This window comes from Micropterus salmoides, unplaced genomic scaffold (genome assembly GCF_014851395.1).
Source record: "Micropterus salmoides isolate LMB-PRFRI ecotype aquatic unplaced genomic scaffold, ASM1485139v1 Ms_hic_scaffold_4, whole genome shotgun sequence".
Classification (NCBI taxonomy): domain Eukaryota; kingdom Metazoa; phylum Chordata; class Actinopteri; order Centrarchiformes; family Centrarchidae; genus Micropterus; species Micropterus salmoides.
In genome coordinates this window covers 29806853-29929003 of record NW_024043372.1, presented here as the reverse complement: position 1 = coordinate 29929003, position 122151 = coordinate 29806853, and the positions used below count along the sequence as shown (strand labels likewise).

The 122151-nt window shown below is 42.6% G+C and overlaps 2 protein-coding genes across 4 annotated transcripts; one reads left to right on the top strand and one right to left on the bottom strand.

Moving 5' to 3' along the window:
• Positions 1-15206: 15206 nt before the first annotated feature.
• lrig1 (leucine-rich repeats and immunoglobulin-like domains 1) lies at positions 15207-51763 on the top strand. The gene is given in 19 exon segments (XM_038696068.1): positions 15207-15409; positions 27625-27696; positions 28501-28575; positions 34777-34914; positions 35246-35389; positions 36513-36656; positions 37228-37371; positions 39025-39168; positions 41284-41364; positions 43219-43290; positions 43782-43853; positions 44068-44231; positions 44647-45000; positions 45922-45969; positions 45972-46202; positions 47510-47944; positions 48718-48852; positions 49088-49360; positions 49897-51763. Coding segments are annotated over 19 exon segments (3132 nt in total). The 3' UTR covers positions 50100-51763.
• A 2369-nt stretch (positions 51764-54132) lies between these two features.
• slc25a26 (solute carrier family 25 member 26) lies at positions 54133-116198 on the bottom strand. 3 transcript variants are annotated; one of them, XM_038697160.1, is made up of 10 exons: positions 116035-116195; positions 112897-113053; positions 110837-110955; positions 104673-104777; positions 103792-103839; positions 78477-78521; positions 74097-74166; positions 69445-69509; positions 64128-64201; positions 54133-55051 (listed from the first exon to the last, which is right to left on the bottom strand). In XM_038697160.1, the coding sequence occupies exons 1-10, from the start codon at positions 116065-116067 to the stop codon at positions 54955-54957; spliced, it is 813 nt and encodes a 270-aa protein (XP_038553088.1). In that variant the 5' UTR covers positions 116068-116195; the 3' UTR covers positions 54133-54954. The 3 variants fall into 3 exon arrangements, with proteins under 3 accessions (XP_038553088.1, XP_038553089.1, XP_038553090.1); XM_038697161.1 differs by lacking the exon at positions 64128-64201 and having other exon boundaries at positions 116035-116197; XM_038697162.1 differs by lacking the exons at positions 103792-103839; positions 104673-104777 and having other exon boundaries at positions 116035-116198.
• Positions 116199-122151: the final 5953 nt, after the last annotated feature.

Genomic DNA, 122151 nt, shown 5'->3' with positions numbered 1-122151 from the left:
TCATGCACACACACACACACACACACACACACACCAAACAAGTCTAGAGCATGCAGGTGTGAAGGTTGTGTAAGCAACTTATCCCAGGTGCAGATGAAATGTTTCTGCTATGACAAACGTTGCAGTGCATCTCCACATTCCAACACATTATTAACCTTCAGTTTCGTTCTAATTGTTTGAAAAGTCAGGCACTGAAAGGCAGATTTGAACATTTGATACATCTGTTGTTTATGTCATATGATACAGAGACTTCAAAGATTTCTAGACAAGGTTAAGCTGGCTGCAAAATTAGTTTTGGAAAAAGAATCAAATACAGTTACTTACTTTTTTCAGGTCAGTAAAGTTTCGAGCGAAGCCTGTTCTCGCCCACTGTTTTTGGCGGAGGCTTCAATCAAATTGAAACCTTGCATTGCACCGGGCATGCAATCGGGAAGCAGACAAAATTAGCATTAGGTGAAACTGGGTGAAATATGTGCTTCAGCTGTTGCTGAAGAGCGTGAGGGTCAGCTTCATTTGTCTGCTGAGCCTGACCTGCATTTAGAGGAGCAGACCACAGTGTGATTAATAATCTTCCAAAGACGAATTAGATCGAAGAGGTAAGCTTGGCATAGACACACAGACTCCCATCTGACAGTGTCTTCCACATGAGCCCATTTAACTGTCACCAGATGCAAAGCTTTCATTAGGCCCTGTGAAATTACGATGACAAGCTGGTACTATGAGGAATAACTCTGAAAAAGGCGATCTTTGCCATAAATTCACGGGTGAAGCAAACTTCTTTTGTGGTTTAATAGACTCGCTTCCTGTCAAATGCAGTTTAAATTCAGAATTAATGCATATCTCAAACTATAGCCGCTTTTCCATTACCAGTACCAGCTCAACTCGCCTCAACTCGACTCGGTTTGGCCGTCCGCCGTTAGATAGTACCCAGGGATAGTAGCCCTCAATGTAGCTGGTCGTCATAGCGACGCCACACACAACTGCAGCAACATAATTGTCAATACGACACACAGGGACCAGTTAAAACGTTTCAACATTACTGAGAATGTGAAGACAGATAAGCGGCATGAAAGCTGTGTTTTCCTCTGCCGTTGTTGCTGCAGCGGGCTGTGAGCGGGCGGCTGGCCGGCCTCGCGAGCTCCTCCCGCGGGTTGCCGCAGGCTTCACCCGCCGCCACTTGCGGAGCTCCTCAACTCCGAAAACTTTCAAGCACATTTTTGTTCCGCCATCACTTTTTGTAAAACAAAACTCACCTCAAAACGTCTCAGAAGTGAATTTAATGATGAAATAATTGCGAAATATAGAAATTTCTGTTGCTGGCCTCTGTCAGGCGTGCGCAGTGATGACGCAGTGAATAGTGACAATTCTCTCTGACCAATCAGTAGTCCACACACAGTAGCATTTTAATATTCCCTCGCTTGGAAACTCGACGAAGATGATATGAAAAAATTACCTGGCAGCAGGTACAAGTACAACTTTTCCACAAGGGAAAACCAAACAAATGCGAGTAGAGTCAAGCCAAGTCAAGCTGGTACTGTGCAGTGGAAAAGGGGCTTATCTGCGTGGTAGGTAAGAACAGTTGTTTTTAAGCCACGCTAGCAGTGTTGCTCTATGGATCTCGGTCTGTAGGTCGGTCAGTCTACCACTTTGGTCTAAACTGAAATATCTCAAGGATTGCCTTGAAATTTTGTTTGACATTCATAGTCCCAATAGGATGGATCCTAATGATTTTTGTGATCTCCTGACCTTTCTTTCTGTGCTACCAGCAGCTCAAGCATCTACATTAACATTTCATTTACATTTAGTCGTCTGGCTGATGCTTTTATGCAGAGCGATTTACATTTGAGGAACAATACACAAGTATCACTACAAGCAACCATTGATACTAGTAAGAGCCATGCATGCATACGACATCAATGGGAATAGGGGGAAGCAGTAAGAGTTAACAAATAGTGCATTCAAGACAAGTGAATTCCAAGGCGATAGAAAAAGAGGCGCACAGGAAGTGCATGTTAGAGATCAGGGGTTAGAAGAAGTGTTTTTGGAAGAGATGAGTTTTCAGGAGCTTCTCAAATCTAAGGAAATTCCCATCAGCCTCAGTTGTACTCAGATGGTGAATATGGTTTAAAAAAAGATACCTGCTAAACACCAACATGTTAGTCATTGTGAGCATTTTAGCAAGTGCAAATTAATGCATTTGTTTGCACAGAAATCTAAAAGAATACACGCAGCAGGAGAGGCTCCTCACCATCTTGCAACTTCACACGTTTCTTGCAGCGACTTCACTAATCTCTCCAACCTGGCAGGCATTTCCTGTCCAATCTACTTTCAAAAACAGAGGAGAGAGAGAGAGAGAAGAGGAAGATGGAGAGAGGGTGGATAAAACCTACAGGAAACATTGGTGTCATTACTGCATTGGACTATCCGTGTCTGCAGGCACGCACACACATATTAACACCTGGAAATGGGCCAGTAACCCGCAGACCAAATATTCTTTCACATGCCTGCATGTACGCATTCATGTATGTTGACATACACACACATAACAGGCAGGGCATGTGCAGAAACAAAATATGGCAGGCATGCATGTCCATAGAAACCTGCAAGGCAGCAAAAGTAAAAAAAATAAATAAATAAAAACTGTAGAGAGACTTTGGAATCATAAAACAATATTATATAAGCCACAAATAAATGTCCATTTTAATTAATGTTAACACCATCTAATTCATACATGCTAAATAATGACATTGCAAGTAGAGGAGGGCCAGTTCCAAACAGGTCCAAGTTGAAATCTGAGATGTGTTTAATTCAAGACAATCAATCTTCTCCCCTCAGTGATTGCCAGACTTCAGCGCTCCGCATCTCACCTCAGCCCTGAGTTCGATTTCCACTGCAAATTTCCTGTTATGGTCATGTTTTAATCAGCCTTGGTGTGTTTGACTTGGAGGTTTCTCACAGGTGTCAAAAAACAGATTATTCTGAGGACACAGTCTGACTTCTCCCTGTACAAGCTGAAGTATCCAGCGGCGGAGGCTGACACGCTCAAAATGTTGGATTGTTTCACAGGACTGGTTTTCAAAAAGGATAAAATGCAGGTGTGCTGAACATTGTTCTGCTGTGTTTTTAAATTGTTAGTATTAATTATGTATCTCTCTTTTTCATTGTTTACTTTATATTTTAGCATTTTAGACCTTTGCAATCAGTCTGAACATACAAAGAGACTGATTTAAATAAAGAGGGAAGGATATAAAGCATGTAACTGACAGAAAGACAGAGAGAAAATGTGAGTGTCTGGTTAGAGTTAGACATGCGGAACTGTGGTGCATCTGCCTCGTCACGCTCCTGGCCTCAAACTGCCAGAGGTGCCCACGCTAAATAAGCACAGCAAATTCAGTACAGGAAGGGGGATGGGGTGGGGTGGGGGGGCATCAGGCAAATTTGACACGTAGCAGCACCTTTCCAGCAAAACTAATCACCTCGTCATGTCTGGAGTGCAAAAGGTTAAACTGATCTGCAGGAGTTAAGTCAAGATGGAAAAGATCCAGACTTGCATGAATGTCAATCCATTGCTGTCAGCGGCTACAATGAGCTAATGAGGATAAAAATGCAACCTGTTGAATGACTTCAGCCGTGAAATAAAGCGATGTTTATAACATGGGTCTCAGATGTCCATATCTCATTATTAATTTGATTTTAATGCCTCTCCTCCTCCACAGAACCCGGACATCTGCTCTGTGTTTCATAGTTACAGTGCATATTGAGCAACCACCAAAAAAAAAAACACAGAGAAACTTCTAATTCATGGAATGTTTTGTGGCGTTTTGCATCATGCCTAAAGCTACCAGCTAGTAGAGGATTAGGTTTTTGGAATGTATGGAGCGCATGGAAGACACTGTGAAGATGTGTAATATTAGATGTTAATCTGTGCTTATCTGTGTGTGTGTGTGTGTGTGTGTGTGTGTGAGTGAAAGAGTATGCTCACCCATGCACACGCTCATACATTGCGTGTGTCTATGCGAGTGTGTGCGCTCCTTTTGTATTTTGTATTTAAGTGTGAAGCTCTTGATGAGAGTTCAGTTCACTGTGTTTGATTTCTTGAACTCCAGCATTCTTCCAGCACCAGCTCCAAAGAATAAAGTGGAGGTGCATGCAAAAATTGTTATGAGTGTCCATCGAGAACTTTTCCAGCTGGATGCAAAGCCCTGACAGTTTCTGGCTCTGCTCTGGCTCCACTTTATCTCCAGTGCTCGCTCTGTTTTTGGGGGAGAAAACTTTAGCAGAGGGAGATCTCACTTTACCTTTCTCTTTCACTTGTTCCCTGAGTTCCTCATACCTGTGCCTAACTTTGACAGTGTTTTGGGAAGGCTTGCGGGCCTCAAAGCTCAGTTGTGTGGCGAGAGCTCCCCTACGTTGTAAAGGAACTGGACGTACATCAGAAGCAGTGAACATCTGCTAAGTAGTTTGAACAGCACTTTAAAAAACATGGCCCTCACTCAGGAAAGCTCAAAAGGCCTTCTGTTATCATCCACCCGTTTTCCAATAAATAGATGCAGATAAATAGAATACAGTATATTTTCAATACACTATAAATCATTCTCTAGCTCACCTGCTTCATCATTCAATGCTGTCTGTAAAAATGTGTCAGCAATTTGTCATCCAGCTTCTTATCTACCTTTAAAGATTCTTTGAAGTTGTTATATTTTAAATTGGGGATAAATAACAAAGAACAAATATTCTAGATATACTTTAACTTATTCCTGATTTTTACATTCTGTATTTGGAAATGTTTAAAGAAACTATTCAGTCAATTCATACAGGAACTTCGCAATGACACAGTAAGCTGAGGGCTGAGTGGCCATGGTGACTGGTGGGTACTTCAATGTCTGAAGATGAGGAGTTAAGCGCCCTTAACTGGGCTTCTAATAAAGCCTTGGTAGAAAATGGCGAAAGCTTTGTCTCTGCAGACGTTAAACTATTTAATGCCCTGAGGAATCCTGAATGTAAAAGGTAAGTGTGTGTAATTTTCTTAATTTTTACTTTGGAGGTGATGTAGAAATTCACTCCGTGTGCGATCCCTGCAAAGAATTTTACATACTTTTAAACACATCCTGCACTCCGCACAGCCCGATTGAGAAGGTAGGCGCACACACACATGCACACAGCCCTCAGTGCTGCTCTGTGGGTCTTAAGTGTGCATAACATGGCAGCCATTATCCTATTAGCAGCAGCAGAGGCCTGGGGGGCAGGCAGGGGGGAAGGAGCGAAGAAACTGGCATAAAAAAGGGAGGTACAGGCAACGGAAGGAGATGAAGCAGCAGTCCACGGGTAAAATGAGGGAGGCAGATACTGGTGGGGGGTGGAGGGGAAGGAATGAGAAAAGTACAAGGGAGGAAAACAAGCTGACATAAGCTTAGCAGCTGTGACTGCAGCAGTCCAATTCCATTCGAATTGTGGAAACTCGAAAGACCAAGACACGGGTTAATGAGGGATGGAGGTGTGTTAGATAAAAGACAGAGATAACATGGAGACAATTGAACTTTAAAAATGATTTCAAAAATAGCATCACAACCAGGATATGTGCACAAAAATCTCCAAGTAGCCCCTTGGATAAAAGCACTGAGAAATGTGCTGCGTGAATATCATTACTACTGTACCAGGCATGCATTTGAAAGCTCTTTAGAGTACTTATTTTCTGTCGGAGCCAAGCTTGATTTGGCCTGCATACAGAGATCCCAGCTCCAAGGTCAATCTCTCCTTTGAACTGCCCAAATAAGTGACTTCTCCCGCAGCTTCATTATAACATGCTTAATTTCCATTATGATTGATTAAACCAAGCTGCTCTTCTTCTCTGTCACAGTCCAACCCCAAGAGCTCTACCCACAGTGGGGACATAACGATGGGCTTATGCAAACTCTGTAACCTCCTTCCTCCCAATTACTCCTTCACCCCCGCCCCCACGCCTTTCTTCCTTCCTTCCATCCCTAACTTCCATTCCTCACTTTCTCGCTCTGTATTCAGCTACCCTGTCCGGGCTCCTTTCACAAGGTCTCTATTGAAGCCAGGGAAAAAGGCTCAGCAGCAGCAGCTGGCCACTCTTTTCTCCAGGGCAGGTATAGAGGGGCTGGGAGCTCTCTGCATGAGCGAGCCCCACTCCTCCAGCTCCATTCAGCTCTGCTTTCGCCTCCACTATTCACTAAGGCCCTACTATGTCAGGAGCAAGGGAGCACAGAGTAAAAGGAGGGATCACCCTTTTCTCTCTTTGTACTCCACATAGCTATACAAGAGTTCCCAAAGCCTTCCGCTAATGAGTTGGCCTCCGCAGCGTCGTGAGTGGAGAGAGAAGCAGGTTAGTGAAAGAGAAAAGGCTTGATTAATATGGATTCATTCTCCACACTAATGGAACGCCAGTGTTATGTTCATTAGTTTCACTTTTTAAGTATGTTTGTGTTGTGTATGCCTGCTTTAGAATATTTATAGGGAGAGCTCACCAATTAAAGTTTTTATTAAATGTACAAGTGCAAATCCAGTGAACTTTTTTTATTGAATCACAGCAATTTGTGTGTGGTTCAGAGGGAAAACGTTTGTGTCCAAGCGAAAAATGTTTCTCTGAACCTTTCCTCTTTTGCCAGGGGCTGGTAAACACGCAGTATTTGTGGCATCAGTTAACACACCAATGTAATTGCCGTTTCTTCCACAGTTAATAACACACTTAAGATAATGTAATGATGCTCACTGGATTGCTTGTAAACATGTACAAGGCACACCAAGGGTGAGGCCATATGGTCCACCGTGCAGTAAAAGGGTATCCAGTTACTTCAAATAAATTGAATTTTCCACCTCTGGCTTGTGGTGCCATTGAGCGTGTTTGAAGACCTAATTGAATTTAGACTAGCGAACCATTCTGATTTAGCTGGCTAATTAAACCACTCAGTGGATGTCTAAACGCTGGGCCTGTGTGTAACCAACCATGAAATGTGACAGGTCAAAGGTAGGTGTAGTGATTTTATATTTCATGGGTCTAAATAAAGTCAGTGGAAAACACTTGGTAGCAAAATGGATTTTCTAATGGAAGCTTTTAGAGTAAAACCTGTAGACTGAGAACAGAAAGGGCATTGGGTTTAATCATTCCAACAGCGATAATTATATTCTATACAACAACAAAAGATGTGTTTAAACCCCTTCAGACACTGAAGAGAGAGTAAGAGTGGGAGACAAAGACAAAAGAGAGAATGAGATGCCTTCTTGGTACAAATGCACTCACACTAAAAACAGAAACAAAGAATGCTGGCAGACAAAAAGCTGTTTGGCTGCCTCAGCCGTGCCACACAGAAGTCACCTTTCAAAGAGTGAAACAAGCACATTCCTCTCCTTGCACAGAACAAAAACTGTTCCAGGCCATCGCTTCTTTTATGAAATATTCTATTGACAAGGCCTATTAAAACAACCATAGCCAAATACACAAGAGAGTCACCCTTCCCCACCCTGCCTGTCAAAGAAGCTGTAAACCAACAAGCCACGGCTTCAACTTTGTCTTCGCGGGGTGAGGATGTGAGCAATGTAGGCACAAGTAAACACCTGTTGAAAGGACGTGGAAACTAACTGCCATTTTGGCCCTTCTTTCAACAATGCATACCTTCATTGTGGCTGACACTGCGGCTTGAGGTGTAAGCATAACAAACAGGGTGAGCACCTCGAACCACGCCCACCTCGGGATGGAACAGGTTATGGAGCTGGTATGGATTGTCTCTAGTCACTTGCCATTGGGCTGCCAAGCTGTAAGCCTTAACTTCTGACAGCAACTTGGCAGAGTACAGCCTGATTCACTCCCTTTATTAGACAAACACGGATGAGAAATGTAAATGTTGGCACACACTTTAAATATAAATTTAAAAAAATAATACAGTGAGAAGAAAAACCAGAGCTGTGGTGTTTGGACACCTGCAGATCATGTGGTTGTGTTGAATACTAACAGCCACACTACAGTTGAGCCTTGTTTATTCAGACATAATTTTGTTTTCACCTCCTCCATTTACAGCTGTTCAGTTCATGACCTGGGTGAAATATCTGATCCTCATGAGCAGTCTTGCGCAAGTTACTATGAAAATCTAATCAACTGCTCATTACAGTTGCTCACTGAAAAGGTTATTTACCTAATTTGTTTTTGTTACTCATCCATCCACTCCATGGAAGGTGCCTCTAAATCCCTATTGAACTGGTGTCCCTACAGTAGTGCAATCATTTTTACATCACTGTCGTGAATACAAATCGCACCTTGCAAGAACAGGTGTTCTGGGCATCGATTGGGAATGAAAGAAGCGCCATTCTTCTTGTTACAAGTCAGTGTACCATAATTATTTTGAGGCTGTTACTTTAACAGGTTGGAAACTGCCAGCTATTTGCCCCATTTCAAAGAAAAACGCCTAAAATAACATTCCCAAAATTAATCAGGAATAACCATTTGGCCTAGATGCATAATTCTGGTCTCCTTTGAAAGGTCAGAAGCTAAGGAATATAAATCCAATGTACATTAACATATTTATTTTACCATTACAGACAGGTATTTTCATCCTCGCCTGGTAAAAAAGCTATATCTTAGTAAATGGTGAAAACAACAAAAGTAAGTCAGCGGTTCTGACAATCGTGTGCTGCTCCCGGTAATGTGGGCATAATGTTGCTTTAACAACTCCAAATCCTCCCAACACATATGCTTTATTTAGAAGAAGAAGTAGAAAAATAAAGTGAGACAGTGTGGTGGCAACCTACGATTTGGAAGTATTTACTGGCAGCTAGCTTAATGTTAGCCCATCCTCACAGTAAAGCTGCATGGTTTACACAAACTCCAACTCTGAACATAGCCAGGTGATTCCTGAATGTAAGCTTCCCAGTGGGTCGTGTTAGCAAACCAGCTAAGAACACACAACATGTAAATACAACAACCTTGGAGTTACTGGTGTCATGGTTAGGATTTGTCATTAGATTGGCTGCCAAACAAGAAGGTTCTCTAATATAAGTCTGTCAGAGGGCAGGTGCCAAAAAAGAAAGAGAGTGAGAGAGAGAGAGAGAGAGAGAGGGACCATTTCCTTTAAGTATTTTGGTTTAGTTTCTGGCTGAATTGATTTGTTAATTAACCTAAATGAATTGAAACCAACGGCAAGCTCAGTGTAGGGATGGTGACACGAGAAGAGGACCAGAGCGGGCTGGCCCCAACCTCAATAAGTGTGAGCTATGCTGTGGGGAAAGAGTGGAGCGACTGAGGGATTCAGGTAAGGGCTACATCCTGTTTAATGGTCAAAATTAAACCTAACAACAAATCCTAAATGCAGTGTGTTAGACCAAACTGATGTCAACCATGCATTAAACGCCTGTTAAGACAGTGAACAAGTCGACCCCCATATAGTTACAGGAATTAGTAGCCTAACTGTAATGTAATTACTGAATTCCAAATTACAATCCTTTGTACCACTCGGTAGTGAAAAAAAAGTAATCACATTACTAAAACACATTATTAAATAAGATGGTACTGCCCAACACTGCTCGTGAGTATCGTTCCTCATAGTCATTCTGATCAAACCCTACAGAAGTCTCGTGGTCCCATGGAAATCGTGAATATACCATAGCATATAGAGGAACGACAAAAAGTCTTTTGTCTTTTGGACGATTTGTATACATGCAAAATTGGGCCCCTTGCCCATGAGGTCTATCACAGCGCGTGTTATCCTGTTCTTTTTCTCTGCCTCTGTTTTACTATGCGTTCCCCCCTCCCTGCACACCACACATCACGCCACTTAGCAGGCAGCCTGGTATTGACAGAAATGCCCAAACTGTTCCTGTTTCCTATTAACAAAGCATCTCCACGCTCCTGCAACACCCGTTAGCCATCCAGCCTCAGTATGTTGAGTTGGCCGGGTTTCACGCCTCTCCATTTTATAGTTGACGAATAGCTGCAGCAGATGGTTTCTTATCTTTGAAGATTCCAGTAAGACGAGCGTGATGAATCGCTCCAGGCCTTACACGTCCATCTTGCCCTCTCTACATCTCCACCGCCATCATGTTACCCCTGCAGCACAGAGGAGGAAAAAAAAGCAAAATGGGAACAATATGTAGTTAACTCATCAAGAACACCTATGAAGCTACTGCTTTCCCTTTTCTCATACCCGCTCCAAAATCTTTAGACCTGTCTGCAATGAAACTTTAATTCAATTCCAGCTGTGAAAACACCAATATGGCCAGTGTTAAAAACATCTACACAAAAAAAAGAAAGAAAGAGAAGGGGTCATCTGGTGCAGTCATTATCCTCTTTACAATGCACTCTCATGACAGACTCACGTCCACTCTTCTCATCAGTCACAACTTCACACAGTGGTGCACAGGAGAATGGGTGCAGGGTGAGTATGAAGAGCAGAGCAGTTATGGTAGCAAACCCTGTTAATGCTTTCCTTACAATGTGAATTGTTTGAAGGGCTCTCTGTTCCTCCAATTATAAATCAATCCATAGATAATAATTATATATATATATAATAATATCCCTGTCACTGTTTGGGTCCTCAAGGAAAGAAACTATCTAAAAGACTTAGCTCACTTTGCACTGCTCAGTGCTATGTATACAGTGATCGAATAAAAATGTGAATGGTCAGTAAAACTTTTTAAAACTTGAAATCATCATTGAATTAAAAATCAATCAAAAAGAAAATCAGTAAGACTTCATCAGATAAATTGCACTACAACATTTGGTCATAGTGACAGTGGGAAGAAATGTTCACTTTCAAAACAAAACATATTAGTTATTATATATATTATAGATAACAGTTTATTAATCAAATGTTGCTAGAGGAAACTGGTTTAATGGTTAATTAGGCTAAATTTACAAAGACAACAAGCTACAAACTTCCACCAAAATGCGCACACATTTTGACCCTTTAACCATGAGCTTGGCATATTGGTGAAAATTTAACCTGGAATTTGCCAGCTGCATTAGTAAAGTTATTTGTGTGCCAAGTCATCCAGAGCAGGTCATCCACCAAATAAATCACATTAAAAGACATGTCAACAGTCCTCTCAAAATAAACCCCCAAAGTACCTGGTCCACATACCCTTTCTGTTGAAGGAACATCAAAACACAGGGTTGAACATTCTCGTGATTGCTGTAATTGTCGACCTCCTGTCACTTGTAACTTGTACTGAAGATATGTACAGGACACAGAAGCTGTCCGTTTAAAAATGAGATTCTTAATGGGACTTTCCTGGTTAAATAAAGGTTAAATGAATAAATTAAAGAAAGAGCCTGAAAGTGAAAATGAAATGGCAATTCAAGGAATCCAAAACTATGTATAAAACTTGGTAATTGAATATATCATTTTCTTAATAGATGTAAATTTGGTAGATGGTATGCTGGAAGAAACACAAAAAATGTGATTTAATATTGCATTACACCACATACTGCACAGAAATATGCCTGTTAAATAAACAGCAGCTTAACTTACCGGATATTTATATTGTATGAAATCTCAGGGCTTAAATAAAACAAATAACAATCAGTCAAACCATGCTCTATTACAAGCAGTAAGAAGCGTTTTATGTTTTTAAAACAAACATAATGATACACAATTTATTGCCATTTGATTGATAGACTTTTGATTTTTGAAGTTATACTTTGCTATTATGAATGTTTTTTTGAATTTCCTAGAACCTTTAAAAGGGTATTCTTTTCAAATCATTTTACAGCTCCAAACAATTCCCAAGTCTCAAAGTAATATGATTTCAGGACAAACTATAGAAAATGGCTATCCTCCATTACTCAGTTTTCCATCCTCAGTGAAGTCATGTTTTAACAGGGTCTCATTTCTCAGATATTTTCCTTGCTTTTGAGAGCTGGAGGCCTCACCTGTAGGCTACTGTGCTCACTCACACACTCACGATGCAACGTGAAACCTTCGACTGTTAACTGGAAAAGGAACTATGCCACTAAACTGCCTGCAGTGATGCAGGTGTGAATATCTCAGTCCTCGCTACCGTGATTAATAGCAATGAAATCTGGGACATCTACGAACGCAAAACGATCACAATAGCTCTGTCCAAGTCAATCAATATGACCTGTCAGTGCCAGGAACAAAATGTGATGAGAAAAAAGTGTTCATGGGGCCAGGAGGCTGACAGGACCACTGATTTATCACAGATGTGCATTTTTGAGACAGCGGGCGAACATGACTTCAACATTTGGTAAGGATTTTGTGCTATCATGTGGCCATTACAGGGCACGCTCAGATGGTGAAACGATCAGTCTGGATGCACAAAACCCACAGACACACGTGCATGGGTGTGTCTGCACACGTAAGTATGCACACTTAGTTAGCACACAATCATGTGCCTGAGCACATTACTGGAATATAATTATCAATGAAATGCGTATTTGGTAAACATGGTGTCACTTACTTCAAATACTGCTGGGAAGATTGTAACTAAAAACATTTACTTAAGCACATTTTGAGGTACCTGTACTTTATCTGTGTATTTTCCATTTCCAGTTGTAGTTGTTTGAAGTTTGACAGATTTGACAGATCATTTTGAGTTGTTGAGGTGAATTTAGGCTCACATCAAGAGAAGATATAAAGCAGTTACAGCCTTTTTGACATGCACTGCGCGCGCACACACACACACACCTAACCATCTGTTAACATTTTCTTAAGAAAACACGGGAAGGAAATTCTTCAGAATGTGGCAAAGTGAACAGTTTGTGGCCACATTAAATTAATTGTCATAAATAGTCTGTGGTGAAGGATATACTCCGATAATTCACTTAAGTAAAAGTAGCGTTATGACAGTTTATAAATACTCTGTTACAAGTAAAGGTTGTGGATTCAGACTCATTAAGCAGAACGGTCCATTTCAGAATAATGCAAAGGTTCAGCGTGTAATATTTCTGAGGATTTATTGACAGAAATGCAATATAAGATCCATAACTATGTTTTCAGTGTTGTATAAAGATTTTGATGTTGCTGTTGTTTGATGAACAATTAAAAATAATGTTCGCAATAACATATGGTTTTGCTGAATAATTCAGTAGATATAATTTCTTGGGTGGGGGGGTGCGGTGAGTGAGCAATTTGTGGCAACTTGTGGCAATTCACAACCCTTACCACTAGATATCACTTTAACTTACAAACTTAACCTACAGTGAACTTAATCCATACACTGAACAAAATAATAAACGCAACATTTTTGTTTTTTGCACCCATTCATCATGAGCTGAACTCAAAGATCTAAGACTTTCTCTATGTACACAAAAGGCCTATTTCTCTCAAATACTGTTCACAAATCTAGTTAGTGAGCGCTTCTCCTTTGCCGAGATAATCCATCAACCTCACAGGTGTGGCATATCAAGATGCTGATCAGACAGCATGGGTATTGCACAGGTGTTTCTTAGACTGGCCACAATAAAAAGGTCACTGTGAAACACGTGCAGTTTCACTGTATTGTGGGGTGCGGGGAGTCTACTATATTATATCATAGGATTATAATCATTGATAGATGATTGTACATACAGTACCACTTTTATGTTGCAGTTGATAAAGTAATTAAAATTAGCCACACCTTTATTTTCTGATGTGTAGCTTAATCTATAGTGATACATTATGTAGTTAGATTAGATGTATAAAGAAACAAAAATGGACTTATTCAAGTAAAGTAGCCTAAAAGTATGTAGGTAGGCCGACTGACTGTAAATACATGCAACAGTTGATCGTTTACAGAGCTGATGAGTGAGGTTAAAATCAATTTGTGGATGCACACCTACTAATACAATAGTTATAGATGGAAAAATTAATAAGAGTGTTAGACTCAGGCCAAGACACAAGTTGCTCGCTTTCTACTTTAAACTTCCTGTATTTAGATTGGAGGAAACATCTAGCGTGCTGTCTGTTACTGTCTCTCTGACTTTTTCCTTTAGGCCTACATGTAAATCTTGATTTCAGTCTTACTAACAAACACTTTAAATGGCATTGTTGTGGCATTCAAAGCAATTATGTTATTATGGCTTGTTATAATGCGATTACAGAGCTTGATCCCAGTGATTGTCTCTTTAAGAAGCAGTGAGAGTGAGAGGAGGTGGTGCGGTTTCACACCCCGGGGTGGGAAACATAGGCGGGGCCAGCAACCGCTGACTGACAGCCGCTCAAATGCTCTCCATGTCCGCGGTGCACGGAGAACCCGTAACGACCAATCAGCTTAGGGCTCGACCCGCCCATCAAACCGCAGCAGCCAATCGCAGCGAGCCATGGGAGGACCCTGTTATCGCTGTTGTGCATCCAACGTGGGACTACGGAGAGATCACCGGGGAAAAAAGGAAAAGTAAGTCAAGAGAGGAAAAAACTCACGGTGGTGGTACACGGTCAAAAGGAGTGGGACTTTGCTATTAATCGGATCGTCGAGATTTTGTGACCACAGACCGCACCTGACAAGCTGTTTGTTGAGTTCTTCTGGAAAGGGCTGTGTGTATTTCAAAGTTGGATTTATTCGACTGCAGCGGTGAAGTGCTGGCGAGACCTGGACGACGTGCGGCACTCGGCTTGAGAGGGAGAGAGAGAGAGAAAGAGCAACGCTGGAGTTATCGGCACTATTCCTGCGGGTCTTAACGTTAACTTATTTGCTACATCTTCAACTTTGTGGTGGACATTTTCTAACCCCGTCAGAAGTATCAGAGTAAACGTTTTTCAAAGTTTTACACAGTTGTGCTGCTGCTCCGTTGATCAACAGTTACTTTGAGAGCTCTTCGGGCGCACTGTCCTTTAATTAACATTTTGCTTGTTGCATGTTTTCAAAACACGTCACCTGAAGCAGTTATGGTATCGTTAAGTAGTTTTTAGCCTTTTATGAACACGCTCTTGCGACTTAAATTCAAGTTCAGGGCGACATAAGTTAGAAGTTCGCTGTAGCATACTTCAGCTAGTTAATCTGTGAATCACCTTTTGATTTTTAGCCCGCGTCGGACACCAGAGGAAAGTTGGACTGGGAACTTGTGTCCTCAATGACTTCTTGTTGTCGGGATGGAAAACGTTTTACTGCCCCACAGTTCTTCGTAGTAGCCTATGTGTTGCAAGAAGACAAGTAATATGCTCTAAAAGGCATTCAGTCTCTCAGAAGCCACATTAATATTCCAGTTTGTGGGTACGAGGAGACAGCTCAGCGGCCGCGCTAATAAAACTGGATACAAAATGGCGGCGTCCCTGGGACGATTTGGATGTGTTTCTCGTTGTGTTTTTTATCTTATTTTGTCGGTCGAACTGTTTATCAGTTATGGATTGAGTTCAGACTTGCCATGTGCCCAGAACTGTACCTGCAACGGAGACTCTGTGGACTGTAGTAATCTGGAGCTGACAGCTACGCCTCTGGACCTTCCCGTCCGGACTGTTTCCTTGTAAGTAAAGCGCTTAGTTGCCCTTGCCTATTTATTGACCAGTCCATAACGGGGTAATAGCGCTTGTAAAGAAAAGAAAAGTACACAGTGACATAGAAACTTTCAAACTTTGCCGCAGACACAGATAAATAGCGTGTAGATACCCCTGTTGATACGGTTTTCGCTCAAGGAATCCCGTCTGAGAATATTGTTGTGGTTCTGCTGTGAGCTGCATAATTATCTGTCAACTGTAACAGGGAGTGAGAAGCAAGCCTTCAGAGCAGTTGTGTTAAATTCTTCTTCATAACAGTAACTTCTTTAGTGGGTAAGTTTTAAAAGTAAAATCAATCTGTTCCAGATTTTTGCTGAGGGACCCCCCTTGTTACCCTATTAAAGTCCCCCGGAGGTCCCTGAACCCCACTCTGGAAACTAATGGAGCAGCAAACCACCGGCACTGTTTGCTCAGATAGTCCTCATACATCACGTCGTAACTTGATTAGGGTTGTTTATGCAATTCACGAATTCAGTTTTCACCCCATCTTTCACGCACAGTACAGCAGGCGAAATGGTTTCTTAATTGAGTGACCATGGGTGATTTATACAGATGTATTTATCATAGAATCCATTGTCTATTTCAGCATTATGTGATGATGCTTTTCTTTTTTTTAAACTTGTTTAATCAGACTTGCTGACTTGTATTTACAGCAGTTTAACAGGTGTAATGACAACTGCAAGAAGACGGACACACTCAGAGTGTTCTGTTAGTGGGACAGTTATTTATCTGGGGGTGGTAACATGCTCAAGGGCACGTTGACATATTGTGGATAATAACAAGAACTCTGTGTCTTAAAATGGTCATGTCTTATGTGTCAGAAACAATTTCCTTTATTTATCAAATTCCTAGAATAATGTATCTTAATTTAAAGTCAGTCTGCCTGGAAGTTGGATTAATTTAGAAATATAATCACGGCTCATCATCGTTTGCAGTCAATCAGTTTTGATATCTTTCATGGTTTCTGACACATGAGTACTAGACATGTGTATTCTAATGTGTTCATGTTTCCAATGTTAGAATGAACAAACTGTCCCTTCAGGGCGAGTAAACAAATACACCCGAACATGTCATAACAAATAAACCTCTGCTTTATTCAGTCAGATTTATGTCAGGTATTACTCTAATTCCTGTTTCTGTGTTGCTAGCCAAAGTTCATAAATTACATTTCTTGTAAATTAAGCTCTGGTTCCTCAGGAGAAGGCTGACAACAGTTGAAACCCTGTCTGCCAGCGCATTTAGGAAATGAGCCAATTTGGGGACATTTTTATGAAACATCCTCCAATGTTTAAGGAACTCCAGCACTTATCAAGTGGAATGACACAATTTATTTACAGACAAGACAACTCTCTGTCCTCCAAATCAGCGTTTAGTGTCTCACCGCTGTGTATTTGCAACCACGACGTCCAGTGGCAATTGTGAGTTCTGTGACAATTAGGGGTCTTATTTTCAGCATCTGTTTGTGTGTGTTGCTGGAAATGTGGGGTTAAAGACCAAAGACCCAAAGACTTCTCTGGCTCCTAGGTTCCTGTGTTAAGCAGTTTATCTTCCCCTGGGAAGTGAGGAATGCAACTTTTAAAAAGTCCTCTAAAAAGATGAATAACAGCACTTGTGCCCGGGTAGCCTCATTGCCCTGAAGCACCACTTAGACAAGTTCAAGTGCAGACGCTATTTATCATGCATGTATGCAGACACACACTGCTTCTCCTGTCCTCATGGACAATGGACAAGCTGCTGTGGGACAAATGTCCCGTCTGAAACAGCTGCCCTTAACCGTTTGGTTTGTGCAAAGATAGAGTCCTGCATGAGCACTGTCTCGCTCCAAGTCTGCTTCTGTTATCTTCGTCAAACCTTATCGGTCAAGATTTAAGGACCCGCAATCTTGTTGTTTTCAAAGGGAATGGCTTTATGGCTTTGAATTATCTTTTAAAACACCTAGGTTGCATATTTCCACACCACTTGAGATAGTCACATTATGTTGGCAGGTAACTCAAAGGGGAAACCAGCTCTGTTCCTCGGGGCTCTGTAAACGAGCCAGATTAGCTGATGATTACTGTAAACCCTAAGAGACAAGTATGGACAATTTCACTTGTGGCCCGGTGTGATTCCCATTATAAGGTACCTTACGCCAAGTCCTGTCCACTGGAGTGGATCAAATTACTTTTTGTGTTGTGGGTTTAAAGTTGTTATTTTAGTTTTTGAGTGCAGCTTTTGCACGAGGATGTGGGTGTATGCTACTCACAGACAAAAAAGAAACTGTATTATGTGCAAATGACAATATAGCAAGGCTTAGAGTACAGGACAACAATAACAGTTTTATCCTGTCAATAGAGCCGGCAGAGAGTGTCGGCTTGCACAGCGCCTTAGTTTTGAACAAAGTGCATTTGTCCATCTCTACCTTCAGGCGTCTGAGCCAAGTGAAGTCAGTGTGGAATCGACTATCTCTGTTATGTTTACCCCAGGGAGGGAGCAGCAGCAGCGGTGGTGGTGGTGGTAGGGAGGACAGTACTGGTGGGTGTCAGTAAACACAAGTCACAGAAGTCAGCTTTCCTCCCTCTCTCTTCTACACAATGCAGCTTTAAGGCTCAAAGGAATATCCCAATAACCTGAAACACCTGCAGGATGTGACTGTTAAACAAGTAGATAAAACATGTGGGACCGCAGTTTTCAATCAACAAGAAGCACCCCCAATTAGTCGTACATATATGTGTGCTTTGTACAACTGCTTACAGAATTTAAAAGTCCTCTGGGTTCTGCTTTACTCTCTCTATAATGAAGGTAGTTCAAGCAGAGAGGATAAATCCAGCTTAACAGAAATGGCAATTTCCCACCCTTTTGTGTGGGTGAAGAAAGATTGCGCTGTCATGTAAATGTTGCAATTATCTTAATACGGGCTCTTAAATTGGGATTACAGTAATGAACACAGCAGTAGTACCTAAGGACCTGCCTTTCGACAGCTGATCACAGAGGGAAATAGTTTTTAAGGAGAGTCATGATATCTCCACCAGGATTTAGGAGAGCTGCAGTTCCTTTAGTAGTTATGTGCAGGTGGCAAATGATGCGGGCAGCATGCTCATACTTTCTGAAAGACATGGAAATATAAATGCTGATCTTTAAAAAAAAAAACCTTCTTCATTAAACATCTAGGATGTATTGATTTAAATTCTTGCAATTTACTCTTCAACAAGAAAATACCTCTCCAACAGCAGTGATCCACCCCCATCCCCCAATGCAATTGCCTAAACGATAGCTGCCACCAAGTCACCTTCTCATTTAATACATGCACATAAACAAGACGTTCTGGCTAACTCATCATATACAGTGTTAGATCAAACTGTGGTGTGAGCATTTTATGTTTATGGGTTTTTTTCTTGCCTCAAGACCAGCCTGTAATTCCCTCCACAGATTTATGATTACAAGACATTTTGATTAATGGTGGCATAAAGTGGGCATTAGACCTTCATTATGTACTCTCACCTCCTGCTCATAAGGAGCTCTGTTTTTAGTCACTTTCAGAGCACTTTGCAAGATTTATTCTGGGAACCTTGATGAATATGTGTCCATAGATCGGTGGCTAGAGGGTAGGTGTTAGCAGCAAACAGGGCCCTATGAAATCTTCCCTCCAAAGTTTTCTTATAATTCTTCTGAATTTTGTGTTTTACATTTGGCTAAAGAGCTGTGGAAAAAACGCTTATAAGGCTAAGGAAAATAAAAATATTTTTTTTTATAAATTACTTCCACATTTTGGCAGATTCTACGATATTCCGCGTTTTACATTTGATTCTGTTTTTAATATCAAATTCTGCATCGCAGAAATCATAAGGCCCTAAGCATACCCATCAGTATCAGTCCTAGCAGTCCTGTGGCTGAATGTGGAAAAAGATTTGCCCTAATGCTTTCCACTTGTCAAAATAATCTCCCTTCAGGACCCTGATTTTAATAGTCCCTGGTGAGAAAGCGGCCTTGATGAGGAATCAAGGAAAAACACACGTTGGCACATCCTGGTGCTAACAAGGAGAGATGATTGAGGGTCGTGCAGGAGAACTGACTAGGTGTGTGATTGACTAGGTATGGAGCATGCCCTTAAAGAAGAAAAACAATCATTTACTACAGTGTATTAATAACCTATTGCAACATTAATGACTTGGTAATGCGTTGCAAGAAAATTGGCCATAGGATATTGTTGTATCAGTTATTTATGTTGTCCCATCCCTGAGAGTGACAACACAGGTTTTCAGCCCCTGCAGTCATGAATTTGTTTCTCTCAAACATGTCCTTTGCTGTTTCACATCAGTGCTTCTACCACTTAACAAACGGACGCACCCGTCTCAGATGCTTGTCCCTTGTTTCTGATTGATGAATATCTTAATAACATTCAAAGCAAGTTTGCTCTCACACAGTCACATATTCCCTCTCAGGAGTGGTGCCTTATCTTATTTGCAACCACGCTAATGTGTATAAAATGCATTTTTGCCCACAGTGCCACAGGGGTAATGGGGTTTTGCAAGTAAATAAAAGCATGAACATTACTAATTTTAGCTGAGATTGCTGTGGTTGGATAGAGATAAAGCAGATGCATGGTGTCTGTTTGCCAGCGTCTTTTCTCCTGTGAGACTGTAAAATCCTTTTTGTTTTTTTACTGTTACAGAAAGCTACGTGTGTTTTTTTTTTTTTTTTTTTTTTTTTTTTGTGTGTGTGTGATCTTGAATGGTCTCATTTGTAACCCAGCGTTTCCCAAGTGGTTTCCCAATGTGCCAGCCATAATGTTTGGCATACACCAAATGTTCTGCTGTGACTCAATCCCAAGCTGTAGCCTTATACCACACGGTACAGCCTTATTGGTAAACACCACCCCCAACAGTGGGTTTTGGCTTCTGCCCTCAGGAAATGGGTTTGTGTTGGTGGTTTCCTGACAGGGGCAGGGAGCTCAGCTGGCTGGTTGTGGACGGGTCGGCGGAGGGTGGGGCTGCAGATCACCTGGCCTGGGGGAACATGAGGGGGGGACACTGTCCACCCACTGCATGGAAGTGTTTTGTCAGTGTCACTCCTGCTGCCGCTGCTGCCTTCAGGGTGGTTCCGGTGCTTGGTGAGAGTCCTGTCAGTGGTCAGAAACCTCAACCACTGTCACACATGTTGTAACCCACTGAGAAAGCCCAGAGGGAATGAAACATCACAGGACTGTATGTCACATATTGTGACATATTGTGTTTTACAAGCACTAAATATGCATGCAAAAATAATTTACCACGGTAGGACTATGCTTGCCCTTGGTACAGCGTTTCAATCGTGGCCTTTTCTACTGTTCGTAAGTTTGAACATGGTAGAAGGACCGGCTGGTGTGTGAACATTACACTGCAGAAACTTCTCCAATTGCTTAAACAGGTGAACATTTCAGCAGTTGGGGCAGAGATGCAGCAGCAGCAGCAGCAGCACACAGCAGGGCTCAGCCCCTTGTGGTTTCTAGGGCATTTCTCGCTACACAGCCTTGTAATCTTGTGGTATTGGAAGTGATTATACCAAGTTTGTTTATTGTCATAGTTTCCCTCGCCTAGAGACAAGCATGATCTCTTGCAGATATTTTGAAGTTAAATAGTGCTTTAGGATGATATTATCATTAGCACAGATTTTTATCTGCTGCTCTTTACTTTTCCCTCCCTTATCGGGATTTTTGGTGTTAAGTTGGATAGTAAAAGCACAGGGAGTTCCTATATGGAAATTTAAAGCAGCCAGCATATTATTGTAAAAATGATCTTTTAACCGATTAAGATGATTCATGCAAAACATTAGCTGTGAACGAATTAGGAAGGAGCAGCTAAGGCCGAGGCCATACTCTAATAACAGATAAAGTCTGACATTAACATGGAGATATGGGATGAGCTCATGGCCTCGCACCGGCTTTAATGACAATCAAACAGCTGTTGCCACAAGTCATTCTACAGGAATCCAGTCAGCAGAATAGATGGCCCTTTTGTGAAGACACTTTAAGGCGCCAAGTTTCTTTTTTTTTCTCCACCTTTCCCTCTCCCCCGAAGTCGGTGTCTACAAAGTGGGCTTGATCGATGAATCATCTGTGAATTCTCTACATCTGGTAAGAGTTTGGAAATCTGGAGACGATGTTAAGAGAGAAGAGGGGGAAAAAAGCGTGACACAGAGGGAGAGGTACTGTGCAGGCTTCTCCCCAGAAAACAGGCAGTCCTGCAAGAAGTTGAGTTGAACCGTGCCTGCGAGTTGTGCCAAATTAGCCTCTGTACTTTCTGATCTTGTAGAAAGGAAAGGTGCATCAGAGCTCCACTGTCTAGACAGCCACACTTTCACATGCCCTTAGATTGTAGAGGTAGCACAGTCCACTATTTAGACACTTGTTTCACCGCTGGCTGGAGTGTAATTATTGCAGAATTTTGCTCTGTTATAATAATAAACAGTAAGTTGGAAGAAATTGACTAACGATCTGTCTTTTTGTTCCCTTTTGAAGTTGAGAGCACAAGGTCAGCTCTCTGCACAGTACTAAAACAATAGCCCCACTAAAGAGGCAAGTATTTATGTTACTCTTTCAGATTAATTGGGGACACTCATTTCCTTTTACTCATAATGAAGTAGCCTGGCGCCATTTGTAACAAATTGCATTGTTATCACGCTAGAATCCAGTGTTAAATGCCGGAGCATGTGTGTGTGTGTGTGTGTGTGTGTGTGTGTGTGTGTGTGTGTGGACAATGTGTGCACAATACATGTATGTAGTGTGGACAGCATTATTGTGCTTCTCATGTGGGGTGTCCAGGCCAGCGTCGTTGGGCCTGGCTGCGGGTTCATGCAGTCCCTCGGGCTAGTGCAGACCCTTTCCCCAACCCCTCTCCCTGTTTGTTTGGAGTGCCCCGCTCCGTCCCCCCCACGTCAGCGCCAAACCAGCAGCGTGAAGAATGGCATTGCACATGGCCCCAAGATGTGGCCCTCCTTCCTGCCTCGGAAAAAACTCAGAAACTGAGTCACGCTCTTGGCCTGGCTGATTTCAAAAGGCCAGAGCAACTCCTTTTGTTGAGTTGTGTGTGTGTGCGAGAGTGGTGATGGTCAGGAAAGTTCTCCTAACCCTACCGAGATCTTACTCTTACTTTTGTTTCATTTCGCTCATCAATTTTATCATTGTTATTGCATATCTTGTTCGTCTGCTTATGCTTTTAACCTTGTCAAAGTTGATAAGATACCGGCTTTGTTCTGCCTGTTTCCTTCCTCTGGATGACTGGTGTGTAAAATGGTGGCCTGGAGCTGGTGTTGGCTTTGTGTACACTCTCACTGCAGTTGCCTGGCTATAAACTGGCCCTTAATGACAGGAAGAGTCGTGCGTGCGTGTGCCTGCGTGTGCGTGCGCGTCTGGCCCTCTGACACTTATTTGACTAGTTTTATGATGCTCTGAAAACGACCTTATTAAAGGGCCTTTGTCTCCCAGCTGGTCTATAGAAGGCTCATCACTTCACACTTTCAGCGAGCAAAGTTCGCACAGCATTTATCTAAGATAGAAATGGGGGAAGATAATGATGATGCATCTCTGTATGTGCAAGTCCCTGCTCTCTTCCTCCCTCCCCATATCTCCTCTCTCCCACACACAGACTTACAAGCATAGTGTCATATGCGATGACATCACTCCTGTACTCCCAGCTTTCCTCGACTCCCACAGCACCCATAACACAGCTATTTTTTAAAGCCTTTTAATAAGTTTAATATGTTAGATCAGCTACATGGTCCAGCAGTGACGGTGTACTGCAGGCGCTGAGCCCTATTTTTCTTCCTTAGACAGTTTGCTTAGTCAGACGGGCCTTAGTTTATCACGTTGTCTTTTGAAGACTTTCTCTCCAGATTCAATTCAAATAAACATATTTCTCAGGTTCCTCATATATCCTTCCAGTGGTTGGCTGATTATCAGTTGATCAAGCCCATAAAAAGTAAAAACAAAAGATGAGTTATTAGGGTCTCAAGACAGTCTAAAAACCCAAGGTTGTACATGTTTGTAATGACATGGATGTGAGAAAAGCAAGCTAGCAACTAGCAAATACTTGTTTTTGTACTTGATAGGTGACTTACTCAATGATCTACATCGTCATCAGTTCATTTTGTATGGACTCATTAACTGACTAAGCTAGTGACGCTGCTTCAGGGCAACAGGTGGGTGATTGTTTCAGACATTGCCATTTGTCTGCTATTTTTTGTGGTATTATTACGTTGCGGCCTCGCGTTTCAAATTTCTGGCGTGTTCCATAGACAAGCTTTTTCCTCCTGATATTTAACAGTGTCTCAGTGTTTGTGGTTATTGTTTGTAAAGTGCGGAGAGGCGTTTGGGTTGTGGTGGCTGGGTGGGGTTGGACGGTGGGAGTATAAACTGCACCTCTTTGTCCCAGACCAGCACTCTTTCCAGCTGCCCTCGTGTTTCTTGTCTCTCCAGTTCTACTGACAGAAAAGAGGTCATGCTGACCTTTGTGTGCACTGATGGCCGGCAGTTTGCTAGAACACAGTTGAAAGGTTGGCTAGTATAGTTTAGAGCGGACTGTAAATGTTGAATGGGGCCAGCTTCAATATATACAGATTTGACTTAAATATGATGACTTCAGAGGAATTTGCGTGTTGAATGAAGGTTGAAGTGTGCCACCAGATTAATCACTGCACGTTTCTGTGGTTAGTAGTTATTGTTTGATTATTATTAAGTTTTTTACAAATTGCTACAGTGATACATTTATTTTCATAATGCTATTAAACCATATATCATTTACTGTACAAAGGTTGAATTCATTGGGAAAATTAGCATTTGGCTCAACATGCAGCCTTAAATGATCACACACGTTCTTTGGTTACATACCTGGCAGAGAGTGCTTTTGAATTTAATCCCGCTGACTAATGTCAAACACTCCTGCTCAATTGTGTAAACTAGTTGTACCATACAATGGAGTGCCGTGTTTGAAGCATTAAGGCAATCGGCTTTGTAGTTTTGCCATGGTTAATCATGAAAGCCACTCCTATCTCAGCTATACATCCTTTTCCGACTGGTTGAATGATGTGACGTAAACGCTGGTCTGTTCTCTGCACCTAGTGTAGAGTTTGACAGGTTATGTGGAAGGTTCTCATTTTTCTCAGTACATTCTGGTCTGGGTGTCTAAACCTCTCCAAGTCCAAAACTCTCATGACTTCTAGGCTTCTAATCCCGGCATGGCAAATTCTTCCAGAAACAGCATGATTGTAAAGTTACTTTCTGGAAAGCATTAAGCACACTGGAGTCTGTCCCACACCCCACACGTCTGGGAGGGAAACCAACGTTATCACCATTGCCTCCCACAGTAGGCGTTGAAACACTGTAAAACTTGTCTAATCTGATAGGCAAGAAAGTAAATCTGTCTGAATGAGATGGAGGGAAAAAGAGTCAGATGCAAATCCACATAAGGAAAAGCAAATAATGTCTCGATGCTCCCTTGCTGTTTGCACATCTTTAAATTGGATAATATGCAATATGGTAAAATTTGGCACAAAAAATTGGCCCCTTCCTATGCAAATGAGCCTCATTGCAAAAAAAAGTCTGATTCACAAACACCAACGCTGATAGCCACACGCAGTTAGAGACGCCGTGTTTGCTCTGTAATATTGTTAGGTCAGTATCTTATGTTATCGGACCTTGAGACTGGGGCAGATAGAGGTGCAAGTGATGCGCAATCTTCATGAATTTGCCCATTAGTGGAGTAAACACTACAGGTGACACTACAGAAATAAGCATATGCATGCTTGTGTACACGCACAAAGGACCAGTTTTGTTTGTTGCAGTGCCTTTAGCTTCAGTACGGCAGGATTGGAGTTCAAATGTGACTTGCTTTTTTTGTTAGTCATCCCTTTGTTCTGTTTTGCCTTGTTCTTTAGTTTAAGCTTTGAGTTCATGCCTATGAATATGTGCATAGCCAATTTCCTCTGCCTTTTAAATGCTAAAAAAGCTCTTTGGATGTAATGTTCCTGCATAAATCTTTCTTTGCTTGTAATGCGAGGTTCTCTAGTGGACTTCCTTGACTTGTTTTGTGCCAAAAGCAGGTTGATAAAAAGAACTGATTGCTCTTCCAGATGACGAGACTCTCCCAAGTTCAAGGTGTGTGTGTGTGTGTGTGTGTGTGTGTGTGTGTTGGCTGAATATATAGTGCCTTTTCCACTGCATAGTACCAGCTCGCCTCGACTCTACTCACTTTTTTTTGGTTTTCCATTGTGGGAAAGTTGTACTTGTACCAGGTACTTTTTTTTCGCATCACCTGATGAGTCAGAGAGAATCGCCACTATACACTGCGTCATCATTTTATATTTTACAATTTTCATACATTATTTCATCACTAAATCCACTTCTGAGAAGTTTTGAGGTGAGAAATCAGCTGTGTAGATTTCGGAGTTGAGTAGCTCCCCAAGTGGCGGCGGGGGATGCCTGCGGCAACCCGCGAGAGGAGCTCACGCGGTCGGCCAGCTGCCCGCTCACAGAGCCCTCTGCTCCCGCCGTCACACAGAACGCTGCAGCAACAACGGCAGAGGAAAACACAGCTGGAAAGTTTTTATACCACTTATCTGTCTTTACATTCTGAGTAATGTTGAAATGTTTTAACTTAAATCAAGAGCTGTTTGTGGGTCGCTGGTGTGTGTGTTGCATTGAACATTATATCGCGGCAGTTGTGTGTGGTATTGCTGTGACGACCAGCTACATGGAGGGGTACTATCTCCGGGTACTATCTGCAATAGAAAATGGAGGACTGCGGGCCAAAACCAAGTGGAGGCGAGTCGTGCTGGGACTGGTAATGGATCAACAGAATATGTACCTCCAGGCAGAGGCGGCCCATAAGAAAGCCGTGTGATTTTTCACTTAGTTTCACCATTCAACAAGGTAATTGCCTCCTGTTACAGGGGACGACAGTTTGTGATCTAGGCCTGGTTGGAGATGCCCCAGTAAATGATCATAACATAGACACACATGCACACCTCCTTTCAGGCCTGTGCCTGGAGGGCAGACACATGCTCTGCTACTATCTGAGACACACACACACACACACACACACACACACACACACACACACACACACACACACACACACACACACACACACACACAGAGAAAGATTTAGGGAGGGAGACTGTCATTATCTGCAATCAAGCAAAGACAAGAAAGGGAAATCTGTCGAGTCAGACTTGATTGATAGAATAAAAAGAGTGTATGATGTAAGACAATAACAGTTTTTTGCTACGGTATTGACCCAGCCTCCTCACATCAGCTTTTTATATCCATGCCTGCCTTCTTTAGAAAGAAGAAACGGTTCCTGCCACAGAGTTCAACCTAAAGCTCCTTTCCCCCCGCAGTGGTCTTTTAAGGCCACGGTGGGATGAGAGGATGAGGAATGTGTTGCATCAGGTTAAAGTGTCCCCAGTGTCTGGGAACAAGCAGCCATCTTTCGGCAAGCCTGTGAAACATTCCTGGGCTGTCTCTCACGTCTGGACAGAGGGATGGAGGGGCGGGAGGCAGGCGGCTCGGAGCTGTGGGCTCCCTTTGTCTGGCCTAGCCTAACCCAACCACACAAACGCCACTCTCACTGCAGCCTGCTCTCTGCCAACAGGCAGGCTGCATGCCAGCCAGGCAGGCCAGACGTGTGTGTGTGTGGGTGTGTATGTGTGTGTGTGTTTGTGTGTCTTGTTTATGCATGAAATAAGTTTTATTCATATTGTGGGAAGCTTTGTGTGAAATGCATATGTGCACACACACAACCCCTCCTTCTCTGAAGGCGGTAATGCTATATCACTGGACAAATCACTCTAATAAGCCTCTGTACAAGTCAAGTGTCAGCTATTAAATACACCATCTAAAGTGCAAATTGACTGCTGCAGATGAATAGCATGTGGGTTATGTTTGGAAGGTGAGCCAAGAGAGAGAGACACTCTGTATTGATAGTATTGATCTGGCCCTCCTTGAGGGCCCGCTGAATGGATGTACTGCAGTGTTTTCAGGCATACAGAATGTGAAGGGACGAGGCTGTTTGTCAAATGGCAGAGATAATTGTTGTTATTGATCGTGATCCTTATTTGAACTACTGAAAAATGGCTCTGGCAGATACAATAAAAGTTATGAAAAATGTCGCTGGCGCTGCTGCTATTTTGATTGTTGGAACATAATTGTATTTACTTCTTTGTGTTTTTTCAGAAATCTCGGCCACAACAAGCTGTCCGCCATCAATGTTGAAGCTTTTGACAACCTTCCCAATTTGAGAGAGCTGTAAGTAGTCAACTACAAAATACTCACACATGCACGTGATTCCCTCCGAGGCAGTCGACAGCAACCTAAACATTTTCTAAAGGACTCTGTCAGAAGTGTTTTAAAATGTTCAGCTCTGACTGTTGCTGTAGTTCGTTTTGATCCACGAGTTGCGCTACATTTTTATCAATGACTTAATTCTGACTAACGTCCATGGTCGCCATTGTACTTCCTAGTAGCATCCTCATACGTGTTGCCTTGAACTAAGTCCAATTGAGAATAAAGTGGTGGTTTTCTATATTAAGCCTCCCCTCCACCACCCGATACTGTGGCCAACGCCGGCCTTGTAAATATTTTATATGGTGAGGAGAGGGCTTGGCTCTGTGTCACTCAGCGCCAGCACACAAGATACACACACACACATACACAAGCTAACTGGTGATACACACACTGGTGACATCTTTGGCAGGCCGGCGGGTCAGTCAAACGCTCCTCGACATCTGTTTTACTCCCATGTTATTTTTGTTTTTTAAAAGGATGACTTGCTACTTGCTCTGTGGCAGACGTGACAAGTTGTGTTTGAAATGTTTTGATTTATACAGGGTTTGAATGAAATTTGTGTCACGTGATGTGAGCATGTACATTTTGTGCTACACAGTGAGTGTAGCTTTAGTTTGATGCAGGCTCTGTTTTTGTGCCTAAATTTGAGATTTAAAATAAGAATTTGTATTTTTGTTTAGTTTTCAGTCATCAACTTGGAAAAATACCTCTGTGGCACAGTTTTGTTCTCTAACTTACTACTATTTATATGTTTGTCCCTTTCAGGCGGCTGGACCACAATGAGCTGACCTCCATACCAGATTTAGGACACGCTGCTTCCAAGATTGTATCTCTCTATCTGTGAGTACCGCCCCATTTACTTCTTAACATGGCACCAGAATTATCTGGCTCTCTTTTTCTGTTTTCTTAGGTCAGTGGCCTCTTTTTACATGCTCTTGAAATAGTATCTTGACATCTGTGGAGGATGTATATGGCTTTCCATCTCAGAAGTAATGCTGCATTAATGTGACATTAGCAACAAATGTAACTCTCTTAAACTAGATCAGAAATTCCCTCTCCACTTGATCTCCGTCGGCGTAAATATGAAGCTCTGTCTTGAGCGATTAGTATGTGGTCAAGTAACTGACTAGTCTTATTAGCTATCTCCATGTGGTCTTGTCCACAGTGAGCGGCGCTGGCTGCTTGGAGTGTCAGCTCGTGTATATATAGTTCCAACTTGGTTGCTCCCAGTTGTGAAACTGCGTCTGTGGGTACTGCCTGTACTGGCATCCCACTGGAGATTTACAGCCCTATTTGGGAAGGGCGTGTGTGTGCTTGTGTATGTCACAAACGTGAGCTCGGTAGTCTATCAACAGCCTCATTTTTGCAGGGAAACTCCTGGCGAGAATGCGGTAGTTTGACAACTTTATTCAACTTTCTGTTTGGAAGCCAGTAACTGAAACATTTGAGGGGAAATGCACAGTAATATATCATGTTAAATATTATGATAACGGTAATACAGGTGCAGTTTATATAATATTTCGTTGGAATAAAGTAGTAATTATTGAGCTACTGTTACTTAAAGAAATGGTTCACACCATACTTTCATGAGCCAGACCTCATGATTCATTCAACACTTTTATTTAAGTATTCAGTTTCATTTAAGTTAACTCAGTACCGACATTTTTCTGCGTTACTATGATGCTCAACAATGTCTAAAGGAATGTGAGGCACACAAAACAAATACAGTACAATGAAAGGCTTTCTAAGTTTAGACCACAATAAGCCTAAGATAAAAATCAAAAGGCTGATTTTGATCTGAAAGCTTGTAGCACTTCTTATAACAAGATAAATGGCAATGTTCCTTCTTATGTCTACGATTCTACACAAACACACGCACGCACACACACTGGGATAAGTACAGTTGTGTAAGAGCTTTACCAATATCATCTTTTGGGTGGACTATTGTTTTCCAGCGTGCCATAGTTTTTTCCCCTCATGCGACCAGGGAACATTCTTACATCTCTCTAACCTGAAACAAGAAAGTTAAACCCCCTCCTAAGCTAACCATTAGCTTCACTCCGTATATATATTTTACACCTTGCTAGCTTATCGTCTGACTGACTGGTAGTATAGTACGCAGCTGCTGGTTCCTGTTAAGTTGGTCATCGTCGTATCATTTTCGACGGTGAGCTCTGGAGAAGTCACACCTTCACCCTCTCCGTGTGTGTCATCTGCTGCTTCTCAGAATTGATCATTATGCACTAATGGGGACAGAGCATTTCTGTAAGCTGTGACAAGTTAGTAAGGGGGAATTTGTGGTTTGATTAAGCAACTCTGACATGTGTCTGTTTACATTTGTCAGGTTTCCAAAAGGTTAGCGCTGTTATTATTGCGTGTTATTAGGTTGTTTATCCGTCTGTCTGTAGGGTTTAGCACAAACTCCTGTTCACTTTGCTTTCTGTCGGAGCAAGTTCACCTTTTACTCGCACAAGCTATGCAGAGTCGCAGCCTCTCTAAATGATCGTGGTGTCTTTTTTTGGCCTGACTTGAAGCCTGTTGCTAGGGGAAGGCCTGTAGGCCTAGTGGGAGTGGAGGCTGGAGGGAGGGTTGGATCTTTACAAAGCCACACAGCTGAAGTGAAGGCGTGCTGAAACACTTGCAGCTGCAGCTGTCAGTCACATGGCTTACAGTAAAATGGGTGACAGTGAGAAGGGGAGGAAGGATGAGAAAATAGGGAGGGAGGGATGGGGGGGGTGATTAGTGTCAGATCAGGGTGACATCACCACATGTCAAAAGAGGAATGGTTAAGGAGAAGTAGTGGGGGAGGCGGTAGGAGGTTATGGAGAGGCAAAGGGAAGCGAGAGGTGAGCTCATGCTCAGGGTTATTCCCAAAAGTAAATCCAATGCTCTCCGTCTCCCTTGCCAACCAACAAGCCCTCTGAAGTGTGTTTCTGTGTATGCGCCCTGGCAGAGGCAGCAGTATAGACTGCAGGACACTGCTCCTGTGCCATTGCTTGAGATACTCTGGAATGTCGTCTGACTACAAGTTTGTGCGACACACACATGCATGCACACCCTCACCCACCCACACACACAAACACACTTACACAAACACACAAGCAAATGTACTGAGAATCTGTTTTCAGCCCACCCCCATCCCACAGTGAACGCTCCCAAAGGCTGAGAGCCCATTGTATGTGGTTGCTAGTGTCTGACTGCCTCAGAGTCTGAATTGTGTTTGCTGACGATTGCTGTGATGGAAGTGAATGATTTTTGTAGAATGACACACATTAAATAGTTAAAGAAAACGGTAAGTTTCCAGGATTTCTGGCTTTCTAAATGTTGAATAAGTTTAAATTTCTGTGGTGTGAGAAAGGACAAACATTTATAGTAAATTTGTATTTTTTAGTAAGTTTTAATTACTGTCATTGTCATACTATGCCACGCACTGCACTGAATGAAACACTAGTAGTTACACACAGTATTTGTCATATTGAGAGGTGGAGAGAGCATCAGAAACACAAAAAATAGGCAACAGAAACAACAGTTTTTGTTCAACATTGTATATTTTTACATGGTTTCATTGGAAATGTGATTTCCATACCAAAAAATAACTTTGGCATATATTTAATACTGCTTAAAGATTTTTTCATGTTAATTCAGCAGCTGTCGAGATTGTTGATGATTTAACTTTTTCCAAGATAATCATCAGACTGTGTAATTTTATCAGCACATGGCTATTCAAAGCTATCTGATTCAGATACGTTTTTATGTACCAACTGCTTGATGACCTACTCCTGTACAATATACAAAATTCTAAAGACGTACAGTAGCCTTGTATCAAAAATAAAATACAAATAGGTAGACTAAGAAGGGATAGGTGAGCAGGCTGGATTTTTCTCCCCTGCTTTTTTCTTTGTTCTTAATCTCTTGTGTGGCTAAGAAGTGGCTTTTCTTTTGTTTTCTTTTGCCTTTTTCCACTTCCTGTAGCTTTCATCCCGTTCCTTTCACTGACATGTCCGGCAGCTCTTTTTGATGGCTGCCACTCTTGTGGAATTTATTAGGCACAGATGAGTTGGAGTGTGTGTTTGTGTTGCTGCACTTTAAACTTGTCTTTCGGGCCAGTCACTATCACTTGGTGAAATGCCCATTAACCAATCACAGCGGACTGCTGAACTAACCAAAGACCATATGCCAGGCTCCCACAGTCCCACACTGCACTTGGCGAGCCCACTGGCATCCCGCAGACTCCCAGAATGCCGCAGCAGGATGGCAAAAAAAGAAGCATCAAAAAGTTTAAAAAAAACAGACTGTCAAAGTGACAGCAGAGCAGCACAAACTTTCCTATTGTGCTCATCGCCTGCTCAGTCAACATCAAAGGGGGCCTTTAAAACAGCTCGGGATAGAAATCATATGGCCCGCTGGATGATCTGATTTTGAAAAAAAATCTCCTTTTGTCCCGACCGGCAACTTCAAACGGAAAGGGACGGGCCAAACAATCGCCCCCAAAGATGACACTGGAAACTGGCTTGCTAGTGTAAACCGCTGCTGCACTTTCCATACATCAAAAGAAGTGTCAAAAGGAGCCCAGCTCATGATAATCAGATGGTCAATGGGGCAGGGTAATGAGATTTGGAATTAAGTGGAATCAAGGCGAATAAGGCCCCCGGGCATCAAAGGGAACAAGAGTGAACCCAGCTCCTCTTTATCAGAAATGTCACTGGCCGTATGATAATCAGTTTTTATAAACGTTCCTATTGTATGTGTGGACTTCAAACACGCTGAGCGCCGGGGCTTTATCTGTCTCTCACACGCAGCTGGGCTCTGGCTGTGGGAGGGAGAGGGAAGGAGGGTGAGAGGAGAGAGGAGAGGGAATCTGGTTTGAGTGGTGGATGGAAAGCGGAGTGAGAGAGGGTAGCCTCTCCCACCAGTTTGAGACTGAGACTGTTTTTCCCAGCAAAGGTCACCAGCTGTTGACCCCACCTCATCACTTCATTCTCCCCCAACCCCTTTCCTCCCCCATTCCTTCCCTCCCTCATTTGCTCAGGCTCACTGTAGCCACTGTCTGTTGTCCCATGTGTGCGTTTGTTATTTGTGTGTGTGTGTGTGTGTGTGTGTGTGTGTGTGTGTGTGTGTGTGTGTTTGCCCAGGCATGTTTGCAAGGCTCATCCTTAACCATTTCTGCCACTGTTTATTCAGGTGGCCCACTGTGGTGTGACCCCTCCTTCTCTCAGACACCAATAAGTGTGTGCGTGCGCGTGCGCGTGCGCGTGCGCGTGCGCGTGTCCATCTGGCTGAAGGCTAGAAAGGAAGGAGAGACTGACCTTGTTTTAAAGTGTGACTGGTGAAACACCTGCTCTCTCTCTGTTGCTCTTTCTGTCAAACACACTCACTTTTTTTCAAACGCTCCATAGTCAAATGAATTGATCTCAAGATCTACGATTTAGTTAACATTTCTACTTGTAATGCAGGTCACTCTGTGACAAGGGATCAGTTCTGGACTGAAGTGATTAACTGTCCATCCTCTGCAAAGATGATGACGTGATGCACTGCCTGGTTTGTCTCCTGCCTGCATCTTGTGTAAATGGCTTGCCTTGGGATAACCCATGCGGGTCATCAGCTTCGGGTGAAATGGATCCCAGGCAGGTCAGCTTGAAAATTGGGCTTAAACACAAGTCCTAGGTGTGAAAGAGATGTTCAAATACCCCATTCAGACTGGCTCTCTTTCCTGTGATGCAATTCACAGTAGTTATCTGGTTTATCTGCCAAGTGTGGAGCTGTAGTCCATGCTAAGCCTACACTAATGGTGGTCAACCATGCGTTGAGGAGACCTGCGTCAGATCCACATGAACACGTACAAGAGAGAGTGTGTGAGTGAGAGAGTAGATGGATAGCATTAGATGTAGTTCAGGGAAAAGTACTGTTGACACTCAAAAACACTACAGTTGGAGAGCACCTCAGAAACAGACTGTACATGAAGCTATGGCTGTTGCGTGGTGTCATCTGTCTAGTGCTTTTTTTTTTATCATTTATTATGTAACAAATAAAGGTACTTTATTTAAACTCTTGTTATTTATTTATTTTTAGAATAGTCGGGTAAATGAAAGTGATACTAAAGAAATTCCCATCCCTAGTTAGCACCCAGGCATGTGTCAAAGTGTCACCCAGCAAAGGCTTTCATGTATGCTCAGATAACACTGGTCATCAGACTCCTAACACACTCACATATACCTACACAGTAACACAGGCCACTGATGTACCAAGAAGGATGTCTATTTGTATATTCTGTTTGTATATTTCTGTTACTTGTCAGTTTGCTTTGCATATTATACACCCACTGTATACATTTTAATGTGTGTGTGAGCTGAAGCATTTTGATGTAATGTTTCCTTGTGTGGAGACTCCTAAAAGTGGGATGATTGTGTTTTTGTAGTTGGCTCTGGAAACTGAACTAGAAAGGGTGATTATGCTACTGCTCCACTCTGGGTTCAGGTACATCGACTTTCCTGTGTTTATTTTGTTGCATCTTTTCAAGATTGTTTAAAGTTTTGCTTCCCTGTTATGTAGTCAGTAGTTCCCGCTCCTTTGCCCTTGGAAGATTATAGTGACAAGAGCTTCTTGAGAATCACACAGCCATCTCTTCATTCCATCACACACTGACTGAAGTACTCCAAACTCCCCTTTAAAGTGGCTCTGGTTGATCACCGAGACCCCATCTATCTAGTCAATTTTGTGTCCAAGCTCTGTTGAGAAGCACAGGTGTCCTTGGAATTGTTTAAAGAAGGCCAGCCTCTGTTTGGAAGCTCTTAGAGTACACATTTTGTGGTTGATGAAGACCACTTTGTTCTGTGTACTCTGCTCTCTTTGTGCTTGAGAGTGGGTTTAGAGAAGCTGGGGGATTTGGAGTGTCTTCCTTGAGATGATGGGAAAAGGACACTGTAGTTGGGCAGGGTAATATTTTCCAAGATAATAATACGGAGAGGATAGAGTTGTGTGTCTTTGAGTTGGATTTCCAACCACACCTAATGCCTTTTTATGTGTTTTTATTTTATTTTCCAGACATCATAATAAGATCCGCAGCATAGACGGCAGGCGGACCAGAGGGCTGGTTTCTTTGGAAACCCTGGACCTGGGCAATAATGACATCACTGAGCTCAGAGGGCAGTGCTTTCCCGCGGGCCTCCAAATCAGAGACCTGTAAGTACAATGTCTGAGTATTACTGTGGCACACAACACACCCATCAAAATGTAGGTACTTGAATAAAATAAGATGGGACTTTACTGGTCCCTGAGGGGAAATAAGGATTTTACAACAATCAGTATTAGTCGTAAAATAAAATGAAACTGACAAACCTAAGATTTGTATCCATAATACCAATACCAAAGCTGCATAGAGTGAATTAATGAAAACATATGGGGGGGACTTATTACAGCGTACAAGAAGTATGTAAAATAACAAGTCCATTCATAAACACATGTTGTTTTTTTACAAATCTCTTATGTCAAAATGTGCAAATTCTGTGTTCAGGTACCTGAGCAACAACAAGATCAGCGGGTTGGAGCTCGGCGCCCTGGACCATCTGGGCTCAACTCTTCAGGTCCTGAGACTGAGCCGAAACCGCATCAGCCAGATCCCCGTGAGAGCCTTCCAGCTCCCAAGGCTCACGCAGCTGTGAGTACCACTGGGTTTCATCAGTTTAACAACATAGTTAGTGTGCTGACATGGCCGTGTTTTGATCTGTCAGAACAGGTCAACCTGCAAAAACAGTATGTTTTTTGACATTAGTGTTTTAGGCTGAAAACGAATGAATTTCCCAGCTGTAGCATTTGGAGACATTACAGAAGTGAAAAGAATTACGAGTTTAATTGAGGAGGAGTTTGTAGTGTCTGTTGAGCGAACTGTGTGTGTTTAACATTTGGAACTCCATTAGTGTGAGCTATACCTCTAGGGGTGGATAAGGTCTGACTAGGCAAACACCGGAGCCATATTATCTGTGATTTATTGCCTTCTTCCATGTTCCCAAAGCGGTTAGTTCATTCCCCACACCGTGCGCCATTATCTTCGCCAAACTTCCCTCCAGCGTAGAAGTAAGGTCCACCTATTTGTAGCTCAACGCCTCCATTCTGGAGAGCAAAGGCACTCGCGTAATGGGAGTCCCTGGTGCCTTTTGTTGGACAGGTGGCCCCGGTGACACTGTATCTGCACATGCTAGTGGTGATGCACACATACGACACAAAAGAACCTGTGTGGATAGTTATCACCAGCTGAGGGCTGTTACAACCTTCACACACACACACACACCCGATGTACAGATTCACTGTTGCATGCAGGGACATCTCAGGCCCATATGCAGAATAAAGAATCACTGTGGCGTTTAAAATCTTATACCACGTTGTCTTTTCATACCTTCTTAGTACCACTGTTAATTCATAGGGTCATAAGTTCACCCTTGTTTATAAGCTAAAGCCTCTGGCTATACAGCGCTGGTCTCATGCCACAGGTGGAAAGGACACCACTGAGGAATGCCTGTTAAGCCCGGGGTTTGTTAACTACAGAGTGGTCTGACTGAAGCGTGTGGGCTACAGGATTCTTTGGTTTTGACGTCAGTGTGATCGATGCTGATGTAGAATGATGGCAGAACATCCTCCAGTCAAAAGGGGGAAAAATGGTTTTCCTGCTCTGAAATGTGAGGCATATTTTGACAGAGTTTAAATTATGATTAACTTCCTCACTGATTTCACAAATGATCAGTTGCCACTTTTCTTTTTTTTTCGTTTGTTCGTCCATCCTGCAGTGAGCTGAACAGGAACCGTATTCGTCAGGTGGAGGGTCTGACCTTCCAGGGTTTGTCCAGCCTGGAGGTACTAAAACTGCAAAGAAACAGCATCAGCAAACTGACTGACGGGGCCTTCTGGGACCTGGCCAAGATGAAAGTCCTGTATGTAAAAAGAATAAAACAGTATCAATACATAAACATAGTATTACATTTATTCCGAGTATTATACATAGTGTGAACGATTTCTTCTTTTGCACTAAACACTCCACATCACATCAGAATCCTAAAACAAAAAATATGTAAACTAATATCTGAGACTTACCATCTGATTTATGGAGTGTGGGTGCAGCACATAGCTTGGAGCAAGCACTACCTGATAGGCTAATCCTATCCTCCCCCCAGTTACTATTACAGGAATAGTCACTGACCGCAAATTATAAGAATAAGATCTCTATGTACATACTGGAAGTTGCTCACTATTGCAGAAATCACACGTTTTCCTGCTGGCCCTGCAATTTTTGCATATTATTTCAATTACATGCAAAATAACACAGTAATGGTCACAAATTGCTTTGCATTTTTTTTTAGAAATGCTGCTGCAAATTTGGTTATTTCAGGGCATAACAATTATCACCAAACTCAAATGTTGCCCGTAAACCAACCATTGACCACTGTGTCAAGATCCTTAAATTCCTACTTCTTGGTAATACCTATTTTGCTCATTTCTTCGCAGTCACCTGGACTACAACAGCCTGACAGAGGTGAACAGTGGCTCCCTGTACGGCCTGACCTCCCTTCAGCAGTTATTCCTCGGTAACAACTCGATAGCCCGCATCAACCCTGACGGATGGAAGTTCTGCCAGAAGCTGAGAGAACTGTGAGTACTAGCATTTAAATTAGCCTGAACACTCACAGACAGTGGTTCCCACACCTGGGATGATAACTTCAGTGGGAGAGTTAGAGATGACAAAAAACACAAGTTCAAGATGTATATTTAAAACAAAAAATAACTGCTGAGTGAAATTTTGCCTGTCTCTGGCAACACTCCACACCCCCCTCCATATCATCCATATACCTTTCCCAGTGACATTGTGCTTTAACACTATATACGCAGCGCTATTCTCAGAATAAGCCTGTTTATCCCATAATTAGAGCTGGGCTCAGCAGCACTGAAGCCCTTCTACAAGAGTTTTTGTAGTCAGTTCTGAAGCGCGGGGGGTTGGCAGACCAGTTTGTAATCCTCTACCGGTTGTGTTGTGGTAATTACACTGAAGGATCACCTTCACAGCCTTTGTCTAGCCAATGAGGAGTTATCTGTGAGTCTTTCCTGTTCTGTTGACATGACTATCGTATTGCTGCTGTAAAGTGCTTTACTCAGGTGAGGCGTTGCTAACTGCGAGGTGGCCTGGGGTATATCTGTGGCGCCTATGTTTGTTTATGTGTCACAGTCAGAAGGGATAAAGCTGTAGATGGCATTCGTGTTAGTTTGCTCTGTCTATCTCAGTGCCGGTTCCTGTGCGCACGTCTGTGAATGACACATTGTTCCCAGCGCCATCCCCTTGAATCCTCCCGGCGCTGTACCAGTTAACGGTTACATGATTTTTCTTATCTAGAGTTATGATGACCCCTGTGACTGATAGAAGAGAGTGATTTGTCTTTGTGAGGAGCCTGTTATTGCATTCCCAATGGGCCAGGCTAAGCTGGTCATCAGTGGGAATTTCTGCACACATGACTGGTCAAGCAAACCTGAGGCCTGGCCGCAGAGACAGACAGCGGGGGGGCCACAGAGAGGGCAATAAAAGGCACAATACTGCCTTTGACCATCATTCATTTGATCACAGTCATTTATTTTGTCAATTTGTCAAAAAAAGATTTGTCAAACGTTATTATTTGCAAACTGTGAAAAACATTCAAGTCATTTAAATAAGTTTTGACTTTATTTAGTTAATCAACATATATCAAAAATGTCCTCCAGTCAGCTGTTCTTTATTTACACGTTCCCAAATCAAGTGAAACTACTTGGAAATCCATGTACTGTTAACATCCCACTTGAATTTCCTCCACCCTTGTAAGAAAAAAAGAGACTTGACGGCTAGATATGAAAATAAGTAACATTTTGAGGGCTGCAGCACAAATGAGTGACAGTACATTCCCCCGGGGTTTACCACATGCTCAAGTGGGCTTATAAATGGAGGTTGTAGACATGTAAAGCTGCAACCAAGAGTTTCTTTTCTTCCCTGTCAGGTTTGGACTTTGGTTGAGCTCTAAGCTCTGCTAAGTCCATTCTCTGTTCACATTGTGGTGAAGTAAAAGGCACAATGGAAAAACACATGACAGGGTTGCAAATAGACATCAGCCATGAAATTTAAGTATAATGATGTCGCGAGCTGCCTCAGCATGCTGCCAACCTGTCATCTCCTTCCAGACCTCACACAGAACGTTTCTCCTTCTTTTTTCCCCTTGCTCTCTTGCTCTCCGTCTCCGTGTCTGCCTCTCTTCTGTCTGTCTTGCACTCCGTTTCTCTCTCCAGGAATCTGTCGTACAACAACTTGACTCGCCTGGATGAAGGCAGCCTGGCTGTGCTGGGGGATCTCCACGCTCTCCGTCTGGGCCACAACTCCATCAACCACATCACCGAGGGAGCCTTCAGAGGCCTCAAGGCCGTACGCATCCTGTAAGTACCCACCCGCCAACCCCTCCCCAACGGTTTTGCCACTGCTGACAATAAGGCTAAGATGTGCCACTTGGGAGCAGTGAAAGCTGAGATGTTTGTTATTGGTATGCCTCTGTGATATTTGATATTTAAGCTTACAAAGTCGCCTCATTTGACTTCAGGAAGCTTTGCTTTTCAATACAGGTTAGATCTCATTTACATTCATGTCTGTTAATGAGGTTTCAGTTTTATTTTTACGAGGTGTTCATGCAACACTGTCGTGTCGTAGTTTCTGTGGCAACTGCTTTTTCTGTTCTCAGTTTGTTTTTTTTGTTTTGTCTTGAACACTGGTTCCCAAAAACTTCTCAGCTCACGTCCCTTGAGATCCTTCCCCGTTTTAGAAGCCATGAATAAAGACAAAGGCTTCTTTTTCCACCAATGATCCACCTTTTGCACAAAAAGCCGAAACAGGCCTAAAGAAAGAAAAGGAGGGAATGAAAGGGAGAAAGTCGGCGGATAAATCCAGGAGAAAGACTTGGGGGTCTTGGTTCCCAACCAAGGTCCTCTTGGCTATGCCTCCTCCCGATGAGAGAGCCAGAGGGGAGAGTTGTGCCAGAGCTCGCTAGACAAGCTCTCTTACAGCTGGGTAACGAGCCAAGGCACATAAGCCCTCTCTCTGCTGGCACACTGGGTGCTAGATAACTAGCTACAGAGGGAAACATATGGTGGGATAGGGAGCTGAGCTTGTGACATATCTCATGTTTCTGATGCCTTCCTTTCTTGTCTTTTAATTGCTCACTTTGTTTTTCTGGCTTTAAAGCACACTTCCCCTCCCTTTATCCCAAGTTTATTCTGTTATCCCCCAATACACACACTATCTCGGTCGTGATTTTGCGTGATCTTTTCTCTCCTACTCTTGCACCACGCTCTGTGTTTTTGAAGCAGGCCTAATCTAATCACTGGAGGGGAGGACAGACATAGGCTGGGCCCTGAAAAGGAGCTGGGGGAGCTTTAATTGGGCCTGTGCTGCTGGTCGTGCTGGCATGGGGCTGGAGCCTGCGTCGGGGTGTGAAAGCTCCAAACAAGCCCGCCTGCCCTCTAATTCGGCCACGGGGGTTGTCTGCTCATCGGGGGCCCCCCTTCTCCGTGCCCGCGCCTCCCTGCTCTGCAGCCCCCACCACTGGCCTTGCTTTAACAAGGCAGTGGCCATTCACATCCAGCCAGCCAGAAAGAATAGGAAATTGGCAGCCCCTGTTCAGTCCAACTAAGACAACGGCCAATGGAGGCTGAAAAGAAGAAGAGGGGGAACAGAGATGCTTGGAAAGCAAAGGGAGGAGGAGCAGAGGATGCTGTTGTGGAGGGTGTGGCTGACCATCAAACTCAAAGGCCTTTCTCAAGTTTGAAAGAAAGTCTTTTAATGGTTCAGAGGAGTCCTCTGACTCCTTTGTTTTTCTTACCATGCGGAGGGGTGGAGTGGTGGCTCCTCTGCAGCTATGACTTCACCTACTGGGGTGGTTCTTTAGACCTTGCGAAGGGGAAATGAAGCGCATTCAACAAGTGTTTGGAAACCCCCAAACGCTTTAAAAGAAGCTCTTTTTTCTGTTCTCTTTTCTTTCTTGTCATTGAATACACTTTGTCTTTGCCTGGCCATGGCTGAGCTCGGCTCCTAACCTCATTACAGTAAGACTCCTGGCTTTGGTTTTGGCTGTGCCATACCTGCCGCCATCGGACAAACAAACCCAACTGCTTGGCCTCTCCCAAAGCATTGTGTTCCCGCCAATCCCTCCATGCTGTCATGAATTATACATGTGTTTCCCTGTGCTGGTTTTGCCTCGACACACCAACGTACGTGCACTCATACTCGCATGCACACTCCTTCTCCACCCCTCTTAAGGAAAGAATGCGCTTGGTTGGCAGAGCAGAGCGGCGGAGGGGCTCTTAAGGCCAGGTGCAGAGGGGGGAGGATGATGTAGGAAGGGAGGGGAGTGTGGGCGAAGGGGTAACCCATGACTTCCAGACCAGCCTCTGCCAGGGCCGTGAAACACTTCAGTGCTGGCAGACCCTGTCCCCGTTCTCCTCCTTTCCCCCTCTCTCCTTCCATCTTTCTTATCCCCCTCTTTCCCTCATTCTCCACAGGGAGCTGGACCATAACGACATCTCGGGGACAATAGAGGACACCAACGGGGCCTTCTCTGGGTTGGACAGCCTGAACAAGCTGTGAGTATCTTCCCTTCCACCCTCCCCGTTTCCACCGCTATCAACCCCTCCTTTTCACTCCTCTCTGCTGTTCTTCAAAAACAGACAATCCAAAATTGCATCCAAAAGTTTCCCCTCCAAATCCCGACTCACCCTTAACTGCCAGCTCACTTTAGCTGGTCCGATTTAAGGCCACTGAGTTTGCGATATCGGTCCCCTTAGGACCCCACACTTTACTTAGTAGGGAAGTGTTTGTACTGAGCGATGACTCTCTTCCCTTTTTATTATTGTTCATGAAACATCGAAGGTAATTTTTTTTACTCCTGTCATCCTGTGGAAGCTCAGACCAGTTTCTCCCCACTTCAGTCTGGCTTTCATCTTATGATTTCATTGTTTCAGTGTAGCTTTATGGCCAAACTGGGGCTCCCCTTGCTGCTAATGGTTCAAGAAGGAGATACAGTGAATCATTTTTTATCTGTTTTTCATGATTACTCATCGATGTTTCCATCAAGGCAGCTAGTAAAAAGTTAAATGTCAAAAGTTGGCGAGTTGAGAAATTAAAGCGGACGTGGAGTTTCTGGCACTGAGCGGCAATCATCAACCTGTAGTATGAAAAGACGATGTCCAGCCAAGATGGTTCCCAGTGTGAGCGCCGCTGAAAGAGAAAGAACGGGAGAAAGAAAGGGCTTTTCTTCAAGCTGGCAGGGGTTCACTCCCCAATAGGCTTATTTCTGTTTCTCCTCCATGCCTCCGCTCCTCTCGTCCCCTCTTTCCCAGTCCCTGTTGTTAGGAACTGAGAGAGGGTGAAATTGAGGGCTGTATTCAGTCATCAACATCAAACGCCCCACACGCCCCGCCCTCTGACCCTGCCCCTTTTTTTGTCACTCCGTTGGCGGAAGCGGCCCGCTGCATCCAAAACGCTGGCAAAGCTAGTCATGGGAAAGAAGAGATGTAGAAAAGAGAAAGATTGGGTGAGACATCAAAGTGTCCACCACACACACACACACACACACACACACACACACACACACACACACTCCCCTAAAGCAGCTTGTGAAGGCCGCCACATTGGGTTGGATTTTATCCAGTTTTTTTTTTTTTTTTTTTTTTTTTTTGATAGCCCAGTCTAATTCCTATAAAATACAAGTTGCAAAAAATGACAAAGTGGCTGTTTTATGGTGCTTGTGACGAGACAGCCGTTCGTTTGTATGTACATGTGGATGAGTTCAAACACTGGGGTCTTCATTGTGAACCAGCCAGCCGTGTCTCCTCTTCCTGTGAAGTGAAGGTTACAACAGGAGAGGGACGAGGGAGGGTGCTGGGTTAGGGGGTGGTGGGGTGGCCGCGGGGAGAGGGTGGAAGAAGGGATTAGAACCCTAAATCAGAGGGAACAGCGGCTCACTTCTTGGCTCAAACCAGGCTTGACAGGCACAGACATACACTCACATGGTTGCCCGTGTGTCCTTACAAGCTCTGCAGGGGGAAAAAAATCACCACACACACACAGCCCCGAACGGTCATTGCTATTAAATTCTAATAAAGATAAAAGTGGTCTTTGAAGAGCAGCGCAGAGCCCAGGTGCCCCCTCCCCCTCCACACACACACACACACACACACACACACACACACACACACACACACACACACACACACCCTCCAACCCCATCCAATCTCCCTCACCCTTCCTCCTGGCTAATCTCCACACAGTTCAGATTTCCAATACCTCAATCCCCTCACTCTTATCAGATTCAGCCTTTGCTAATTGTACCCCCCCCCCTCCCTCTCTTTTCAACCCCCTCCCACCCCCTCTTCTCACCCCCTTCCTCTGCTTCTCTCTCTTCATCTATGGACACCCTTCATGTTTGGAAACGGCAGGACTCTGTTTGGAAACAAGATCAAGTCGGTGGCCAAGAAAGCCTTCTCTGGCCTTGAGACCCTGGAACACCTGTAAGTATCCCACAATGCTTGGCTCCTGCTCCTCCCAACTAGAGAGGGAGAGAGTGTGTGGGGAGAAGAAGGTTGGGTGGTAGTGGGGGGTATTGCCAAAAGTAGCTGGCAGAGAGCAGGCTGCAAGCAATTTAATAGCGTCTTTGTAAAAGGAGAAGACAGAGGCTTTTGCGTGCGCCCAGCTGCTTCTCTCTCGTTAGCCTAGTACAATCTCAACTTTGGCCTTTTTTTCCTGCCTCTGCGCAGGAACAAAGTTATTGAGCATATGGTGAGTTCTGCAGAAGAAATGGAATTCCTATAAGCTCTTTCACAGGCCTTTTTCAAATGAGGGCAGGGAGGGACGGAAAAGCTGGCGTGTATCTTAAGACATACATATATTTCTACCTTGGTTAGACGTCAGTTTCTTGCTAATGAAAGCGTGTCTGTGTGTGTGTGTGTGTGTGGCTGCAGTGTGTATACAGCTTATGAGACAATGTGTAATGTCCCTACAGGAACTTGGGAGATAATGCTATTCGTTCCATCCAACCCGATGCCTTCAGTAAAATGAAGAACCTCAAAACCCTGTGAGTTATGTTGATGCATTCACACAAATACACCTAAATGTATGCGCACAAATCCACACATGCGGAAACAGCCAGCAGCAGACACACCCATACACGGCTCAAATCTCTCAGTGCTTTTGGCATCCGCACACTCTCTCACAAACAGATATTCAGTTACAGATGCAATAGATGTGATATATAACACATGTACTCACCTCTCTCCTCTCCTCCACAGTGTCATTCAGAGCGACAGCTTCCTGTGCGACTGCCAGCTCCACTGGCTGCCCGAGTGGTTGGTGACACGTGGTTTGCAGGTCGGGGTCAACGCCACCTGTGCCCACCCGGAGAGCCTTAAGGGCACCAGCATCTTCCAGGCTCCATCCAGCAGCTTTGTGTGTGGTGAGTTATGTGTGTGCTTAGTCTGTGTTTATGTGAGCGGGTGTGTTGAGCAAGAGCCACAATGACAGCTTGGCACTTTTCTGTTATGTGTGTAGCCGCACATATTTGTGTGTGTGGCGTTTTAGTTTAGCTCTGCATTTGCAGTCAGACATGCAAATGTTCTTCTGTGTATTTTACTGGCCTCCATTTATGCATAGTAAGTAGACACCTACTGAGAGACATTTGTGATGTTGGCATCAACCACACGTGATTTATGCTTCCTTCTTAAACTCACTTTGTCTTTTCTTTTTATCTCTTCCCTAACTAATAACTGTCCTCACTCCGGGCTCCATTTCTTCTTTTTCACGTACTTTTGCCTTTTCTCACTTTCTTTCTTCCGTCCACTTCTGCCTTTCCATCGCACTCCCACCTTCAGACGACCTTCCAAAGCCCCAAATCACAGTGCAGCCAGAAACTACAGTGACGGTCCTCGGCAGCGACGTTCGTCTCACCTGTACTGCCGCGAGCAGCAGCTCCTCCCCCATGACCTTTGCATGGCGAAAGGACCAGGAGCCACTTCGCCACGCAGAGACGGAGAACTACGCCCACGTGCGCGCTCACCACCAAGGCACAACGACTGATGCGCCGGGTGCAGTCGGAGGCGTGATGGAGTACACCACTATCCTGCACCTGCGGCACGTCACCTTCGCCCACGAGGGCCGTTACCAATGTATCATCACCAACCACTTTGGCTCCACCTACTCCAGCAAAGCCCGCCTCATTGTCAATGGTAGGTTGCTTAATTTTTTTTTTTTTTTAAAGGTTAAAGAACTTTTGGGTCTGAAATGGATGCTCAGTAAAGGAATTTATATTAAGATGGACTATATTATTGTTAAGGAAGAGGAGCGTTGAGTCATTCTTATATATATATAGTATGATGGCAATTAAAATGTGAAAATAGAAGAATATTAGAGATCCAGCGGCAAGAAAAAATAGGCTGGAAAAAAAACAACACTCCCATATCTCTGTTGATATTTATGTGATTACATCATTTCCACCAAATATAATGCCTGTTTATGTTAGACTTAACTGAGTGTCAATTGTCCCATTAGGCAGAGCAGCGATTGAGATTAGTGGCCATGCTGAGTTCTTCTCTTTCACTCGAATAAAGTTCCTCTCTGGCTCGGCCTCCATCTCTACCGGGATGGCATTCGGAACAAATTGATTTAGCTGCATGTCAGCGCTAACAGCGGCCATCTCCTCTGCACTCTGTCACTCTGCTTTTCTGCAAATAAAAAGTATTTATCTAGAGTTTGGTTCCCTGCCCGAGTCTGCATCAGTTCTCTAGCTGCTTCTTTAATTTGTGGTGTAATGGCAGAATTATTTTTGCCCATTGTCTTGGCGCATCAGTTACCAGTTGAGGTTTGAGCAGTGGACCTGTGCCCGGAAGTTCCCCGGTTCGAATGTCAGCACCAGCTGTGAAAAGTGTGGGTAAAAAAACTGAATGCTCTGTAACCCAACTGCTGTCAAGGTTATTAACCCAAAACTGCTCCAGCAGGGTTTGTAATCATCTCGCACATGTGGAAGTGTAGAGCTGTATCACTAGGAATGGGGAATTGCTTAAATAATAAGTGGACAGTCAACTTGATTTGAATGTATAAGGGTTAAAGAAATCGATACTGTTTGTAAACGGTGTCTCTTCTGTCCACAGTTCTCCCGTCCTTCTTGAAGACCCCCCGGGACAGCACCATCAGGACGGCCATACGGCACGGCTGGAGTGCGCGGCAGAGGGCCACCCAGTACCGCAGATCGCCTGGCAGAAGGACGGCGGCACGGACTTCCCTGCTGCTCGGGAGCGCCGGATGCACGTCATGCCCGACGACGACGTGTTCTTTATCATGGACGTGAAGCCGGAGGACATGGGTGTGTACAGCTGCACAGCCAAAAACACAGCGGGCACCGTATCGGCCAACGCCACCCTCACCGTGCTGGGTAAGTAGTTGTTGTAGTGTACTTGAGCTAATATTGGCCCGTTTTCGACTGGTGTTGAGTGTCCATCATTTTCCTTGTAAATACCTCACTGCTCAGTTGGGAATTGGTCAGTCTGAGGGTGCAGAATGAGAGGCTTTATATTCTTCTTTTTCTCTGCAGCTGTGGCCTTGGTGCAGGTCAAGGGCCAAAGGTCACAGTTGAGGGTCAAAGGGGGGATGGTGGGGGAAGTGAGGAGGGCTCACAGAGGGGTGTTTGTTAGGCATTCCCACCCCCCTTCTCCTCTCTTGGTGGGAGGGACAGTCATGGCTGCTTCACTGCAGGCCTCAGTGCTCTCAGTTTATTGGCTGTTTTACACTGTTAAATCAAACAAAACTGAGCTGCTCTCTTATAACCATCTCAGGACATAGATCATCTTTGTCCTTTGTCTCTGAACTGAGCAAAGCAGTCCCTTGTTGAACACAGCTTAAAAAAAAAAAGAAAAGGTATCCTTGCTAACACATAATAGTTACAAGCCTTAAATGTCCCCTAAAGAGCTCAGCAGCAATGGTTTCTATGGTCAGAGGCGGTGTTTTAGTGACACATTTGCATGTTGCGCGACTTGTGAGAGACTTGTTAGACTTCTAATCCACTCGACAATGTAAAATATTGAAGCAAGCGACCATGCCTCTGGACTGAATCTGTGATGTTTGGGTTTTGGGGTGGGGTGGGGGGGTGGGATGGGGGGCTGGCTGCAGTTGAGGGGCCCCTGTCTGGAAAAGAGTGGCAGGGGAGAAAAGTGGGAGCCAAAGAAGAACTGGAATGGAGGAGTCGGCGTGTGGGGGAAGGTACAGAATTGGGATTTAGAGAAAAAGAAAGAGAGGGCAGGGTACTAGAGAGCGGGGGGATTGATGGAGAGGGAGAAATTATTGATAGAAGAGAGAGGGGAGACTGAAGTGGGTTAAGTGAGATCTCTTAATCTGTGTATGTCCCAGTGTGAGGGGAAGTGCTCGGTCTGAGAGGAGAGGCCTACTGTTAACACTCGCATTCAGTTCAGCACGATGTGAAGCTGCTGTGAAACCTCGCTCTGAGGAGGATTCTGCCCCAACAGGAATCTTGTCTGAGTGAGAATTAAAATGCATGAATTTGTCAGCATTACAGATGTAACCCCAGATGTATAAATATGATCGTGGATATCAAACTCAGTCTGTCCAGCTGACTCACCAGTCTGTAATCAATACTGTGAACAAGCTGAGCTGAGGCAGAAGCCTAAAACTTTGAAGCCATACACGAATTATCAGCTCTGACCTCAGGAGTCCTCTCCTCCACAGAAACACCCCACCTGGCCCAGGACCTGGAGGACCGCAGCGTGGTGGTCGGGGACACGGTGGCCCTGCAGTGTAAGGCCCTGGGCAGCCCGCCGCCTCGCATCACCTGGCTGCGCAACGACCAGCCGCTGCGCCCCTCTGACAGACACCACTTCACCCCGGGGAACCAGCTGCTGGTCATCGGCTCCGCCTCGCTGGAGGACGCCGGCCGCTACACCTGCCTCATGTCTAACACCCTGGGTACCGAGCGTGCTCACAGCCAGCTGGTGGTGACCGGGCGGCGCAGCCCCTGCACACCGCAGGTGGGGCCGAGCACGGTGACTATAGGGATCATAGTCATCGCCGTGGTGACGAGTATCGTGGTGACGTCGCTGGTGTGGGTGTGCATCATCTACCAGACCAGGAAGAAGAGCGAGGAGTGCAGTGTCACCAACACAGGTGATCTTGGATCTGTTATATGTCATTATCATGGAATTCTTTTTTTAAGGCAATCGCTACCAAAAAAGTAATCTGCCTAAAAAACTGATATGGCTGTAAACTTTTTTTGTAATCAATTAATCTGTTCATGATTTGCAGATGAATTATTTAGTCTATGGGGAAAAAAATGACAATGAGCCCAAGGTGACTCAACAATCTTTTTCTCTTCTGTTATTTAATTTAAAATAATAAAAACACAAAAGGAACGAATCTTAGCAAATAAAGCTGATATTTTCCATTTTTATCTTTATTCAACATCTGAAACAAAGAATTTATCAGCAGAGCAGGGCTGCAACTTTTATTACTAAATCTATTAATCTGTTGTTGGTTTTTCTTGATTTACATATTAATGGTTTACTTATAAAATGTCAGAAAATAGTAGGAAAAAAAAATCCAATTTGACATATTCACATGAGTTGTTTTGTCCAGCTAACAATCCAAAACGCCACAACATTCAGTTAAATATCAGAAGACTCTGGAAACCAACAAATATTCATGTTTTAGAAGCTACAACCAGAGAACATTTGGCATGTTTTCTTAAAAAATGACTTTAGAAACTTTGAAAACTGCACATTTGAGATGGTGGAACCCGTGATTTTAGTTTTTGCTTTAAAAATGACTTGAACGATTAATAGATTATCAAAATAGTAATTAATGAAGCATAAGTTTTTGCTCTAGTGTCACAGTATCCACAGCCCTGGTTGTAATGTCTTGTGTCCTTTCGTCTCTCCCAGATGAGACGATAGTTCCTCCAGACGTTCCCAGCTACCTCTCCTCCCAGGGCACTCTGTCCGAACGGCAGGATGTGTGCATCCGCATGGAGGCCGGTGGCGGACCTCAGCCCAACGGACACGTCGTGGACACAGCAGGTACCCGACTGCTCCGCCTCTGCTCGGACTTCCAAATATTTGTTTGCCCAGCAGTTTCTCCCACTTTCCCATGAGTTAAGTTTGTGTGTTGCACAACAATGAAAGGAAGCGCCGCTGTCTGTGGAGGCCTGCTCGGCATCAGAAATAATTACAGCACAAACCCTAACCAGTTGTTGACATGCAGTTGTTGATTTTCTGTCTCCAAATCATCTATTTCCCCTCTCCCCACCTGCAGGTTTCGACAGCGCAGTAGTGTGTACGGATTGTATGGAGAATGGCAGCAGCTACTCCAAAGATCCTGACTACCTGGGACACGGATTTGGACCCACTGGAGGCATGGAGTACCAGCAACACGTCGCTCCCCCGCCCTACTCTCACTGTTATCCAGGGGAGCAGCACTCGACCCCGCTGTGCAACGGAACACCCAACGGGATGCGAAAGGACATTCAGGGATCCACGCTTCCAAAAAACCACGACACGTTACAACTGAACCTCCATGATAGAAAAGGTAAGGGGATTAGAGTGCAGTTTAAATGTACTTTGAATGTTTTGAAAGAAAGTTTGTAGCCTTCATTATGACTGCTAACAAATGCTAACAGCCTTATCCTTTAGACAAAAGCACTTTTCCTTTTTAAAGCCCCAAACTGTCCCAGTTTTTCGAGGAATAAAATCAGGTGATACCATGAGAAACGATCAGCAGTTTAGGAACCCCTGTCGAGGCAAATTCCTTTGAATGTAGTTGTTGATGGATTGGTTCCTACCAGCATTTGACAGTGTATCATATTTGCACGCCCAGAGCCCCTCAGGATATCTCTCTGAAAACACTGTAAAGACGCACTGACTTCTCCCTGCTGTTGCACGTCTGGGCCTGTTCCGAGATCCAGCTTCTTTTGGGAGGAGTGATACCGGTGGTATTGGCCTCCAAATACCAATTCTCACCTCCGCATGTCAACGCAGCCCTGTGCATACATTCCACCGCCTCTGTATCCTAAAGCTGAATGCATATTTGTCATTGACTTAAACTTCCCTCCTTTTGTTCGCCAGCAAGCAGAGCGGGTCAAGCACCGGCGCTCTCTCCATCACAGGAGGACTCCTTCCACAAGCCGGTGAAGCTGGACGCCGTGACGAGCCATGGAGGCCTCGACAGTGACTGTGAGCCTGAGTTAAGGCAGACTCTGCTCTCTAACGGACACACCCTCAGAGCCTCTCAGAATGAGAGCGCCCCCCTAAGGAGAGCCAGCGACTAGCAGGCGCTCCATCCAGCCCAAAATGTTGGACTCGCAGTAGCTGAGTGGGCTAAACATGTTTGTTTTTTTTTGTTTTCTTTTGCACTGGGAAAGTAACTGCTACCTCATATCGAGGCGATTGATCCTGAGCCTCCTGGATCTGGACTGAAAGGGAGCACCAGGAAGGGGGAAAAGGCAGGGGGCATCCGGAGTTTGAAGGTGGAGCTTGTGTGGGTGGCGTCCCATCTGAGCGTATCAGCTGTACATAGTTAAAAACCTTTCTTTGGGAGGTGACCAATAAAAGTTCTAGCTCCAAAAAAATGTGACTTGCATTTGAAGCATGTAAATGTAGGGAATCTTGTACAGTATGTGTATGTGCAAGTGGGGAGAAAAAAAGAGGAATATACCTTTTGGACATTTGACTGTACATAAGAGTTTTCTTATATTATATATTATATAACTTTTACAAAAGAGTATTTGAATTTATGTGCATGACAAAGAAAGGAGTGATGGTATTTTTATTTTTCTTCAACAAAAAAAAAAACAAAAAACAGCCCTTTTCAGCTTTTACCAACATTCAGCTGCGGTGCCTTATTGCATGATCAAAGAAAACTCAACTTGTAATAGCATATACCCAGAAACTTTTTGTGAGAGATACTGGTACACTCTTTATAGCAAACAAAACAAACACTTGATTGCACTTGAATGTTTTTTTTTTCTCTGCCAACCATGGCCTTACAGAAACACAACTCACGTTCATTGTAATTGTATGAAGGAAGAGCTTTGATGTCAATTATTTTTGGTACGTCAGATGTTTTCAAGCTGGGATATTTGTGGGGGCACTCAGTTAAAGCACTTTTTTTATATTCACTTCATAAACAAGCAAGATTGTGTACCTGCCAGTAGGAATGCGGGGAAAACCTCCTGTGTGAGGAGACATTCCACTTGTTCCGACGCGGTAAAGTCGACAGTACGTGCTGTACCATTAAGGCTCTTCCACCTGTTTCACAATACTACAAGTTACTGCGAAGCTGCTCTGATCCAGTTTGGGAGAAAATATTCTTCTGTACTCCAAGAAAATTACTTTTGGCTCAAGTTTGCAACCAGATGTGGTCAAATGTAGGCTAACAGCTGTTTTGTAAGCTAGTTGTGTGTTCTTGGTCACATTCATAATGTGGAATGCTTAATTATACCTTTCTCATGCTATGAATTCAAGAAAGACGGAGAATCAGGGAGAATGATGTCGTGTCATCATGTTACTGCTGTAATGTGCCTCAACATCCACCGTTGTGCATTTAAACGGCCAGTATTCTGCCTCTGTCACATCACCACAGTGTAACAAGGACATTTGTACATCATCACTACAGTTAGAATAAGGTTGTTGTTTTTTTTTTAGAGGTAACTCAAAAGGTGCAGGTTCATGCTGTGAACAGCGGGGGCGGGGGGGCTTGTGAAATTTGCTCTAACCAAACATGGAGGTTTAATGCAGTCAACCGTCGTGATCCCCTGATACACTGGCTCAGAAATCAGTCAAAGTATTTTCATAGTCTAATGTATGCATGCGTTTCGCCAGCGTGCCCTCGTCTGAGCTGTGTTCTGGTACCAGTGGCCTTATCAAGGTAAACTGGAGGACACGCTCCTCTGGTTACACCTGATAGCACCTATCAGAGATGATTTTTTTTTTACTAGCAAGACCAATCAGAGATCTCTGGAAAACCCAATCCCAGTGCAGCTGGTAAAAGGGACAAGAGGGAGCGAGGCGCAGTTTGTGTTTCGGAGTAATTTATTGAAACAAACCGTTGTACCCATGTCAAAGCTGAAACAGTGAAGTGTCTAACGTGGCATTGAAGTGTCTAATAAAATCCCATTTTGCTATTATTGCACGTGTTTCGCTTGTTTTGTCGCCTGCGTGAACAATGAAGGGACGTTTCAGTGAAAACACAATCGCAAACAGCTGAGTTAGCGTTTAGCGCCGCTCTCACGTCACAGTGGTTGTGGAGAAGCCATCAATTCAAATGGAGCATGCAGAAAGACATGAGATCCAGAGACCTTGATCTTCAAAGCGGTGAAGTAGCTTATGCCTGGACCACAAACACACACACACACACACACACACACACACACACACACGCACACACACACAAAGCTAATCTTCCAACCAGGAATGTGCCCTGGCTCCCTGAAGCTCCAAAGACAGCAGGCATATTTTTTCCTTCTGCGGGCTGTTTAAAATATTTTCTATTGAGTCTGAGCTGACTGGGGGTCAGTGGCTGACCAGAATGTGCATTCCAGATGGGTGTTTGTCACCGAGTGATTGACATGCCTCCAGCCGTGGCCTCCACCAATCACACGCCGACCATTGTTGTCCAACAGCCTAGTGACAAGCAGCATGACAAACACTCCCACCTGTGGGACCATCAGTCTCCCTTCGGCCCCCCCGACAGGATTTATCAAGACTTCACTTTTACCTCCACAGTGACTGCAAAGGACAACACTGAGCCAATTCACTCAATACAAGGGGAAGCTACAGCTACAGCTAACTGCTCTTACATATGTGGTTGAAATCATCCTTCTTCAAACCGACGTAGGGGAGTGATTTGTTACTCTTGTAATGAGTTATCTTGGATAACTCTGTGCTCTTATTTTGGAAACGTGGAAACCATCCGTTAGTACTGCAATGAATCCCTAATAAATCATCTAATAAAGTACATAATGCATTCATTTAATTCCAGCCTTTGCTACACCACAGACTTACACAATTTGTAGAGTAGCCAATAGAACAAACAATGGTAAGTATTAACACAGGAAAACAATTAAGCCATGTCCAAACCTGTAACCTAATAAAATGTAACTGAAACTAACCTATGACTGTGTTTTTAATTTAAGTCATCATAAGCTTAGCTGTGAACTGTAACATAATGCGAACACAAACAGATAGTAAGTGGTGCACTGCTACACAAGCAAAGGTAAATTATAAAAATACTTACATGAGTGCTATGTATAAAATAACATGGTGCAATGTGTATGGTCACCTGTAAGGGACAAGTGGTGAGCAAACCCACTGTCACAATTATTAATCAGCTTTTTTCCCCTCACAGAATCAATTCCTGTGTAAGGCCAGTTGCAATTACATCTGTACCTCATGCTGTATCGTCTTAACTACTGATATTTATTAAATGGTAAGTTTAGACAAAACAAAAACATATTTTTTCCCTTGATCTTGACATGCAGCAACTAGGCAAATAAATCAAAACCATCTGCATACCACTTGTAAGTCGGAAAAATAGCTTTTTTTTGTGATTTAGGTGAACGGACCCTTAAGCTGATGATACACGGAGCAACTTTTAGAGCAATCATGCAGGGCAACGTTGCCATCAATGATAATGAGTAAAGATTACTACCGTAATCCCCTTCCCCCACCATTCCGCCACCCGCCCCGCCCCTATCTGTTCAAAACATAGCCAGATTTGCCCAGCAACATTGCTCAAAAAGTTGCCCCGTGTTATCATCAGCTTTAGGTTTGTGCACGGCTTTTATTTTGCCTATTCCAAGTAAACAAATACGAAGTAATCTAGCCAGTTTAATTTATACTATTTGTTCTGTGATAAAAGTACATTTAATTTATTGTATTATAATCTATAATACAATCTCCCTCTTTAATTTCTTAAAGGATTGTTTGTACAGTTCAGGAAATACGCTTTCTTGTCGAGATTTAGATGTAGATATTAGATTTAGATATATATATATATATATATATATATATATATATATATATATATATCACTCGGCAGTGAAAAGTCAACTGTGATAACAATCTGTATCTCATCAACATTTGCTATAAGTATCCTCATTGGACAGAGGAATGAACAAATGTTCTCTCAAAACTACAGCTAATTATTTAACACCGTATGCTCCACCGGTGCGATTAATAAAAGGCTGTTTTTTTATCAAACTAACTTTGGACAAGCCTGCACTTTCACACATTTGAGATGAATGAATAACTCCTTCCAGACTCTTTTTGACAAGAGCTCCAAACACAAATGAAGTCAACTTATGTAAATCACCCATTTAATTAATTTCACTTCATGTAGGACGAATGGGGAGGTTTTGTAAAAGATTAGCAACACTAAATATCCTTTTCCAGTCCCCTAATAAAAACATTTCACAATAAACACATAGATAGATAAAAACCCAAACTAAAGCAAAAACTAATGCAAGACTCCTGAGACTCCCAATAAAACTAAAGCCTTGTGAATTTAACAAAGTGTTCTATTGTTGTAGGCATCTTAAGTATAAAATGAAAGCTCTTGCAGGTGGATGAGCTCAGTTGTGCTCCAGCAGGAATGTAACAATAGTGAGATATTACTGCGGCTCTCCCAGGTGGGTCTTTATCACAGGTGGCCTGGCTTAGCAGAGAGAAAAAATATATTGATAAAACACTGAAAATGATCATAAAACTATGTAGAGGAACCTGTATGGGGAGCCTAAGGATTCACCAAACACTCAAAGCATAAAAAGAAACGGTCTTTAATACCATAAGTCTGTCACACACACATTAAACAGTAAAGATGCTGCATTGCTAGTCCTGTGTGAGGCTTAATTTCACCAAACCGCTGGTGCTGTTACAGTGTGAGCTCAGGCTGCTCAACTCAACTACCGCAGGGCACTGATGAGCAGGAATGCAGCACACTGGGTAATGCGATCAGCCCCGCGGATGACTCTTCCTCCAAGCACCAGGTGGATCTTGCTTCTTGAGGAGGGGGCCAGCAGTGTGGAGGTGCATGGAGGGCCACCGGGGGAACGAGGGTGCTCCTTCTCCCCCTCCCGCTGCTCCTCCAACAGGTCAGGGCTCAGGACAGTCACTGAGGACGTGCTGCTATAGCAACGTGCGGCGGATCTTCTCGTAGGCTCCCAGAAAGATGAAACCGCCCACACTGATGAAAGTCACCCTCGGTACGCTGCCCGCAAACAGACTGCAGGGAAGGAAGAGAAAAAGCAACACGTGCCAATCATTTTAAAATCACTATTATGAATACAACTTCAAGCAAATTGGCATTTAAGGGAGTTTAGTAGCATCTAGTGGTGAGGGTTGTGAATTGCAACCAACGGCTCAGTGCATTCATGTGCTCCACGGATGGTCCCATCTCCTGTGTGGTAAAGTCGTTCTTCTGACTTTGGTGTGTTCACGAGCTCTTAACAAGGACGCTGTCCCATGTACACTTTATTCAGTCACCGCTCAACCCTCCCTTTCCAAGCACGCAGGAGAAGTAGCCGACATGCTCTGTAGGCTCTTGGGCTAAATAATACATTTGCTCCTCTATTGTCCAAATTTCACTTCTCTTCTTACTTCTAATAAACCAGACGACTACTACTACTACTACTTCTACTTCTTCAGCATAGTTACAAAACGCTCTCTATAGAGCAGTTTGACAGTTTGGGCTACTGTAGAAACATGGCGGCGCAACATGGCGACATCTATGTAAGAGGACCTGTCATGTTTGTAGATAGAAATGACTCATTCTAAGGTAATAAAAACACAATAGTTCATTATGTATACACCACTGAAAACATAGTTATGTATATTATATTCCATTTCTGTCAATAGATCCTCCTTAACATTACACACTGAACGTTTAAATGTCCTTCCTGTACTACAACCAATGACAACACGATGGCAGTCTAGTCCGCACACTTTCATTTAATCTGCATTGTTCCTAATGAGCCTTTGCAAATTTAGCAACACATGACCCATTTCACATATTATAATACACAATATATAATATATAACATAATTATGTGTGTGTCGGACACTTTAAAATGCTTCTACACTGCCGACATGTCAACATAATTGTTTGGTAAAATTTCTTTGGTCTTTTGACTTATTAGGCCGAACACCAAAAGTGCTTTTTTTTGCTATTTTCTGCCGATTAATTTCGGTGGCTGAACATTCGGTGCATCCCTAGATGCAATCCTAATTCTATCAAATCCAGTCCGTTTTATTCAACTCACGCAGATGAAATGTGAGTGTACATTTACCTTTATATTTGTTTTTTTTATTTCTACACTGTGCATCAATTCACCTCCTGCTGCGATCTGTGCAACGTTTCGTATAAATCACATCTGTTTATAAAAGGTGTATATAATGTACAGATAACTCTTATTCTTATCTTTTTTTCTATTATATATTTCATTGAATGTGTTTTTTCTTATCTGTTGCGTTGTATCTGGAGTTGCTGTGACAGGTGAATTGTCCCAGTGTGGGATCAGTATCTTACATTTACTTTTGTCGGTTTCACTGTTACATACACTGCATTCATAGGTGTATTTATAACATTTGACTTGTCTCTAACTGAAAGACCTTTGAATTTTCAGAATAACTGTGCTTAAAAAAAAGATAGCACCAGCCCCTTGTGGCTTCTGACTGGTTTGAACTAGTTTGTCTCTACTAAGCTAAAGCCACTGAGACATGAAGGAAAATGTGTTGTAAAAAAGTTTGCCTGCTGCAGCTTTAATTATCTCCACGAAGATCTCCACGTGAGCAGAGCTGAAGGGCCGCTCAGGCTGTATCAGGTGTCACTCCACCAATCAGCAGTATCTGGGAGTGATTTACTGCGCATTCATGGAAGCAGGGCCCTCGTGCTTGGGTGCAGAGATCCATGGGAGCGGGTCAAACATGAGGCCTTGTTCGTGGAGCCACTTTTTACAATAAATAAAAAAGAGTTACAGCGACTGAGGCCCAAGAAGAAGCTGCTGACGTTGCGGGGGTCAGACGATGTGATGAGCCATGAGAGAGCACCCATCTCCCAAGAACCAGCCCCCTTCTCTCCCCCTCCCAGCTACGCACAGCTGTTTTTGGGATTAGGCTTCAAGCCCCCACCCTGGGGCCTCCCTGGAGCACCCCCCCCCCCCTCTTTTCTTACTTTCTCTCTCTTTCTTTTTCTCTCTCTCTCTGTGCGTGACTGATGGCCAGATGACATCCACACATGTCCATCTGCTGTCCATCCATCCATTTCTCTCGGCCTCTCCATCCAGCGACGGCCCCTTCAGCTGGCTCAGTTGTTCGGGGATTTCTCCTCCGTCTCCCTTTTCTTGCTGCGTCATCCACTTCTCAGACACATGCTCACTGCGTCCCGTCTGTTCCATCTGCCTTTGCGTGTCTCTTTCTCCTTTTTATTCCCATCTCTCTCTCTCTGTCTCTCTCGCTGTGAATTTGCCTACCAACACCTTCTGTCTGCCAATAAGCCCCCACGCTCACATGGTCTGGCCCCATCAGATCCAGATGTACTGGATAGAAGAGTACTTGTCCGTTTGTGGACGTGTGCCTGTGAGAGTGTGTGTGTGTGTGTGTGTGTGTGGGAGGAGAAGTGTCTATGCACACAAAATGGGTGTCTGCGTTCATCACCTGCGTGGCTGTGGGTGTTACTACTTCTGTCCATTTTAAATTTTCAAAATGCTTATTAAATATAACCCGTTTAGTTTCCATCAGCTGTGCTTGCACAGAGATTCCGAAATGTTTGCCTTTTTCACGGCAGACATTTTGACTTGTCATAGGAGGGAAAGCACTATTAACATTAATGATGGCTCAGTTCTATTCATGTGTCCCAGTAAGCCATGACAAGTGTGACGGAGCCAGCATACTAGGGCCCTGAAGCTGAAGCAGCCAACTGGAATTAAGCATCATTATTTTACTATTTGTACTTTTTTTTTTTGAAACAGTGACATGTCAGAATGTCTTCTGTAAACAAGTTTCCAAGATCTTGTAATTTGTGGGCGGGTTGGTGTCTGGCTTTGGAGTTTTCGTTGCAAATGAGGGCCTAAGGACAAGGAGGAAACAACTTCAAGTTCTTCAGCCTCTTATTATTTGTTGTGTCATTAGATAAAAGCACTTCCAGAGCCAAATGGACCTCATTACAAGTGAGCATGTTGGGTCTTTTTTATGAAATCATCAGGGTTATCCTTGGCCCTGTTTTGGAGTCTACAAATGTATAAGTCTTTTTTACTGCTGCGTGTAAAATTTGAAAAACATGTGCATTCTGTGAAGTCTTCCTTTTAAGACGGTACTATAAAGAAGTGATTTTTGTCCTAGAGTTGGTACTGTACTATTTATTACATTACATGAGACCACTAAAATATTGATTGTACTACAAATATTACTAATGAATAACCTTCTATTTTATTATTTTTATTTTGGGTCACTATACATGGACAGCAAACTAATTGTTATTATCTAATACATTCTTACAAACGAGCAAAAAATGCCATTGCAATACGTGATTTTTCACTATGAATCAAAGGTTTCTAACCATTAACCAACTTTTTCCACCATTTTTCTACGTGTATGACCCAACAACTCGGCAAGTCGTGTACCAAAATTTCCCCACGACTTTCCAAGTTGTTGTTCCGACTCCAGGGGGTGTTCACATGAATTTTCCCAGTCGGGAAAGTATTTTTCCGATTATTCCTACACCACATCTCTCTAATTCAACTGAGGTGCACTTTATGAAATGTGGTAGGTTTCTAGGAGCTAAAAGTCTGGATATCTCGGACTCTGCCTTTTCAGTTTAGACCATTCTTTCTTAATTTGTCATTTGCGAGTCTCCCAACTTTGTGGAATCGTATGACGATCCGCGATCTTTTGTGATCATAGTTTCCTCCTGCATATCAAAAAAGAAGGTGACATTGTTCCAGGAAAAAAAAGCTAGTAAGTGGTTCTTAAGTCAACTTTTATGCCAACATGGACAAGAAGTGAAATAAAGTGCTCAGAAAAATAGATCGTGATGATGATCATCTGGTGTGAGATATGGTTAAAAATCCTAGGGAAAAAAATAGTGGGTAAATCCCTTGGGTAAAAATTTTTTATTTTTTTTCCTACTACCAGAATCAGTCCATGGGCTGTAGTTCATTTCTCTTAACTGCCCTACATTTAGCTACTCTTTCACTGGAAACTGAAGATTTGGGTCACAAACAAACTCGCTGCTTGCACAAAGCTATACAAGGTGCCAAGCATGCCAGGGATCTCCCAGCCATTCACATATACGCCACGTATCAGAATGTGGCCGGCCCAGATCGGGTGTGTTTTTAAGAGACGGCCAGTGACGGGTTAGACACAAAGAGAGTATGTGTGCCAGAGAGAGAGAATTCCAAGTCTGTTTGTGTAAGCATGCACTGGTGTGAATGCTCCAAATAAACGTGGATACATTAGTCAGAGGTCGCTGTCCTGCCCTTCAGAATGCTCTTTCCACCTCAACATGCCGTTCTATCGCCATCTGATGAAACATAAGCCTCAGGCAAGTACTTAGCATTACTTACAGAGGAACATTACACATGATCCCAAGCTAAAATCCAAGGAAAGAAAGAGAGAAAAGCAAAGAAACACAAACTCTTACACCGAGCAGCTGGGCAGCTACACAACAACACAGTAGACACAACAAGTCCTGACATATTCCACTCTGTCTTCTCCTGGTGATGGGCCTGATTGCCAGCAGTGTGGGGAATTAACTCATTTTAATCTCAACACTCTTGTTTTGTCTCAGCTCTTGACTACTGTTACATTTCCTGTCTGGGATCAGGCCCACCTGTGGACTCTTGAGACGTCAAAGCAGAGCCAGAGCTCAAATATTCCCCTCGGTTGCCCTGACTCATTCTGACATCACGGCCTGGCCAGCCGCTGTCATCCCCCTATTGTGGGCCAACCGCCTCTCCTGAGGAATCGGACTAAATATAGTTTCAAGGCAGGGCATGAGAGTGCAGAAGATGAGCAGTGAACTCAAAGAAAATGTCTTGGCTGCAGTTTAAAAAAATGCGGGTGCTCTTGAAGAGGAGAAAGGTGGGAATCTTCAAATGAATGTGGGAGCAAATTTCTGGCACTTGTGTAGGAGCAGGAACATTGCTGAGGTAATAATAAGTAGCCTTTATTAGTTATGGGACTTTTTCATAGGATGCATTCAAAACAAATAGCTCAGTTTTAACCTGTGACGTTCGGTTTGACGTTTGAAACATTCCTTCAGTAGGGGGTGGATCTACTTGAATGTCGGGGACAAAAGGTGGATAATGATAACAAAAACACAGATGTTATAGCACTTTCCCTAAAAACACAAAACCCAAATGTGTCCGCCCAAGCCCCCCCCCACACACAGCGAAGGATACACACTGTGTCTGTGGCATAGGGTTTCTTTTTTTGTTTGTTTTTTTGGGAAAAGGGTGGCACATCTTTGCCAACAATACTCCTTTTCTCAACTGCAGACATCCCTGTTCCTCTGTGTTTCAGTATCTTTTGTTTAACGGATATGTCTGATAACAAAACTACCCATGAATTGATCCTATACTATCAATACACAAAGCATTATATAGTTTATTCCTCTGTGCCACTAAGCTCCAGCACAACAGTGTGCCACACCGTTGCGTTGGGTGACATGTTCCTTTATTACAATGAAAATGAGCACTGTGGCTTGTTCTGACTCATTCCCACATACACCGTCCTGCTGCTGTAAATAGTCATTAGTGCACCAAATCCATGGCTGAAAACAGTCCCCATCAAATGCGCTAATTTACTCCTGTTTGAGTGACATTTTCAGAAAACTACAGTGCCGAGCTATTTTAGGAGATTATTTAGCCTTTTTAAATTAGTTTTTTCTTGAGTAGGAACTAAGAGGCATGGGGCTGAGAGCCACAGGCAGGATGGAGAAGTACAAGACATGCGCTAACTCACTATTGGCTTTGATCTTATCATTTGTAGATTTTTAGACAACAATAGAAATATAGAACATGGCCTGACTTTTCTTTTAACTGTGCAGCATCAAATCCACTGAACAAATGTTTAGAATAAATTCCCTCTTTAGTATGCAATCTGTAGGCTGGGATGGGATCCCCAGTGAATAGTAGCTTTTCTCCAGCAACAGTAGAGTGAAACTACAGCATGCATTAATGTAATTTAACGTCCAATTCCATCACGTTCTCCGCATCTATTTGTAAATTCATATTTACTCTTTACTATTGTTTGTAGGAGATGTTTCCTTGCTCCCATGAGGATGAATAGGTATGTGTGGTGAAAGGATATGAATGGTTTAAATCCCCCCAGAAATGCTTTTTAAAGCAGAAATACTCCACTGGGAGACCATCTGGATCTCATGCAGACCGACTGGCAGGAGAAAGTCCATTACAGACACCTACTACACCACATGACTCTACACCTAAAATCACATGTATATAAAGTGTCATGTATTTGATTTGAATTGGGTTTTTACTGTATTTCTTACTGTGAGGAACAACGACTCCTTATGTCATAAAAAGGACAATAACAGCTTACCACAGACTTCCAGAGCCTCTGCTTTGTTGTGTGTATGTGGTACAAACTTGTCATTTGTTAACTTTTCTTTCATTCTGGTTTACATAAGGAACAGAGCAGACACCGCCTGGAGGATTATTAGTCTTTGTTTTGACATGACTTCTGGTGCAGTTTTGTTGTTTTGCAGGTTACTGGGGAGGCCGGTGTGAGCTCTACCGGTCTCTGCTAACCCGGGGTCTCTGGGGCATGGCACACACATGGCACACACATGGATATGTCTGATAACAAAACTACCCATGAATTGATCCTATACTATCAATACACAAAGCATTATATAGTTTATTCCTCTGTGCCACTAAGCTCCAGCACAACAGTGTGCCACACCGTTGCGTTGGGTGACATGTTCCTTTATTACAATGAAAATGAGCACTGTGGCTTGTTCTGACTCATTCCCACATACACCGTCCTGCTGCTGTAAATAGTCATTAGTGCACCAAATCCATGGCTGAAAACAGTCCCCATCAAATGCGCTAATTTACTCCTGTTTGAGTGACATTTTCAGAAAACTACAGTGCCGAGCTATTTTAGGAGATTATTTAGCCTTTTTAAATTAGTTTTTTCTTGAGTAGGAACTAAGAGGCATGGGGCTGAGAGCCACAGGCAGGATGGAGAAGTACAAGACATGCGCTAACTCACTATTGGCTTTGATCTTATCATTTGTAGATTTTTAGACAACAATAGAAATATAGAACATGGCCTGACTTTTCTTTTAACTGTGCAGCATCAAATCCACTGAACAAATGTTTAGAATAAATTCCCTCTTTAGTATGCAATCTGTAGGCTGGGATGGGATCCCCAGTGAATAGTAGCTTTTCTCCAGCAACAGTAGAGTGAAACTACAGCATGCATTAATGTAATTTAACGTCCAATTCCATCACGTTCTCCGCATCTATTTGTAAATTCATATTTACTCTTTACTATTGTTTGTAGGAGATGTTTCCTTGCTCCCATGAGGATGAATAGGTATGTGTGGTGAAAGGATATGAATGGTTTAAATCCCCCCAGAAATGCTTTTTAAAGCAGAAATACTCCACTGGGAGACCATCTGGATCTCATGCAGACCGACTGGCAGGAGAAAGTCCATTACAGACACCTACTACACCACATGACTCTACACCTAAAATCACATGTATATAAAGTGTCATGTATTTGATTTGAATTGGGTTTTTACTGTATTTCTTACTGTGAGGAACAACGACTCCTTATGTCATAAAAAGGACAATAACAGCTTACCACAGACTTCCAGAGCCTCTGCTTTGTTGTGTGTATGTGGTACAAACTTGTCATTTGTTAACTTTTCTTTCATTCTGGTTTACATAAGGAACAGAGCAGACACCGCCTGGAGGATTATTAGTCTTTGTTTTGACATGACTTCTGGTGCAGTTTTGTTGTTTTGCAGGTTACTGGGGAGGCCGGTGTGAGCTCTACCGGTCTCTGCTAACCCGGGGTCTCTGGGGCATGGCACACACATGGAAGCACTTTAGAGCTTCACTACACTGCAATTGGGCCTATTACCATAATTACAGCTTTAAAGCCCCAGCAATTTGTATCAGGCATGCACCAGCGCAACCACCAGGCCTTTGGCACTGCAGAGCAGACGGCCCCCCTTTTCCTTGCTACACACTCTCCTTTGTTTCTACATTGCATTCTCTCGTCTCTTTCTCATAGTTACTCTCTTTCTTCTCATTCTGCACCTTTCCTAGTCACATCCATATCAGGGGAGAACATGATTTGTCAGGAGTTAATCATGTTGCAGAGCTTGTGGTTAATCTTCTCTGGGCTGCACAATATGAGTGAGTTCTCCAGCTTGCCCCAGAAGATAGTTGGAGGTAAGATAGTGGAGGAGAGAAAGAGAGGAAAAACATCAAAAGGTTGCCGTGTGGTGCAGAGGTGGGGGTCTGGCTTCAAAGAGCTCCCCTGTACATTACCACTTGGTTACTGTTGCAGCTGGGAGAGTGGGATTTATGCTTTTCCACAGGGGCCCGCCAACTATCACCTCATTGAGATGGTGCAGTAGTCTCAAACATGATCTTTATTGAAATTGAAGGCTGGGTTATTGCTAATGTTTGAAAGCAGCATGTAGGGAATTACCCCTGGCTCATATTAAACACAAAGCTGAAATGTAATTTCTCTCCGATTAGATTCCAGCACTGCAGCCTACATACACAAACAACAGTTTGGTTTGTGAGTGTGTGTTTGTGAGACAGAGGGAGGGAGGGAGATGTCCCACTGGTGGTTGGCCCAGTCCCAAACCAAATCTGCCATGAGCATTAAGCCGAGGTGCATCCTAACTAAATGATGGCAGCTTGTATACAAGCAGGCCTATTATTCACAGCGGCTGAGGGTTTGTTTTAGTGCTGGCAGCCCTCTGAGGCCCCATTAGACCTGGCCTTTTGTCCAGTGCGCATTATGAACACATCAAAACACTCAAATAAACCCTTCCTCTTGGCCCCTGTAACACCTTAATCAATAGGACAGCACAGCAAGTCAGCAGGAAAAAGCTTTTATGCATCTCATTTTTCAGCTGCGGCTGTAAATTCTCGTCCCCCAGAGTAGCGACTCTATCATCAAACTTGATTACGCGAGGGATCGGGCCTGAGTTAAATTAAATCATGTAAAATAAGAGGTTTTTAAATGGGCTGCCATAAAACGATTTGTGTGAAGAGGCTGTTTGGTTTGAAACCATCACGATGACACGTGCTCACCCTGTAATGCCTCGGCTCTTCCACACGTCGTAGAGCACCAGTGGGATGTTGCCGCTCGCAGTGGTCGACCCGGCCTAGAGAGAGAGAGAGAGAGAGAGAGAGAGAATACAGGTGTGATGACGGATGGATCGTCTCTTTCACTTCCCGGTCCTCCAACAGACACTGTGTTTAGTCTTCCTCAACTGCGCTTCCTCCGACTCCCCCTCCTTCCCTCCCTTTCATTCCTTTCTCCTCATGGACAGCTGTGTCAGCGAAGGTGACACCTCCATAACCCGCCCAGCCATTTGCCCACCCAAAAACACACTCAACAAGTTCTCCTCCACACCCATCAGTCTAGAACTTTTATTTACACAATACAGCTTAGCTGGCCAGAGAGTTTTTAATCCATCACTGTGGAGCTGCGCGAGGGGTATGAGACCTGCATGGGTGGGACCATTCAGGGTTAAGTGAGGGTGGGTGGTGGCACCCCGGAGGAGACAGAAACAGAAAGAGGCAGTGCAGAGAAGCGAGGAGGGAGTACTGGCAGGAGGAGTATGTGTGTAGGTGTGTGCACGGCAATGCACACTACAGCTCACTGAGCATGTAGGAAACATTTTGTGGTGTCCGCTGTAAATTGTGACTCCAAGATCTCCTGGAAGGAGAGGAAGATTCCCTCATTTTATTCATGTGGTGGTGGTGGTGGGGCCTATTCCTTATGTTTCTGTTGGAGACAGGTGGCTGAGCAATGACTTTCCTCTCTCCTCGTCTGACAAGTTTTCTTTTCCTTTCCACTGTGGAATGGTGGAAGGAGGGAATGAAGAAGGGTGTCCAAAACACACACACACACACACACACACACACACACACACACACACACACACACAGTCCCTGTGTAACTTGTGCTGACATACAAAAATATCTTCATGTAGCTCATTCTATACGTTTCTCTGGCTTATTTTGGCGTGCTGCTTTGTTATCTGAGTTTTGTGCGAGTACTACAGAATTAGCTTCATGTCTCCATGTTCTCTATCAGCCTGACATTGACTCCTGTGTTTGCCACATTTGGTACCAGTGGAGGGTAGCAAACATCATCAGCCTGAGAAGAAGAGCAGCGTTGTACAGTAGCAGCGTAGGCGGCGCACAGCAGCGCGGTGTGCCAGGCTTGTTGCCAGTGCCGCAGCCAGGGCGGCATGGCAGGAGTCCTGCCCTGGAGGGGCTTTACACGTTCAGCTGTGTCCTGAACGACCGCCCGCTTCGGTCTAGTCTGCACCAGGCTGCCTGCTGTAACACACCACTCTTTCATTCTGCCTGCCGCAGAAAAGAAACAACCTTCTCCTCTGCTGCCGTGGGACGGAAACTAATGTGACAAGTTTCAACACCCGCACTTCCTCCCCTTCGTCCGATCCAAACCGTCCATACCCATCAACAGCGGCCCTGCTCTCTCTCAGTTTCTGTTTCACTCTCCTGCCTGGACTTGTCATCCTTTGCTGCCATGGGAGTTTGCACAACTAAACCAAACTTAAGTCTGACAAGTTTTTTTTTAAAATGACATGTTACTTTTTAGGGTCAAGGTCAGATTATAAAGTGCTTTAAAAACACACCAGGTTTGTGCCAAAGTGCTTTACAGCTAAATAAATTAGCAGATGTCCGAACAATGGATGATGCATGGTGTACGTTAGGTTACACTGACAGGAGCGGTGCAGAATTTACTTTTAACATTGTGGCAATTAAGAAACATTTTTAAAAAAATCAATTTTAAGTGACTATTACTGACGTGAACATGTTCCTCTTGTTGATCAACCTGATATACTTAGGTGTCATTTACACTGGGGATGTTGGGAACTTGTCCCCACCAATGGCTGATTTTGTCCCTACCAGTTTTGTTGTTCTCAAAAAAGGCTTGCAACAAGAAATGTTAACTAACAAATGAAGATGCTTTAAGGTTTATTTGCACAAAAAGAAAACACGCAAAGCAATGTTAATATAGAAGAAACAAATGTGCATTGTCTAAAAAAAAGTAACGTGGTCAAAGGAATAGTTCAGGGGGGTCTTTCTTACCTGTAATTGTAAATATTACAATATATTTCCCATACTCATGCCTTATATTCAAAAATCTTGAAATACAATTTTAGACACCCCTAAAATGGACCATGCCATGTCATTTCATATTTTATGTAATTGTCAGCTAACACTGGTGCTTAGGCATGAGCAGTGAAATTGTGGATTAGTTATTGTAGATACACATTTTAACATCAATATAGAGTTTATTATTTTACTTCAAGTCTGTTGTGACTCTTTTTCTGAAACCTTTTTTTATGATAGGCATGGCATTTGTTTTCGCTCTGGATTTCAGAAGTTCTGCCTGACTAGGTAGGCCTAAATGTTAAAATCCAGGTTTGTTATTTTAAATGTATTCAGTTTCATTTCTACAGCACCAATTAATAACAAAAGTCATCTCATTGCACTTTTTATATAGAGCAGGCCTAGAACGTACTCTGTTTAATATTATTTAAAGAGAACCAAAAATTCCTAATTTCCCAAAAGTGTCTGACTCCTGCTTTATTGAACCCAGATTACATTGCATTCACAGTCAACATGAGCAAGAGGAAAGAAAAAGGAAAAGAAAAATTAGTAATTTAAAACTTAAAATTATAAGAATTAGGAATTAGACATGATAATGAAGCCTGTATTTTATGATAGTGTCTTTGGTTCTATTTCAGCATTGTGTGGGTCTGTTTTAAGCGGAAATTAACCGCCATGTTGCGTCGCCATGTTTCTACAGTAGCTGAAATCAGACTAAAAGTGCTACAGAGTGTGTTTCGTCACTACGTTCTTCTTGTTCTACTTCTGGTAGAATTCAGGCAGTGCAGACACTCATCATTACGTTGAATACGTACATTCTAAGTAGAAGAAGTACTAATATACAGCAGGGGTCTACAAGTAAGTTTTGCATTGGAGCAATATTTTCAACCATTAGATGTGGGTGGGAATATAAGACATAATATTGACATGCATCAACACGTTGTTCGTTTAGCTCAGTCAGTAAGGCGCAGGACTCTCACATTGAAGACTGAGTGTTCAAGACAAATGTTTTTTTCTCTCTTCAACAAATTGATTCTGCAGCAACTGTTTCTGATGGTTAACAACAAAACATGTGCTGCAGTGTTTGATCCACATCCATCAACCTACAGACGCTTTTTAATTTCTCCAGTATCTCCAGGCAGGGGACATTTAGGGGAATCATGTTTTCTGATGGATCTTTCAGAGGTGTGTCAAGCAGGCTTAATGTCGTTCAGAAAATTCAAAAAGTAAAAGCTCAGTTCAACTCCAACTACAGCATTACAGTAAACAAAGCAAAACCACTAAAGAGGAAGTGATTAAGTGAGTAACTGCTGCCATGACTGAGATCTGTTTCAGCACCTCTATCAAAGTATTTATTTATTTATATTTTTTGCCGCTATCAAAGCACCATAATCTGGCAGCGGGCCAGATATTATTGTTGTCGGGCAGTTTTGGCAAGGGTCCATAATCACAGAGAGAATTAATGTGTTTCCCTTGTCAATTTTTGTATAAACTTTATTTAATGTGTGGTTTATAATGGACTGTGATGCAGAAACAGTGACAGTGTTTCACACTCTTGGCTTTCCAAGTTATCGGTCAGTGGCCAAGTCGCAGTAACATAGGGTTTTACTGAATAATTAAGTAAACAAATATATTTTCTTAATAAATATACCTAAAGAAACCTAATTTCTTGACTGGCTACTCTTTGCTGTTTCAGAACAGACACCTTTTGTCAGCCACTGTAGCTGTCCTAAGTTCTGGACAGATGGTTGCAATTTGCAACCTCACCACTAGATGCCACTAAATCTTACACACTGAACCTTCAAGCTAAAAAAAACAAGCTACTGATTACTGAATTTTATTACATTTTTATATTTTGATTTGTCACCTGCCACCTGAATTTTGTGTTTCCCTTCAAATAAATAAACTATAAATAAAAAAACATACTATAAATTTGTGCAAAATATTTCTCCAAAGTAAGTGTTGGAGTGCTGAAAATATATGACCCCCAACTCGTGTTCTCAATTCTTGCGAACCCAATATTGGGCATCTTCGCATCACGTGACCTAAGTGTATTGTCACTCACACCCCTAATCTGAGCCTTTATGTCCCCACTACTTTTCAACACAAAGTGACGGCCTTGCTGATTTATTTTGTGTGGGGACAAAAAGTAAAACAGGATATGCGGTGCAGCCGCTGCCGGCTTGACAAAGCACTCCTTCATGTTTCCGTGCTGCTTCAAGTGTTCGTTTGAAATAGGTCTAAAGTGATTTGGTGTTAGTGGTTAAAGGCCCTTCTTTATTTTCTAGAAGAGGTTGAACCACAGCATGTTTCAGCCAAGGTGGGACATTCCCAGTTAGAAGAGAGCGGTTTACAATCTTTTTGGAGATAAAAAACATATTCATTAAACATGGGTGTTATCAGCTGATAACGTAATAAGTAGAGGCTGTTAAGCTTCTTCGCAGTTTTTTTTTCCAGCTTACCTGGTGGTGCTTTAAGTGAATGAAAAACTTGGCCATATAAAGTTATAACCGAACTTGAGGCAGCGCAGGCCAAATCCTCTGCTGGTGGTAAATTACAGCTGCTGCATTTCAAATAATGTTTACAGGAAGCTTTTGTACCGTTCTGTTCCACCTACAGCCAACGGCTTCTCGCAAGAGATCAAGACTGTCTGAGTGTTTTCTTAATTCCAGTATCTTATTAGTTAGGACCAGGGAGGGAGGGTGGGTGTGGAGGAGGAACACTGTGTCTTTTCCAAGGACAGTCCGTGTATGTGTGTGTGATTGTGTGTGTGTGTGTGGGGGGGGGACTCTGAACTCACTACCCTTTCCACACACACATAGGACATAGTGAGGGAAGCCAGGTATACAGTTAGAGCAAGCTACACCGCTACAGAGCGAGAGAGAGGGGGACTGTTAGAGAGGACGCACAGAGTAGAAGAGTTAACAGGCAGGACACCTTCTGGTTCACCTCTCAGTGACAAGCAGCCTTGAGATGGAAATTCCTCTGGAGCGGCAACAAGACCTCACTCTAACACTAACCATGCACACAAACACGTCTTCACGACACTGTCCATAGTCCAGATCGGATGATAGATGTGTGTGTATGTCTCACTACAGACCCGGTGCTACCTCAGTCCGCTCTGTCCTGTGCGCTGACACTGTTGAAATTTACTCAGGCTGCAGGCCCGCTCAGCTCTCTGTCTGCGAGCCATCAACCGACAGCAGTGTTTAAAAGTTGCAGCCAGAGGAGGGTGTGTGTGTGTGTGTGTGTGTACCTTTGCGAGCATGATCCTGGTCTTTGCCACGTCAAGAGGAGTGGTAACAAATGCCGCTACTGCACCTATAAAGGATACATACACACATTTAGCAAAGTGCAAACAGAGCAGTCTTTAAATATTACACACAAACCAATAAAAAAGTCAAATTATTTAACCACAGATAAAGTAACGTATTAATTCAGCAATAAACAGTAGAAGTCTTGGCCCTCCACTCCATTAAGTTCATAAAAGTGATAATATTGCTGTTATTAGACCACAAAACCAGACAGACACACTTCTACTCCCACCACTCCCCCCCCCATCCTCTTCCATACCACACCTTCCACACACACTCACTCCGGTTTCCAATACACACAAGCACAGACACACACACACACCTAGTTGTACGCACAAGCTTGAAACAAGACACACATTTGGATACATTCAAAGTTTTATAGAGCAGTTACACCCCAACTTCCCTCCAAGTTGGAAGCTGTGTGGGTGGCGCGGTCCAGAGGTGTCCCCGCTGAGCCGCAGTGTGTGTGTCTAAGTGAGAAACAGAGAGAGAGAGAGAGAGAGAGAGAGATTGTGTGTGTGTGTGTGTGTGTGTGTGTGTGTGTGTGTGTGTGTGTGTGTGTGTGTGTGTGTGTGTGTGTGTGTAACTCTGCCACAGGCATAGCAACTGTTCTCCATAAACATATGAATATTGGCCACCGAGTAGCAACGTGACTGAGGATACAGGAAAACATTAGGATCAGTGTGGTGTAACACACTGTTATGTTTTACTAGTTAATGCTGGCTGATTATAAGAGTGGATTTTAATAATTTCCCCCCCGACTTGGGTGGATACAACTTCAGCAAGGATAACAAGATACAGCCCTCTTACTGTAGCCTATTTTTTAATATTCTTGGATAGGAGAAAAAGGATGCATTAATAAATCTTACACACGGATCGCTGAATTGGAAGATCTAAATCTGGCTGGAAGAACCTTGTCATGTGATGAAGGTTAGAACCAAATCAGACAGTGATGTAATTTTGTCTCATTGTAGGCAGTTTGGGAGGGGGGGGTTCTAGGCAGGCGGTCCAAACGGGGTCACGTCCGTCGTAAGTCAACGCAGGGCGCTAGTGGAGATATTTGGGATGATTAAACGTGCCTGTCTGATCATTTCCAGTGTCAAGCAGATTATGTATGAGTGAAAGAGAGAGTGTGAAGCGCGATGTAAGGGGAAGTGACTGAAACTCGAGGATCCCTCTTGGACAGCAGCTCGGTCGCAGAGGGACGCAAACTTGATTCCTACCCTGGACCCGTGCCCCCACCCCCCCTCAAACACTACCTCATCATCTTGCCCCTTTTTCCTTCCCTCCTTTTTGGCTTAGATTGCCACCCTACAATTTCATACTTTTCGATCCTTTTTCCTATACAGTACATCCCAATTAACAATTTTGGCTGTCTGATTGCTTTAAGGTTAAAACTACTACACGTGTTTATGTCTACATTTATTTACAGTTATGATATCATCATTAAGAGTTTAATATTCACTACCTTTGAAAAAAAAGGGTCAGCCAATCTAATGTGAGAGGGTATTTCTAACTTTGTCATGTATTCAGGACTCTTTTCAACTGTCTTTTATGTTCTTTGTTCCTCTGCATGTCTCAGTCTGACACCCACCCATCCACATCTCCTGTTCTCTTATTCTATTCTGATTCCTTTCTCCTCTTCTTCCCAGCATGGACCAAGTCCAGGCGGTGTGGCGCGGGGCCACGTCTCAGCTCCTTAGGGTGCCATTTCCTCATCCCCTCTACTCTCCTTCACCTCCATCTCTCCATCGCCCCTAGAGCTGCCAACCTCAATCTTCCTGTCCTGCCTGGATGTTGTAGTGTCACAAGAGTTATGGAGTGAAAGTTATAAACATCCAACAACTGCACTACGGAGCGGTCTGGGGAACTGTTCCTCTGAAATATATAGTTTGATTGTGGTTCTGCTTTTTCATCGCAAAAAAAAGGTGAAGACTGAGTAGAAAGATAGATGGTGCATTTTTTATTCAGGGCCACAATACTCGAGGTACATGCTGTCACTACATGACCCTGGACTGATACTGTATACCACAAGGCAAACTGTGTTTTGAGTTGTCTTTTCAGTTCACTAAACAAAAGTGTTTTTTGTTTCAAATCAGCTCTTTGCCCTCTCTCTTATATCAAAGCCATGCCTTTGTGTCAGTGTCTGACCATTTAGTGTCTTTTTTCCCCCCACCAACGCCTTTGTATCAACTTTATGCAGGTAAACATTCAGCATCCATGCAGTTTCATATATATATAAAAAGTTATAAAGCATCATTAGTATAAAATATACAATAAAACTAGCTAAAAAGAGGTAAACAACAAAAACAAGTGAATTAAATGCATCCCTAAGGTGTTTTCACTTATTGTAGCTGATTGGACTTTTGCTTGAAGTTGCAAGGAGCTATGTTCAGAAATACGTAATTATTGGTGTATGAGATGCTTAGTGAGTTCCAATGACCATACTGCCAGAAAAAGATTTAGTATGTCCCCATACGTAGTACACTGCTCAAAGTAACGTAGTCGGAAGTTCAAAAACTGTTAATGGGAACCAAAATCATCCACTGTTCGAGGGCTGGATTCAAAATCATACCAAAAATCAAAGTAAAGAAAGTAAAGAACACGCAGATTCAAAATATGATTCAGTAGTGTGTATGCAATCTCAAAAACGTCTGGGCATGCTCCTGATGAGACGGCAGATGGTGTCCCGGGGGATCTTCTCCCAGACCTGGATTAGGGCATCTGTGAGCTCCTGGACAGTCTGTGCCGCTACTTGGCAGCCTCGGAAGCACCGATAAACATCCCAGAGGTTTTCAATTGGATTCAGGTCTGGGGAACGTGAGGGCCGGTCAGTGACATCTATACCTTCATCATCCAGGAACTGCCTACACTCTCTGGCCACATGAGGCCATTGTCCTGCACCAGGAGGAACCCAGGGCCCACTGCACCAGTGTCAGGTTTGACAGTGGCTCTGAGGATTTCATCCCGGTACCTAACAGCAGTCAGGATACTGATGACTATGCGGCCCTCCAAGGATATGCCTCCCCAGAACATCACTGACCCACCACCAAACCAGTTTTGCTGGATGATGGTGCAGACAGCATGAAGTTCACCATGGCGTCTCCTGACTCTTTCACGTCTGTCGCATGTTCTCATGGGTTGGGCAGTGAGCACAGATCCCATTAGAGGACTTTGGGCCCTCATGCCACCCTCATGGAGACTGTTCTGACAGTGTGGTCAGAAACATGCACACCAGTAGCCCGCTGGAGGTCATTGTGTAGTGCTCTGCAGTGCTCCTTCTGAGCAATTATCTCCGGCCATCACCTGCAAAACCATTTTGCTGTTGCCTCTCCAGTGCACCGGTTGTCACTTTCCTTTGTACCAAAACAAGTGACATTGATTCACAATCGTTTATTCTTTCCAACGGTACAGATTGACATCCCTGAAGTTTAATTGACATGATGTTCTACTGTGATGATTAAGTGTTCCCTTAATTTTTTGAGCAGTGTATGTCAAATGCTGTATGCACGCTAGCATGCTTTTCTGGCCAGACACAATCCTCTGCTGCAGTACTAAAGAAAAAGTATGCGATTTGGAACGCAGCAGCTGTAACTTGTCTTACAGATGCAACTAAACTCACAACAACAATCAAGAGCAGTCTGTACACACCTCCACAGTTCTGTAAAGAGGTCTAATCAAGAATATTCAGTGAAAACACCTGTGTGGGTTTAACCATGTGTATGCAGAGGGTTTAAAAATAAAAAATGTTCAGAAAATCGGACATATCAAAATCAAATTCGGTGTGTGGCTCGTTTTTTCATTTCCTATTTTTGATCGGAGCATAAAAAAATCGGATTACAAATAATAAAATAGTGAATATTGATTCCCACTTGAATATGAAAAGAACTAAAGACACATGGATTATTTATCTCTCGCGTTTCATGGTCGAATTGAATTCTCTCAAGTTGCTGTCTTTTCCTTTCCCCCATTTGTCTCGTTTTTAGTCCACTCCCCTTCCCCTCTTCCACTCCTTTCCTGCGCCTTTCTCTCTCCCTCTCTCAAAAAAACACTTCAGGCCCCAGTGCTCAGGAGGTCGCACAGCTGCAGGGGCCCATAACCAGGAACCAGCTCCTCTCTTCCCTGCTCTGTCCTCCCTTGGTTGTCTGTCTCTCCCCCGATACTCATCCCGGCAAAGACAGAACCATAGACGTCTGCCATGGTGTTATTTTCATTGGCTGAAGGGCTTGACAACTGTGATAGTTTTTTTAAGGCAACAATGCTGTATTGAGGATTGCTAATTTAACGCTGTATGAAAGCAATGTTTACAAAAAGGCTGGAATTGCCTGTTCTCATGTCCCTCCATCCATTCTTCTTTACTCCGCTTTCTTTTCTTCTCTGCTCGGCTGTGCAGGTGAGGATGTGATTTGCCCAGCTGAGCTCACCTTTGTGGAATCTTACAAGAATGTGGCTTTGGCTAAACCTGTCCTGCCCTCCTGGCCATCTATTCACCCATCCATCCATCTATCCATTGATCTAGCCATCCATCCCTCCCATCCGTCTTCCACCCCTCTCTCTCCGCCTCTTTCCCAAAGCAGCAAATAATCCCCTGCACCTGCAAAAGCTCCGCACACTGCAGCTTGCCAAGAGTAGAGCGTGTGACCTTGCCTCCATGACCACAGAGTCTGGGAGAAAGAGAGAAAGAGAGGGTTGTCGATAGAGGAGGATGATGAAAGAGCGAGAATAGGGGAGAAAGAGGGAGGGAGACAAAGAGAGAGAGAGAATATTGTAGTTAGCGGACATATCAGACTCATTGAAAACACATTGTGAACCTTGGTCTGGGGTCCAGGCCTGTGGCTGGGAACCGGGCCGTCCAAGCTATTTTTGTGTTGCTTTTTCTCCCCAGTGATGTCATGCTACTTGTTTCCCAAGAACTGGGACGGGACAAGAGGGAGGCAAGAGGATACGCTGCAGCGCTCACATTCGATCACGCTACAAACTTTACTCATTTTGTCTACATACCATCATGTTGAAGTACAGGAAATCAGCTCATATCAGCACATATTCTCCTATCACATGCACATGTCAACGCATTCGTTTACTTGATAACATTTTTGTATTGAAGCACTAACATGTACACATTTCTTAGGCTATATACCGGGGGTCTCAAGCTCAAATTACATTGAGTTCACAGGCCTCTTGAACCCCCCCAAAAAAACAAAAAAAAACTTTAAATTGTAACTGTATACACTCTGAAGCGGAGCAACTCTCCTGTTTCCTCTCCTTTCCTTCCTACACAGCATACTGCCATGTTTAGGCGTGTGATGCTGCTTGAGATTGTATTCCTGCACTGGGTTGCACCAGCTGTGTGCGAGTTCTCTCCTAAGTTAGGGCGTAAAGTCGACACTAGAGGCTTATTTACTTGTTAGTTTGTAAATAAATCTACTAAACCTACTAAAATTGGTTGCATCACGATTACTTGTGGCATGACTCAGTATTGACGAAAAGTCATAACTAAGGCAAGTGGTCAATCAACGATCAGACAGAGTTCCATCGTAATGGTGACTACACGCATTAGCTTTCTGACTGGCATGACCCACTTGGCATCGTAGTCCATGGCGTTAAGCTAGATTGATATTGAAATATCATATCAATAAATTAATGATGTGCAATTAAGGAAAAATTATGCTGTGGGGCTGAAATAGAGTATAATTCTGTGACATTTTGTGATTTTCACTGACCCTGGGGCATATGTAACTATTTATTTGTTACTTAGAGTTATGTTGTAACTGTGATGCTTTTATATTAGTAATGCATAAATCACAACTTAGTAATACACATAGCTGGTGTGTACAGGCTGCTGGAGAACGGCAGCTTTCTCCTTGTAGAAGAGACCGCTGGAAGTAGCAATAATCTAAATATTAAATAATTAGTTGTCCACCCCTCTTAAAAACTATGCACTATAATAAAAGATTGAGCGTGCAATGAAACTAATATGGTCTGGTAGTGTGGTAGCCCTGCTACACAGATAGTTGCTAGTTTATTATGTGGACCTGTACAATGTAATGCTAACAGCACTGTAATAAATTGTACCTTAGTAGGACAATGTATGGCATAATGGCAACGCTCAACAATTCAATGACTGAGACCACAGCTTGAGAGGACTATGTCTCTAAAATTCAATGGATTACTGAGTCATCTCACAATGACAGTCGAGTTTACACATATCAAATGAATCACACTTTGCAACAGTGAAAAAAAATTCACAAATAATAAAATAATGGATTTAACTGGCAACATATGGAATAAAGCGCATTTATTTTGCTATGCATGATGTAAATCTTTTGCCGTACATGACATATATATTGTGAAATTTAATAATTCAATTACTTGTCCAAATTACCTCTCAAAATTACAGTATTTGGAAAATGTACTGCTTTGAATATTGACCAAGGGATTACACAGCTTTGCAGATTAAGCTACACTTATTTATTTGAAAACAAAGTTAATTGCACAGAATCAAGAGAGAATAAAGAATAAAGCGAATATGTTTGTAAAATTTAAAGTAAAAGACATTTTTGTTTTAAAACAGTCATATTGCAGGGCTGCTTGCCCAAATGCAACTGGCTACTGAGTGAAACCACCTGATGTTTTTGTTTTGAGAATGAACTCTGTCTTTTTTTCTCCCCCGACCAGTTTCAGCAAAGCGATGAGGAAACTGACTATGCAAGGTTAGCCTTTGTATAAAATGCATGTGGACAGCTGGGCTGCCTCGGGCACTGCAAGGTATGATTACTTCTCAGGGAGAGCAATTGGGCAACAGCATGGAGCGATTACTAATATTTTCTTTGTCTCCCCCCCCCCCTCGAGTTTCATCTGTTGCATGTTATCTCATTCTCCTCCTTTCCCAAACACATGTGGACATCACAAAAAACCATGTGTTGTGCACAACACATGCAAACACAAACAAGTAAACACACAGAGAAAGACAGAAAGGAGGAGAACTGGCAGTGAGTGTGTACGAGCTCAGGATGTGTCATGTGTATTCCATTAGAGGGCAGATTAAAAAGGAGATTTTGTTTTCCACATCAAAGGCCTCGTGCTGGGGGATTCCTCCCTGTGTCTCTGCTTCTCCGAGTCTCTCCATCCCTTCCTCTTTGTTTCATGAATAAATAATAAGGGGTAAACCTGGGAAAACAAACTTTCTGACCTTTGAACCCTTGTGTCAGGCTCTGAGTTTGCACCTGGACGACTTCCCACAGGAAAGAGGTGGTGGGTCTGCGTGCATGTGAGTGTGTCAGCATGTATGTGTTTGTATTTTTGTGCGAACAAATGTATAGGGAGACAGCATTTGTGAGTGCATCTCATCGGTTAATCTTTAGTTCCCACCATGCCTTTGACGGAAAATTCCTTGAATTTTCTGTGGCTCTTTCTCGGTGTTTAATCATAACCTAAAATTGTTACACCCTCCTGTTTTGCCAATGTTGTTTTTGAGGTCAGAACAGATGGGGTAAACTGTAAGCCGTAGGCTACAAATGCTGTTGGGAAAAACAACTGAGTGAAAACCACAGTATTGTGAAATGAATGTGTGAAATTATTCACATGGATTACTGAAGTCTGGAGTGAAAAAAATACTTTAAATGTGTATGCGGTGACTAATGTGTAACATTATTCTTTCAAACCCTGTCTTGCCTGATGTATTTTATAAAATTCCCTGCCTTTTCCTGCCCGGAATATGCCTCTCCATGATATCTCAGAAATTCAACGGCGAGTTGAACTTAATGCACTCTATGAAAGGATTTGTCTGCACAGTCCTCTTCCAATAGGCCTACAGCAGTTTGTTGGTTGGTTTTCTCCCTTCTCCTCTTTCTGATTCTCTCACTGACAGCTGTGCTGGCTCGGTGTGAAGTAAAGAGAAAAAGGCCATAACGCAGCACATTATTATCCCACAAAGCAGATGGGAGATCATGCCACACACGTGCACTCTCTCAAATTCCTCCACTCTGGCATTTTTCAAACTAAATCCCATTATTCTTATTTATGGAACCCTCTGAACATCTTGGTGGTCACTCTGATGGAATGGCAGTAAAAACCTGTTTGGTTGCAAGTTGTTCTTTTCCTTCCTCGACTAGTCAGCTAGCGTCTGCCAGTATAACTGAGGAAACGCCTCATTAGCTATTCAGAGCACCATGTTAATATAGAGGATATATCTGGGAGGACTGGGAGTAGGGAGCCAATGGATGGAGAAGAAGAAACAGAGACAGTGGAGAGGAGCAGTCCAGATTCCAGCAGTTCAGCTCTCCGCCAACGGACGTGTCCAGATGGCCTGGGGAGAGAGGGCCTTTGACTGAGGGACAAAGAGACACTTGTGAACGACAAAAATCTAACTCGCGCAAATGCACAGACCGGCATACACATACACACACACAAACACACAGCTGTGCAGCGTATTATTCGCCTTAGCTCGGGCCGTTAGCTCCTCACATTGATGGAATGTTCGACTGTCCGCCTCTCGAGCCCTTGAGACATGATGTCACTCCAACAAAATGCCTTCTTTTTTCAAAGAGAAACAGCTTTTTATGTGTTCAGGGCCGCAAAATAAAAAGAGAGAGAGATGGGAGAGAAAAAGATATTAAGGATGTTAGGTGAAAAAAGCGAGAAAGGGAAAGATATGCAGGACTGAATATGCTCGTGATAAATCGAAGGCTGGTTTGATGGTAGTCGTGACAACCCATTAAAACCGGGGTGTAAAGTCCCATTTTCGCCTGCCACAATGATACAGGGGAATGCAGAGGGTGAACTCGACTGTAAATGTGTCAGAGCGTAAGCACACTATTATAACTTAACTACCGATTTATCACTGAGTATAATTACTGTAAATGATGGTAGTGAGGAAGGGTGGAGAGTGGGGTGTGGGTTAAAATAGGTGGATAATAAAGACAGAGAGGAAATAAAGTCTGTCAGACAAACATTTATGGGAAGCCCTGATACATACCTTTAAATACTCCCAAAGTGGAAACTGCACCAGCGAAAATGGGATCTGAAAAACAAGTAGACAAAGGATTAATCATCAGGATCATCTCAGCATTAGTTTTAGATTTTCTGGAGGTTCTAGTTTTAGCCTCCAATCTCCTGCACTTGTGATTCCCACCACCTTTCTACATTTCCTCTCTCTCGTCCGACGGCACCCTGTGTTCCTTCTCAATGCTGATGATTAATGAATGAGACGGGCTGTGGTCTGGCAGTCCTGAGTGCATAGATAGATAGATGGCTGGATGGATGGAGCAAATTTGGAAAGAGGAATAGAGGGATGGCTCCAAAGCAATGGTTGAAGTGTGAGGGATGCCACTGGAAACACTCAGGCAGGAAGTTACAGCGGGAGGAAAACGCAGTGCCAAGGCAAGGGGTAAATGACACACAGTCAGACCACACACACTCTCTTTCACACACACACAGGCATGCAGACACGTGCACAGGAACGGGCACACTTTCTATAAACAGACACAATAATTCATGAAGACACATATTTTCTCTTATTTACTTTGACAGACACACTGCGCACACACACACACACACACACACGTATCCTGTCATCTTGTGCTGCAGGAATGGGAGAGCAGGACAGGAAGGAAGAGAGGGAACAAAAACAAAGCCAAAGAGAGAAATAAATAAAGTGACACTGCGTTGTGTCATCAGTCTTTGATCACAGCAACAAGAGGATCATTCATCCATCTGTGCCGCCGCCTCCTCCGACATGTTCCATCAGACTACGTTACCAAGTCGGTAAAAGCTGGACTGGTCCCACTCTGAGTCGGCCAGAGCACAGAGACAATCCATGAACTGTGTTTATGCCACCTAATGAGCCTATTAAGTACTCAGTCCAAATGAACTGACCTCATATAAACACTCAGTCTGAAGTAGATTAACTTAAAGGGGATCTGCTGTAACTTTTCAAGATCTTTATAATGATGGAGTTTTATTAAAGGCAATTTAAAAAACTAAAATAAAGACATAAAGCTGTTAAAAAAAAAGGTATAATAAAGTATAAATTCAACTGAGCACAGCAACTTCTGTTTCTGAAATGAACTGATAAAACCTGATGCCCTACTGTATTACAAGTAATGAGAAATAAAAAAAAAACCCATGTAATTGTATTACTAAGCCTAATGTACAGTAAGTTGAGATATTCATATATAGACAGAAACACTGACATCTGTCTCTCCGACTGGCCGTACGATAAGCCCCGCCTCACCAAGGTACTGTGGCTGCACCTCAAGACTTTCAAGATTCGTCAAGCTTTCTGTTCTAGCACTACACACAATAACATAACGCAGTTTACTGTGGTAACCATGGCAGATCTGCTACTAGATATTTGCAGTAACCTGTAAAACAACAGGTCTTCAATTTCACACAGAAGTAAACACAAACAAGGCTTCTCATTTCTAACTGACGACACTGAATTCTGTCTGCTGAAATGACAGCTGTCGCTAGAAGATTTTCTCAGCCGTAGCCAGACAGTGTAAGCTGATGCTAATGCTAAAACCATGTGAGTTGGCTAAAAACTCTGTTTTCAGCTGATTTGTTTGAAAACCAGAATCTTGTAAAGGGTCCTAAACATGCACTTGATGGCTGCATACATGATATACTAAAAGAATAAAGCTACATGTTTCAGGCTAAAAGGTCAGTCACTGCTGTGTGTGTCAGGGTAGTTAGGGCTAGTTAGTCTTGTAGTGCTGTCTTGAAAATAAAAATGTAATTACAATTTTTACAATTTCTATCCTAACCCTTGAATGTTTTGGATGTGTACTACAGAAAAACATCAAAAGTTGTATTAAAACACACGTTTGGCTGATGTCGCTGGACTGTGACCCTTCCCAAACCAAATAAAGCTGCCATTGTTAGTCGATATTCTGATACGAAATTCAGACTAACAATAGCAGCCTTTTTGGCTGCTAAAAGAATGATCTTGTTACTGTAAGATTCATAAGAAGCTTCTCTTTCTCAACAGAAACATGGTTACTTGAATTTTTCTTTGTTATTGGCATGGATGTAATTCTGGAATGAATTTGGGATCACGTTGGGAAATGCATTTCAGCATTGTGTATCTGCAAATAATACACTAGTACTGAGCTAGTCCAATGTGAGTATACTTTGTCTTGTATACATGTTAAAAGTGTAAAAAATAATAAATCAATAAATAAATTCTGATTTAATTACAACTTGGCTTCTGCACAATGGATGTTCCAGTTCTGAACAGGTATTTTTCCAAGGGTGCATTTGAAGTCTCACGATCACATCCACGTTTCCCTTACTTGCGTCTTTTCCTTGATGCACAAGATAGAGACCCAAGGAAACCACGAGAGAAGAAAATATGCTTTTAGAGAAAAGAGACGTCCTGTCCTCTGAAGCGCTACGTGATCTGATGACGGCTGATCACAGCTGGATCAAAGTTGTCAGTCGGCTTTAACTGCTGTACAGATTTTGATGGAGTTTGCACACATGTGCACTGTCCCGATACTAATAAAAGGCACACAGTTATCACTGCCAGAGCAGCATGTTCTCTCTCTGTTACCTGCTTAACAAAAACCTGCACATGAACAACAACCTGCATACTGTATTTATACACAGGATCATGCCTATATTATTTATTCCTTAAGTGCATCTGTATTTTTTTATTGTGAATTCATTACTGAATAACCCATAATATGATCATGGTGTCTTTTGAAGATTGGAAATGATTTATTAGCCTAAATGTTTCAGGGGAAATTGAAATGATGTAAATCATATCAAAGCAGACGCTCAGGAATTATCAGCCTCACATGTGACTGAATGGAAATGATGACAAATGATGTAAAAAGAGACAGACTCTCCGACTCTCTCTGACTTCAATTGCATCCATAATAAAAGTTAATGGGGGAAAATAACAGATCACCAAAAGAAAAATCTTTCTAAAAAAACAAAGAAAGCTGTTTCTTGGCTGGCAATGAACACAGATTGTTAACTAGATCGTGAATCAGAAAATAACTGAAACGTAAAAAAAAGTTGATTGTGTTATCTGTCTTTACTACAGTACGAAACTCCAGTGATGTTGCCTGCAAGGTGTCGGACCAGAACGACTTCCAGTTCAAACAGAGGAGCGAAACTTCCCACAGCCTCCACGTGCGGGTCGAACACAGGGTAATAAGTGGGTCTGATAGAGGCGACTCTCACGTGAGAAACGCTCATCCTTGTTTACAAAGCTTGACCAGAAACTGAAGTGGCTTTCTTTTTCTTATGGAATATCTGACTCTGCGAGCTTGCATCTAGTGCCTAAGAAGTCAACAGTATGAGGAACTGCCTGTCTCGACAGCACAGAAGCAGTGTGCCTGTAAATGACACCAAAACATAGCAGTTCTTCTGTTCATTTGGCTTAAGTGCTGTGGGGGAAAAAATACTTGTAATGCCAGGGGAAAATACAGATTTTTATACACATTTTAGCAGATTCCACAATATTAGGCAATTCAAGCAAGTTAAGCATTGCAAAAATCACAGGGCCCTATCTATAACATCAAATAACTAATTAAAACCAATGTGATATAAACTACCTTAAATGACAGAAACCATGAGAAATATTTATTTGACGTGTACTTTTTTAGTTTGGACTATCTTCCAATGGCAAACATGGAGGGGGCAGGGTATGTGATCTATCCCGAGGGGCGATCGAGATGTTTAGGCTTCACTTTTGGAAGCTGTCATGCCATCTTTATACAGTCTATCGTACAATCAAACACATTCGATGGTTGCAGAAATGTTCCAGTGGAAACTCCCTGTGCCCATCTGGTCTGTCCGGGCAGACAGAAGCAAATTCTCTCAGTCCTTGGAGATGATCTAAAAACTTTATTTGATGTAGGTCTGGTATCCATGCCACTGAAAGAGAAGTGTTATACGATGAAGAGAGAGTACACCTCTGTTTTCCAACTCAGGAGAGATGAGAGAGCTTTCAAAAGGAATAAAAGTGCACCTGTCTTTTATTACGACCCCAATCTGCTTTTTTCCAGCCCAGGAAAAAATAAAAAAATAAATAAAAAAAAGAGAGAGAGAGAGAGAGAGAGAGAGAGAGAGAGAGAGAGAGAGAGAGAGAGAGAGAGAGTGTGTGTGTGCGCATGTGTGTGGTGTATGTGATGGACCGTCTGAAAACCACATGCAGTCTGATTAAAACTGATAAGTCATTTATAGTTAGGGAGGGTTGAAGGCGGGCCGGTGGGAGCACACACACACACACACACACACACACACACACACACACACACACAAAACGTGTATGAACCGGAGCAGACGTGGCATATGGCAGAATCCAACTGAGTGTGTTTGTTTATTGGGATTTCTAAAATCTACAGGGTGGAGGTTATGTGAGCTAATGGCTGCAGTGGTATTTTTTAACAGTTCTAAAATGATTTCTACTCATCTCACATCAACACGCTTGAACATACCAATGAAATACTTCAACCTGATGTGTTGGTATGGTGATACAAGGAGATGACAGACATAATAAATCTTTCAGCTGAATGAGAAATGAAGACAGGTAGGGACAGAAGAAGAGCTGGTGAAGAAAGGCAATTGGATGAGTTATCCGAGAGAGACGCGCTGTGAACATCCCAATCAAAAAATAACCTGAAGTATTTTTTATTTTCTATTGAGCGGAGCAATGCGTGCAGTGTGTTGCCCGCTGTGGAATGAATTATCACAACACAACTGCAATCCTTGTGTCACTGCTCTGACTTGCGCTAAAACACAAACAAGATTTCTCAAAACAGCCCATGGGCAAGTTTTTTCTTTGTTTTTTTTTTTTGCTTTTTAGGTGGGCTAACCTTGGCAATAGACCCCATCATTGTACCTGATAGATCCTCCCTCTCCCTGTAGTTTTGAGTGAAGAAAGATTATTCAAACCCAGAGGAGTGCTACCAAAGAGGATGACATACTCTGAAAACCTTTTCAGCAATGTGTGCAAGGTTCATGTAGTTCATGTGTTCAGAAAGACAAACCCTCACACCACACATCAGTAATGCAAAGTAAACGTCACTGTAATTATTGAAGGCACACGTACTGAATGAGAAACTGTGGGAATTGAAACATTACATTTTGTCTGACTCCTCAGGCAAAACAGCTAATCTCAGAGATCAGAAAGTACAGTTCTTAAGGAATTATGTGTGACTGATGTGACAGTTATTATTCAATTGGATCATTGTGCATATGCCTTAAAGGGGCTATACACAGTTTTTTTAAATGAAATAATTCACTTTTTATTGCCTATTTGTGAACCGGTTGTAACCTCACATAAAAATGAACCATTGGGCGGCTTTCTCAGTTGCCTGTAACAGCCTCCATGATGCTTTCTTAGATTGTGACGTTCATGCGTGCTCCTGAGCTCCTCTTGCCTAATGATTGCCTAATGATTGCCTAATGATGACACCACAGCTAACACCAAAGCATGCAGCACAGCACAGACTCCAATACACACTCGTGTTTATTATCTACTTCTCCATCTTCCAGGTGAGCATTCGTTTTTGTGACATTCATGTGAGAGAAGCTAGATTCCCCCAAGAAATCAATAGGAGTGTGGAAAATAATTGATTCTTAGATGCATCTCGATGCAGGTTTACAAATTTCAATGATCGATTATCTAGAGGTTAATTGATAACGTAATGTTGACGGAACGAAAAGGGCGGAATTCAGACTGCAGTCTGGAAGCTGAGCAGGATGTTTTTTGGCTGCTAGTTCGAGTTTGTTTGTTGTCATTCATACACAAATGAACGAAACGCCGTTTGTCAAGGCCCGTGGAGCTCAATACAAGATTACAAAAATCAACTTACAGGACAAGACAAACATGTAACTACACTAGACGAGACCAAAAAAAGGAATAGTCACACAGTGAAAAAATACATCTTTATCCTATTCCCTTTACAATTGCATCGTAGCCTCATAATCGTAATGAGGTGCCTAGAAATTCCCACCCCTAGAGGTGACGCAACGTGATAATATATCGAATTGAATCATTGACAGGATAATCATAATCAAATTGTGAGACCACTGAAGATGCATACCCCTAGAAATCAATATGAAACAGTGAGCCAACCATTACTGAGCGAGTTGGGGGCTCATATTTCTTAAGGACACAGTGAGAGACCACCTGTTTGTAACTGGTTGCAGGTGCTGTACTTGAAGTCTCTAACCCTTGGGCCAGTGGGTGAACTGCATGGCTTTGATATTCTGGAGTTCCAAAAAAGGTCTGCCACAAGTGTTGGGGGCACATTTAGACCTGAGCTATGTCATGGTAGACTATCACACAGCCATGCAGACAGCCAGGGTCGTGCTACGCTAGGCTAGCATGAAGGCAGCCAGGCAGTATAAAATCCTCACTGCTCCATGGTGCCTACTGCTGACTCCGTCTCAACCCCCTGTCTTGTATAATGCCTCAGGTCCCATGACCTATTCCGTCCTGTGAGGCCTTGCTACGCTTGTGTGTGTGTGTGTGTGTGTGTGTGTGTGTGTGTGTGTGTGTGTGTGTGTGTGTGTGTGTGTGTGTGTGTGTGTGTGTGTATGGCGGCCAGTCAATCCAGGATCATAATGATAAGCCTAAAAAACAGACAAGTCCCAGTAAAAACGATGGAAAAGAAATGTCTGTCAGCATCATCAGGATCCCACAATTATATCATCAAAATGTTTGCTTGCAAGGTAAATAAGGGAGAGCGTGCTTTTTATCTTGTTTCAATGTGTCATTTCAAGCAGACTAAATGTGTTGCTGTTATTTAAGTGATCAGTTAGCAGAAGAAAACACTACCCTGAGGGCAGAGCAGTAGTGTTGTTTGTGTCCACTGCAATGCAACTGAGGTTTTCCTCTGCCTGCCAAAGCTTTTCTAGCTCGCTCAAATCCAGCTTGAGGCAATCAGTACGCTTCCATGGCCACATGATCACAAACCGAATCATAACAATAACCAGAGAGAAGAAACACACCCGGGGCATTTCACACGTTGTTGAGGTCTGTGAACATGACCTTGACATGAAAATCTTGAGACAAGAAACACACACACACACACACACGTAAGACAGTATTAAGTAAGTAGTAAGTAATAATTTCTGTGCTATGGAATTGAGAGTTTTACAATCGTAAACATTTGAACACAGTGGATTTGTTCAGTGTCGGGCTCTGGGGATTACAAGGGCGTGTTAAGTCTGATTACTGGATGGATTGACAGGATCTTATGTGATGGTGAAGTGTAATTCTTTAGGTTTTGAACTGTTGACTGAACAAAACAATCTGGTGTTATCATGGGCTCATGGTGATGAGCATTTTTCATTGTTTGCTGAAATTCTATGGACAAAATGATTAACTGATTCATCAAAAATCATCACTAAATTACAGCAGAATTAAAATAACTGTTAGCTGCATGCCTACTTTTTTCCCCATCTGCCCCATCCAACCCTAGCTGGAGTATTTAGGGATAAGACATTTTTTGACTATGCAAAACACCATCTGTCCATTTAGACCAGAGTCTGTGATTCACTTTTATTCAGCAAGCCTTAGATAAATCTTTTGTTCACTTCAGTTGTCCGGGTCTCTGTTTCTAGTATCTACCCTTGAATTTCTGGCCCTGTAATAAATCTGCAGTGTTTCCTCTATATGCATTCAGCAGCGGGACCGCCACTGCAAAAATGTCTCACGATCATTAAACTATGCGCTACAAATGTTTTCACTCGCACATTGTGCGAGCACGGCAGCCCTCAATGCTCTGCTCGCTTCCTCTCCTCGTCTATGCAGAACATACGTGACAGATGTAAATGTGCTGTGTCTGTTACAGTGTGTCAGCTTCTCAAGACCAAGAAAAGTCTGTTGTTTCCCACCTGCTGGAAAAGTGAAGCCGGTGAGCGCTAAGTTAGCTAACATCTCTCCTCCCCTTCAGACTGCGCAGCTGAGCAGCTTCTCCAGCGGCTACATAGCTGCTATGTAACTTAACATTAGGGGGGGGGGGGGGGGGGGGTTGTCCTGCCACCACTGCTGAAAAAAATCCTAGAGGAAACACTGAATCTTGTTGTCTAAACTACATCTTCCTCTTCACTGTCTGCATAAAACCTCCATCAAATTTCTTCTCTCTCCGTCGGCCAATCCACCTTCTCCACCCTACTGACCACTTACTTCTTCTCATGTGTTGTGCTGTCCTGCTGCACTCCACAGTATAATTATAACTATATTAACCATTATATACATTCTTATATATATATATATATAAAATCCTGCCAAAGTATGGGTCTGCAATTTGGCCACAAAATAAAGACTGTGCTCCAGGAGCTCAGCAGCATCTGCTCCCAAAGCCCACAAACATCTGTATCATCCAGCTGGCCTCCAGGGACAGGATTCCACTGCTGGGAAACACATGACCAGCTCTCACACAGACCTCAGAATCAGAATCAGTTTTATTGCCAGGTATGTGTACACATACGAGGAATTTGACTAAGGATTGTACATGCTCACGATGTGCTTACTTATACAATAATATCATAACAAAATAATAAAATAAAACAAACTACAGAATAGACAACACTAATATACACACTATGAACAAAGATGACCTGCCCTCCTGCATGTGTGTGTCTTGCATTTTTTTAGGAATATGTCGACAGGCTTAATCATATTTCCGCTGGTGTGTGTCTGTGTGTGTCCAGAGAGCAGCATTTTATTTTTCGCTGGCTGACACATTTTGTCAGTGATCAAAGGTGACAGTGCCACTTGCTGTGACTGTCAGGTACAATATTATAGCAATATGGAGATTGCGTCTGCTGTGTCACTCTGCTGACAGTGCTACAGTTTGTGTGTATGTGTCCTTGCCAACTGTATTAGCGCTAACTTTATTAGTATTCAGAGAGGTTTCGGGCTGTCACAGGTCCTTAGGCGCTCAGTGGAGGGCAGGAAAAACACATGTCAAAATATATTCACATTGAGCCTGATTGCAGGAAAACCAGTTGGCTGCAATTTGACAAATGACTTTTAATAGGTCATACTGCAGCCTCTGCATACTGATGAGTATTTAAAATGAGAGAGAAAGAGTATGAGAGTAGACTATTTTTTATTTAGCATAAAACCATTGTGAGGGTATGAAGCTATAAATTATTAAGATTTAAAGTTTGTACCATCCACTTAACATTAACCGTGCGCTAGAGACTTTTATACCATGACCAAACAAAAACACGAGCAACAACAGGACAACTTAAACGAACATCTGGTTAATTGTTTAACCACCGTTGTAAACTCCAAGTTACCAAAAACTCTCACTGGTAACACAGACATAACAGCGAGTTAAACTGACAAAAACAAAGAAGACTAGGTGGGGATTCAGAACCAAACAGCCCTTCGGTTAAAACAGTGCTGGGGTCTGTATTGGTGGGGTGTGTTGTTTAAGGTACCGCTGAAACAACGAAATATGAGCCATGCATTCCAGTTGGAGTAACAGATTAATGTGGTTAAAGGCTTATCAAACGGCAAAACACTGCACGACGGTTTGTACAACTATTGATCTTTCATCACCACAATCGTTGGGTAAATAGTAGAAATGTGGCTTTCGCATTAAAAAGTAATCTTTATGGCCACTGGCCAACGACAACTTGCCAGATAACGCTGTGTTGCGTTGCAGCAAATGTTAAGCCTGGTTCAACTTCTTTGCCGGATGACTTTGTGCTGTTTTGCTAGATTCCCCTGCGTTTAGGCTTCGTTTTGGGCTAAATGCTAATGTCAGCATGCTGATATTCTAACAATGGCAATGTTTACTGCTGATGTTCAGCAAGCGCAGTCTTTACCATGTACACCATCTTTGTTTAGTGTGTTAGCATGCTGACAATTTTCCTAATTAGCACAAACACAAAGTACAGCTGGGGCTGATGAGAACAGCAGTAGTTTTGCTGGTTGAGTTGTTTGATAGGCTGCGTCATTAACAAGAAAGCGGCTTCTTGCTGTGACCCTCCACTGCTTGTTTGGGTGGGTGATTTGCAGGCTGATCAACATCCAGCCCCTCCTGTGACCCATGGTTTGACTGTATGGGTATTCAGAGCCAGTGAGCAAGGGACTTTCAAACTAATAATAAAGAATATAAAAACTGCGTTAATGTGCGATAAAATAATTGTCTGTGTTAATTAATTAATGCGTTAACGCGATAATAACGCATTAACGTGCCCAACCCTACTTATGAACCAAAGTATTGGAAACATTTTGACCTGATAATAGCACAAGATGAGAAATCAAGGGATTACCAAAACTTTTCCTATTCATTTTCTGAGGAGCATGGATGTCTGTACCAAATTTCATTGCAATCCATCAAAATGCTGTTGAGTGGACTCAAAACCACAAAGAAAGAAAAGTCAGTGGATGATCATAGTCATGAGAACTCATCATCTGGGTACCATGGATATCCGTACCTAATTTTATGGTAATCCATCTGGTAGTTGTTGAGATATTTTAGTCTTGACCAAAGCGGTGGACCGACCAATAGGCCTACTTTGCTCAAAAAACTCAAAATGGTAAGTCGATCACATGACTTGATTCAATTCTTTATGTTATACTGAAAAGCATGTAACTTTTCACACCAATTGTTTAAAAGCAATCTGATTGTTCACTCTTTAATAATGCTAAGAAATCTTATTTTGGTTGTGACGCAAGTCTTGTGGAAACCAGAGAGCTACAATTTTGTCCCATCTAGATTTTCACAGACATGTAAAGGCTCCCAACGTGCTGATAACATTTCTGTCAAAACTCACATGGATAGTATATGATGAATGACATTGTTTACTGACATTGCAATCATTATAAAGGATGCCCTCTCAGATTCTACTGCTATATTATGAAATCCCAGAGGCAAACAACCATATTCAGAAAACCATTACTCTCCAACACTCTAACTCAGTCAAGACACTGTGGTGCAATCTTGAATCCAACAACTTTCGCACTCATTCTGCTCTGTTCTTGCCACCAGATGTGCAGCAAATGAGCAAAAAAGCAAATGATTCATGAGCCAGAGAAGTCTGCTGGATCTTCTGTTAGTAATTGAGGCTGGATGACCGTTCCAAATCCATCTGGCAAAAACCTCCTTAAACCTGTGGATTTGGAATTTACCAAATGTACCATTTCAAATGAGTCCATGTGTGCTCTCTCAAATGCAAATATTTAAATAGCCATGTTAAGAAATGGTGAGTCACTAAAGAGTTCAGGATGAGAATAGAGCAACACTTTTACTGCCCAGTTAACTAGTGGTTTCTTTTATTTTATTTAGAGCCTTTTACAGAGGTGGTTTTTCAAACTGCATCACAATCTTTCAGTCTCAGCATTTCTCTTGCACTCCAGTACTGGTTTTGTAATAGTAAAGCACACCCGGTAGATCTGAAGCTTGTTTGTAAAAGCATCCAACCCTGTCTTTCGACAGTCAGACAAAAGAATATGGTATTTTATTTATATTTTTTATGGTAGCAGGAAGGACGACTGACCAAATTGGTCACCAGAGCCCTGGATGCTGAGGGTCTCTGTGAGAGAAGCAATCAAAAGCAGACAAGTTCAGAAGTGTCTCACACACTTCCTGGTTAGAAAAAAGGTAGGAGAGAAGAGGAGAGGAGCTTTAAGAGAATGCAGCTGGGAGTCAGATGGTGAAACGATCAATGGCGGCCTTATTCAAAGTGAGGAATCACTATGGGTCTTTTGAGAACCAGAGAGAGAGAGACAGACACAGACACACAGACACACACACACAAAACGGACTGGCCAGTAGAGCAAAACCCTGAGTCTAAATCCACATTTATTACCTGCTAATGCAACAGGGCTGCATGCTGGCTTCACTTGCCAAAGTCGTACAAGTACACACACACAAACATTCAGACACACCCACGTTCCATCTGCTGTGTGTCACGAAAGAATGACTGTGGTGACACGTTGATAACAAACAGACAGATCAGATTTTAATACGTTGAAAGTTGATAAAGTCATTAATCATGGCAGAGAGGCAGGTGGTGTTGGACACCTCTACGAGTCACCGTGCCAAGTGTTCAACCTCAGTCTAAGAAAGTCACTGAGCGGGAAGAAGCCAGACCTGTTTATCTGTCAGCTGAAGGACGATCTAGACGTATATATGGAGATGAAACACGTACACAACAGCACAAGCAAACAAAAATAAAAATACACTAAAAACTACATACCAGACAAGCACAAGCACATACATGTGCAAATGTACACACAGGCGTGCTGCTGGTTAGGGCTATTCTAATGAACTATGACAGATATGAGATAAGGATGCATGTTGTAATACCCTGAGCTCTGAGTAAACGGTGAGTGGGGGGGCAGCAATTATTTGCCTAATATAACTCCAGCTGGACTGTTTTTGAATACCAGCTCGAGCCAGTGGATGAAAAAAAACGTAATCTCTCTTAATCAAAAATCGAATTGGTGTTTACAGCAATTTACTATGTTCCACAGTTAAGAACTGAAAACATCAAAAAAGCATGGAAACACATGAAAAAAAAAGGCAAAATTTGATGTACTTTTGAAAAATTAACCAGAATTTCACTGGAAACTTTTGGTCTGATTTTAGCGGTAACAATGTTATCAACAAAGAGCTGTCTGTTACACATATAATTCTACATTTTGAATGCAAGTGTTGTGATTTTAATAGGAACATTTTTAATTCACAAATGCTGTTTGTTTATATATAGTACATATTCATTTTCTTCAAGATCATACATATATGATAAAGTATAAAACCTAAATTATTTCACCTGTCTTTAATGTATTGAATTTTAATACATTTTTGCATCTTTTGCACCATTGTAGTTTCTACTGCATTAACTTTTTTTACCTTCAATTTACACTGTTTAACACTTTTGTCACAGAAAATATTTGAATTACTGTACACTGTTCCTGTTTTAACCACATATTAATTAATTATTGGCTGTTAATTATTTCCCTGCGCTATGTTATGTTTCTAAACACTGGACCCAAGTCGTGCATGCACATATGAGCTAATGTCACACCTAGTTACTGCAGTGACGACACACATTACACCCAACAGCGACTCTGCAAAAACCCTCGCTACACATAGGAGGACATATTGTATTTTGCACAGTCCACAGAGAGACAGAGAGACAGAGAGAGACAGAGAGAGAGAGACAGAGAGTGTGTGTGTGTGTGTGTGTGTGTGTGTGTGTGTGTGTGTGTGTGTGTGTGTGTGTGTGTGGCACATAAGTACACCTCAGGGACAGAGGGGTTCAGGGCCTTTTAAATAAATAAACAAACACATAAATAAAGTCAATCAATAGAGGGAGCCTGATCCGGCACTCCGGGCCTGTGTTTGGCCTCTCACTTCATAAGAGAGGCCTGGGGGAGAGAGATGGGGAGAAAGGAGGAGCAGGAGGAGGGGGAAACTGAGAGTGCCAAAGAGAGAGAGAGAAAGGTTGGATTACTTCTCTCTTGGTGGTTGTGCTGGTTAGTGGAAACCAAGGCTTGCTCTCATTTATAACAGAAAACAGACCCCCATATGTTGTCTCAGTTCAAGCACACACATACACACCCTGTCTTTACACTCCCCTGAGGCATACTTCACACAAATCATATGCCTATCCATATCCATCTAAACCTACAACACATAGAAAGCGTAACTCCCCATTGTGCTCAGTGCAGTTCCTCAAGTCCAAATTTGTCACAGATTATGGAGTGTTGGAGGCCATGCAGTTGTGTGCATCCTGCAGCACAAGCATGTGTCCCTTCAAGGCCTATACTGCGTAACTATGAGGAGTATTCTGCCTTAAGCGAGTAGCAATCACTCATCCCAACCTTTCCAGCTCCCCGGCACTGTAAAAACTAGAATGAGAGTGAGCGCACTTGCTGAAGAATTCCATCTGACAGTTTTGAATGCCAAGGGCAGTGCGTGCGTGCGTGCGTGCGTGCGTGCGTGCGTGCGTGCCAAACTAGGGAGAAGTCTGAGCACCGGCACATCTCCCCGTGAGCAAATAAAATCACAGCTGGCCCACGTTTCCATAAGCCGCCACAGCCCAGCAAGTGTCGGCACAGAGCAGTAATATTCCCGACAAATTAAGACTTGTTCTGAGGTGGGGGGAGGGGAGGGGGAGGAGAGAGAGAGAGAGAGAGAGAGAGAGAGAGAGAGAGAGAGAGAGAGAGAGAGAGAGAGAGAGAGAGAGAGAGAGAGAGAGAGAGAGAGAGAGAGAGAGAGAGAGAGAGAGAGAGAGAGAGAGAGGGGAAAAGAGGGAGGTGGTGGTGGTGGAGAAACAGTGTGCTGGCAAAGATTCAAGTGAGCAATTCCATCGCCATGAGAGAAATGCTTCCCAGAAACTCTGAATAATATTTATGTTGTGCTGGTGATTTTTTTTTCTTCCTCCCACCTGTGCGCAGCTTGTTGCTTCAAAACGGACACCTGATACATCAGAACAGGCAAAGGCACAAAAGGAAAAAACACAAACTTCCAACAGACACCTGATGCTTCTTTCCCTCCACTGCCTTTAATGAAGGGACGTATGAGAATGCTGCTAATGACACATTTTACATCACATTCACCTGCTAAACATTATTATTGGGATTCAATACTCTGTGAAAACAGGCTAGAGGCATGTATTATGAATGTTAGGGTAGAGAAACTGACATCATTTTCAACATCCTTACAGTTGGAATTTAAACATAGGGAAATGTGCTGTGTTTAATATCTAATTTATTGGCTAAATATCATCCCAATGAAATACTTTTTGAATAATTGTTTGAGTTATAACATGACAGTTTGGTTGTGTCACAGCCACTGACTGATGACATCAATGGCAGATTCCATTTTAGCCAATGAATGGTGGTGTGGTCTGACACAGGATGCCCTGAGGGCCAACCAATTAGGTGCTGACAGGAAGAGAGATATACAGTATGGCTGCCTGAGGATGTGGCCGAGGCCAGTTGGCTGAGCGCAGAGGCTACTGAGGAGTTAATATTTCTTAGTTTCTTACCAGCAAACGATGCTTGCACTGACAGGAATGTTTGGTATCATTAACAAGGCTGGAGCTTAAAGGGAAAGACACTTTTCAACATTTTCTCCCTCTCATTTCTCATAATACTGTGATATGTTGTGTGGTTCTCTGAAATGAAGATGTACCATTAGGTACAGATTCCATTACGGACAGCATTACAAAGGAATTTGAATGTATGTGCCACCACAACACAACAAGGGCTTTTTCAAAGACTGTAAGAGATAACCAGTGTCTACAGAAACAAGAGAATGTGACTACTAAGGGACTGAGTATTTAACTAAACATGTTTGTATACAGCTTACATAGCTGCTAACATGTTAGCATAGGCTAACTGCTAATGTCAGCCAGCTGGTCTGAACCTAGCCGGTCACCAACCATAGTTGGTTGTTTTAACCGTGCATGCAAAAATGTGGTTGTACATCAGGCAAAACATCTGCATAGTGGCATAGTGCCATCATGCCAGTGCAGCATTTGTAATGAAAACAGGTGCATTTTATGAACAGTTAAAAAACAGCCAAAAGTTGACTAAAAGCAGAAAGCATTCTGTGTATTTTTGGGTAATATATTTGGAAAGTGTTCATGTCTATAAATACAGGTAACATTCAAGACTGTCAAATAGCATCAGTAATGACATGAATTTGCCTTTAAAGGAAAGAGAGCAAACTATAGTAAAGTGGGCAGGGAGGTCCAGAATAAGGCTCCTAGCTTTGATATCTTCAGCATGGCACACACACACACACACACACACACACACACACACACACACGCCTGTATGAAAACAGACATGGCAAAGGTGCAGACGTACGTATGTGCGCGCGCGCCCACACACACACACACACACACACACACACACACACTCACACACTCACACACTCACACACTCACTCACACACTCACACACTCACACACTCACACACTCACACACTCACACACTCACACACTCACACACTCTGGGAGCAGTGCCCACAGCAATAAAACACAGACCAGAGTCATTCCAGCTAACCAATCACTGCCTGACAGCCAACTGAAATGTTTCTCTCCCTGTTTCTCACTAACACAAACACATCTTATCAGCTGGGAATCAGATAAGAACAGCAGCAGCACAGCTGGAAATAAATCAATCTCCATAGTGAGAGAAGTGTATACTGGCAGTGACGCAGCCACTTTGAGAACACACACACACACAGACAGATGAGTAAATCAAACAAAACCATTCATGGACCTGATCAATCCGTTACAGTCCTTGATAAAAGGCTGCACAACATAATGCTGAGCAGCACCATCATTTAAAAACGCTAGCCCTTTATAGATACGACATCTAAAGTGCCTTACCATGTAATCCAGCTTTTCACTAAGTCGCTGATTGGTTCTCATTAAGAACTCACTCAGCCTTTGCACCAATATTTAATCTTCAGCCTCCTCAAATGTAAAAGAATGATGTGCTAAGCATGATATTCAGACAATAATTTCTACTTCATTAAGTGCCATATTGTTTGCAGTTTTCTGATGAATGGTCTCACTGACATCATTTTTAGTTGACTCAATGGATGTGTTATACAGTTACTATTGGATAAGGATTTTAGATTTGATGTTGTTGACATTAGAGTTCCTATGGGTGGTACTCTTTTCTTTTTTTCTTTAGCCATTGAAGTTATTACAGCTCATACTCAAGTAGCTTTTGTTGTGTTCATTCCACACAAATGCATCATTTTACAGGTGACTTCCTATTGAGCAGACTGTGGGAAAACTGGACATTTAAACCAGAATCTACAGTAAAGCTGGTGACTCTATGCGGCTTAATGCTAATGTTAGTATGCTAACATGCTCACAGTGACAAAGTAAATATGCAGATGTTTGGCATGTATAATGTTTACCATATTCACATATATTAATCTTAGTTGAGTGTGTTAGCATTGCTAACATTTGTAAGAGAACAACATGTTAGACAAATGAAAATTTTGACCTGATGATGGCACTAGAGAAAAACTCAGGCAATCACCAAGGTTATTGCTCATCCTGTGAGGAACATGATGGTTTGTAACAAATGTCATTACAATGCACAACATCTGATAGACTACATATTAAGACATTTCACTCTGAGCCAAGAGGAAAGGTCAGGGAATCCCCAAAGTCATTACAGTATCTGGAAACCTTGAATATCTGTACAATATTTTCTACCAATCAATCTAGTACATGTCGAGATATGTCATTGGAAAATCTAAAACTTTGACCTGGTGGTGCAACAGTAGGCGTTCACCAAACTCAATAGAGTTCATCCTCTGGAGACCTTTAATATAGTATAATAAGTTATTTAGCTCAAGATCAAAACTGTCAACCTCATTTGCGATGTGTCAGGGGATCACCAAAGTCAGTAGGATTCATCCTCGGGGGACAGTGAATGTCTGTATTGTCTGCCATTTCATGGCAATCCATCCAATAGTATTAGATATTTCACTCTGGACCGAAGTGGTAGACCGTCAAACCAAGCAACATCGAACCCAAAGTTTATTATAGATGTGCGGGAGAGGTTAACTTAATGATGGTCTTTTATAAGAAGAATGCTCCTTTGTTTAGTAAAGACCTTCTCATTGTTGACATTAAACATGTACAAAAATGTGAAATATTTCATTAGTCTGACAATTGCATTATTGAAAAATGACCACTATGGTATATCAAGCACAAATACTAAACCACAAAAACCCCTTGGCTCACATAAACAGCAGCTCCAGCTTGGGGTGCTGAGAATGTAAAGGAGTGTTGAATTATGAATTGGTTTGAACTGCTAACCTCTGCTGGGGTTGAGTTAGGTGAGTGCTCATGGTGCGACAGACACTTTACATTTCTTTTTTCCATTGAACATTAAGCAGTGACCTCACAGCGTGACCCTTGACATTCAGGTGGTTTGTTCCAGATGCTATTGGGTGGTAAGCACTGCTGCTAGCAAGATGATGGTTGTGGCAGGAGAAACGGGGCTAAGTATATGCCGTGGCTGTGTGGGGGGAGCAGGCGGTGCTTCTGGAGAGCCTCATATGACTGTCTGGGAAAAAGGGCACTTATGCAACAGTTAACCTCATAAACTACAAAACAGTCCTGTAAATTGTAATGTGATTGAAAAATGCAACTCATTGTCAAGAGTCTAAAATGATTTACACTCCAAAAGCCAATTGAATTCACAAGGGGTCGTATTTTGCATTGAATTGAAGGTTACTGTAAATCCAAAGAAATGAGATTATGCCTGGTTTTAGAAAAGAGGGGAGAAAATGAGGGCGAGAAGGATGTGCATCGTTGCTCCTCATGAAAGTAAGTGGAGCTGCAATTACCGGGTGCTTCCCCATGTCTGGCTATTGCACAACAGTGATTTACACTGCTTCCACTCCCTTAACTTTCACTCTCTCCTGTCACTCCATGTAGATAAAGGGAAAATAAGACATTACTGTTATTTAAAGTAGATCTGGTTGAATGGTTTTTAAATCATGTAAATGCTTCTTACAGTGACTTTATAATAGGCTGATTGACTGAGATGTGTAATAATTAGTAATCAGGCAGTTAGGGTATTATGTCACTTTAATGCCTGGTACACTCAAGTGGAACAGGTGTCCAATTCAAACAAAATCTACATTGCAAGTATTGCTGTCAGGGGAGTAATGCATCACACTCAATCTTGTGTACTGGCACCAGATTCTAACACGCAGGAGCACGATCTTGACACTTATTTCCTTCTGCATGACATCCAAACCACTGCTGTCCCCTTTACCTCCGTTCCAGACCTATTACCCTCTCCGTTAAATCGACTCCCACCCCGAGTCCCTTGCCAGGCCTTCGGGTCTGTGTGTTATTAGAAACACATGTGGCGCGCCAAAGGTTTTCTGCTCGCATTGAGACAAACATGCATAAAGTTGTAGGAAGCAAACACAGCCCAGAGACCCGGAAAGACATGTCATGGTCATGTCCATAGCACTCACACATACACAGAGACACACACACATACAGCAAAGGGGAGAGGAATAAAAACAACTCAGCTAAAACAACAGTGTCTTTTTCCTGGAAAAATGTCTGGCAGCAGATATCGGCAATACGTCTCCACACAAAGAGATGTACAGAGAATCCTTTGCATTAAGAATTATAGCCACAATGATAGATTTTTGAGTGGATTGAAGAGCTCGATGGGGATAAACGCACTTAACACAAGTGTGTGATCAATGGCTCTCAGCGGCACAGACTTCCTATGCATCATCCTCAAAAGGGGAAGCACAAAAGGCCCTGCACTGTCCACCGGCCAAGTCTGCACTGAGCAGAAAGCACACGTGGGGGTCTGACAGCGTGGCAGCTAACTGTAGACTGTAGAAGTCATTAATAAGACCACGTGTTGATCTTAGGAAGGTTACCAAGGTTTAGTCACATTTGCAGCCAAAGCCACCGTGCCAATGTCTACCCCAGAGGAAATGGATGTACGAGGGGGATATATTATAGGTGCATGGGCCAGCATGGGTGTATGACGAGGCACAGAAAAATGTAAAGACACTGTTGTATTCACACAACTACACTAATGTGAATGACAGGTGCAGCCAAGAAGCCCATCCATCAGTCACCCAGAGTGGTGGTGGGAGTAAGCCATTAATCCCTGGAGGGACGGGTGTGGTAAAGGGATAGAGATCATCCAGTGACGAAGACGAATCGCTCTCTGCAGCTTAAGAAGGCCATCATTCTTCTCACAAGGGTCGCCTCGACCCGCAAACAACTCAAACAGGGGTAGCATTCAAAAATGATGTTCTATAACTCAAGCAGGTAGACAGATAGTGATTCATCAAAGAAATGAATACTGTTAAAACTCAAAACGTGAATAGACACACCAGGCTGAGGCCTCTCTAAAGCTGTGGTTGGCTGCTTTTCAATTCCTATGAAAGAATTTTAAACATTTCTACCAAAGTCTCAAGTTGAGGAGCAGGCCGATATTATCATTTTCTCACTTTCTTTTGGCTGACCGTAAATGGGCGTGGCTTATCAATTAATTTAGAGACAAGGGGCCGGTGTATAAACGCTGCCTACGCACAAAAAGGTTATGTATGCTGGTTTTCACGCACACGTGGGATGTATAAAAATAAACGACGTGAGAATGTGCGGTGGTTTAATATCAAAATAGAATTGAACGTGAGAGGAATAGATAACGATGGCTCTCACATATTTAATTTCACTTCATATCACACGTTATCACTTTATCATATAAACATGCAAACCAGCAGTGTTATTTGTGCTCGCGCTAGTGAGCCATAACTATTCCATACTGCAACTTTCAATTGTAAAAGAAATAAAATAAGCCAAATTAGTACCAAATCTTAAATAAATGTCCGCTAAATATTTCATCAGCCCCCCGGAGCGCATGTGGAGAGGGACTGAGTGTGGTCACGGACACTCATGGTCAGCTGTGAACCTGTGATCGCGTTTCCCCGATATTAGATGTGTATTTAGCTACTGACCATGCAAACTAGGGTTGTGCGGTATGGCCAAAAAGTCATATCCCAGTACTGTTAGGCAGAATTCCGGTATAAAATATCGATCGGGACTTTCAGCTAAGATGACCTAACGCTGGCAGGACTTTACGGAAACATTAATTAGGCCTAACTCAACATCAAACTATATCGTTATAAATGGTATTGTCTAATTTCATATCACTTTTTAAAGTATATCAGTATACCTCATATACCGATATACCGTCCAGCCCTACGGCTAACTGATGGAATTATCATCATCTAAAAATCAGAGATAACAAATTGCATTAAAGAATTGCAGAAGAGAGCTCAGTAGTCGTCAGGTGTGCGTCTGATGGGTTCAACAATAGCCTAGCCTATATAGTGTTTACCTTTCTACCTACAGTCTTTGTTTAGAATAATATAATTCTATAAATCTCTCCGAATTTTCTTTTGTTTGTGAACAAGCTGCATCAAACAATATCTAGGCTACTTTCTAACTTCCACATCACACCTTGATTTCTGTATCAGAAAAACTATTTTCCCGTCTTTTTTGACATCCACTTTACAGTATGTCAGACCATGTCTTTATTTCAGCCAGTATTAGTCTCTGAGCTGCATTGACTGGCATTGTAACACTGCTATGTTGGTCTGTTGTTTTGCCCTCCAGGTCACCGCGCATGTCACGTAATTATGAATTGTTTCACCATATCACAGAAACAGTCAAACACACACAAACATTTCTATTGGTCAAGTCATGTCAAGGGTCATTCTAAAGAGGTCAACAGGTTTCTCTCAGGACTCTTAGTCTACTCATTGATCACAGTGTAAACAGATAATGTAGCACCAGTAGCTCACATTCTTTAAAACACTCACCTCCATCTTTGAAACCGATAGAGCCAAACTGCATTTCACTGACTATTTTTCCACTGGTTTGCAAAGGCTGATAAAAATATTATTCTATAACCGTGTAACAGCTAAAAATAATAATAATAATATTGCAAACATTCAAAATAAAACAAGAAATGTACAATATAATTAACACAGGCCTCTTGGTGGTAGGCATTATATTTCACTTTCAGCTGACAGTTTAATATTACCCTGGGTTTAATTTCTCTGTTTTTCCAGGGCTATCTTGTCACATTTTCCATTTCATTTAATCCAATCTTGTTAAGCATTTAAAGGTGTTAAAGCCATTTAGAAGAGTTGGTTTGCTGTTGGGCTCTGAGAGATTAATGGCAGCCGCTCTGACGAGGTCTTACTCTAAACACAAAGCAGGAGGAAGCCTCCGCTCCTTCACAAGTGTCCCACAAATCCTGCCTTTACATATGTGGAGGAAAATAAACACATTTTGCTTCCCCTGCCCTGTCTCTCTTCCCTCTTTCTGCTCTGTCTCTCCACTGCTCTGTCTTACTCATATGAGGGTGTATAAACATGAGCCTCTGTGGATCAGTGCGCACAGAGACAGGATATGAGAGTGATTCCCCTCACCTCTCCCTTTTGAACCTGCGTCACAGACAGTGAAAAGTGGCTCCTTTCCAAAAAAAAAGGGCCACGCAGGGTTCAGCTGTTGATACGGTTTCAACCTCAGCATCCCGGCAGTGGAAGCTGGACCCTCTCACTGCTCTCTATGGACAATCACACCTCCGTAGACACACCACAACAACTCAGCTGCCACTGCAGAGGGACGCATATTCAGCAAAACTGAATATATTTGGGTTTTGGGCTGTTAATCAGACAAAACAAGCAATTTATAGACATAACCTTTGGTTATACTTGATTGTCGTGGCCATTTTTAACTATTTACTGCAGTCTCAACAATTTATCGAGAAGATAGATCATCAAAATATCATGAAAATAATAAGGGGTAAACGCAACATCTTTGGGTTTTGGACTCTTGGATCTTTTGGAAGAATGGTGTTCATCCCTCGAGTAGAGTCCCCAGAGACTAAGAACCTACAAGGAGCCCTAAAGCTGGTGTGGAGGCTTGTGGTGGCCCAGCCCCTTACTAAAACACTCTGCATTGGTTTGTCACTCATCTGTAGCTCAAACTCGCCCCTAAATATGCTTTGAAGCTGTTCCTTAAAAACTTTCAAATCTGTTCTAAAACAGAACTTAACTGCAGAAATCCCAAAGCTGGAGTGATGACATTTGGCACGTTGGTACCAGTTAAAACCAGAGTCAGCAAGTCTTTCCTTACAGCCAAACCCCCTGATGGAGGAAGCAGCGGAGGGATCAACCAGGGATTGAAGAGGAGAGGGATAAAGAGGAAGCAGTGGTGAGGCGTGGAGGAGCCTGGATGGAGAGGTGTTTCATAAGCCGTATAGCCAGATCCTGTACCTCAGGTTGCCAGGTCCCAGCTGTTGAGGTGGAGAAACTTTAAGGCTGATTCAGAGTCTGGCTAAAGAAAAATAGATGTATTACTGGTAAAGGGAAGACCAGGAACACATTTTTCATCAGTAGACCGTTCAGTCACTAAACTAGCTCAGGTACCATCCTTTTCTGTGTGCTTACTCAATTAAAAATGTGCAAGAACAGATTTAGATACAGTGCCTTTCAGACTGAGTAGGCGAAAGAGCACAAGTATGAGAGATATATGTAGTGTGGCTGTATGCGATAGTCAATCAAATGATGTTCTAGGTTCTTCAGTTGACTGTGTCAGACATGGTCAGCTTCACTTGCACATATCCCTCCACAGCCCACATCCCATCGCATTACTAAATTACTATCTAATAAACCATCTCAGGCTCATTACTCAAAATCAAAATGGAGCAGTTTTAAACCAAACCCAAGATCGCCTCACAGCGCTTTAGATCAGAGAGGGCTCACCATTAAAAAAGCCATCATTTTCACTGCAGTGACTGTGGCTCATAAATGTCATAAAGCTGGACTGGTGTAATGGGGGAGCAGAGAGAGAGGAAAAGAGAGGGTGAAAATGTACACAGGTGGGGAAAGGAGTAAAATGAGATAAATTCAGGCACAAACTGTTAAGGCAGTGCTAATCTTAGCATGCCATCTAGTGGTGAAAGGTGGTTTCATCCACAAGGAGCAGTTTGGGGTGTCCTGTTGAAATAATCCTGAAAAAAATTATGCATTGCCAGATGATAAAATGTAGGAAGAGTCTGGGTGAATTGTATTTTCATAAAATTAATACAAATGAACACCGACAACAGACAACATGAACAGCTTAAATCTTGGACTTAAAACAAGACTGTGCTCTCACTTGAAAGTCTCGGTGATGTTAATTAATACTTCTTCGTTTTTTCAGAGTAATTTTTCACAGCACAGTTTTACTGACCAAAATCTGAATCTCATTGATTTCATGCTCTATTCAGCTGGAATACAAAAAAGCCGACTTAGCAGAGAACTTGACGTTTTCTCTTAAAGAGAGGGTAGAAAACAAAACCAAAAACTATTTATTGCTTATTAGTGAACAGTCCAGGTATGTTTTTTAAATTGAAATGTAGGGCATTGTTGGAGTGTGCTGTGTAAAATCCCCCATTACTCTTTAAAATGTGTTCTGGTAGGTATGATGATCTGCCTGTGGGTTGGTGCTACAATGCGAACCGGATCAACAAATAAGTCACACCTCCACTCCACCTTGCAAGTCCAGGCTGGCCTCCAGGCCGTGGTCGATCCTCACACATCCTGCGCTAATGTGATATCATGCCCATCAGAAATGCCTTTTGAACCCTAATGAATATATAGCACGGAGAGGACCCCAATTAGTGGGCCAGCGAGGGGGAGGAGGCGCCACGCCATACCACATAAACAAACTTATCTTGACAGGGTCGCTTGGTCGAAAGAGGGAGATGTGCGGATAGCGAAAGAGGCCGAGAGAAAATGAATTACCTTCCTGACACACGTCAAAGCCAATCACAGCGGAGCATCCCTTGCCGCTCCCGCACCCCAAATCCCTGCCGCCACCGTTGCGTTTCATCTGCCAGTGTTAGTATGCACACAGGCCGTGCGCCAGCCTCCAAATGTATTCATTTATTCAGAGCCCCTCGGAGAAATCACAGTGTCTTGTTGTCCTTTTTTTCCCCGGCTGTCCAGATGGAATTTGCGTGAATAACATCAGTTTAGTGAGGCAGAAAATAAGTACAGGCTAGCACAGCGGAGGGGACTAGATTACGCCCTCACCCACCTCCCCAAAAAAAGGATGGAAAGACAAGTGTCACCTTCATATACTTCTTTCTCCCTCTTTGCCTCCCTTTCTCATTTTCTTTTCCAGTTCTGAAGAAAGTTATCCGGCGGTGGAAGGGGGGGGGGGGCTTTTGCCACAATTATTTTGTGTTATCATGCACTGCAGGTGCAATTAAACAGAAGATCATGAATCAAAGAATAAGAGCGGCTTTTTCATTACAGAAAGGTGAGCGGCCATCAAGGGAGTGTAACCCTATGCTCATTTATCCTCGTTTTGTTTTGCATTCATAATGCAACTAATTGCATTAATTAATCAGATGCACTTTTAATAAGAGGGAGAGCATCTTACACAAGTAATTGAACGAGATGAAAGTGAGGGAAAAAAAAACTGTAAATCAATATTTCCAACCTCAATAAAGCCCAAGAGAAATTAAAATGTCTTCAATCAGAAAAGTGGAAAGCCTCAATATTCATCCAGCCCATCAAAAAGAATTCACTACTCGGCCTTCAAGGAGTCAAGTAGTTGTACGAACTCTTGAAATTGATTTCAATAGAATCTGTAAGATGTGCTTTGCAATTGCCTGAAACTAAACTTTACCAAAGACAGACATAAAAAGTGCTTTGGGTTAGGTATAGACCAACTGAGAAAAAAACCCCCATCTGAATGAATCCTACCTCTCTGAGAACGGTACTCCCGTATCCTCTGTACAAGCCTCGGACACCCTGCACAGAGACAACAGCAAAACACAATCACAGACTTGATTTGAATTATATTCAATAAATAGAGAATTGTTTTCCTTTAATAAATCATGAATATTCACTCAGTAGCACAAGACAGTATTACAAAGCAAATATTTTACAAGTAACCAAGTTCAATACTTCACAACAACAACTGTATGAAAAGTTTTTTAAATGAATCTGTGAAATCATCACATTAAAAAAAAAAGAATAATTCCACCTCATTCCAACTTAGAATATTTGGCCTTCATTTCTACTGCTTACGATGACATCTTACTCACCAAAGTACGCACTGTGATTGGGTTAGGGTGAAGTTATTGGTGTTCTCCAACCAAAGCACTTGTCGTACAATCTAACGGTGTACAGAACTACCCCGTCACTTTCTATGTGCAAATTGCATAAATACCAGTTATCCCCATATTTAAACCATATCATATCTCTTTATGACGGCCGGCTTTTCCTTCTAGTGTGGCCTTTCAGAACAACTATGAACACTTTTACTTTTAGACAGTGTTGCATGTCATATAGCTAGTTCTTTTCAAGCATACTCCAGCCTTTAGCATTTTGTGTCTGGGTTTATGTTGTGTGTTTAAAATCTGATTAAAAGTCTGTTTAAAGTCTGATTGTCTGAGTTTGCATTTCTTGTCCCAGCTGACTTTTTTGGCGAGGTCACTATGCTCCCATATCTCAGCTATTAACTTGGCAAGCATAGGGGGCTCTGTGATAGGAATGATGGCCAAAACCACAAAACATCTGCAGATCAAAGTTGTAATAAACCAGAGTTATGCGTTAAGAAATTGTCCTTGATTGGTGTGTACCTCTTCTCTGAGTGTAGACACCAGCATGTGGTAGGTAGTGGATGAGGGAGAAGCCTGAGTCCTCTGCTTGACCACCTCTGTGGGCACCCGGATCAGACAAGCCACCTAAAGGGTGGAAAGAGCATGGGGTAATCAGAGTGGCCAGATCCTGCCCAGTGAGGTTGCCTGAAGGGCTTTCGATATCCATATTGGGCTTAATTGCAGGCGGGTGTGTCAGCGGAGACTCCGTCAACACTCCCTCCCACACACTCGCCCAGGTGCCATTAAGCTGTAACATAATACTAGCCTGTGTATGTTCTTGCCATTTGGCAGGTGGCCATGATGTGGCATGGCCTGAGGAGAGCAATTTCATTGAGCTGGCCGGCTAACAAGTGCTTTATTTAACGTCCAATTGAGCCAATTGACAAACTGGTACACACAGCAGACATGACACCTCAGCAACAGGTTAAAGGTCATCAGGCTGACTGTGTATCTGTGTCCAAAGAACATGCGTTCCATCCAACACACTGATAGATCCAGACACACACGCACAGCTCAGCAGCTGCACTCCACACTACAAGTCCCAACCCATCTACCATATGTCAACAAAAATATGGACTGCCAACAGCTAGAAGATAGACATGAATATTTATGCTTCATAACTCCCATCGCCCTAAAGGCAGGCAGGCACAGCTGCCCACCTGGCGACTTGATTTCCCATTTATCCTGCATCGGAGCGGAAATACTGGCTGATGGCGAGCAATCTTACAGAACGATTGGTGAGTCCCCCCCCCACCCGCTGTGACTCCCCCTTCCTTGACTCCCCCTTGGTCATACAGATGCCAGTCTGCCGGTGCCACCCTCGCTAACAGCACCGTGATGCTGGGACAGGAGGAAAGAGAAAGAGTGATGGAGGCACTGTAATAAAGATAAAATGCACCCATTTCCTGTTTTGCTCCTTCCACATTCAGCTATCCACAATGATTTAGCATTTGGGCCCCATCATAAGGTTTTAGAGGAGATGGGGGATAAGTCTCTTTCGCCATACTCTGTGAGGGGGAGAAGGCTAGCCCCGACAGCTGTACAAGGGCTCACTTCTGTCAGCCACCACTCGCTGTTTTCTCTTTTGCCAGGCACGAAGGACACCTTATGATCAAGAATATGAATATATGTGGAGCACTAAAGGAGAAAGGATAAGTCTTCAGAGCTGGAAGTCATGTGAAATCACAGACTGAGCTAAAGAGAAATAACTTCTGAATCTGTACAGGCACAGATCTGGCTCTGTAGCTCTAAAAAAATCAAGTGATTATTGATATTATTTGATATATTACTCAGCTTTGTTTTGACCCAACTGTATCGCTTTTTCTGCAGGCTAATAGTAGTTATGTTTCTTTATATTACACAAAGAACAGATAAACCTCATTCTCTGTACATGCAAGCAAAAACAGAAGACTCGAATAACTGTCTATGAAGAGTTCAGCACAATTCTTATTGGTATTTCAGGTGAGTATGACAATAGTCTAGCTGCAACCTCACTGCGGTGCAACAGTACCACCAAGTGGTCAATCTTTTACCAGCATCACCTCCCTGTGATAACTAAGCTGGCTGCATCCACCTCAGAGATCTCATTTGCCCTCCCTTTCGTCAAGTAACCATTCTAATATATTGTACATCATGTTTTCCCCAAAACAATTCTCCAAAGGACCACAATAAGCCAACTAAATAGAAAGAAAGTGGCTACGACAAGTAATTACTGACGTAATTGGATGGGGGGCCTGGAGTTGAGACGGCCTTTCCTCCCTTGTCACTGCAGAGGGGCAGAATGAGCCAGAGATTATGTAAAATAAATTAGGGACATTGTTTATTTGGGAGTAATTTGCAAGCCTAGGAGTGGGGAGAATGATGTTGAGTGGATAGAAGATAAAGTGTGCAGCCTCCAAGGCCATTTCAGATCTCTGAAAACAGCAGAACGGGGAGCGGGAAGATAGAAAATAGAGCCTGGGCTGAAAAAAGTCTGGATAATAAGAGTCATATCCTGTGTGGAGATGTAGAGGCAGTATGTCATGAAAGAAAGAAAGAACAACAAAAGAATTTAGGTAGATGTCCCTCTTACAAGTCAGGCTTATTACCTCACGTGTAGGGGAGGGCTGTAGGTGGAAGGCTGTCAGGATGACAGACGTCTGTTTCTGCACCTACTTTGCTTGCCCTTCATTCTGAATGTTTCGGCTGGCTTGTAAACTTATTATAAACCCATTGGCAGTCTTTTAAATTCCTGCTACCATTCATCTATATTTACGAGCTGTTGGATTCGTCAAGCAGCGTTAATTAGGAGGCTGCCTGTCTTTCGGTTTCCCTTGGCCTGTTGTTGTTAATCCAAATGACAGAGCGTGTTTTCAATTTCCAGCCCTAGCCGCCAAACAACAAGGTAACACGCCGGCGCTCAATCATTGGCGAACCACAGTAAGGGATGGGAGAGGAGACTCGCGACACATTATCAGCATAGCCAGCGAATCAATCTGCAGATTGAGTCATTACATCCCTCCTCCTTTGCTACATCCTCCCTTTACCACTCAGGACACAGTGGCCAGTAAACCAGGTTTACCATTTGGCAGCATAAAAACATAACAGGTAAGAAAAGCATACAGGCTGCAACAACTTTTATGGGCCTCAGCTGTTGGATTTATTTCCCATTGAAATATACTGCATTCACCACAAAAACACACAATTTACCAAAGAGGAACAGCTGCAGTCACACATATAAAGAAACATGCCCCTAACTTTAGCCTAATTTCAGCAATGCCCAAAACAAACATTACTCCAAATTTGACAAATTTGCTAGACACTTCTCTAACAATCACAAGACAATAAGTTCAACTAAACATGCTGAAAGACCTCTTACATCTGCTGTTACACTAAACTATGGTGGAAATATAGTGCCTTCCCATTCAATGGAAAGCCTGTAGACCACATCTATGGCTCTGTCCCTGGAAGATGGCGTGTCACATGTAACAGTCCCAACCCCCCATGAGTTTTCGAGCACTTGCCCAATCCGGGAAAAGCATCATGGTACCAAGAAAGACTGAACTAAGGGTCAACAAAGGAAGGAAGGATGAGAGGGAAGAAAAAAAAGGGCATGAAGAAAAAAAGGGAAGAGATGAGGACACAGCGTGTCTCCAAATTTGAAACAACAGCCAATAAATCAGAGAGCGTGGCGCTGCTCGAAGGCGATGCATGGATTATTTCTCAGTGCCAAGTTAAGTGGCTGCCAGTTTCTACCCCCAAAACTCCTCCTTCTTGCGCCCTCCTTCTCGCTCTCCCCCTATCTTGTCATGTCACACTGTATTTTCCAGTACATCCTCCCCACAGACGTGTGGTGGTGGTGGAGGGGGAGAAGATGCGAGAGAACCCCGTCGCCTGGCCTTGACAAATGAGCTTTCAGGGCAGACGTCGAGCGAATGGGAATGAAGATAAATCTGATCTAATGGCTGGATAACAGCCTGCTAGAGCCTGACAGACACCATCAACTTACACATTCTTTATGGGCGCGTCCCACCACCGCAGTCACACAAACATCAGGACGCTCTTGGCGCAGCAAGGGGGGGGGGGCTCATTGTGTTGGACCTCTCTAGTTCTCTACACCTCCCTGTCTCGGGTCTGTCCTGTGTCTGCTTACTTATTTGGGTCTTAAACGTAACTTTTATTGTAAAATTCATGATTCTTGTAAGTTACTCACAGGTATTTCACATATGGTGATTACAGTGGCGAGGCTTGTTCTTGGTGTATTACGCATAACCATTCATCCTTTCCTTCAATGGACATCTGTTGGACCAAAGGCTAGACTATAAAGATAAAAAATAAAATAAAAATAAAAAAAACGTCTTAGATTTAAGTGTGTATAAGTGTTCTCTTTTCCTTCTTTCAACTGCCATCTCTTACTCCCTTTGGTATGATCATAATAGGCTTTGACTGAAGTCCACATCTAGTAAGTTAGTGCCAAGTCAAGCGCATGATCCATAGAGGGAGGCTTGGGGATGGGATTAGCAAAGCAATAAGACCCATAAAGCTTCTGTTGTGAACGCTGCGGAGTGTAAACAGCTGGTGAAACACAACTAAATGGACACCTGGGGAAAGGATCACAGGCTGATCAAAGAGGTGGAGTGGACAACTCAAACGAGGACCAAATAACAAGTCACGTGGTCTTCTTTAGGTTCCTGTGTGTCAAAGCCTGCCCCCAGCCAGCTGCTCCCAGCAAGAGAAAGACAAGCAGGAGGAAGAGCAACAGAGAAACACAAGGAAAACAAGTGACCCTGTCCGATACTGGCAGAACAGAACATATAAAGCAGAGTGGAAGATAATGCTAATGAAAATCTGTTTTGACTTTGCATTCATGTTGACAGTGTGATTTGTGTTTAACAATTCAGATTTGGACTGAGGTAAGAAATAGGCAGAAGAACTCGTGTGTGCCTGTGTGGTTTTAATACAGCCAAATAAAAGAGCTGTAACTGCTAAATGAAGACATCTGCCACATTACAATTACATTCTGCACTGAAATACAACAAAACACAGCCTTTACAGACACAAAGTAGATGATGAAGAAGCAGCAAGTGGGATGGTTGTCTTCTTTAGAAACTTGACAAGGAGTAGAAAGTTTAAGGCTGACTTAAACCCCAGAGGATGCACACACCCGACTGAGCAGGTAGCATGCAGATAGTCTGGTTTCCTCTCAACCTCAACAGCGTGGCGTGGCCATGTTGAAACGGCCCGTTACAGCACTGAAATCATGGGAACTGATGTGCTCCATTCATCATAAACTATAATTTGAAAGATTTTGCAAAGATATAACAAAACAACTGATGCTATGGAGAAAAACAAAGGACTTAAATTGATTGAGATGATTAGTCAACTAATTGTTTCAGCACCAGACATAACAAGTATATTGCACCCACTTGGCCAACATTTAGTCAAGCTAATGTTAGAACCTGAGTGCTATAACTTTATATTAAAAATCGTTAGCAATGACTGAGGGGGCACAGAATCATATGTGGCAGTGATTGCATCACAGTGCGGGCGTTTAGGCCTTGCATACCACTTGGGGCAGCACAAGGGTAGGCCTTTCATGGCTAAGCCTGAAGATTACTCTCTTTGAACAAGACGTATCCAGTTGCCAGAATGCAGTGGGATACCGCCCCTGCTCTGCTCAGCTCCGCTCCGGGGATTTGTGCCTTTGATGTGCTCAAATCCAGAACAGCGGGGAAGGGGTTAAAGGTAGCCGCAACCTCTGCCTCACCTTTAACACTCATCTGGACTGTGCCATAGACAAAAAGTGGGAAAATGAACAGATTGTTCAGCGGTACACTCTTATGTTGATTGTGACAAAACAAAATGAAACTTTTATTGAATGTGCTAACATAAGAGTAGCTAGTGTCCCCTTCTCTGCACTGTGAGACACCAAGAGACAGATAAACTCACAGCACAGTGAACGCTCTCCCATGTGGAATAATCCCATTTCATAAACATACAAAAACTTGGCTAAATTACATCCATCCAAAAGTCATGAATACTGAAAACCTAGTATTATGCAGATAGCCATGGTCGTATAGCAGGGGGGAAATCCCTCTTTCCATACCACCCATCCCTCTGCCGCCCTTCATGTCAATGTGAATATGCGTGACCCCCGCTCCCAGATGGCTCAGATTCTGTGGTTCACTGCAAGTGATTGGGAGAGGATGGACTGAGGAAATTGCGATGCTCCTTGCTGGTTTCAAGCTGGAAATCCCCAGACTAAATCGGCAGCATCTGGGGGCTTGAGCTGGGAAAATAGATGAGTCAGTAGGCAGCAATGAGATCTTATTTACCCAGCTAGTGGGGGAAATGCTGGGAGAGTCCTTAGGAAGCCCCCTTAACTCACCCAACCGGAGCCTACAGCCAAAACCCCCTGCTACCACCTTGCATAGAGATGAGTGAAATTGAAAAGACATGCCGCTGATGTTCACTGGAGCCTTACAGTGGTGGGAAAGAAACAAAGAGGGAAGAGAGCGTGCGTAAGGCAGCTAAGAATGGAATGGCTGAGAACAAATTAGGCCTACACAAATAAACATGACCTGGAAGTAAGAGAGTGAAAAGAGAAGTAAAAGTCCAAATGACAGGAGGCAAACGTTGGAAGAGTGAAGGACAAGAAGACTTACTATTTCTCCCAGCGAGGCGGCCAGCATGTGAGTGACAGGTGCCACGTGTGGTGCTGCTAGTACTCTGCCAGCGCCAAGCAGGGACTTTGTGAAGTCGTAGGTGACGAAGAAAGCAGCGGCTGAAACCAAGCAGAACCACAGCCATTTAAGGCCCATTAGTCAACCAGCATACAGCAATTAATATCCCTCACTACCACTGACAGGGGAGAAACTGAGGTGTGAGTGCATATGTGTGGCTGTTGGTGTGCACAACAGAGTTAAAAACTAAGAAAGTTAAGTGTGTCTCATGCGAATAGAGTTCAGTTCTTTCTTACGCCGACTGGTCACATAAATTTATCCTGCAAAAGTGTTCAGATTAGAAAACTACAACAAACTGTTAAAGATTATATTCAAAGCAACAAAATACAACTCCAACACCAACACCTCATCTTTATCAGCCTCTCTCTGATATGCTCATGAAATGGTCTACTGTTTCTCAAATACCAATTCTTCTATTTGCACCCTATAGTAACCAACAAAAGCAGCCTCAACCTAAAATGATTCTTTCAAATATTTTTGTATTTAGAACTTCCTACATTCAAAGTTCTACTTGGAAATGACAGATATGGATGCTGTGTTGAAAGTGACACTCAACCGCTGGATATGCTGAAGTTTCCAACCTGCACATGATCTCCACACCCACCAAAGTATCGAGGACCGATTCTGACAGATTTAAAAATAAATACATAAATGCTCAATAAATAAATAAACATCTGATTAAATGCACAAAAATACAGTATGAAAATTAATGAAAAATAAATTTTCTCGCAGTTCTGAGTCCGTGTAAGTTGCTAAATGAACTCTCTAGGTCAGAGTGTCCACACAAAAAAGAAGGAAGACATGGCTGGCAGTATTGTCGTCAAATAGAGTTGCTAAACACCGCAGTGATATATGTAAATATGTAAACATTGTGGAAATAAATAGGTTAGAAATGCAAAGAAAGAATAACACAGACAAAAATATTAAAACAAACACATAAATAAATGTGATGCTTATTTATTTATTGAGCATTTATTTACTTCTGTATTTATTTTTCAATCTGTCAGAATCGGTCCTCCATACCAAAAGGCTGACCTGACAAATACATGACCTGCCTGTGGAAAACACTAGAATACAGGCAGCAATAAACTACTGAACCCTAACCCTGTTGAAAAGATGTTTGTTTAGAGCAGTCTAGTCACAAAGCAATCTTTGCTAGGCAGCCACATTTAAGCCATTTAAAGATAAGCCTCAGAGCGTCAGTCATTTTAAGGTTCCATCGTGTTAATCTGACGTGTTAAAATTATGTCCTCAAAAAAATAAACTTCAGGTCCTCGTTATTCCAGTACAATTTCCTCAAAAGCCTGAAACAAGAGTCTGATCTCACCAAGAAACAAATAAAGAACAGAACTTTGCCCCCGCTTGATTTAATGAGGGTGCAAGCTGAGTGCCTGCCTGATACTATAATACAAAGCATAGAAATAAAACTAATCTGATTGTGAACTACTAAACTGATCCATGCAACCCTCAGCCCACAAAGTTGCCCTCTAACTCATAATGGCTGTGCTGTGACTTCAGGCATGACAAGGAAACAAAATAAATGAATGTGTGATCACTAAAGGAAGGTCTAAACCCCCAACTCAAACAGTTGCTTTGTGGATTTTTCGATCAACACGGTGCAAGGTTAGGTCTCGGAATGGCAAAGAAGAATCTTGGTTGTTCTGTTGTTTGAGAACGTCAATAACAACCCTTCATCAGAACATATAGTGGGAAGAACAAGTATTGTACCAAATATTAAGTTCTGCTTTTCTGATGTATCAAATACTTATGTCATGCAATGAAATGCAAATTAATTATTTAAAAATCATACAATGTGATTTTCTGGATTTGTTTTAGATTCAGTCTCTCACAGTTGAAGTGTACCTATGATAAAAATTACAGACCTCTTCATGCTTTCTAAGTACGAAAACCTGCAAAATCAGCAGTGTATCAAATACTTGTTCTCCCCACTGTATATCCAGCTATCACAATGAGCATCTTACCATTAGGGAAGGAGCCGACAGCAGCAGATGGGACTCCAGCGTAGATGCCCCTAAAGCCCCCTGCCTTGTAGAAGCCCTGCTGACTCTGCAGTCTTGTCTTAATGGTGTCCAGGGGGAAGAGGGTCAGATCGACACACATCCCCGCGCAGCCTCCTGCCTGAAGAGACAATCACTTTGTGAGACATGATACCACACCGCATACTCTACAACAACAGTGGTGGAAGACCCATTCAGATCTTTTACTTGCAAACCTGCATTTGTTGATTTTTGGGCAACTTTGGAGCAACGGAACAAGCTGTAAACACACAACTGACATCAGCATTACATTATGGTCACCTGCCTAATATTGTGTAGGTCCCCCTTTTGCTACAAAACAGCCCTGACCCATCGAGGCATGGACTCTACTAGACCTCTGAAGGGGTGCTGTGGTCAAGACGTTAGCAGCAGATCTTTTAAGTCCTGTAACTTTCGAAGTCGGGCCTCCATGGATCTTAGTACAGCACATCACAAAGATGTTTGATTGCATTGAGATCTGGCGAATTAATGTTCAAGGTGTTGACTTAGGACACCAAGTCAACACCTTGAACTCGTTATGTTCCTCAAACCATTCCCTTTTGCTTTCAATTCACCCCATTCATACAAAAACGGAAACTAACACATTCATACACTGGGAGCAATTTGGGGTTCAGTATCTTGCCCAAGGATGCTTCTACATGCAGACTGGGGGAGCCAGACCTTCTGATTAGCAGACAACAGCTTTACGCCCTGAGCCATAGTCACCCCAAAGGGAGAAAGTCTGCATGTGTAGGTGGTACGTCCGTTTGGGCCAATATCAGCGCTGGCTGGCAGACATCACAACGTTGAACCGGCATCGTGATTGACAAATCAACAATGAGGATAAAATGTTCACTTGGAGCCATGGTAATGAGATAATCAGTGTTATTCACTTCACCTGTCAGTGGTCATAATGTTATGGCGTTTTATTGTCTTATAAAGATGGCAAACATGTTAGGAGTTGCCTATTTTAAACATCCAGCAGCACACACCTATTTTTCCATTTCAAAAAATAGTTTTACAGATCCAACTGTGTATACTCTGGCCATGTACAGTATGTTTTTATGTTGCCAAATAACTGCCAGAAGATTGTAGCTAGGTTCAGTAGCTCATACAAATCAGTTAACACCAAACCACTGTCAAACATCACTGTCCTTAGAGGAAGTAAACTAACTGGAGCTACATTTATTATTTTAATTTACCATATTGTTTTCCTTACACAGAAAAGATAGTCTCTTTACTTTTCTGATGACTACATCAATGCATAACTCATTAACCTTCAGACAAGTTTAATATTTGGTTATTTGTGATGCTATCTCTAGGCTCAAAATGGACCATTCAGTCATGACTACCCACGACAGTAAGCATGATCGGTCCACATACAGTAAATATTTTGGCTGCTTCAAACGCCACAAAAAACACTCTGCTTGCATAATCAATTTATTTTTAGAAATTCTGAATTTGTATTTTACAAAACAGAATAAGGGCAATAGTCTGTAAACACAAATACTTTTTCCATACTTATCCAAACCTATAAATGACTCAAATTAAATTCCACACTTTTTTTGTACTGCATAGGAACCCTGCAGCAGACACAGCAGGGCAACATTAGGAATTATTTGGAGGCATGTTTTCCGCCACCTGACGTATGTAAGTTCAATACTCACTTGCCTTTTAGCTCTGTTTTGGTCTACAACACCAGCTCCTGATGGAAGTATCTGTCTCTTTAGCTGCTAAATGGTGGGGCCATGTTCACCAGCTAATTGCTAACCTTTTGTGTGTCTGCTGTTTGGTGCTGGTGTACAGTGAGTTCTTCAGAGCTTTATCACTGAAAACAGCTATCTGCTGCTGCTGTAAGCGACACTGATGAGAGTGGTAAGGGTGAACCAAAAACAGTATCTATGCAGGCCATACAACCAAAACAATAAGGGGCTTAGCAGTAGAAGTACCACAATGAAAAGTGTTTTCATTAAAATGTGTTCAAGAATCAATCTTTCATTGTGTTATCTCATTGAATTACTTGTGAATCTCAAAAAGTTGAATATTGTGAGAAACCGCACTGAACCAGACTGAGAGATTAAAGGCTCAGGAAACCATTGCACGTGTTAAAAGTTAATTAGCTGATTAGAGCTCTTCTTGGGTCGACATTTCTGTGTTATAAATTCTTTATTATACACTTCTAAAATTATTTGAGATACTGGAGTTTTGATTTTCCACAGGACGTAATCATCAAGATTAAAACAAAAAAGGCTTGAATTAAATTTTTTATTTTTATTTTTTTAAATATGCTCCTGTACTATTACTGATACATTAATGTGTGAGTACCATTTTAATGTTGCAGCTGGTCAAGGTGGAGCTAATTTTACCTTCTATATATTCTAGTGGGTAGTGTAAATCTATAATAATGCATCATACTTTATAAACTGATCACAAGTTTTGTATTTAAAAACATTGTTGTTAGGTAAAGTAGCAATGCAAATAAATGTAAATTAAATCAACCTTTCAAATGCCTAAATGTTGAGGAATAAAAAGGTGGCGTAAAAATAACAATATTTCCTTCTGAAATGCAGTGAAATAAAAGTTGAAAGCAATAATGACAGAGGGTCATACAGTAACAGAGACCCTCAAAAATATAACGTTACCGTACTCAAGTACAGTGCTTGTTGATGAATGTGTAGGCTACTTACTATGTAGCCTACTTGTATTTGTCACTGCACAATGCCTCAATAAATGTGCATTAGCCGGTATGTGGCAATTAATGTTAAATGTTAACACATTCTGATTGGCTTTATCTGTGATAGTGCTTACAATAACCCGGCTACCTCCCATAGCCTACTCTCACACTATTTTAAGCGGTTTAAAATGACTAACCAGTGACTGCTGTAAGTTACACAGGTCCTCGTAGTTTAGCCTTGTTTCTGGCTTTTTCGAGCAAAATATATTCACGGCTTAAGCTGTTGTGGTAAATTGGTTTTCAACTGCAACGAACTAAACTGAATTCGGGATTAAATATGGTTGAAAAAGAGGTTCGTTGACAGCAATATTAACACGACATAACGTTATTGTACAAAACTGACGCCTTACCACCAGGGACGCGACGAACTCTCGTCTCTCCATGCTCCGCTCTCAAAATCTTCTCCTGAAAGTCCTGCAGCCCGTAAATTTGCATCTGTTCAGCGTGTTTGACACTCAACTGTAATCAAAACATGCCTTTCAAGGACGCTGCCATCTTGGTTGAATTACTTCCGCGTGACGTCATGACCCATGCGCTCACGTGATGTCGAACGCGAGTATATCTGTCACTGAAGGTATTTTGTGTGAATGCTTTACGGCACACCGAAACGTCAGGTATAAAAACATAGAACAAAGAAATAATTTAAAAGATCAGAGCTCATTGTGCATTGGTCATAGATGTGCGTTAAAGACATATTAATCCACAAGAACTTTATTGTAGCCTACACATAGGTGTCATTTACAGTGGGGCCATGTCCCCACCACATTTTGAAATGGCTGATTTTGTCTCCATCACTTTCTGAAAGCATTTGTAAAAATGTTCTGAATAATAGCTTGCTACAAGAAATGTTAGTTAACAAGTATAAATGCAGTGAGAAAGGTTTACTTGCACAATAAGAAAACAAGCAATGCAGTTTAAATATAGCAGAAACAGACTTTTTCTAGGTCTCTGTCTCGTCTCGGGAATTGACCACATTTCTACTCGGTATTGTCACGGTCTCAAACATAGAGGACCAGTCAAGATTGTCTGTGCATTGTCTGATTTATGTGGTACATATTTTGAGACTGAATACAGAGTTGCAGATCAAATATGAAGGATAAAATATGGAAGACCATAGTCACCCAGAAAACCTAATGCTTGCTTTTTATAAATTATTTTAAATGGATGGTATAACATAGAAAAGGAGAGTTGAAGATGATTAAGTTGATTTCAGATTTTAGTGTTCGTATGTGGGTGTTTTTTATGGGACTGTGGATCTTTCAAATGAATTTGAGAAGTGCCTATGATCATGTTCCACTTTTTATCGTGTGTCATGTAGTGTGGGGCACTGGTCCTGGTCTTGACTCGGTGTCTCTATACTCACTGGTCTTGGTCATGACTTGTTCTCGGTTTGGGTGGTTTAGACTACAACACTGTGACAGACTGAATATTGGAGGGAAGTAAGACTTGCTCCCTGCTTCACCCCCAAATGCATCGCCTAGAAAATCCACTCATCAGATTCACAGGACTCATCTAAAGAGGGCTTCTTACGAGTCCTGTTTCACTGATGAAATGGCAGAAAGTGACAGGCTTGGACTTAAACTCCAAGAATGTTTTCAGTTCTGGTTTCCACCTCTGACAAAGCCAGAAAAGGAGAAAATAATTAGGTTTAGGGGGGAAACCAGCTGAGGACAAGTTTTGATGGGTTGAAAAACATTACAGTATTGTCCACGTGAATTAAGCCGGGTTTGGTGTACAAATCTGGCATATATTAAGATTGACATTTTAATTTGCCCACAAATATGACATTACTGAGCCATGTAATGTCCCGCTGTAAAAAAGTAAAAACAATGTGCTTCTGTGACCTACCTTCACACACACACGTGTGTTGCCATCCCATAACTGGAGGCCCTTAAATAATTGCATCTCACCTCTCCCTCGTGATCCTGTTGAGTGTGCGTGCTCAGGTGAGTGTGTTCTTTTCCAGTCACACGCCGACTAGGTTATTTATGGGCTGCTGTCAGCCAGGCAGCGCCTCCTATTAGGGAAGAGCAGGCGAGGGGCCACCACCTCTTTATTCAGCCCGGACCCAATGATGTCTGGGCTGAGTGCGCGCAGTATGAAGCTCGGTGCCCGTCATCCATCTTGTTGAAGCGGGTCTCACAGGGATCCCATTGAATGTGAGCTCCAGCTGGATCTGGATCTGGCTGCTGTCTCTGCTGTCTCGATCTGTATTAGGCTCGAGGACGGCAGTAGCATAACGTGCACTCTGCTTCTCACACACTTTATTGTTTTGATGCAGCACTTCATAAGCTAGACATCAGAGTACGAATTATTGCAGTAGTGTAAGGATTTCTTTGCTGCTCTGGGTAATTTTAGGCATGTTATTTCATCATGTTTTACTGCCCTTTTTATTGACAGTCTATGCCCTGAACATATGCAATGGTTATTTATTATGGCACTGCTGGTGCTTTTACATTATAGCCTAAAGAAGACTTTGTCCCTCAGTTCAGGCAATACAGCTCATTAATTCTACGCCATACCTGAAATTGATTTTTTTTTCTCTTTCAGTTGTTGTCGAGAAGTTTGCAGTGTCCAGAGTCCTGTCTCTTCCATCATGTAAAGCCATTTATCACCCTGTCACAGCACGTCCTTGGTTGTAGGGATTTTTGTCATTTGTGCTCCAAATGCTGTATTCCTGTAAGTCTCAATGGGCTGTTAGCAAGCAAACCTTAAGGTGGCAATAAAAATGACACAAATCATAGACATCTCTTAACAAGACTGGACAACCTGGGATCAGTTTTTCAATACGTGTAGATTAGATTTCTTTGGAGCTTATGCACTAAGAAAGTAGGCTGGCAGACTCTTTGCCTCTAAACTTTCCTCAGCGGTGATGGAAATCTTACCTTTTAACACTTACAAGCTGCTAATGTGTTTCTGAAGGACTTCAGCCAGCAGTGCAGCTTACAGTTTGAGGCCAAGAAGACCTTAACTGGGCTGCACCAACGTGGTCCATGACTTTTTGATGAAAGCCCTGCAAGGGCTAGGTGAATTTATCCATAGAAGTTATTGTAAAAGCTGGCTGGATGAGAGTCGGAGTGTTCAGTTACCCCTGTGTAAGGTCAATGAGAAGCACCCAGAGTCTGGGCAGATTTGCAGGGAGCACCATTGATCTTGACCCACTCAGAGTATGATCTCAGAGATAAAAGGGAGGAGACGAGAGGGGAACTTATTCACTGTCAGCCACAAGTCAGCAAAGGGCAATTCTAGCCCGCAGGCTGTCTTTGAAAAACTGAAGGGCAAAAGCACGGAGGATTAAGCCATGAGGTGGGGAGGGAGAGAAATGCAAGCAGCCATAAAGCTTATTGTAATAACATAGAGCCAATATCTATTGGTTTCGCTGTCTTTTGGAGGCGTGTGCGTTAGGTGACAGCCAGAATGAACTCGGAGTCAAAAGGTTATGTGACTCGCACAGGTGAGAGTGTTCTGCCAGAAGTTTTTAGACACTTTTTCTACTTTGTGTGTGTGTGTGTGTGTGTGTGTGTGTGTGTGTGTGTGTGTGTAATTTCAGACAGGGCAGGTTGCTTACATTTGAATTCTTTAAATGAATTTTCATTACCTTCTTTTTAAAAGGCCCAGTTGCTCCTTTGGACGTTATGGATCAACAATTGTCTTTTTCCCCTCTTGTATGTAATTGGAGAAAGCACCATCTGTAATGGTCATTATCTGTGAGCTGAGAGGAACACACATCTTGACTCTGACACGGTGATATTATTCATGAGACAGGGTGGCCGAGCAGCGCGGTAAACTTCAGCCGAAACACAACTCCTACTCATTAGCCGGCCTAACATTTGCATCATTAGGACACCGCAACAGCAGGGGTAGGAGGAAATGCGACTAAGCGCCTTTCATATAACTCTTTGTTTTAACTCTCGGGGTGATAGGCTACATGGGTCTGTGGCAGGGAGGGAGAGCGGGAGGGTCGGAGTGATGCTCCAAACAAAAGAGAGGAGGGAGGTGACAGGAGGAGAAGAAGGAGGGAGGTGAGATAAAGGGAGTAGAGGAGAAGAGAAAGGTTAGAGAGAAAGAGGAGAATAAAAAGAACATTCATTATAAATTCACTGAATCGACAAGCTGTCAAGCTGTGCTGCCGTCCATGTAGCGCATAAGCCTCTGCTGCACTATTGACTCCTACGTCACACCCAAAAACTTCTCTCTCCTTTTCTCACCTTTGGTTGCATCCATATCACCTGTTTCTGCTGCACGCTAACCGCTCTCTGGATTGACCCCCGAGAGCCCTTGCAGAGCCATGTCATCATCCCATCTTCCCCTTCCCCTTTCTCCTCATCTCATCCCTTCTGGGCCACCGGTGAAATATGAGCTGCCTGTAGCATATTGATCCCGTGCCTAGCTCCTGCCTAAAGATAGATAGATCACAGACAAGGCAAAGCACTCCTGATGCCTCCTCCTTTGCAGGCCGTAGCCAATGGCTTCACTGGTTGATATTGATTGCAGTGATCAATTTCACCACGATGTGTGGGAGTGAGGGATTCTTTGCTCCGGTTGTCGTTGTCCCAGTAAGAGCAGGTGATGTTGAGTGTCGCGCTGTCACACAAGTCAAACTGTGATGGCCTTCGATTGGTCAGGACATGTGTAATCACCCCTGTGTTATAGCTGTCCAGCAGCAGTGGCCAAAATAGAGGCATCAGCTGTCAGCACCTCTTTCACACTGAGAAAATCACTAAAGATAAAGCTTCATAAGTCATTGGTCACATGTTGATTTTGACAAGTTAAATAATGACACAGTGTTTAATTTACCCTAATGACTTAAAATTTGATTATGAATCTTACTGGCTGGCTTAGTTTCTTTCTCATATTTGTTACTGTACCTGTGTCCTGATGTGGCATTGCTCCAGCACAAGGGAAAGCACAGGCATGCACTTACAAGTCCTCCAAATTAAATGTCAAAATACGTTGTTTGGACATCCACTACAGAACCAACTCATTTGGACTTGTAGATGGAGCTCAAAACTTAAGTTCTAACCATATATGTGTAAATCAAGGGTGTAGGTTTGCATATAGACGGTAGGGACATGTCCCTACTAATATTTTGGGAGGACATAATTATCCCTACCAATATTTGAGCAAACTGAGTGAAGTCATGATCATTCCGCTGTGCCCTCCCAGAGGTTATATACGCAACTATTGCTTAGCTATTGTTTCAGAACAATGGACAGCGTTGAGAGAGGGGGAGAGATAAATAATTGTACAGATTTTCAAATTATTATTATTTTGATCGTTTGATATTTTAATAATTGTTTTGTTTTTACATTTTATACTGATTTCTTTTTTTAAATGTATTATTATGTTTTAATCAATTAATTATTTTTTAAATTTTTTGTCTATTAATATACCCACACACACACGTTACTGTTTCATTTATTTTATTTTATTTTTAATATATTTTTATTTTTTAACATACACACACACACACACACACGTTATTGTTTTATTTATTTCTTTTATTTTAATTAATTTATTTTTTTTAACACAAACACACATACGCTTTGATTATTTGAAATGTATGGGGTTGATTGTTCTTATGTAGTATGTATGATGCTTTGGCAATATTGTTGTTACACATTCATGCCAATAAAGCTAATTTGAATTTGAATTTGAGAGAGAGTTGTTTTTGAGTTGTTGAGAATTGTTAGCATGCTGGTGTTAGCATTTAGCACAGTCGTGCCTAAGAACAGTCTCATACCCACTAGCGTAGCTGTACGCTTGTCTTGTTCAGGGTTTGTTTGTAGTCAGTTGAACTTGTGGTTATGTGTGTTTCACTCTGTTTTAGCTCGCATTAAATAATACAGTGCAAAGTAATCTTTTCAATTGAAGTGAGAAAATATCTACAGCTAATGTTAATGGTATCCCTTTCTTATAATGTTCTCCTGAAGAGCTGCATTGCTTTGTGTCAAATGCGTTCACATTCAAGGTATGGACACTGAAATCTGGGTAAACAAAATCCTTAATTTGCACTTTGTCTCCTGTACCTGATCCCTCACAATCATGTACGGTGTTATACATTAACATTAGCATTTGGTATTGGAGCAGAACGATTGTTTTTATTTAAAGAAATTACATAGCTTGTCAATACAGAATACTTAAAAAATGTGTTTTAAGGATATACTTTATAAAAAATGTTAGTCAGTTAATCTGTGGCAGAATGTTGTGGAGGACTTCATGCAGAACATTTTGTCTTCAATTACTGTGAATCAGTATTTTTGTAAAAATAAATCCTTATTTCTTTTTTAAAATGTGTCCGGGACAGAAACAAGCCAGCAAGCTGACTTCTCTCTGAAGAAATGTGCTGACTCAAAAAAAAACAGGAAAGGATGAACAGCCAGTCTCCTCAGAGAGTCAAGTAACTTACACAAAATTATCTCAAAGGAGATATGGTATCTATTCGTCACAACTAGTGTGGCTGACTT

What these genes read in the sequence shown, in the direction of transcription:
- slc25a26 (XM_038697160.1), bottom strand. Translation starts at nt 116,067, where the DNA reads ATGGAGAGACGAGAGTTCGTCGCGTCCCTGGTG. An exon ending in AGTGTGCGGAGCTTTTGCAG is followed by an intron (nt 69,510 to 74,096) that starts GTGCAGGGGATT and finishes TATCCTTTATAG; the next exon opens with GTGCAGTAGCGGCATTTGTT. An exon ending in AAGAGCCGAGGCATTACAGG is followed by an intron (nt 55,052 to 64,127) that starts GTGAGCACGTGT and finishes CCTTCCCTGCAG; the next exon opens with TCTGTTTGCGGGCAGCGTAC.